At 42.9% G+C, this 112,682-nt stretch overlaps 5 protein-coding genes across 15 annotated transcripts in view; 4 read left to right on the top strand and 1 right to left on the bottom strand.

The window, feature by feature from the left end:
• The window catches only part of LOC135516106 (gamma-interferon-inducible lysosomal thiol reductase-like), a 2,977-nt gene extending 2,228 nt beyond the window's left edge, over positions 1–749 (top strand). The window contains exon 7 of the mRNA XM_064940151.1: positions 405–749. Coding sequence (XP_064796223.1) covers positions 405–473 — 69 coding nt within the window. The 3' untranslated portion in view covers positions 474–749. The remainder of the gene's footprint in view (positions 1–404) is intronic.
• Positions 750–2,478: 1,729 nt separating this feature from the next.
• Positions 2,479–5,737, top strand: mpv17l2 (MPV17 mitochondrial inner membrane protein like 2). Its single transcript, XM_064940139.1, has 5 exons — positions 2,479–2,953; positions 3,269–3,430; positions 3,572–3,648; positions 3,787–3,913; positions 4,017–5,737. The coding sequence occupies exons 1-5, from the start codon at positions 2,764–2,766 to the stop codon at positions 4,115–4,117; spliced, it is 657 nt and encodes a 218-aa protein (XP_064796211.1). The 5' UTR covers positions 2,479–2,763; the 3' UTR covers positions 4,118–5,737.
• Positions 5,738–14,113: 8,376 nt separating this feature from the next.
• pde4ca (phosphodiesterase 4C, cAMP-specific a) lies at positions 14,114–81,184 on the top strand. 11 transcript variants are annotated; one of them, XM_064940064.1, is made up of 16 exons: positions 14,114–14,857; positions 57,144–57,335; positions 58,038–58,079; positions 58,722–58,758; positions 60,846–60,919; positions 61,133–61,182; positions 61,486–61,604; positions 69,463–69,556; positions 69,832–70,007; positions 70,178–70,276; positions 70,469–70,633; positions 70,779–70,878; positions 71,090–71,367; positions 72,058–72,240; positions 72,379–72,868; positions 75,225–81,184. In XM_064940064.1, the coding sequence occupies exons 1-16, from the start codon at positions 14,604–14,606 to the stop codon at positions 75,227–75,229; spliced, it is 2,358 nt and encodes a 785-aa protein (XP_064796136.1). In that variant the 5' UTR covers positions 14,114–14,603; the 3' UTR covers positions 75,230–81,184. The 11 variants fall into 11 exon arrangements, with proteins under 11 accessions (XP_064796136.1, XP_064796121.1, XP_064796131.1 ...); XM_064940049.1 differs by having other exon boundaries at positions 72,379–72,898; XM_064940059.1 differs by having other exon boundaries at positions 61,133–61,179; positions 61,492–61,604; positions 72,379–81,184.
• Positions 81,185–84,787: 3,603 nt separating this feature from the next.
• LOC135516041 (ras-related protein Rab-3A-like) lies at positions 84,788–108,099 on the top strand. The gene is made up of 5 exons (XM_064940027.1): positions 84,788–84,897; positions 99,377–99,601; positions 103,860–103,978; positions 105,396–105,520; positions 105,792–108,099. Exons 2-5 carry the CDS (start codon positions 99,377–99,379, stop codon positions 105,980–105,982), a joined length of 660 nt encoding a protein of 219 aa, XP_064796099.1. The 5' UTR covers positions 84,788–84,897; the 3' UTR covers positions 105,983–108,099.
• Positions 108,100–108,436: 337 nt separating this feature from the next.
• LOC135516037 (transcription factor JunD-like) lies at positions 108,437–110,269 on the bottom strand. The gene has a single exon (XM_064940013.1). It carries the CDS (start codon positions 109,955–109,957, stop codon positions 109,052–109,054), a length of 906 nt encoding a protein of 301 aa, XP_064796085.1. The 5' UTR covers positions 109,958–110,269; the 3' UTR covers positions 108,437–109,051.
• Between the last annotated feature and the right edge of the window lie 2,413 nt (positions 110,270–112,682).

The following is a 112,682-nucleotide window of genomic DNA, read 5'->3' as shown; positions in this document are numbered from 1 at the left end:
CGAACATAATTACCATTCCAGTTTTAAGTGTTATGTCCTATCCATCTTGTCCTTTCTTCCTTCCTTGTTTCTATACAGTGTATTCGGAAAGTATTCAGACCCCTTCCCTTTTCCACATTTTTTTTTAACGTTACTGTGGGAAAAGTCAAGAGGTCTGAATACTTTCACGAATGCACTGTACGTAGTTTTCCTGTCTATAAAAACCACTGACTAAGATCAAATGATTAGAATGAGTATAGACTAGCCTTTGCAGATACTGTACTAGAAAAAATAGGTCATTCAGTCACCCTCTGAAGTTGGAATTTGTTGACGCCTTTCTCCACTAGAGTGTGCTGTGAGGAAAAAGAAAGATAAGCGTGCCATCCTTTGATTTCTGAAGTATACTATGTCATACTATCCTTTAGGGGCCCAAGCCTGAAGCCTGCGGTGCAGCTCCAATGAAACGACACAGAAGTTACTGCCATGACGAGTAAATAATCTACATCTTACCAATACGTATGCCTTTGTGTTCAATTTCAATTGCCAAATAGGGATGGTAAATCTGAACTTTTTTGACACACTATCAATAATGTTTTAAACTGGTTTGACTGTCGGTATCACAAAGTTCTTCCGATATTCAAGAAAAGGGACATTGTGTATTGTATCACATTGCTCTGTGAATGAGCCTTCTGTGGAATGAGCTGTGTGAAATAAACTCTCAGTCATCTATTTTTAATGAAGGGACGAAATTAAAGCTAACTATTTTAAAATGACTCTGTCTTCACTTAATCTGCATTTTATGTTGAATGTGACCAGTGTTTAGCCTATGAGAGCAGATCTTTCGTTTTTTGACAAGCGCTGTGGTGTAATGGAGATGAATACCTCATTGAGTGAGGGCTCTTACAGTAGAAAGGCTTTGATGTGGTTGTCATGGTTCTGTATGGCCTCAGTCTTGCCTAGGAGAGACCGCAGTCAAACCATTGATAACAGGCCTCTTCCCTGGTGGTTTAATAGAACTGCCTGTGCCGCATTTAGTAGTGTTAAAGAGCCATGTTCTTCTATATAATGCTGATTATGAGATAAAGGGTCATGTCCTTCAAGATCATTTGGTTTGTCTATTGGAGCACAATTTTTAAAAAATGTATACTGGTAGGAAAGAAAAATGCAAGATGAGATTGAAAGTATGATGGCTACAAGATTTCAGGCTTTTTGATTATTCTTTGGTTGGTAGTAGGGGTACACAGTGAAATTATTTGACCGTTAGGAAAGACACCTACATACAAAGTCTCTGGGTCAAACGGGGCAGCGGATAGGAGGGTTTAAGTGAGACTACTTATAACAGTGCAGCTTATAGGCCAATCAGTGCCAATCTTTTGACGTCTTTCCTAATGCTGAACAAATTTTCCTCGAGGACCCATAAGGTTCGTCTGGATAGATTTTCCTCCATCTTGGACATTTTGGAAAACCTTTTGAAAAACTTTGTTTGTTAGGCCCATGGTGCATCTCTTGGTTTGTGCATCTTAGCTTTTCTCAAACTAAGGTATTTAGTTAAGGGATGACTGAGTTATTGATAAATCAGATTTTACATGTTCATTTAAATATTCTGTTAATACACTTCCTATCATCTTGAAACTCTGTATGGACATCAGACATTACCATGATGAACCATTTTAAGTTTGGCATTTATATCTTTAAGACAAAGGAAACTACAGTATTAACAATTCACATTTTGACTATGTAATGCTAATGCTTAAAATAATCCATTAAGAAATCTTGTTCTCATGGACTAAAAGTCAGATTCACTCCAAATGTGTTATTTGGACTAATCAAAATAGTCTAAAGAAAATAATATTGATGCATTGAGAGACGGCCACACTTTACTAATAGATGCATATTAGGACATAGGCTAATATGCTACAATATGCAAAAGAACTTCAAAAATCTTCTTCTCATGAACCATAGGACCAAATGACACAAATTTGGAATGTAGGCCCATTTTAATGGCTTAACTTGTGTTTGAGAAAAGCTCAGGCATTGGTCAAAAGATGGCTGAGTTATTGACAAGTCAAACATCAGATTTTACCTGTTCAAGAATGAGTAGCATACTCACAGGCCTTACGCACTGATCTAAAGCTGGAGATGCTTGTGTTGCGTAGGCCCTACCTAGTTTTGGATGGATGTACCATTTTTATTGAGCCATTTTGTTGTTTAAAACAAACCACCTTTACACCTTTATCCCTAGTGAATCAGTGACAAAACTGTGAAGTCTGGATTTCTGCTTACTCAATGTCTTTCTAATCAAAGCAGACATATGACCTTTGTTCATTTTCTATGCATTGTTTCTGGTGTGTTTTATGAAAGACAACTTTCTATGCCTAGCCTACTATTTTATGTCAAAACAGTTAAATGTTGGTCTATTTATGGATTTAATTTGGTATTTTTTATCATACAAATTATTTGATGTGTTAATTTAACGTAAATTATTTTGAGAAATCCGAATTCGCGCTTCAGTTTTTTTTGTTGTTTTTTTTGCGCAGCTTTAGCGAGTATGATGTCCTCAAACTCCTCCCTGTTACGCATTTGACACATAACCAAATTGCGCTTGGCAAGGGCAGGTAGGCCTCGTCAGGGGACCTGATGAAATAAACTGATATAGCAGCCTATATAAGTATGGATAGCCGCAGTCTTCGATAGTACTGCAAAAATATATATATACGATATTGAACCTTTTATAGTGCCGTAGTGGACCAGTTGAATTGGATTTATGTCGTTGGAATAAGAATCATGATTCCTCAGTCGAGCAGAGCATTTCTCTTCAAGATTGCTGGTTACTGGAAGCCGCTTTTCAAAGGCAGGTTTCTAATTGTAACCAATACTGTGAGCTGTGGGTGTATGCTTGCCGCCGGCGACATCATTCAGCAAACCAGAGAGACACGGAGGGTCCCGGAGAAGGCACGTGACTGGACGCGAACAGGTAAGGTCCACGACCAAGGACAGCAGCCGATAAGAAGCCTGGTTTCCACCTTGTATGAAATAAGTTCTGAAGCGAAATGAACAATGTGCTAGGGGCAAGAGAGCCAATCATAGTCAAAGTAGCCTATCCGAAATAAAAATGCAAAGCATACACAATGAACTTCAACTATAATATTCCAAACCATAGGTATAATGATATGCTTTATGTTGACATGATTTTTGCTTATTATGTTTTCCAACATTCTATGCAGTAGTTATGGGTTTCACTAACTGCAAAGAACGTTTCATTTAGCTGTGTTACTGCTGCCCTCTGCAGGTTGCATGTTTGCAGTGGGATGCTCAATGGGACCCTTCATGCACTACTGGTACCAGTGGCTGGATAAGTTCTTTCTCGGCAACGCTTTACCTGCTGTCACCAAGAAAGTCCTCACTGATCAGCTGATTGCATCACCGACCATGGGAGCATGGTATTTCATTGGTGAGATATTGATGTGTTTTTTTCAAGAAGTCAGCATTTCAGTATACTGAAATTAATGTGTACTTGGACAGTTTGCAGAGAATGGGAATTGTCGGGGCAATCTTTATGTATTTTGTCTTTATTGTCACTTTCTTTCTCCAGGTATGGGAAAGATGGAGGGTCAAAGTCTATCTGAGGGGTTAGAGGAATTCAAAGAAAAGTTCTGGGAGTTCTACAAGGTTAGTGGAACAGTTTGGCTAAGAGTATGAGAAACAGTTTGATTAAGAATCCCAAGCCTATTGTACTGAACTGTACTATTGCTGTCCCGGTTGATGCTCCTAGTTCTCAGAGTTTGTTTGTGCTCCTTTTCATTCAAGGCGGACTGGTGTGTTTGGCCCGCGGCACAGATGATCAACTTCTACTTCTTGCCTCCTAAGTTCCGTGTCCTCTATGTCAATGTCATCACCCTGGGGTGGGACACCTACCTCTCCTACCTCAAACACCGTAAGAGCTGTTCTGACGCCATTTTGTTTTTGTCTATTCAACATTACACCGCCAATGATTCAGATGTTCTTTAACAGTAATAGTATCGTCTCTGTTGTTCCAGGAGACAATGTTGAAGGAAACACTGCATATGTCACTGAGTTGAATGAGCCAGACCTGGAAGTGTCAGGGTCAGCAACCAAACAGTTGAAAGAGAAGCTCTAACATTGGATTGGTGTCATTTGAGAGCATCGCCGGACTTGAATTCGATGTCACTGACCATGACCATGGCACCATTCTTTATGTGTGCCTTAAAAGCACTACCTATTTCAACAGTTTTATACTAAACTATGGTGAAAAATGTTGCGCCTAGACAGTGCATACCACATGTACTGTATAGTGCATGCATTTTCCACTATAGCCTAAAGTGTTGTCTGGTTGTTGTTGTATTTAGTGTCTAGTTTATTAGTATACGAAGGCAATGTCCCGGTCATCATCTCAGTTGCTAATCTACCAACCTATTAATGAGAGTGAGACTTGTTTCAGGTGTGCCACAGTTTACTTCTACTACTATAATGTAATCTATGTTGTTTACCCAGTCAAACCTGTTTAAGTAATGACTGATGTGCAGAAAGTTACACATATCATTCTTGTGTAATAGGCATAGGCTAATATATGTCTAGTAGGTGACATGAATTACTCCCCTTGTGATATTTAACGATCCTATAATTTATTTAAAGGAATAGCTTTTTCGAGCATCTTAAAATAGTTATAAAATCTTGATAATCTTTTATTTAAATGATGTCTTTTGAAATCAACCAATTTCTTTACTGGTATGGTTTGAATGTATTAATATCGAATATTATTTTTAATATGCCTGTAGATTTCTTAGGTTTATATTGAGGTTGAATAAATGCCTTATAATACAGTATGTCAAATGAGTCAATCCAATACTGTAGCTGCAACTGATCAAAGATAATGTTAATCTCCAAACAAAATGTATGTTTATAATTGCATTGTAACAACATAAACTCCAGGGCCCAGATTCACAAAACTTTCTTCCAAAGAAATGTCTTAACTGCCATTTATTTCCGTAAGCAAAGTTGCTATTTTCTCAAAAAGGTTATTTGAAATGTTATTGCGTTATTTCTTATGTTTCTCCTTAAGCACAAAGTTAAGAAGAAATTTGATTATTGAAAATAAAGTTATTGGATTTGTTCTTGGAAATGTTCTCAATTTCAAGATGGCTAAACCTTTGTCTAAAACTCTGGGCAGTAAGAGAATAAGCTAATGAAAGCAATTGAACACATGTAGCCCTTTTCTGCAGTCACTGGACAAATTGCCCTCTTATGGCCTCATAGGTGGAATATTATTAATATTTTTTATAATTATTTCAAATGTATTTATTTCAAATGGTGTTTCTATGTCAAATGGATTTGTTCCATTTCAGTTATCTGTCATGTATATTAAGTTTAATATTGGGATGCAAACTCCAAATGAAATACATTTGAACTCTATATCTGACATGGTACAGGTGTCGTCTTTTGTTTATGCTCATAACCATGTGTGTGAGGTGTATACTTTTGTTTCAAAGTAGATTTGTTTAAGACTACCAAGAAACACTCTGTAACCCAGATTTAACCCAATGCTAAAGAATGTGCAAAGCTGTCATAAAGGCAAAGGGTTGCTACTTTGAAGTATCTCACATATAACATATATTTTGTTGTTTAACACTTTTTTTGGTTACTACATGATTCCATATGTGTTATTTCATAGTTTTGATGTCTTCACTATTATTCTATAATGTAGAAAATTGTAAAAAATAAAGAAAAACCCTGGAAAGAGTAGGTGTCCAAACTTTTGACTGGTACTGTATATATACAGTATATCTATATATTTAAAAATATATATATATATATATATATATATATATATACACTGCTCAAAAAAATAAAGGGAACTCTAAAATAACACATCCTAGATCTGAATTAATGAAATATTTTTATTAAATACTTTTTTCTTTACATAGTTGAATGTGTTGACAACAAAATCACACAAAAATGATCAATGGAAATCAAATTTATCATCCCATGGAGGTCTGGATTTAGAGTCACGCTCAAAATTAAAGTGGAAAACCACACTACAGGCTAATCCAACTTTGATGTAATGTCCTTAAAACAAGTCAAAATGAGGCTCAGTAGTGTGTGTGGCCTCCACGTGCCTATATGACATCCCTACAACGCCTGGGCATGCTCCTGATGAGGTGGCAGATGGTCTCCTGAGGGATCTCCTCCCAGACCTGGATTAAAGCATCCGCCAAATCCTGCAGAGTCTGTGGTGTGGCGTTGGTGGATGGAGCAGGACATGATGTCCCAGATGTGCTCAATTGGATTCAGGTCTGGGGAACGGCAGTCCATAGCATCAATGCCTTCCTTTAACAGGAACTGCTGACAGACTCCAGCCACATGAGGTCTAGCATTGTCTTGCATTAGGAGGAACCCAGGGCCAACCGCACCAGCATATGGTCTCACAAGGGGTCTGAGAATCTCATCTCGGTACCTAATGGCAGTCAGGCTACCTCTGGCGAGCACATGGAGGGCTGTGCGGCCCCCCCAAAGAAATGCCACCCCACACCATGACTGACCCACCGCCAAACCGGTCATGCTGGAGGATGTTGCAGGCAGCAGAACGTTCTCCACGGCGTCTTCAGACTCTGTCACGTCTGTCACGTGCTCAGTGTGAACCTGCTTTCATCTGTGAAGAGCACAGGGCACCAGTGGCGAATTTGCCAGTCTGGGTGTTCTCTGGCAAATGCCAAACGTCCTGCACGGTGTTGGGCTGTAAGCACAACCCTCACCTGTGGACGTCGGGCCCTCATACCACCCTCATGGAGTCTGTTTCTGACCGTTTGAGCAGACACATGCACATTTGTGGCCTGCTGGAGGTCATTTTGCAGGGCTCTGGCAGTGCTCCTCCTGCTCCTCCTTGCACAAAGGCGGAGGTAGCGGTCCTGCTGCTGGGTTGTTGCCCTCCTAAGGCCTCCTCCACGTCTCCTGATGTACTGGCCTGTCTCCTGGTAGCGCCTCCATGCTCTGGACACTACGCTGACAGACACAGCAAACCTTCTTGCCACAGCTCGCATTGATGTGCCATCCTGGATGAGCTACACTACCTGAGCCACTTGTGTGGGTTGTAGACTCGGTTTCAGTCTTTATTGAACAACAAAAAACGATTAATTCTGCCCTCTTAGTCACTGAACTTTTTTCTGCATAAGGATAGCCAGTACGCACACATCTAAATCTTACCAAACTTAGCTTTTTTTGTTCTCTGAAAAAAATATGTTTTCCTTAAGGGTGGAGTTGCACCCTAATTACCATTTTTGGGAAGGAAAACTATTCCACTCATATTGCAATTAAGTATATTTCACAGAAAACTGGAAAGGCTGGACAGTTACTGTACACACCGAGTATTGCAAATGTTTAACCTGCATAAAGAAAATGTTCTATCCTCAAGATGCCATTATTTTCCAGCCTTTTTTAGAAGGCCTCAAAGTGTAGCACAAGTAACCTGAGCTACCTACTGGCATAGGCATAAGGATAGCCTATCCTGCAGGCAGACCAGGTGATTTTTAACATTGGCGAGGGTCATTTCTTAGCTTTTTCGGAACAAACTGCTTCTTATTACAGTATTGGAAGCCTTTCAAAGTCAAATTCAGATGCGGTCAACATTTCATCAACATTTCATCAGTTCATCTGTTCAGTGGATAATCAGTGGATAATATCATGTGACGTATGAATTCTAACCCTCCCAGGCCTGCCAAACTAGTAGGTCTAGCAGGGGATTGTGGAGATAGACAAGTATCTATTTCAAACCAGCATCTCTATTCTGATCTCTTGCTTTGCAGTTGAACTGGAATGCTCCCTGAACTCTTCCCTTTGTACACTTCAAATCCGATTATTGGCCACATCACAGGTTGACATGCATATTTCGAGCTATGAATAATCTTTTTGTGAAGGAGAGTGAACGAACACAGACCGGTTGCAATGGAGTGCAAAAGGCCAGTTCAGGCCAATGTCTTTATGGATATTATAAAATATCTATGACATCATGGTACTCAAATCATTTCTGTTGGACTGTTTCACAGCTTGGCTCATCGTGTAGGACCTGTGGTAAGCATGAAGAAAGACTCTTCATCAAGGTTTTTCAGTTTAACAACAGGGATTTCCATTGGATTGTTATACCTTTAAATGACATCTACTGAGTCAGTTCCCACTGGGCACAGACGACAGTTCAACGTCGAGTTTGTCAACCATCGGTGAATTCAACAAAACATTTCACCATGATATAGGATTTAGGTGAAAAGTTGAGTGAAATAAATACGTAATTCCCTTACTTTGATGACTTTTTGCAAATCCAGTCAGTGTTCCACATTGATTCAACTTCATCACATTGATTTATTTTGAAATGATGTTTTGTGAAAACAATGTTCTTTCAACCAGTTTTTGCCCAGTGGGCAAGACTGCATTGTTTTAGTCCAATTACTGTGGAATAAAGACAATAAGCACTTGTTGTAAAGAAATACTGTGTGTAAATACTGGAGTGATGTATGATTGCTAATAAAATTGTTCATAGACAAATTCTGTATACTGCGTTCATGTGTATAGGCTGTAAGTTCATTGAAATGAAGTTGTTTTCAAGTTGTTGAAAAAATTGCCAAAATAAATACGTATTTTCAACTTTCACTTTCAACCAAAACCGAACATAGATGGACATCTTTGTATAGTCGTCTTTTCAGCGATATGAAATATACATATTTTCCATGACCTGAGAAATATGTATTTTCAAATTACCTGAAAAAGTTGTCTTTTCAACTTTCAACCAAAACCGAACTTAGATTTGACGGAGGGCACAGTCATTTTTTCCACAACATTGTGTTAGGTGGGTAGGAGGAACTTATGTCATACTGAGTGTTATAGACGAGTTCAAATAAAATGTGCATACTGTACTAAAATCAATACTTAATTGAGGATGGAAATGTGTTTATGTTAAACTCTGTAGTGAAATAATATACAGTTCACTAAGTGTATAAAACATTAGAAACACCTTCCTAATATTTTACATTTTACGAGGCAAGTCAGTTAAGAACAAATTCTTATTTTCAATGACAGCCTAGGAACAGTGGGTTAACTGCCTTGTCAGCTCAGGGATTTTAACTTGCAACCTTTCGGTTACTAGCCCAATGCTCTAACCACTAGGCTACCCTGCCGACCCAATATTGAGGTGCACCTGATTTTGCCCTCAGAACAGCCTCAATTCGTCGGGGCATGAACTCTACTAGGTCGTAAGCTTTCCATAGGGATGCGGGCCCATGTTGACTTCAATGCTTCCCACAGATGTGTCAAGTTTGATGGATGCCCTTTGGGTGGTGGACTATTTTTCAAACGCACAGGAAACTGTCGAGCATGAAAAACTCAGCAGTGTTGCAGTTCTTGACTCAAACCGGTGCACTTGGCACCTACTACCATACACTGTTCAAAGGCACTTAAATATTTTGTATTGCCCATTCACCCTCTGAATGGCACACATACACAATCCATATCTTAATTGTCTTAAGGCTTATAAATCCTTCTTTAACCTGTCTCCTCCCCTTCATCTACACTGATTGAAGTGGATTTAACAAGTGACATCATTAAGGGATCATAGCTTTCCCCTGGATTCACCTGGTCAGCCTATGTCATGGAAAGAGCAGGTGTTTTGTAATGTTTTGTACACTCAGTGTATATTCACTTTAATACGATTTATCTTGTACAAGAGGTATTTTCAGGTATTTTATGGCAATGTATTCAGTGGTCTTATAAATATGACAATAGTGAGTGTATTAGCATAGATATCTTTCCTGCTATTGTTGTTATTGTTTATGGCAAGGTAACATTCTGTCATAGATAGAAAATAAAGTCATGGGATTGAAGGGGTTTTGTTTGCTTCAACCCTCTGAAGCTTTATTAAGAGATGGCCTGAAAGACAGACCTAGTTTCAAAACAGTGACCTGGAAAATTGTGCTAAAGGTGATACAGTCCCAGGAACAGCCAGATGACTCACACTAATGGTGCTTTCAAGACAACTGGGAACTCTGAAAAAAAACCTGAGATCAAATCATGACATCAGTGATCGTCAGGTTGAAAAGTCGGTGCTCCAGCTGGATTACCGTTCCCCCCAAAAAATTTTAGTCAGTGCTCGTTTAGAGTTCCCAGTTGACGTGAACTCACTGAAGTCGAAAGTAGGAGATTTCCCAGTTCCGAGTTCCGAGTACCCAATTGTTTTGAACATGCCATGTATTCTTCCATTGCTGTCAGTGGTCGTGCCATAACAAGGAGTCTGGGTGGTTGCATCCTGGTCTCACAGACAAGACGTAACATAATAAATGTAAATTCGGTACTTTCTAATTAGTACGATATGTCACGTTTGGTATGGTTACATAAGACAGTATCTTACTTAAGACAAAAACGAAAGTGGTTGGTCGGACAACTTGAGCATTTTAGCTGATCAGCAACTTTGCAACTACTTAGCATGTAAGCTAACCCTTCTCCTTCCCCTAACGCTAACCCTAACCCTAACTGTAACCCTTTCAGTTAACCCTAACCCTAACCTTAACCATTTAACCATGCAACCTAACTCCTAACATTAACCCTAACCTTAACCATAACCCAGTGTTTCCCAAACAGTCCTCGGGACCCCAAGGGGTGCACGTGTTTGTTTTTTTACACAGCTGATTAAAATAATCAACTAATCATCAAGCTTTGATCATTTGAATCAGCTGTGTAGTGTTAGGGCAAAAAACAAAACATGCACCCCTTGGGGTCCTAACCCCTAACTCCTAGCCTAGCTAACGCTAGCCAGCTAGCTAATGTTAGCATTAGCCAAATAGTCACCTAGTTATTGTTAGCCACAACAAATTGGAATTTTTAACATATCATGATTTTCGCAAATTCGTAACATATTTGGTTTTGCAAATTCGTAACATATCATAAAAATTGTAATTTGTAACATATCATACGCAATGGAGGGACTGTGAATTTATATACTGAATAATACTAAATGCTCTGAGACCAGGTTGGCAGGTTGGCAGGTAGCCAGGCAAAGGAACAGAGCCTATTTCCAAGAAACAGAGCTTAGATGGCTTTGAAGATTTGAAGATTTCATCACATTTCCAACATTCTCATGAAAACACCAAAGTCTTTGTAGACCAATTTAGAGTTTCTTATCTACTATTGTCATCGTTCTCCCAGTCTTCAAATTAAGTACAACATACAGACATTTAATGTCTTGTGCTTGATTCTATAGATTTGTTAGGTTTATTTCCAAATAGCGGAGTAAAGGAACACATTTGGTTTGAAGGTATTTTGGTATATAAATAATTTTGTATTTTTTGTTATTGTTATGTTGTGGCACCGTTTGAAAATGGAAAACCGTTTAATTAAAAGATTTCATTTGAGTTTCTGAGATGGTCATATTTTACATTGAGGAAACGTATATTAAATGTTGGCATTGTGATGTAGGCATATTGAGCTTGACGGGTGGACAAACACCAAACAACCCCAAAAATGTTAACAAACAGTCAGATATAAGTTTTGTCCACAGAGTCGCAATCTCAGGCCTTAGGTGGCCACTGCTAGTGTTCTAAAATGTTTTTCACTCCCATCCAGGGCCAGTGGGAAAATGCTTTACCTGCATGAAGAACATTCAGAGGAGGACTCCATGGAACCCATACTCAAGCCTGACCGCCCCTGTACTGTCAAAAGCCTCTTCTCTGGGAGACTGCAACTCCCCCTGCTGTCCCGCTGACACTCCCCCCAGGACGTCAGAAAGAGGGCAGAACAAGCACAGCCCGTCTCCAAGTCCTCCTCGCTCGGCCTCCAGTTCACTAGAAGCCTGGAAACCATCACCGGCAGCTTTTCCAGGGCTCTCCAGTAAGTGAAATGTTGTTGTTTTTTTTTGCTCTTGGGCCCAATTCCAAACCAATTTATACCTCTTTCCTCATAGATCTTTCGTAGTCTGGTTATTTGTTTGGAATGCTGGGGCTTTCCAACCCTCTTCTCCCTGTGGTGTGGTGCAGAGTGAGTGGGAAAGGTAGCAGATGAAGGGGGGGGCTATATTTAGATGTTTAGATCCTCTTAGTTGGAGTAGTGCTTTCTATATCTTTCGTGCTATGCTTGCCTCAACCTAAAAAATAAATTACAATATTTTGATACTTTGAAATAGTAAAATGGTCCTAATACAAGTCCTTGCTGACTCCCGATAGCATATTATTGGATGCAATATGCACAGGAAAGAGCCCTACTGAATAATTAAGGACATTGCTTGGCTCTTTTGAAGGTCTGGTATGAACAAGCTATAGAAATATCAACTTCATTCTTGATATGACTTCCTCATTCAATGGAACGCCATTTTCCCAATAATGATCTATGACAGCTCTGCAACTGCAACTACAGAAATTAAATGTAAATTACAGGGCCAGCTCCAGGCATAAGTGACATAAGTGGTCACTTAGGGCCCCAGGCCACTAGGAGGCCCCCAAAGCCCCAAAATAGAAATAATAATAATAATATACACTGAGTATACAAAACATTAAAAACACTCAGCATTGACAACAATGCCTCACAGTCTTTATATGCTTCTCACTGTGGCCATATTGTCTGGTGAGACAGCCATGTGCTTGCATGTTAAGTTGCGGGTGCAGTTTTATGCAGTGCCAGGGGAATTGACTTTGTTGGTAGCTACGATACACTCTCAAACTAGTATGTAGTCCAATGGAATCTAAACAAAACTTGATCAATCCTGTTAACGTCAAACCTTTAGAACTGGGCGTTAAGAGTGTAGTACTCTTAACAGTTGGCACTGTGCATTTCACTTAACTGTATGGATTGTGGCTATGTATAGCCTTTATGTTGACCTAACTGCTGAGATCTCCAGTCATCGTCCTCATGCTTGTTCTCATGGGAAGCATTACAAGATGCTGCAAAAATATGCCATCATGCATGTCCTGCTAATATCCCTGTATATGGTCAGGTCATTTTGGTCTGGTTAACACTGAAAACCAGCTGTGTTTAAAGGGATAGTTTGCCCAAATACAACATTGTTATTATATTTTCTTGGAAGTAGTCCAGGGGCCAGGGGTGACTGCAACCCAAAATGATGCTTTCACTGGCTAATATTAGCGTTGATTATCCTCCCCAAAAATTGTGTTAATTTGTGCCCACTTTAGCATTGTCTGAATTGCAAGCCAAAATCAACTTCAGCTAAAAAAAAGAAGTCATTTTCACGCAACAAAAGCATTTCAATTGAGCTGTATTCAATATTTTCTGAAAACAAACCTTGGTGATCTGTTGAAGGCTAATTTGAAACGTTACTCTTATTTACGAAATAACTTTAGAACAGCAGGTTGGTTCAGACATTTAATCATTTACCCTGAGATGGTTGTCTGTGGCTGTTAGAAAGTGGTGTCAGTCTCTCCTAAAGGGGTCGAGTAGCTCTTTTCACCACCGTCCCATTGTTAAGGATTGGTGTTCTTTAATAAGGACACTCATTGACAGTTGCGAGAGAACCAAAAGAGCCTTTTTTAAAAGGCAACACTGTCTTAGCCTCTACCCGGCTGGCTGTCATAGGTTCCTCCTGCGTCAGATGTTCTGACTCCTAGGTTATTCTGGGGAGAGCTCAGCTGCAAGTCGTAAGATCGCAGGAAAACCTTTTCTCTTTTCCTCCTGATAAACAAAGCCCCTCAGGGAAGCGAGTACCCTAGTCACAGATAGAGAGAGCCATCGTGACAGGGCCCATGCTCTTTATAATTCTATCTACCCTGACTTTTTTATAGTCGCGGGCCCTTCATGTGACTTTTCCTGGTAGACTTGTGAGCATGTGAAAGGCAAAATGGATAGCAATAGCGCTGGGACTTAGACCAGAGTAATGTTAAGTTGAGCAGGGTTAATGTTTATACTCAGAGAAATTGAGAGAGGAAGTTATTATGGAGCATAGTTTGAAGTGGACCAGTGCTATGCTCTGGCAAGGGGAGGGGGAGGGGGTGATCTGTCATGCCTCTCGTTCACTGTAAAATCAGACGTCCATATTTAGTCGGGAGGGAGGGAGGGAGGGAAGGCCTAGCAGTTATGTAAACAAAAGCCTGGGCAGGCAGGGGAGGGATTGCACTGCGCTAATGTTTGAGTCCATTAACCACGACTATGATCTTTGGAGAGAGACAGGGCTGTTTTCAAATAAAGGACAGGGTCAGATAGAGCGCTGTCTAGCTTTTTCAGGTGCTCTTATTAGAGCACTTTCTAGAGTCAGTTTTAGTTGTATCCCTGACTAATGGAGCAATAAATCCAGGTTTTACTGGCCTCTGCGCTGACCAGTCAGTTTTGTGAGAGGAGGATTAGAACAGCCAAGCTTCAAGGTTGATCAGATTCACCAGGACAGCATAACCAAGCCAGGACATTTCCATTTTTTGCCTTTAGTAATTTAGCATACATTTTTATCCAGAACAATTTACAGGAGCAATTTGTGTTAAGTACCTTGCTCAAGGGCACATTGACAGATTTTTCACTGAGTCAGCTCAGGGATTTGAACCAGTAACCTTTTGGCCCAACGCTTAATCTCTAGGCTACCTGCCACCCCCAGGACGAAGGGACAGGGGGAACCAGGATCAAACAACTGAGTGAAAATGACTGACGCCATGAGTGAAGCGTGCTCTGAGAGCTCTGAGGAGGAGCAGTCCGAAGAACAGTCTGAGGAGGTGTCGGTCAGCAGGCTTCCGGTCATCCAACTTAAGCCCAGATCGCCAGGCACATCCCCCAAGATGTCCCCCCGTGACTCCCCGCGTGGGTCACCCCGAAACTCCCCGCTGCTCTTCAGGAAGCTGCTGATGAACCGGAGCATTAGTCTACAGAGGCGCTTCACTCTGGCCCACACTCCCAGGTAGAGACCTCCTTGTGTTCCATGCCTGTTTTATCTGAGCTTGGGGTCCCTCAGGGTTATGTGACTACCCCGTTGTGTTTCGAGAGCAAACCTTCAAAGGTGGTAGAAGAAAACTCTTCGAGACCCTTTCTAAAGGTGATATGAAGTTTAAGTCAGCAGTGAGGGTTGTTTATACTGCAGCTAACAATTACTTTTGAAAGTACTGACTTGTGCTGTGCTTGAATAGATGCCTTTGTTGTGTATGAGCAGAATTTCCTCTGGCCCGAGGTGGTCTAAATTAGTCAGAGCCTTGTTTCTTTGTTGTGTTTTGCACATAGTAACTGTTGATTTGAAAAAATATATTATGGATTCTTTAAAGTTAGGAGATTTTATGAAATGGTTTTACAAAGTCCTCTTCATACACTAGAGTTGTTGTAATAAACAGATTTACACTCAATATTAAGGAGTATAAGGAGGAGTATAAAGGAGTATAAAAAAGGAGTATAAAATTTTTGCTTGTTTCATTTTTTTAAATCTCACCCCCTCTTTAATCTGCACACGTGTATTTGTTTTTCTTGTGGACTGACAAAACAAATTAGATTAGGTGACCATAATATTCTTCAAGTAGGACTCCTGAGTGGCGCATCAGTCGAAGGCACTGCATCTCAGTGCTAGAGACGTCATTACAGACCCTGGTTTGATTCCAGACTGTGTCACAACCGGCAGTGATTGGTAGACCAAAAGGGCGGTGCACAATTGACCCAGCGTCGTCCGGGTTAGGGTTTGGCCGGGTTACGCATTGTAAATAAGAATTTTTTACATTGTAAATAAGAATTTGTTCTGAACTGACTTGCCTAGTTAAATAAAGGTTTAAAAAAAACAACTCCCAAGTAAACTGAGCTCTACTGAGGTGAAAAAAATATAGGCCAATTATGTACATTTGCACTAAGCCTACAACATACTATATACATTTACTGAAGAAGTGTTACAATTGTGTGACCAGAGTTTTATTTGTAGTTCAATATACAGTCCTTGAACATGGGCTCACTGATGACAAACTTGCCATATTTCATTTTTATTAGTATTTGGCAGTTATTAAGGCAGTTATATACCATTTCAAATATTACATGACATTACATTTCACAACACTTTACCAAACACATTGTGTTCCTTCAGTCCACTACTCTAATAACACATACCTACAATACAAATCCATGTGTACATGTGTGTAGAGTGCGTATGTGTGTCTATACCTGTGTGTGTCTCTTCACAGTCCCCGCTGTTCCATAAGGTGTATTTTCATCCGTTTTTTACATCTGATTCTACTGTTTGTATCAGTTACCTGATGTGGAACAGAGTTCCATGTAGTCATGGCTCTATTTTTTTTTTTTTTTTTTACCTTTATTTAACCAGGCAAGTCAGTTAAGAACAAATTCTTATTTTCAATGACGGCCTAGGAACAGTGGGTTAACTGCCTGTTCAGGGGCAGAACGACAGATTTGTACCTTGTCAGCTCGGGGGTTTGAACTTGCAACCTTCCGGTTACTAGTCCAACGCTCTAACCACTAGGCTACCCTATGTACTGCTGTGTGCCTCCCATAGTCTGTTCTTGACTTGGGGACTGTGAAGAGACCTCTGGTGGCATGTCTTGTGGGGTATGCATGGGTGTCTGAGCTGTGTGCTAGTTGTTTAAACGGACACCTCGGTACATTCAGCATGTCAACACTTCTTACAAAAACAAGTAGTGATTAAGTCAATCTCCCCTCCAATAATCTGGTCAGGCCTAAGTTTAAGACTCTCTTTGAAGTGGAGTCATACAGTATACTCAAGTTCTTCTGCGTTGTCAAGTACCGATGTGTTTCTTGACTAGGTGTTTTTTGTCATACGCGGGCGGCGGTTCGTCAACTTTTCTGCTCGGATACTAGAAAGCAACGTGATGCGTGACGTCTCCTGAAAAGGCAGAGCCACGCTCATTCTAGTAGGACTTAATGAGGACAGCTGCCTGATAGGGACGCTTTTCAAGCCCTTCTCTGACTAAGCCTATTGGTAGGATTCGTTTAATGACCCTGTTACGCCATTCCCACAAGTCATAACCCATGATATTGATGCAAATCAAATATTTACTGTGTTTGTGTTGACGAGACGAAGCAGCCGGGCCAATTAAAGAGCACTTGACCTTATTTGCTTAGGAGCGAAATAAATATTTTGTCAGTTCGGACAGTTTTATTCAAACAGCAAAACACTCACCAGGTTTTTTTCTCATATGTTTGTGACAGTGTCTGCCAGGGATGGGTGCTTCCAGTTTATACACCATGTGTTGCTTGTGCAAAGTGCAGTTTAGGAGAACAGAGAAAATTGCACTCATCAACATCACACACACCTTCACAAGAAGTAAGAAGTAAGCACACAGGACTGTTAAAGAGGTGTCTCTGAATTGTTGTAAGCAAGGTAACGTATTTCAGCAACCATGAAAAACGTAAAAACCCTGAGACTGTTGACATGGTACAAAACCTTGTCACCTATGTGGAGGTTAAGCCTCTAATTCGCATATAAATAAACAGATGTTTTTTTTTACGGGTTCATACATCTTTATCACATTTTATTGGTGGGATCATTTTCCTCGGGCATTTAAGCATTACTCCTAATGTTCCTGCCTGTGAGTGTGTGATAATAACCAAGAAAGGCACTCCATCTTTATGGTTTATCTCAGATCTGTCCATCTCATGGAAATTATAAAACTATAATTAGAAAGAGGGACCATCCTGTAGGGACGGAGCTTTATAAAGGGCCTGAGCCCCTGAGAATGTACAGTGCCCCTAACAACGAGAATGAAACAAACTGTTGGAGATGAGTTATAGCAGGATGGCTGGATAAGGGGATGAATTAAACAAACTAGCAGTCTGTTGGAAAAACGTACAGACAGGCAGCTTAAGTTTATCAGGGCAGGAGACGATAAATGTTTAAGTTTGAGGGAAATGTTGGAGACCATGGTTGGAGGAAACCACAGTAGTTCCTTCCGGTGTAATGTGATGTTTTGTTGTCAAGCATTGTGCTTTTTGTTGATTGCCTTAGAAAAACGGCTGGACTGACAGGCACTTCCCTAATAAAAGTGAGTCACAGTATAAAAAATGTTTGTTTTTTAAATGTAATTTCTGAGCGATGAATGAAAGTACTGCACCTCAAACTGGTTTTTAGTTGATTGTTAGAAAAATACCTTTGACTGGGTCAAAGTCAGGTGAGGCCTCCCTTTTTTCATAGCATTGATGCTCGTTTCATTAGCAACACAATTCAATCATATGCTACTTACTGTATGTTGTTCAGTCCTGTTGTTTTGTCTGGTCTTGAGGATTGTTAAGTGCTGTCCGGCGTTAGCAGGTGTAACGTATCAAGGCCTGACCCCAACGGTATTCACTTTCAAGTGCCTCCAGGTGGTTCAACTCTCCTGCAGTTGCTTTACCCTCTGTATGACATGACATGACAACCCACATGCTTGTCCTTTTACACTGATTGTGCTCAGGTTAATCCTTTTGTTTTGGGGTACGGTTTTTCGTTCTCTGTCTCGGTCACCAGACAGTTGTCTTGAACACAACAGTAGCCTGTTTATAGTAAAGCAGGGCTCTGGGTGTGGCTTTACAAGGCTCTGTGTCTGTTTTTACAAGGCTCCGGGTCTGGTTTTACAAGGCTCTGGGTCTGGTTTTACAAGGCTCTGGGTCTGGTTTTACAAGGCTCTGGGTCTGGTTTTACAAGGCTTTGCACAGTGTTCCGCTAATAACTACATCAGGGCCAATGTTTGAATCATGTTATGGATCCAAATTGTCCCTCGCTTTTCGAAATTGGACGAACAATTAAACAATATAATGCCTCTAATTTCCACCAGAGGCTGCTATATTATGTATTGTAGATACATATTTTTGCCTCTGGGCTTATGCTCAGACTGTTGGATTGATGTGTTTCCTTGACAGTAATCCCGTATGTTGCCCACCCATATCGTAGTCACTCTGGAGCCTCATGCAACATACCGTATAACATGCCTGCCCTCCTTTGCAGCAAACCAGCTGCAGGAGATATTTGTCTCATGTAAAAATTATCTTACTGCTGCAGAGGAAGCATGGCCATAAACAATATGAGTCTGTTTTCATATGAATAACTTGAGGAATCACAATCAAGGGCACATTCAAGGACATATGAAGAGGGGAAAGATGATTATGCATATATGCTGAGTTTACTAAACAGACCTTCCTAAAATTGAGTTGCACCCCCCAACTTAATATTTTGTCTTGCCCATTCACTCTCTGAATGGCACACATACACAATCCATGTCTCAATTGTCTCGCGGCTTAAAAATGATTCTTTCACTGTCTCCTCCATTTCATCTACACTGGTTGAAGTGGATTTAACAGGTGACATACACTATATATGCAAAAGTATGTGGACACCCCTTCAGATTAGTGGATTTGGCAATTTCTGCCACACCCGTTGCTGACAGGTGTATAATATCGAGCATACGGCCATGCAATCTCCATAGACAAACATTGGCAGTAGAATGGCCTTACTGAAGAGCTCAGTGACTTTCAACGTGGCGCCGTCATAGGATGCCACCTTTCCAACAAGTCAGTTTGTCAAATTTCTGCCCTGTTCGTGCTGTAGGTGCTGTTATTGTGAAGTGGAAATGTACAGCTGTAACGTGTAGCGTGTAAAAATCTTCTGTCCTCAGTTGCAACACTCACTACTGAGTTCCAAACTGCCTCTGGAAGAAATGTAAGCACAAGAACTGTGCGTCAGGAGCTTCATGAAATAGGTTTCCATGGCCGAGCAGCTGCACACAAGCCTAAAATGCCAAGTGTCTACAGTGATGTAAAGCTCACTACCATTGGAGTCTGGAGCAGTGGAAACGCGTTCTCTGGAGTGATAAATCAAGCTTCACCATCTGGCATGACAAATCTGAGTTTGGCGGATGCCAGGAGAACGCTTCCTGCCCGAATGCATAGTGCTAACTGTAAAGTTTGGTGGATGAGGAATAATGGTCTGGGGCTGTTTTTCATGGTTTGGACTAGGCCCCTTAGTTCCAGTGAAGGGAAATTGTAATGCTACAGCATACAATGACATTCTAAACGATTCTGTGCTTCCAACTTTGTGGCAACAATGTACAATGTATTTTAAACCCTATCCATATAGGCCAATTCCCATGAGTGTAAAGGGTTAAACAAGCAGCATTTGCCAGAGTAGCCTGTTCTCAGACTATACATATAGAATAAACACATGCGCAGAAGCTTCTGGACCAAGTGCACGTAAAAAAAAGATCTGGGAAAAGTCTGATCCGCAGCCGCTCCATAGTTTAAGCACTCAGACAGAACTCCATGTCCATGACACCTCCCCCTCCCATTATCTATTGGATTTTTAAAAAACACAGTTTTATTGAGCTACTGGGGTGAGTTGCTGCTGCCTCATTTGGAAGCAGGTCAGTCCTATGAGTGCGGCTTGTAGTGGAGCTGTAGGGAACTGGACGAGGCATCCGTAGAGGACCGCAATGGAACCTTGCATCTGGGTTTAGAAAATACCTCTCTCCTCCTGCCTCTCCCCTTCACTAGCAGAGTCCTGGTAGGCTTCAGCAGTACAAACCGGCCCCTAGCACCATTCAGACTGCTCCAACTTCTCATCTTATGACTGACTCTCTCTCTCTCTCTCTCTCTCTCTCTCTCTCTCTCTCTCTCTCTCTCTCTCTCTCTCTCTCTCTCTCTCTCGGCAGAGTTAGTGTTGTTGTCTGTTATTCCAAGGCGGAGTAAGTGTTGTTGTTTCTTGTTCCAGGCCAGAGTTTAGTCCCAGTAGTTTCAGAAGAGAAGAGAGGAGAGTCTGATATAGACGGTTGAGGGGCCACACACTCCTGGGAGCATTGTTGGGATTATTTTCTCTCTGACTCGATTTTTATAAATTTCTTCAAGGTTTTATTTGAACAAAGAAAGAAGCAGCTTCTGGGCTCTAGAATAGCGCAGTATTTGTTTTAAGGCGACTTTTGGACCCTATTTGGAGGACTCCCGCACCCCTCCCCCTGTCAGTCCTCTGGCTATTGGGATGATTGAGTTTGCTGTTAACCTATTTAGGGAATGCGAGGAGTAAAAGTGAAAAGTTTATCTCGGCTTCTTGCTGTTAAGCAGAACGGAAAACAAGCAGGGAATTAGCTCCAGACCTGTGCTGACAGCTGATATGAGCCACAATTTAAATTGATTTGATTTTGCCCGTTGGTAAACTCATATGCTTTCTGAGATGGGCTCCTAACAGGCATCATTCTGCCTTTTTAGGTGTGTTTACACAGAGTTAGGTGAACTTTATCAGTAAAAAAAAAAAAAAAAAAAAAAAAAAAAAAAAAAAAAAAAAAAAAAAAGGACATATCCCCACTGCAGGGACCAGATCCTGTAGACCTTTGGTAGCTCAGTTGAGCTTTCTGCTTTTCAATGAAGGCACTACTTTATCATAACATGTTCTTCTTCTCAGAAATTGCATGGACACAAACCAGCCCTAACATTTGCGTGAAAACCTGTTATTGACCGTGCAGAACTTGAGTTAATCCCTCTTGTGTCTCTGCTAGATGCAGTAGGTGTAACTTGGTTCTGCTTTTGTGGACCGATTGTTCTCGCAAGGTGTACCATGTTTAGTTTGTAACTGAACAGTACCAATAGACATTGGACATTCACATTCAACCAGGACATGCCACATAAATGTTGCGGTCCATTCTGTTCATCCTCTATCATCTGAAGGCTGTTGTGTCTCTGAATTCCACTGGTACCTTTGGCTCTTTGAAGTATCCAGCACAATGATGAACAAAGACTCTCGCTTCCCCAGGAAAGCTGTGCATAGCAACACCTCCTCTCGAAGGCACTCATGCATTGGGTAGGTACAGTCCTGTGTTGTAAGCTGTTTGTTGTGATGAGTTACTTGCTGACACAACTGTGTGTGTGTGTGTACTGTACAAATACTAGGGCTGGAAATTGCCAGGGACATCAAGATACGATATTATCACAATACTTAGGTGCCGATACAATATGTATTGCGATTCTCACAATTCTTGCGATTCTATTATGTATTGCAATTCGATATCACGATTTGATGCTCCAAACATATTGCTCACTGTATGTCTGCTGAAGAGAGACAAGAGAGAGCATGAGAAAATGAGTTTTGATCAGACATGGAAATAAAAGTCCTGAAAACATGTTGGCTCACTATTTAAGATGAAGATGGAGAACAAGCTGTAGGATGAAAAATACTGGAGTTCTGGCGCAGGTACCACCAATTGCGCTCTTAGAAAAAGGGTGCTATCTAGAACCTAAAATGGTTCTTTGGCTGTCCCCATAGGAGAACCCTTTGACGAACCCTATTCGGTTCCAGGTAGAACACTTTTTGGTTCCATTTAGGACCCTTTCCACAGAGGGTACTGCATGGAACCCAGTAGGCTTCTACATGGAACCAAAAAGACTTATCCTATGGGGACAGCCAAATAACTATTATGGAACCCTCTTTTCTAAGAGTGTAGTGCTAGTTAACGCTACCTACCAACAAAACAACATTTTAAATAGATACTTGGAGTCAAAGTATCGATATAATATGGTATAAAAATTATAGCGCAAGTATATAACTGTATCAATCCCCCCCCCCATCACTAACAAATACTGGACTGTATGTTCTCTATCATAAGTTGTTTTTCACATTCATTACGCATGACAAATTATTACAGTTTTCTCCCTGTAACCAGTAAGACATAATTCATCATCATTAAAGAAGGATAATGATCATGAATTAATCCTTAATAATGATTTGTCATGTGTTGCCTCTTTTTTTACCTGTTGGTTGGTGATACAAAAGGGTTTCTTATGTAGTGGATCGTAAACCTTCATAAGGTTCTCATCGAGGAATATTATGGAGAAGTAGACTCCCCTCCAAATCATTGTATCTGTTAACAAAGTTTCACTGCTGTACAGAAAGAAGTGCTATCCCTAACAGTTCTAACATATTGCACTTGTCTGCATTTGGTTTCAGTTGTATCACTTTGTGCTCACTTTGTGCTCTTTGCCTTTCAGGGAAGTTGTGATATGCCACGGGATTGTTATTTATAGTAACATACTCAGCATTTTAGTTGGTGCTAAAACACCCTCAAGTGGGTGACAAGAGATGCCAATGTTGAAGCCAAAGATCTGTAATTTGGTGGTGTTGCTATTCTTTGTTTAGTTTCAGCAGTTTTCTGTGGTGTGTTTTCAATGTTTTTATGGAGTGTTGAGCATTTTGTTATATTCTAGGGCATTTTGTGATAGCACTGTAGTCTGGCTGTGGTGCATTTTTGCTATGGTGAGTTTTGTAGTTTCACTATGGTGCGTTTTGTAGTTTGGCTGTGGTGCAATTTTGCTATGGTGCGTTTTATAGTTTCACTATGGTGCGTTTTGTAGTTTGGCTGTGGTGCGTTTTGTTGTTCTGGGTGTCCCACCCTGAGGGCGCTGGGACCGGGGTATCGATGGCACAGCCAGTATCCATTGATGTCTTTTCTTGGGGGGCGATGGGCCGCAGCCAAGCAGAGTCACGATGATCAGACACGCCATGATCCCATATGAGGATAGACCCCTTCACCACACACACACAGAGACACACACACACACACACACACACACACACACACACACACACACACACACACACACACACACACACACACACACACACACACACACACACACACACACACACACACACACACACACACACACACACACACCATGAGGGTTACCCATGTCAAATCCCCAAGTTTTCCAATAAAATATATTGATACTGGTTTATTAACTAAATAATAAAATAGTAAAAAGCCAAAGTGGAAATTACATATAGCCTAATCCATTATTCCAAAATTCGTATTTTCACTCCTCAGCCGTGAGTTAAATAAATGAGAGACATGAAAATACGATGGGGGAGCTTTAGTAACTCTGTCTTTAGAGTTCTTTAGTAACTCTGAGCTCAGTCTTACCCCTTTGCCTCCAAGCATTCCTCCAGCTGTGATTATGGCACAATCATATGAGCGGATCAAAGACAGAGATCTAGTGCACAGACAGCAGAACAGAACACTCGCCCATAATATGACCAGATTAGTATCGCCACAGGTCTTGCCGCATGTCTTGCCAACCCGTTCCAAAGTGGAGTTCATGTAGGGATGAGGGAAGTCTAAATTGGTGCGATTAGAAACATTTCAATCTACAAAGATTCTCGTAGTCTGTGACAGAGTTTTACAACAGAGAGTTATTCCGCAACAATACATGACATTATTTTATTGTTGTTCATGAGAATAACTATTGTTCATGGTTCTATTTCACTATGTAATAGTGTTGTTCATGAGAATAACTACTATTCATGGCTCTATTTAACTATGTAATAGTGTTGTTCTTGAGAATATCTATTATTCATAGTAAATCAGTCATGCATGTCGATTATAGAGTTACAGTGTACATGTTCAGGGAAAGCGCCATATAGGGTGACTTAATAAAGGGTTGGCTGATCCTTTGTTTTGCTTGCCACTGGAGCCTGCCTCTCTCTGCCCTACATGTCATAATAGAATTCTGCTGGCTTCAGAAATCTTTTGCCCCCAATAGTGACAATCCCTCTGAACACACAGACATGAGTGCACATGCACTCACGCACACACACACACACTTTCTCCCCGGAGCCGAGACAAAGCAGTCTGTTATATTCTAGATGTGTTCCCAACCCATCACAATAGAAGCGCATAAGCTTGTTCTGGTAGTACCAGGCCACCATTCATCTCTGTAACATTTGGTATCAGGACACCGTTACGACTTGGAGACATCACTGGCATAATTTTTATAACAGAGATGGATGGGATTCACTGCAGTTCGACACCATTCAAGTCAACTAATAATACATTGATGGTACATTAACGAGGTGCAATGGAAGAGACAGTTATTCAGTTAATGAATTGCCTTAGTACATTCTGTGTTCTACATCTATGATCTAGGCCTAAGGGCTGTAGTTCCCTAGAGGAGAAGGGCTACAGACAAGGTCTGAGCGAGTTAGTAGTAGAGATGATCTGTTCTGCTCTTTCTGTCTAGTTTTCAGCGAGGATCTGAATAGGGGTGCTAATAAGAGATATCTAGGGTGTCAAGCAAGGTAACGCAATTACAGGACAACAGTGTCAGTGTCCACAGGTTCCCAAAATAGCCCCCAGCAGCCCAGAATAGTCGATAAGCGCTGCTGTGGCTGGGCACTGTCCATGTGCGTCAATGCTCTGCTCCATATTTTCAGCATGACTGATTTCCCCAATCACCCCCCCCCCCCTTCCCAAAGCACATCGATCCAGTCCAGCGTGGCTGTTGACTGGCCTGGGCCAACTCTGGCTGTTACCGCGCCAAGCCGCCGCTTCCAAACCTCCCTCCCTGTTTACCTCCCTATTGTCCAGACCCAGGTCACATCAATGAACCACAATTAAACCAGGCCCAGTCTGGGCCTGTCATTAAGACATTGTGGCAAATGTCTTTCAGTTTATATTTACACCATGTCGACTGAGAATTTATTGAATTTATTAAGTTGAATTGTTTTGGGTCATATTTTGATGACGATAGCGTGATTGGTTACAACTAATTTAGAACATATTAGTAAATTGCCTTCAACGGATACGATTCGTAATGTTTTAGGAGGATTTTGTCCTGATAGGTGTCAGAGGGATCAAGCATCTAATGCCTTGCTTTGTAGTGTTCTAACAAGGTATTAACTCTAAGCCCTATCTGTTCAGTCCTGACCTGGCCTCTGTATTGAAGCCTGTTCTGTTCTCTCACATGGCATGTGGTTGTTGCCCTGGGTGTTGTGGAAGTATCAGGGCACCAGGACTTGTATGCGACCACTAGAGGGAGGAAGTGTCTAGCTTTTGCATGGAGACTGGCTGAGCAAAGGAACAGTGGTTGGGAACAAACTGTGAGGATTATTCCTCGTTTTGCTATCAAGCACTCATCAAATCAAATCAACGTTTGTTGGTCACGTAGCCAGATATGCAGATGTTATCAACAGGTGCAGCAAAATACTTGTGTTTCTAGCTCTAACAGTGCAGTAGTACTTGTGTTTCTAGCTCTAACAGTGCAGTAATACCTAGCAACATATACTGTATATATTTTTTAAACAATACACACATAATCCAGATTTAAAAAAAAAGGATGTAGGATGAGCCATGTCTAGAATACAATATATACATAGAAAGTGGGTGAAACAGTGCGCAAACTGTCATGCACAAACATGTGGTAATACACACATACCTAGCCATGGTGTAATCTCAGTGCATTAGTCTGCCTGGCCATGCTTCAGGGGTGATACAGTGACGTGGGGACTGTGACTGTGCATGCCTGGGCCAGATAGGGTTACATAGAGGAGGGCTCCAGACCAGGGCGGGGCCGGGTTAGGCTGTGTAGCCCACTCCTGACGAGTCCTCAGGCCACCCTGAGACCCCCTATCACTGACAGATGGCAGTTTATGATTCATACGGTGACACACTGATACCCCACCAGAGTACATGCCATAACATAACATTTAACATCCCTGAGACATATATATAGGCTTTGGCAAGTAACATACTCGAGCAGGTTCGCTCCAAGCTGGGTGACAACCGTTTTGGCTTCTTTCTTCTTTTTTTTTTAAAGCCAACACGTTTAGCTAATATAATGGGTGCTGTGACAAAACTCTCCCTCTATCCTTTCAGTGTTTCCCCCTGCGCTAATTTTTTTTCTGGCATAATCCGATTTGTGTCATTGTTTCCATTGGCAGTTTATGTTAATAGGGGTCTACGCATGGCACCAAATGTTACTTTTCAACTTGAGCAGGTCCATTAGTTTTGATGTATTGGGATGTTGTTGGCCCACGCAGCCAGCGTTGCGGCGGCTCCAGACAGGCACATGACCATTGAGTCTGGCTCATGCGGGCCAACTGTAGCGTTCCCTAGGTTACTGACCAATGCCTATAGACCAAACACTGAGACAAGTTCTACTGTTCACTCTTGAGCTTTTTAGCAATCAGGTGATTTGACAATATTAAAATGAAGACAGAAAAGGACAGACACAACATGTGACACTTGATGCCCTACTTTTCACTTGGTGGAATGCCTATTGTAGTCTGACTCGGCTTGTCAGAGTTTGTTACAATAATAGTCGGCATTTAAAAAAAAAAATCTAGACCGGTCAACATAGCTCCAATGTTCTGTTCTAGAACCATTGTCTCGGGACAAATGGGAAGACGTTGACCAGACCTAAACACCGGAGTCTGGCTTTCCTCAGACGTCCACCAGCTTCCAGGATTGTGACGTGGAGCCAGAGTCCTCCCCAAGCCCTTTTATAATGCAGAAATTGGAGAGGATAGGAGCCCGGTGTGTATTCACACCACAAGAAGAGGCCAGAAATAATGTATTTGACCTTGTACTTCTAGCTCCTTATTCATCTTCTTTGATTACTTTATTTTTTGCTCTGTGGTGAAATAAGTCCAAATATATATATTTTTTTCATTTATAGAATATTGCTCTGCGAAAAGGCCATCTGGTACATCTCACATCCCAAGAAGGCAGTAATGTTTTTTTGTCCACTAATATGCTAGTAATAGGCCTACCTGCCAAAGCACAAGTCATTGTGCTGATTAAGTCATAACCAGTGCATTGGCAAAAGGGCTCTCAAACAGAGTAAATATAGCGGCGTCCATTTTACATGATTAATGTGAATACAGCAACGCGATAGATAGATATGAGGAAGACACGTAGGGTGTAATTGCCAATAATACCCTGTTGCAAAAGACTTACATTCTCAGAATGTGTTTTAATGTATCTGTTGGCCTCGCTCTTGTTGAGGAGAAAAGAGCTGTTGACAGAGCTGCAGTAGAAATAATGACTTCTTTTTTCATTTTACAGATCGGATTTCACGTTATTCCAAGTAGTGCTTTTGTTATCTCCGAATACTTAGGCAATGAGATGTTTTTGTCTTTTTTTATTTTATATTTGCCACAACATTTATAGTCGATTCCATACATTATTGTATCACATTCATAGAATTTAACTTTAGGGCTCACATGTGGTCTGTTGTCAAAAACGTCCCGAGTGGATCAGCCAGGTGAGGTTTCATATTTTGAAAACATTTACGTTTTATAGTCAAATTTGTGCTGCCGTTCTGTACATTTTGCCATGGGACGTTTTTTATATGATATTTGAGTGAGAGTGACAAACAAAATCAACGGGAGCCCTATGATCTGTAATTCGACCATGATTACTACAAGTTTAGATTGCTGGCCGCTACACTAATTTACCAATGTAAATAATGTTAGCTGACATGGGCTAATTGACTGACTATCAGTGACTGACATAAGAGAAAAACTGATGCACAATCACATTTTAAAATTGCACCTGGTGTATTTTACTATTCTACCTAGCAACAGTAAGTTGAGACCCCGACTGAACTAGTTGCCCATCCCTGGTCAAAACCACAAGTCATTCCTTAGGAAGACCTGTGCCTCAGGAGGTACTAAGTGACCACATCATGATACTCCCTTCCTGTTATGACACACTACCTATCCTTTGGGCAACCAGAAAACAGTCATCCTTCCCCACCTCACCAAACCCTCTGCTATATCACGCCAAAAACGGAAAACGTCCTGCTCCCTACATCCAGTCACGCTGCGGCTGCAATGTATCGATTAGCCCTGTGTTTTTATTATTATCAGCAGCTCGTCATGTCCATTTTAGTATCGAGGTAATACTTAACTTTTTCTGGTCATAGGAATAACTCCGTAAATAATGTTTACTGTGCCCAATGAGAGAATATCGAAGAATGTTGTGCTCTGATGTTACCTGCAGGATGTTGTTCCCATTAATTACTACATTGATGAGCTAAAGTAACTCACACTGCACTCCATAAGCGTTCCAGTCTCGTGAAAGTGCAACAAAGGGTTAATGTGTCAGACATTCTGAGGAGGCTGGAACCGTGCTCCTTGGGGCCACGCCCCCTTTCTTAGCCATGACCTCACAGTGAAACTTGCTCCCTGTCTAGCACGCACACGCACGCACACACACACACACACACACACACACACACACACACACACACACACACACACACACACACACACACACACACACACACACACACACACACACACACACACACACACACACACACACACACACACACACACACACACACACACACACACAGAGAGAGAGAGAGCAAGACAGAGAGAGGGAGAGAGACACACCCTCACTCTCTCATACAGGCAGCATAGGGTTAGAGTGGCAGGCTGGTACACAGGAACCACTGCTTCCAGTCATGTAGGACCACACGGGGACAGGAGTCAATGCTGAGTTTAAGTTCTAACAACCAGAGGGAAACAGATGGAAGACGATAATGGTGTTCCGTTTGTAAACCTGAAGAAACCTGAAACATGGACAGAAGTACCGAGACTGAGAGCCACTGAGAACAAATGGAGAAATTGACAGCAGGCAGAGTCTGCGTTCTCTGGCTTTGCTTCAAGAACCCATCCATGTGCTTTTGTGTCATACTGACGCTGAAGAAATGAAATAGAAGAATCTAGGTGCTTGAAGAGCAGATAAAATGCACATCTCTCCCATTATTATTCTCCCTATGTTTTGGAGCCCGGGGCATAGCTTCTGCGTTAGAGGTGATAAGAACCAAGGTTGATTGCAGAAGAGTTGGCCCTCCTGACAGAACAAGAAAGAGACAATTGGGTTGTACAGGGATGACAACTTGAGATGACAACCTGGGAAGAAGCAACAAGAGAAAAAGAAAAGAGTGAAAGAGAGAGAGAGAGAGAGAAAAGGAAGGTGAAAAATGAGTGTGCCAAGGAACTGTGGATTCTATTTCTCCGCTGATCGCTCTTTCCAAGCGCGGAACGGGAATGTCTGTGGATCGCCCTGTTCCGTCAACAGGCCTATTGACATCATACAAAAACGCAGGCGGTAATATGCTAAACAAATCTACATTTTGTTGCCTTGCATTTTGTATGCTGCCGTAGAATGCACTATTTGGAGTGGTATCATTAAAATTGATACAATGACTCAAAGTTGAAAGTTACCATAATGGCTGTTGAGATGACTCCAAAGAAGCGGTTTCTGTGATTACAAAGACATATCCCAGATATCCCAGGTTTCTTTATAATCACAGTCCTACTGTAGACAAAATGAAATATTAAGGGGTTTCTTTGTGAAATGTAGAACATCTATTTTCTGTGATCTCGATCCATCTAATCACAGCTAATCAATGGGATACTGTAGCAGTAAAAAAAAATCCCCCCCAACAATTTCCAAATGAACTACCCTATCATGTATTCTCCATTATGAGTCTAACTTATTAGATAGGTGTTCAGCTTCATGGGAACATAAAAAAACCCCGCATACTGTAGCCTACAGCGATATCGCTTCAAGGATGCCCTCCTTCATTAGATATGTATGTTCAACATCGAAAACAGTAGCCTTGTGCATAGCAGTCGAGACTTGAGAACAGGCAGGTCCTGCAGCAATCACCAGGCAGGCAGTTCTGTAAACAGCAGCATAGAAGCGTCTCGAAGCTTCTCCCCTCCGCTATCAATTAGACTGTGTGGGCTGTGGGAGAACAAGTCACACACACACACACACACACACACACACACACACACACACACACACACACACACACACACACACACACGCACACGCACACGCACACACACACACACACACGCACACGCATGCACATGCTCACACACACATATATACTGTATATACAGTACACACACACACTCACGTCTATGGACATACTGTACAAAAAGAGCTCTCCATCGACTCTAATGAATCTTCTCACGGGGCTCAAGAAGTTGGGAGATTTCTTATGTCACATATAATCCATCCTCAATGCCAGTAGGGAGTGAGGAAATCGAGACATGAAGACATGTTTACCTTTCATTCCTCTGACCCTTTTCTCATGCCTGATCTATGTTTATCAGATATAATGCAGTACAGTATGGGAGTCAGAAGGCAGGGAAATCACTGGCCTCTGGTATCTCCTCAACAATATCATGAGGGATTTTTTTTCTTCTTCACAATTTGGATAGAGAATGTATTTTGTCCCCCCCCAAAAAGAAATATATATAGGATATGCCTGAACATTAACCAAAAATTTGTGAAATTCTGGAATGAAAGTACTTGTATATTTAATTCAGTTGGATGGTTTAGGCTTAGAGTCTACTGGAAAAAGCAATCACACTTATAGTGTACCAGAGCTTTTCCTACCAGTGAGAACAGCCCACTTGTTTTGTTTCACCCTCCTGTGCTGTATGACCACAAGATGGTCCACTGAAGGGTATTATAGAACAAGGGGACTCCTGCGAGCTTCTGAATAACTCCCCGACCCAGTCTTGCTCCACAGAGAGCAAAATGGCTTCCTGACTGTGAGTAATCTCCCGTGGGCAGATTCTGCGTGTAGATTGAAGGGATGAGATGGGTGAGATAAAGAGCAGTATCAGTTCCAGTTTTGGGGTTTTCTTCACTGGTTGTTTGGATGAATCAGGGTTAGTCGAAGGAGGTGCTTAAACTGCTCTGCCTCGAGTGCTTCACACAGATCGGAAGGGGGAGGGGGGGCATTGGCTAAAAGTTTCCTTTTGCAAGGGTGGAGACTTTGTTTTTGTTTTTTTGCGTGAACTCTCCATTTCTAACAAGTATGAACACAAAGATTAAACACGCAGTGAACCAAATTACACAAGATTTGACTTCTGGGTTAAACAGAGATTAGACTGTGAGAAGCTAGCTGCCAGTCTGGTGCTCTATCATTAGTGGGCCGAGGGCGATCGATACCACAACCCAAATAAAGAAGCTTCCTGTTGTTGTTGTAACCGGTCTCCGCGGGCCGCTTCATCGCCTGCTTTTTAGCAGTCTGCTCTGGAGGAGTAGGCTTTAAGTGTGGCCTTCTGTATGTAGTTGTTGGTGCATATGGACCTGCTTTATAATCCATTTTCCCGTTGGAGAACCTAGGAACACATGATTTAAATGGTGTTATTTTGCCCCGCGTTCCAGCTGTCTAAGTGAGCAAAAATGTTAATCCGTCAAATGTCTGAAAAGCCTTTCATCTATGGAGGGTGTTACATGCTGGCTACCTGGTAATCTAATCCCTCATCACCTGCAAGAGTGCCTATGTCAAATCACCAAGAGCTTTACTCTTTACTTGGAGTGACCCTCTCAGCCCAATCTATTCTCATAAAGAAGCGTACAAAGTGTCATTATTAAAGCAGCTGGAGAGGGAGATACACGGTTTTCCACTACGGGTCAGGCACTCCCTCACATACACTCACCGGACAGATTATTAGGAATTAGTACCGGGCCATACACCCCCCCTTGCCTCCAGAACATCCGGAATTCTTTGGGGCATTCTACAAGTTGTCGGAAAGGTTCCACAGGGATGTTGGTCCATGCTGACGCGATGGCATCACGCAGTTGCTGCATATTTTGGACGGCAGTACATTCATGTTGCAAACAGTCCGTTCCATCTCATTTGAAAAAGGTGCCCTGTTGGGTTGAGGTCTGGGGACTGCGCAGGTCACTCAAGTAAACTGAACTTGCTGTCATGTTCCAGGCAATGTTTTTGCACTCCTCAATTGTCTAATGTTGGTGATCGCGTGCCCACTGCCTCTTCTTGTTTTCCGCTGATAGGATTGGAACCCGGTGTGGTTTTCTGCTGCAGTAGCCCATGCGTGACAAGGATCGATGAGTTGTGTGTTCCGAGATGGCGTTCTGCAGACCACTGTTGCACTGGGCAACAGTGTTTTTGGTCTGCTTGTTTGCACAAATCCTAACATTCTCCTTCAACCTCTCTCATCAACTAACTGGTCTGCCGCTGACTGGATGTGTTTTTGCACCATTCTCTGTAAACCCTAGACACTGTTGGGCGTGAAAAGCCCAGGAGGGCAGCCATTTCTGAGATACTGGATCCAGCGCCCCTGACCGACGATCATACTGTCAGGACCCGGTTACGAACCTGGGTCTCCGGAGTGAGAAACAGTCACTTAACCAACTGAGCCACGAATAGTCAGCAGAACCCAGAAGATGAGGCAGACACAGCAGTACTTAAGACGGTGTATTTAATAAAGTAAAAAGGAGAAGTCCTTAAATACAAAAATGGCAAATCCAAAAGGTGGTAGGAATAGCACAAAAAAGCCTCAAGAGACACTCAAAAACAAAAAAACAGAATTCCACAAGAGCATCCACCGGAATCGACAAGAAAACACAGAACACTAGGGCTGGGTGCTAACATACAAACACAGAGCACAGAACTGAGGGAAACTAAGGGTTTAAATACAATCAGGGGAAACGAGGTACAGGTGCAAATAATAATGGGGAACAAGGGAAAAAACATAAGGTCAAAAAGCACAATGGGGGCATCTAGTGACCAAAACCCGGAACAACCCTGGCCAAATCCTGACAGAATCCCCCCCCCTAGGAACGGCTCCTGACGTTCCTACCAGCTCTCTCAGGGTGGAGGACCCTGAACTGACGAATGAGGTCAGGATCCAGGATGTCTTTGGCAGGAACCCAGGAGCGCTCCTCGGGACCGTAGCCTTCCCAGTCCACCAGATACTGCCAGGACCGCTGCACCCGGCGGGAATCCAGTATCCGATGGACGGTATAAGCCGGCTGGCCTCCAATGACACGAGGCGGAGGGGGAGGTCTGTCTGCCGGGACAAGGGGAGAAAAAACAACAGGTTTTAACAATGAAATGTGAAATGTGGGATTAATCTTAAGGGATCTGGGTAAGTGTAGGCGATAAGAAACTGGGTTAACTCTCCTGGCAACCTTGAAGGGACCGATGTATTTCTGGGACAGCTTGCGAGACTCCACCCGTAGAGGTAAGTTTCTTGTGGAGAGCCAGACTCTCTGGCCGGGGCGCAGGGTAGGCCCGGGACGGCGACGTCTGTTGGCTTGTTGTTGGTACCTCTGTGAGGAACGCATAAGATTAAGACGGGTCTTCCTCCACATAAGCCGACAGCGTCTGACGAACTTCAAGGCTGAAGGCACTCTGACTTCTGCCTCCTGGTCCGGGAACAATGGAGGAGCATAGCCAAACTGACACTCGTGCGGGGACATACCAGTGGAGGAGGAGCGCAAGGTGTTGTGCGCGTATTCGGCCCAAACAATAAAGGATGACCATGTGGACGGGTTTTCACGAGTCATACATCGGAGGGTGGTTTCCAGCTCTTGATTCATCCTCTCTGTTTGGCCATTGGATTCCGGATGGTACCCTGAAGATAGACTGGCAGAAGCCCCCATGAGTTGGCAGAAGGCCTTCCAAAACCTTGAGGCGAACTGGGGACCTCTGTCAGAAACCATATCTTGAGGAATGCCGAAGACTCGGAACACATGATTAATTACCAACTCAGCCGTTTCCTTGGCAGAAGGTAACTTAGTCAGAGGGACGAACCTGGCCGCCTTTGAAAACCTGTCGATTATGACTAGGATAGTAGTATTGCCATGGGATGGAGGAAGTCCAGTAATAAAGTCCAATGAGATATGGGACCAGGGTCTGTGGGGAACAGGTAAAGGGTGAAGGAGTCCTTGAGGGCGGAGGTGAGAAGATTTGCCCTGGCAGCACACGGGACAGGCATTGACGAAAGTGGCAACGTCTTCTCTTATGGTAGGCCACCAGAACTTACGCTGGATGAACTCCAAGGTGCGACCTACGCCCGGATGACAGGTGAGGCGAGAGGAGTGCCCCCACAGAAGGACCTGAGTCCTCACTGCCTTGGGGACAAACAACCGATTGGCAGGACCTCCTTTCGGGTCCGGTTCGCTAGCTTGAGCACGTCTCACGGTATCCTCAACTTGCCACGAGATCGGAGCCACAATCTTAGCAGCAGGAAGGACAGGCATGTCCGTGTCATCTCGAATGGCAGGAGCGTAGACTCGGGACAGGGCATCCGGTTTGAGATTCTTCGACCCGGGCCGATAGGTGAGGATAAACTGGAATCGATTGAAGAAAAGAGACCATCTAGCTTGTCTAGAGTTCAACCGCTTCGCCTGCTGGATATACTCCAGATTTTTGTGGTCCGTAAGCACTTGAAACGGGTGAGAAGCCCCTCGAGCCAGTGTCTCCATTCCTTCAATGCCATCTTAACCGCTAGGAGTTCACGATCCCCCACATCATAGTTCCTCTCAGTCGGGGTAAGCCGGTGTGAGAAGAAAGCGCACGGATGAAGCTTCTTGTCTTCACCCCTCTCAGCTCCAACACCAACCTCTGATGCGTCTACCTCCACCACAAATGGTTCATCCGTAGTCGGTAGTATCAGGATGGGAGCAGAGAGAACGCGCTGCTTGAGTCCTTGGAAGGCCGTCTCAGCTTCTCTTCCCCACAAAAACCTTGCATTGCCACCCTTGGTTAAAGCTGAGAGAGGGGCTGCCACCAAGCTGAAGTTCTTGATGAACTTGCGGTAAAAGTTTGTGAAGCCCAGGAAACGCTGAACTTCCTTAACGGATTTGGGGGTGGGCCAATCCGCTACCGCCCCTACCTTCCTGGGGTCCATTTGGACTCGACCGGGTTCCACTACAAATCCCAGGAATTGTACTCGGGATGAATGGAATTCACATTTTTCCGGCTTAACGTACAGATGACTGTCCAGGAGGCGTTTGAGTACTTGTCTGACATGCTTAGTGTGTTCTTGAAGGGAGCTCGAAAAGATGAGGATGTCATCCAAGTAAACGAACACAAAAATGTTAAGCATATCCCTAAGCACATCGTTTATGAGAGCTTGGAACACCGCTAGGGCGTTGGTCAGGCCGAAGGGCATCACCAAGTATTCATAGTGACCAGTAGGCGTGTTGAAAGCGGTCTTCCACTCGTCACCAGGTCTGATCCGCACAAGATGGTATGCGTTCCGCAGGTCAAGCTTAGTGAAAACAACTGCTTCCTGGAGCAGCTCGAAGGCTGTGGCCATAAGGGGTAGCGGGTAACGGTTACGGACGGTTATGGCATTGAGTCCCCGGTAGTCGATGCAAGGACGTAATCCACCGTCTTTCTTGGCCACAAAGAAAAACCCTGCTCCCGCCGGGGAGGTGGATGGACGCATGAGGCCTGCTTCCAGAGCGTCCTTGATGTAGGTATCCATAGCAGCTTGTTCGGGTGGAGATAGGGAAAAGATCCGACCCCTGGGGGGGCAAGTGCCCGGAAACAGGTCGATGGGGCAATCGTAAGGCCTATGGGGTGGTAGCATGGTGGCCCTCTGTTTGCTAAACACCAGTTTGAGGTCATGGTAACACTCGGGAACTCGGGTCAGGTCGATGGATTCTAAAGACTCGGGAGTAGAACTCGGGGAATTCTGGAAAATACAAGTAGCTTGGCACGTAGGACCCCACTGCTTGATAGTGCCCACAGACCAGTCGATGTGAGGGTTATGGCTGTGAAGCCAGGGGTATCCAAGGACGAGTGGGAACTCGGAACAGGAGATCAAATGAAAGTTCATCAATTCCTGGTGTTGTGAAACTGAAAGTCGCAAGGAGGTAGTGACATGAGTGACAAGTCCAGATCCCAAAGGGCTTCCATCCAATGTAGTGACCCTCATGGGTTCACTTAGAGGTTCAGAGGGAACGCCATTCTCCTTCGCCCAGACACCATCCATGAAGTTACCTGCGGCTCCAGAGTCTACCAAGGCTTGAAGGTGAAGCTTGTGGTTGTCCCAGGAGAGGGTGACTGGAATGAGCAGACGGGAGTTGGACGGATGGGAGGAGGTTATGTTTCCCGTTACAGTTCCCCCGGTCTGTACGGGACAGAGCGTTTCCCTGGAGCCCGGGACACGTGGAACGGAAATGGCCGGTTTGCCGCAATATAGACAGCGTCGCTCCCTCATCCGGCGGTCTCTCTCAGCCTGGGAGATGCGTCCAATCTGCATGGGTTCCGATGGAGCCAGCGAGGATAAAGGTGGGGACTCGGAGCTGGGACTGATAGGGGCTAGAGGTCTACGGTTGAGTTCTCTCTCTCTCAGACGCTGGTCAATGCGTGAGGCCAACTTGATCAGGGACTCGAGATTGTCCGGTGGTTCCCGAGTGGCCAGTTCATCTTGGATAGTGTCGGAAAGGCCTTTCAGAAAGCACACCGTGAGCGCCTCGTTGTTCCAGCCACTTGCTGCTGCCACCGTGCGGAACTGGATGGCATAGTCCGTCACGCTGCGCCAACCTTGGTGGAGAGTCAGGAGCTGTTTGGCTGAGTCGGAACCACTGCTTGGGCCTTGAAACACTCGTTTGAATTCCTCAGCAAAGGCAGAGTAGCTGGCACAGCAGGAACTATGGGCATCCCACACAGCAGTAGCCCAGGCCAGGGCTTTTTCCGACAGCAGGGTGATGATATAAGCGATCTTAGACCGGTCGGTGGGAAACGACGAGGGTTGTAGCTCAAAGGAGAGAGAACATTGGGTGAGAAACCCTTTACAAGCACTTGGATCACCTGAGAACCGTTGGGGAGGTGGAAGACGAGGTTCAGCCAGGGGGTTAACTGCCATGGGTACGTGAATCTGAGGTACTGGGACGGGAACTGTTGCCGGGGTAAGACGATCAGATATTTGCTTAATGGAAGTCAGCATCTCCGACAGAAGATGAGAATGTCTAGCCATTAAGGCCTCTTGCTGAACCAGGGCGGCTTCGTGGCGTTGGACAGTCTCCTGGTGGTGGGACAGCATGGCAAAAAGGTCCTGGGAACTGGCTGCCTCTGGGTTCATTTTTGGCTCTGTGTTTCTGTCAGGACCCGGTTATGAACCTGGGTCGCCGGAGTGAGAAACAGTCACTTAACCAACTGAGCCACGAATAGTCAGCAGAACCCAGAAGATGAGGCAGACACAGCAGTACTTAAGACGGTGTATTTAATAAAGTAAAAAGGAGAAGTCCTTAAATACAAAAATGGCAAATCCAAAAGGTGGTAGGAATAGCACAAAAAAGCCTCAAGAGACACTCAAAAACAAAAAAACAGAATTCCACAAGAGCATCCACCGGAATCGACAAGAAAACACAGAACACTAGGGCTGGGTGCTAACATACAAACACAGAGCACAGAACTGAGGGAAACTAAGGGTTTAAATACAATCAGGGGAAACGAGGTACAGGTGCAAATAATAATGGGGAACAAGGGAAAAACCATAAGGTCAAAAAGCGCAATGGGGGCATCTAGTGACCAAAACCCGGAACAACCCTGGCCAAATCCTGACACATACCACGCTCAAAGTCACTTAGGTGATTTGTTTTGCCCATTTTAACATTCAATAAAACCGTAACTGAATGCCTCGATGCCAACTTTGTCTGTAGGACCGATACATTTTCGTGAACGGGTGGCGTACTTAATAAATTGGCCAGTGAATGTATAGTGTCCTTATGGGTGCATCTTCAGACATAAGCAGAGAGGCTTGTGAGGAGTGGAACTGTAAGGGGAGGATGGATACAAATGAGTCTGACGTCAGACGCCTGTCTCGCAACCCTCCGGCGGCAGTTTAAGATTCGACTACCTCTGATTTACCGTTGAGACATTCTGCTCTGCTGCACCGAAATTAGATACATCTTTTTTTGAATCGTTATATTTTTCATTCAGTTGACTGAATTTAGTTGACTGAGAACACTTTCTCATTTACAGCAACCACTTGGGGAATAGTTACAGTGGAGATATGTCATGTCATGTTATATTTTATGTTTGTTCCATATGATGTTATGATGAGGTGAGGTATGAGTAGGCGAGACATATAAGTGTTGGGTACATCTGCTTCCCTCCACAACACCTTTTGTTTCCTGAAGAAAGCTGTGGTAGCGTACTTCAGTTGATGGGGGGGGGGGGGTATTTTGTGTTATTCGTAGAACCTAGTAGCCTACCACTAGTTTTTTCGAAGATAGGAAAGAAGATAGATATTTCCTGGAATTCCAGAGTGAATCCTGGCGATTCACTGTCATGGTCTGTGAACATCCAGTTTATAGACACATGGATCAACCTCAATCTATTCATTTCAAAATCTATTTAAAAAAAACAAACAACAGGCACAGGCTGTACATTTACGCCTGTGGTTGATTTGCATACATAAGCAAACCGTCGTAGAAATTGATTTAGAGAAGCACACCATTACCCTTTAAAAACCTTGTTACCAGCCGCAGTAATATGCTTGAGGGAGGCAGACGAGCAGTCACAGTATATCCTCACTTTAAATTGAAGGCGAAAAGCCAGTTGATTAAATCCATTAGTTTATTAAATCTGTTTTAGCCATGCCATCCATCCTCTGTTTCCTCCACCGTTCAGACCCAGCTGTCTGTCGAAGGCCCTTTAATTTCATTTCCCTCAACACTCAAGTAAAAGGCCAAGTTAAAAAATGAAGCGGCAATGACATTTATGCAAGTAATGGCACGGGGGGGAAGGGGGGAGTGGAAACATTTAATGGGGCCTAAGGATTATTTCTAAATGAGACATTGACACAACACACGTATGAGCTTTGTGTGTCTGCTCGGTCCGCTCGGTGTCCAAGCCGGAGGTTTGATTTATGTGTTATGTAATTTCATGTGAGTAAAGGGTTTGGGGCACAGACAGTTTTGGCTAGTGGTAAGTGAGTGAGGTAATTGAGGGTGCTTTAGTCACGATCCCCAGTATTCTACAGTAGGCCTACTTCCTGGAACAGAGAGTTGAACACATCAACCCCCTCATCCAACTCAACTTGGAGTAGAAAAGGAAGATATTAATGCTTGATATGTCAAATGTAGATAATATGAAGCCTGGGCCGCTGCTGTTTTTGTGGCCAAATGCAAATTAATAAAATAAAAAAATTGGGGCCAGAAAATAGAAACGCATTTTAAGAAAACATGACAAATTGCTTAGATTAGATGAATGTACTGCATTTGAAACGAAGGTTGACAATTGATTAATTCCATGGCATGTCACATCAATGTGCTCTTGATCAAATAATTCAAGCCATTATCTAGAACCCGAAACACCTCATTTACACAGATTATAAAGTCATCAAGCCTTTTCCACAGAATAGCCTATAACTCATTCCTCTGGCAGGGGAGGTGCCGGTAACAGCCAGGAGAGGACTAGTTGTTATTAATGTGTCTAGAGGCATTTCCAAGCTTTTCCTAAATCCCTTCTGAGTAGGGTGTAATGGTGGGTCTTGGAGATCCTCACAGGCATTCATCTATTCACAGACAGAGGCCTATTTGGGACGCACTCCTATGGTGTGCTGCGGGGGTCATTAGTTACACGCTCACAGAGAGTTCTGTCGTGATTGAATAACTCTTTTGACTCGCCATACTGGATGCTTTCCTAATACCCCCGACTTAACTGTCCACTAAGGAGATCTCCAGATCCAAGAAGATGTGAAACGCTTTCAAAGCCACCCTGTAGAAACCGTGAATGTGTGCCACCGCAAATACTAGACCATTAGCGCACATGTGAACGGGCTCTGTGTAAAAGTCGTCAACAATGCCACATAGCACTGCAGACGTTTGCAGTAATAATATCCCGATCCCAGCTGTGTTCCTTCTACTACTTTTCCCCACTCCAGTCATCAGTTTATTCCAGATCGCCTCCCCTTCCCTTCACCTCAGCCCTGGAACACACACTGCAGTAGCCCGAGCCCCTTTCCCCTCTCATCTCACTCTAATGTTTTCTCTTGAGTGCAAAACGATCCCCGAGGATAACAGAGAGAGTGTCCTCATTGAGTCCCTGCCCCACAGGAGACCCTCCTGTTTTCATAGCCCAGGTCAGCCCCGGTGTTCTACGGTTCCTGCATGGAAAGACTGATGCGCCCCATTTGCTCTGTTTGTAGTTAGAAGGCCCTTTTATGAATTATGACTCAGAGGTTTTCGACTCGGCGGCTTTTATAGTGAGCCTTTAGCCCTGCCGAACTAAGCAACCGTCCTCTTTACAATTCGCTGTTGTGCGAGAGGTGTTCATTGGAGCAGAATTGTGCTTACGTACTTTGTTTATATGGGCTTCTATTTGTTTTAGTCAGTATTAGTATTTTATTTATGTGCCTAATGTCATATTTATGTTTCAATGCCTCGGTGAGACTAGGCCCATGTTGGGTCAGTAACACTGTCCGACATTACACATTACATACTAATTCACAAAGGGGTCTGTATGTAATATGTCCTCACCAGACCTCTCAGACTGTATGGATCTCTTCCGGGTGTCCCAGTGCCATACGAATAGTTTTTATTTGGGGGTTTGAGGAAAGCGCTTGTGCTTGGAAACGGTGATTAAACCAATCAGAGAGAACTAGAAGCACACTTCCTCTGGGTTCCTTGAATCCCCATAACATGACCTAGCACAGCCGGGGATTACCAGTCCCAGAACACCAGATGGCTATCTCAGCGGCATTTATAGAGTCATAGGGATGTACTGTGCGGCAAGGGTGTGTGTGTGTGTGTGTGTGTGTGTGCGTGCGTGCGTAGCCCGAACACAACAGTTAATTAGCTGTCTTTGGAGTTGTGCTATTTGTTTGCCTATATTTCTATTTTACTGGGAAGCCTTGTAATGTCTTGCCCTGCGGTTAATGCTCAGGTCCTTGGCATGCCAAATTTGATGAGTTGGATCCATTGAAGTAAAACTCATTGGTAAACCTCAAGTGAGCGAGTTGTAGAATGTTATGTACGCAAATTAAGACTATGGTCCATGGAAACGTGCAACAATATAGAGAACCTACAGTATAGTCGCCCCAATGAAGTAATAAAACGCAGTGAAAGTGAGTGCAGCCAGAAATGTATGCATAACCAATCAGCAGGCAAGCCAAAATGCACACGTGCTGATTATACAGACCACCCAGACTGTGATTTTTCATACTTTTTCGCTGCTTTATTTGAGGGTAAACTGCTCACAAACCATTTAGTTTATTATCCATTAATTAACTCTTTGTTCATGTAATTATTAGCATATACAAATCATGAACGACAAGTTTATACATGTGTTTACTTGATTTACTAGTAAACAAACTATGTACTAATGTTTATGATTAGTTTATATGCATATCTTCAAATTAAGTGTTACAAATACATTAAGGGCATGCGCAATTTTTTCATTATATACTGTATAATCCATTCATCATAAAATAAAGAGTCAGCAAATAAATTATGTTCTCTGAGCCGATACTCTCTCCTGGCCCCAGCCCATTCCACATGCGAGGGTCACGTCCTCTCTCTAATGTCTGAATTAGGAACAATGGAGACACAGTACAAACGCACACCAGACAGGCTGAACCAGAACGGTGTCCCAGGAGACTGGTTATTCAACCTCAGCGGGCAGGGAGTGTCTTAATCCAACAGGCCTATAGTTTCACCCCAGTACCCCTCACAACCTCCTTCCACCTCCCCTCCTCACCCTGCCTGCGGCCTAATGTCTAATGCAACAGGAAAGGCAGTACATTGGAAACAAAACAAAGTCCCACTTGGGCGATATGTTGAATGTATGTTTTTGCCCGACGTTTAAATGCCTGTTACGCAATAATCAAGGTTTTGTTATTTTTCATTTTTTATGAGCATTTATGTCCGCTTGCTCTCATGTATTTCTGGCCTCGTCTCCTTTGGTCCATCTGTGCTGTGTGTGAGGGCCTTGCCATTTATACCAGAGATCTGTGTGACGAGATACACGTCTCCGCCCTAACAATGGGAGTTGTTGTCCCAAAGGCGGGAAGGCAGGCGACAAGGTTAGGTACAAAATAAGCCCATAGAAATGCATTGGCCTGATTTTTTGACAGATTTTTTTTAGCTCTCGCTTCGCCTCTTTCTCTATGGTCTACACACATGCCAAGCCCCTCCCCCTGCATCTGACCAGCGGTTTCAGCTCGCCATTTATATTTGAGGCTTGGTCCAACAGAATGGGTCACATGGACACCAACACACATTGAGACATTATTTTGAGGTAATAGGAGGAGATGTATATTTTTCTAACGATACCCTTTTTATGTCTCAACTACTCCAATTGCACGCATTGCAGACACTACTAAAACGAGTGTCAATGGACATTGATTATGGAAAATGAATGCTCAGTTTGTCACTCACGGCTTTGGGGTAACCACGTACCGCTAGCAGCATTTTTGCCAAAGACTGTTATACTAGCTGTCTAGTCTGTGTTTTATAAATGCAATAAGCATAAACACACAATTTATATAGGGAAATGGCATTCGTTCTCATTCTGAGAAGTAAGGTAGGCCACTTGATTTCAACATCTGAACAGGCTAGCCTGCTGTTCAAACAGTTGGAGAATGACAGAAGGGTGTGTTCATAACAATTCAACTGTTCAACCTTGTAGCTAGCAAATACACTGAACAAAAATATAAACGCAACATGTAAAGTGTTGGTCCCATGTTTCATGAGCTGAAATGAAACATCCCAGAAATATTCCATACACACAAAAAGCGTATTTTGTTTACATCCCTGTTAGTGAGCATTTATCCTTTGCCAAGATAATCCATCCACCTGACAGGTGTGGCAAATCAAGAAGCTGATTAAACAGCATGCTCATTACACAGGCGCACTTTATGCTGGGGACAATAAAAAGGGGTGGGGAGTAATGAGGAGTATTTATCTCTGTTAAAAAGCTCTTTTGTTAAGAAAAACCTCATTCTGATTGGCTGGGCCTGGCTCTCCAGTGGGTGGACCTATGCCCACCCATGGCTGCACCGCTGGCCAGTCATGTAAAGTCCATAGATTAGGGCCTAATTAGGGCCTTTATTTAGGGCCTTTATTTCAATTGACTGATTTCCTTATATGAACTGTAACTCAGTAAAAGCTCAGTAAAATATAAATGCATGTTGCATTTATATTTTTGTTCAGTATAGATCCAAGTAGGCTAAACGTGAAATATAAAGATTAGCTGGCTAATCACTAGCACGTGGGTTTAAGAGATTGTTGATGAGAGACCTGTTCATTCTCTATAGCCTAACGCCTGCTACAAGAAGTTAGTCATTATTAGTTCATGTGCATTATGCATGGTTTCAGTTAAATTTGTAACACATTTTCATAGACAGACTTGAAAGCCAGATCAGTGATTATTGTACAAAAAAAGCTGGTTAAACTATTTTGATAAAATAATAACATGATCAGTGGGTCTTCTGGTTGTGGAAGGCTTATATTTACTTGGGCGAACTTCACAAGCCTTGAATTCATTAGATTATTGCTGACTGCTTGAAATGCTGTGTATTTTACCTTTAATTGTCCAACAATGCTTTTTTAATAAGAGACAACATTAAAAAAAACAATCTAGATATACAGTACCAGTCAAAGGATTGGACACAGCGGCTCATTCAAAGGTTTTTCTTTATTTTTTTTACCATGTTCTACATTGTAGAATAATAGGAAATGCATCAAAACCATGAAATAACACATATGGAATCATGTAGTAACCAAAAAAGTGTTCAACAAATCAAAATATATTTGAGATTCTTCAAAGTAGCCACCCTTCACTTTCATGACAGCTTTGCACACTCTTGGCATTCTCTCAACCAGCTTCACAAGGAATGCTTTTCCAACCATCTTAAAGGAGTTCAAACATATGCTGAGCACTTGTTGGCTGCTTTTCCTTCACTTGGCAGTCCAACTCATCCCAAAAAAATCTCAATTGGGTTGAGGTCGGGTGATTGTGGAGGCCAGGTCATCTGATGCAGCACTCCATCACTCTCCTTGGTCAAATATCCCTTACACAGCCTGGAGGTGTGTTTTAGTTCATTGTCCTGTTGAAAAACAAATGATAGTCCCATTAAGCGCAAACCAGATGGGGTGGCGTATCGCTGCAGAATGCTGTGGTAGCCATGCTGTTTAAGTGTGCCTTAAGTTATAAATAAATCACTGACAGTGTCACCAGCAAAGCACCCCCACATCATCACACCATCACACCTCCTCCATGTTCATGGATGGAACCACACATGCAGAGATCATCCGTTCATCTACTTTGCGTCTCACAAAGACACGGCGGTTGGAACCAAAAAGCTCAAATTTGGATTCATTAGACCAAAGGCCAGATTTCCACCAGTGTAATGTCCATTTCCCAGTGTTTCTTGGCCTAAGCAAGTCTCTTCTTCTTATTGGTGTCCTTTAGTAGTGGTTTCTTTGCCGCAATTCGACCATGAAGGCCTGACTCACGCAGTTTCCTCTGAACAGTTGATGTTGAGATGTGTCTGTCACTTGAACTCTGTGAATCATTTATATGGGCTGCAATTTCTGAGGCTTGTAAACTCTAATAAACGTATCCTCTGCAGCAGAGGTAACTCTGGGTCTTGCTTTCCTGTGGTGGTCCATGAGAGCCAGTTTCATCATAGCACTTGATGGTTTTTGCGACTGCACTTGAAGAAACTTTCAAAGTTCTTGAAATTGTACGTATTGTCTGACCTTCATGTCTTAAAATGATTTTGGACTGTTGTTTCTCTTTCCTTATTTGAGCTGTTCTTGCCATAATATGGACTTGGTATTTTACTAAATAGGGCTATCTTCTGTATACTAACTCTACTTTGTCACAGCACAACTGATTGGCTCAAACGCATTAAGAAGGAAAGAAATTCCACAAATTGACTTTTTGGTTACAACATGATTTCATATGTGTTATTTCAGAGTTTTGATGTCTTCACTATTATTCTACAATGTAGAAAATAGTAAAAATAAAGAAAAACCCTTGAATTAGTAGGCGTGTCCAAACTTTTGACTGGTACTGAATATTGTGAATCTCCCATAGGTTTGAAAAAAAAAATAAGATATGACTTTTAGGCCATATCGCTCTAGTCACACTCTCCCTCTGAATGGAGTCAGTGGATTTAGGACCACAAACATTATTTCACACGCAACTGATGAGACAAAAAAACTGAAAAATAGAAGAAAGTTGAGTTATGGGTGAGACTTTTCTGTTCATGGTAGATTTCACTGAGTATACATGCTTGTGTAATAACATCTTTGCTCACGGCTCTTCTTTTGTATTGGCCTAACATGCTGACCACACCACCCACATTGCGAGGGCGAGCGTTGCAAAATAAATGTACACATACATGTTATTCAATCATTGCACCCACACTGCTTGCGAGCGTCTGCGTAGGCAGGTGCTAAAATAGAACTTGGTTCTATTTGTGACGCTTGATGCACTGCAAGTCCCGCCTCTCTCATCTCCTCATTGGTTTTTAGGAGCATATACCCATGTGGGTGATTGAAAGATGAACTGAAGTCCACACTCCAGTCCAACTGCCATATAAAGTCTGAAGAAGAAGAAGCCTGAAGAAGAGATTCCTAGAATCAAACACGGTTTACCCTTTTATCTGTGGATTAATTGTTGGAGTAGAGGACCTTGTGCATTTTAGGTAAAATAACAACCCAAAGTTTATATCCCAGGACAAATTAGCTAGCTGCAGTAAACTAGCAAGCTAAAATGCCATACATGTTTAACGCTTTTTTTACCTTCCTGTCCCCAAATATATTGTTTTGATATTTCAACCCGTGTGTCCTGATTACGTCTGGTATGGGTGGACAAAATCAACAAGCGCGCGATGGCGCACACGAACACACGCACACGCCCGGTCTAGTCAGCATGTTTACAAGTCCAGTCAGAGAGGAAGAGGCGACTCAAGAGGGCTTACTCCGCCCAAAATCTGTCCAAGTGAGATAAGCACGCATTAGTTGTGCCTGTTGTTCACATGCGTATGTTCCCTGTCATTGGCTAGAATGGTCCCAGCTGATCTCGCCTCCTCCTGCCTACCTTCCCTCTTTGAGGGGTCCTTGCTATCTGTGATCTTTGGGACATCCCTACCCCCATTGAAGTTTACATTTTGAATGGTTCTGGTAAGGGTTAGGTAAGAGTTATGGTTATGGTTTAGGTTAGGGGTTGGGGCGGCAGCGTAGCCCAGTGGTTAGAGCGTTGGTCTAGTTACCAGAAGGTTGCAAGTTCAAACCCCCAAGCTGACAAGGTACAAATCTGTCATTCTGCCCCTGAACAAGCAGTTAACCCACCGTTCCTAGGCCATCATTGAAAATAAGAATTTGTTCTTAACTGACTTGCCTAGTTAAATAAAATAAAATAAATAAAAAGGGGTTAGGGTCAGAATGTCCCAAGGGTCCCGTATAGCATTGGTGGTGTTGCTCTTTACTACCCTTGCAGGTGCAATGGAGTTTATAATAAGAGTTAGGGCACTCGCTTCAAAAAAGTGAGACACTGGGCTTTAATTGACAGGCTTCTGTTTACCAGATAGGACATAGAAATGGTAAAATAGTAATTTCATGATGATTACCAAATAATTACTCTTTGGGATTCATTATCCATCATTTAGTAGTAGGTAGTTGTCAATTGCGGTGAATTCTCTCAAGTAACATTAGGTAGCAAAGGTATCGTGTCCCTTATTACGACATGATTTTATAGTAAAGATTGGGCTAACACCATTACCAGGACTTTAAAGTAAACCAATAGCCAATAGTTCTGCAAGTAGTGTTATAAGCAGTTAGCGGGAGCTTCTTCATTTCAAAGCCCTATGAATTGGCCAGCCGGTGCTGGAGTCTGGTGTAACTAACTGTACAGTGGGTGTATGTCTGGAGAGTTCTGTGGATGAAAACGATGGATGAGGAGTCGGATGACAGGCCTGGCCTGTTTTTTTTCGGAGCTACTCTTACTCTCCTCTGCCTCTCGTAATCTCTCTCCAACACTCGCACCGTGCCTCAGAGGGACGAGGTAGACCTCCCGCAGTGCAGGCAGGGTGCTCCCAGTGCTTTAATGTTCTCCAGCTGGAATTGACGCAGCCGGGACATACAGTGACGCAGGCAGGGTGTCGGGTAGCCAACCTACTGACAGGCTGACATCAATCACGCTTACTTACCAGGCAGTATATTAAGTAACACACCTCCTTTTCTTTCAGGAAAGGTTCCGCCTGGAATGTGAGCTTTTGAACAGAGAATCAGGTGTGTTTCAGAGAAACATGGTATTTGCTCCTGTGGGTGTGTCTTCACTGTCTGTCTGTCTGGCCCCCAGCCTAATGCGGTTCTGTACACAAAAGCTCTTGGATTGCACAGTCACCAGGGTTTGTTTTATTGAGGTCCGGACAGCGGGCTGACGTTTGGGGTGTGGGGATTCTTCTATACAATTTAAAAACTCTAAATGCTGTTTGGAGAACAGCAAAAACCAGCAAAAATGACCGCAGATCATTATCACCTTGGCTGCTGTAGCTTCCTTCACCTCAGTCGATTTACAAACACATGGCCTATTAGCTATACAATTAGCCGCTACACGTTAACTCACATGAACACAGCCCTGGGATCAAAAACTATCATTTAATACGTACATAATGATCTGTTAGCAGAAAAGGTATTTTATTAACAAAAAGTAAACAAATTAATTTCGCTTTACAAAATAAAAAACGTGTTGCAATTTTACAGCAAATTTCCTGCAATTACACATTTTGCCATGGTGTGGGGGACATTTTTGCAGTTTTAAAGCAAATTTCCTGCAATTCTACACATTTTACCATGACTTATGCCATGATAATATGATATCTGAGTGAGTGTGACTAACAAAATCAATGGGGCCCCTGGAGGTCAGGGCACCTGGTCATGTGCCCTGGTTTCCCAGTCAGTAATTAGGCAATGATTACTACAAATTTAGATCGCTGTCTAGACTAACTACACTACCCTATTTACCAAACTTTTTTTTTTTACTGAGTTGGGCTAGTTGAGCGACTGTCAGTGAGTGACATAAAACAAGAGGAAAACTGCTGATATATACACTACATTACCAAAAGTATGTGGACACCTGCTCGTCGAACATCTCATTCCAAAATCATGGGCATTAATATGGAGCTGGTCCCCCCTCTGCTGCTATAACAGCCTCCACTCTTCTGGAAAGGGTTTCCACTAGATGTTGGAACATTGCTGCGGGGGACTTGCTTCCATTCAGCCACAAGAGCATTAGTGAGGTCGGGCACGAATGTTGTGCGATTAGGCCTGGCTGGCAGTCTGCGTTCCAATTCATCCCAAAGGTGTTCGATGGGGTTGATGTCAGTGCTCTGTGCAGGCCAGTCAAGTTCTTCCACACTGATCTCGACAAACCATTTCTGTATGGACCTTGATTTGTGCACAGGGGCATTGTCATGCTGAAACAGGAAAGGGCCTTCCAACAAACTCTTGCCACAAAGTTGGAACCACAGAATTGTCTAGAATGTCATCGTATGCTGTAGCGCCATGGAAACCCATTTCATGAAGCTCCTGACTAACAGTTATTGTGCTGACGTTGCTTCCAGAGGGAGTTTGGAACTCGGTAGTGAGAGTTGCAACCAATGACAGATGATTTTTACTCGCTGCGCACTTCAGCACTCGGCGGTCCCCTCCTATGACTTACCACTTTGCTGCTGAGCTGTTGTTGCTACTAGATGTTTCCACTTCCCAATAATAGCCCTTACAGTTGACCGGGGCTACTCTAGCAGGGCAGAAATGTACAAATTGACTTGTTGGAAAGGTGGCATCCTATGACGGTGCCACGTTGAAAGTCACTGAGCTCTTCGGTAAGGCCATTCTATTACCAATGTTTGTCTATGGAGATTTCATGGCTGTGTGTGCTCGATTTATTCGCCTGTCATCAACGGGTGTGGCTGAAATAGACGAATCCGTTCATTTTAAGGGGTGTCCACATACTTTTGTATATATATATGTGTATTTAACTCCCTTTTTCTCCCCAATTTCGTGGCTGGAATAGACGAATCCATTCATTTTAAGGGGTGTCCACATACCTTTGTATGTATATGTGTATTTGTTTTATCTCCCAAATTTCGATCTTGTCTCATTGCTGCAACTCCCCAACGGGCTCAGGAGAGGCGAAGGTTGAGTCATGCGTCCTCCGAAACATGACTGCCAAACCGCGCTTCTTAACACCCGCCAGCTTAACCTGGAAGCCAGCTGCACCAACGTGTCGGAGGAAACACTGTGCAAATGATGACCACGATCAGCCTGCAGGCGCCCAGCCCACCACAAGGAGTCGCTAGAGCGCGATGAGCCAAGTAAAGCACCCCCGGCCAAACGCTCCCCTAGCCCGGACAATGCTGGGCCAATTGTGCGCCGCCCTATAGGACTCCCAGTAACAGCCAGTTGTGACAAAGCCCGGCTGAAGTGACGCCTCAAGCACTGCGATGCAGTGCCTTAGACTGTTGCGCCACTCGGGAGGCCCTTATATATACTATTTTTGATTACTCTATGTTTTCAAATGTAGTTACGGCCCTGACAGTAACTTACCTACATTTTTTTATGATAATGAATGAAGATATCTTATTGATTGCAAGAGGGGAAAATGTGTATTTAGAACTAGCGTGGTATCATGCAATCTTCATGTGTGAAGGGCTTTTATCATGAGAATATCAATGATGATTTTCGTTTTTTTTATTTTTAAGAAGCAACATTTATTCTTCGTGTGTTCCACACAAAACATAGAACATGAACACTAATGGACAGGAACAGCTAAGAACACTGAGACTAAAGAACGATACAACTAGACAAATTTCAAAAAAGAAGGAGAAAATAAATCACAATAAATATTCAATAGCTATCAATAGTTGTTTTTACTAGCATCCCTCTCGTGTTCTAAGGGCAATGGTTCCCAAACTGGTGTTCGCGGAGGTACTGCAGGGAGTCCGTGGCAAGATGAAATAAAAAAAAATATGAATATTGCTAGCAACAACAGATGAAATATACTTGGCCAACGGGTCTATGGAAGAAGGTAGACGGTGCAATACAACACAATACAATGTCATATTATTAATAGGGCTGTTCAATTCCGGTCCTACTATTTTTTGTTTCTACCGGGTACTAGTTAATTGCACTCAGGAGGTGTCCCAGGTCTGAAGTCCCATATTAAAAGGAGAAGGACAAAAATTAGAAATGTTTCGGCCCTCCAGGACCGACATTGAACAGCCCTGATCTACAATATACACTTGATGCACAACAAAGGACATGGGAGACTCACAGGGTTCCACAGTATTCCATCAATGATCCAGTTTTCAACTCATTACTTCTTGTAATTCCCTAAATTTTGGGGTTTGAACATATGTGCACTGTAATTTAAGCTTTAAAACTGCAAAATTATCTCTCTTCTCCATGGGAAAATTTGTAGAGTTGCCAGAAATTAGCTTTTAAACTGAAAGGGGTTGGGGTGGGGGCATTAAAATGTTATTTCACAGGGTCTGAGACTTGGTTAGTCTGGCCATGTACTGCAGCATTCATAATAAAACTCATTGTATGCAACAACAAAAAATTGCCCAGGCCAAAGTCAGAGTTGTGTTCTGATTTTGAGGGGGTACCTGATGAATTTGCCATCACAAAATGGGTCCCCGGCCCCAAAAAAGTTTGGGAACCCATGTTCTAGGGCAGTGGTTCCCAACCAGAGGTACTAGGACCCCTAGTCCTGGAAGACTCGTGAAGGAGTACTTCAGTAGGAACCACTAAAAGAGGGCACTCGGTTTAGTCAATTCAAGGCTTGTGATTTCAACAGAGCCCAGTAGAGGGACCCTATCCCAAGCAGAACAAACATTCACATTCAAATGTTCAATACCTACAGCTCTCCAATCACTCACTACGTTCCCAATCTTATGTTGAAAGCCCACTCCCCCAGAATTATTTTGGACTGTTTTCCTTTCCGCCCTTTTCATTTCTGTTCACACTTGTGTTTGTTTGTGTCTGAGGGTATGACTGGTAGGTATGGGAATGAGAGAAGACAATGGAGCTTTTTTTTAAGTACAGAAGCACAAAGAAGCCATAGTGGTGCCATATGGGAGCTTCCTCTGCTCTGAATTTAAACCCTGAACTCCAAACAAATACAGATAACATATTAAGCATTTCTCCATGGTGGCTCGCATCCATATACAAAACCCTAGGTTGGACATGTAGACCTGTGGTGTGTCTCTTTAAGTTGTATGGACATGATTTGAAACTTAGTCAGACATGCACATTATTGCATGTGTCCAGCAGTATTTGTTGTATCACAGTATGACTACACTCATGTTTTGTCGATATGGCCAAAATTGGCTAATGTAACACTTCCAATGTGCCAAGTGTGTAGACATACTCACATTTAAAAAAAAAGTACTTTCAATACATATCGAACAACAATTAGCCCGAGAGTGTGCTAAGGAAACAATGTATAATTCGCACTGCACAACATACATGTACGAGCGAATCAACCGTGGTAGCCTACGTCGTCACCGTGTAGTACTTAACTGAAAGGTAAACAAAGTGAAAAACGGATGATTAAATCAGAAGGCTTTGAACCGAGCCACTGAGGAGAAAAGCTGTTTGCGAGTGCCAGCGAGCTAAAGACGTGGGCGGACATTTTTGATGGAAACTAAATTTAGCCCGGCATCTGTATTAAAATAGAAACCCTCCATAAATATTTATGAATGAAGGGAAGACTGTAGTCTCGGCGATGGGAGTGGGGGAAGGAGAGAAAGTGGGAGCCCGATTCACCTGAAAATCTATTTTTAGATGTTCTGCCTCTATTCCCAGCACGGAGAGGCTATTTTCTTTTGCAGCGCAGAAACAGAAGCGATCGTGCTGCAGATGCACAAATAGCCATATAGTCGGTGTCTAGAATCAGCCAGAGGATGAAGAGAGAGAGAGAGAGAGAGAGAGAGAGAGAGAGAGAGAGAGAGAGAGAGAGAGAGAGAGAGAGAGAGAGAGAGCGATGGCACAGGTATTTTTAGAACACAACACATTCTCACACTCACACACACGTATATACACGCACAGAACCCCGAGCAATGCAAACATCGTTCAGTATAGAATCCCCTCACACTCAGTATGTACACTACGAGCGAAATGCCCTTAATGTGTCCTCAGTATTGAACAACCTGTGCTCTCTCAATTCAATTACAATTTAAGGGCTTTTTGGCAGTTACATTGCCAGAGTAAGTGAAATAGATAATACAAGCAAGTGAAACCATATAAAATGAAGAGTTAACATTACACTTATAAAAGTTCCAAAATAATAAAGACATTTCAAATGTCATTATGTTCATATACAGTGTTGTAATGATGTGCAAATACGAAAGGGTACGAAAGGGAAAATAAATAAACATTAATATAGGTTGTATTTACAATGGTGTTTGTACTTCACTGGTTGGTCATACTTTTGGCAGGAGATTAGGAAGTGCAGCTCAGTTTCCACCTCATGTTCACCTCAGCTTGTCTTCTCTTGAGAGCCAGGTCTGCCTATGGCGACCTTTCTCAATAGCAAGGCTATTCTCACTGAGTCTGTACATATTCTTATTGTTGGGTCAATCACAGTGGTCAGGTATTCTGCCACTGTGTACTCTCTGTTTGGGGATAAATAGCATTCTAGTTTGCTCTGTTTTTTGGTAAATTTTTTCCAATGTGTCATGTAATTATCGTTTTCTCATGATTTGGTTGGGTCTAATTGTGTTGCTGTCCTGGGGCTCTGTGGGGTCTGTTTGTGTTTGTGAACAGAGCCCCAGGACCAGCTTGCTTAGGGGACTCTTCTCCAGGTTTATTTCTCTGTAGGTGATGGCTTTGTTATGGAAGGTTTGGAAATCTCTCACTCTCACTCTCTCGCTCTTTCTCTCTCTCTGCTCGTCTCAGCACTGATCAGTCTGTGCTCCTACATAGCAATAAATAATTATTATGCGGCTGCTTATATGTGTCCTGTTTCACACATGTACAAGTGTGTTTAATACGCATGTGTGAATTGGAAATGTTTTTCTTGCATATCCCAACTCTCCCTGAGACAACCTCTGAGAGTGAGGCCACAGCCAGTGTCTCCCCCATCGCTCTCTGTGGCTACAGTATCTATAGTATTCGGTCATATGAATGGAGGAGGTCTTCAGCATCGATTACGTAACACACTGTATTAGACCAGCGTCTTGTCCTCGTGCAACATCCCATGGAATGAAGTGGATGGAGAATTGAATGGAGTGCCTACTGTAGCCATTTTTTACATAATATATTTTTTGTCTTGCCTATTGTTCTCTCCTTTTGTCTTGACTTTAATCCTAAAACAGGTACAGTGGCAAGAAAATGTATGTGAACCCTTTGGAATTACCTGGATTCCTAAATTGGTCATAACGTTTGAATCGATCTTCATCATAGTCACAACAATAGACAAACACAGTCTGCTTAAACTAATAACACATAAAAAATTTAACGTTTTCATGTCTTTATTGAACATACCGTGTAAACATTCACAGTGCAGGGTGGGAAAAGTATGTGAACCCTTGGATTTAATAACTGGTTGACCCTCCTTTGGCAGCAATAACCTCAACCAAACATTTTCTGTAGTTGCGGATCAGACCCACACAACGGTCAGGAAGAATTTTGGACCATTCCTCTTTACAAAACTGTTTCAGTTCCGCAATATTCTTGGGATGTCTGGTGTGAACCACTCTCTTGAGGTCATGCCACAGCATCTCAATCAGGTTGAGGTCAGGACTCTGACTGGGCCACTCCAGAAGGAGTATTTTCGTCTGTTGAAGCCATCCTGTTGTTGATTTACTTCTGTTTCTTGGGTCGTTGTCCTTTTGCATTACCCAACTTCTGTTGAGCTTCAGTTGGCAGACAGATAGCCTTACATTCTCCTGCAAAATGTCTTGATGAACTTGGGAATTCGTTTTTACATCGATGATAGAAAGCTGTCCAGGTCCTGAGGGAGCAAAGCTGCCCCAAACCATGATGCTCCCTCCACCATACTTTACAGTTGGGTTGAGTTTTTGATGTTGGTGTGCTGTGCCTTTTTTTCTCCACACATAGCGTTGTGTGTTCCTTGTAAACAACTCAACTGTAGTTTAATCTAACTACAGAATATTTCACCGGTAGCGCTGTGGAACATCCTTTGCAGGACGGCCACTCCTAGGGAGAGTAGCAACGGTGTTGAACTTTCTCCATTTATGGACAATTTGTTTTTTTGTTCGAGGCATGGTTCACATCAGGCAATGCTTCTTGAGAATAGCAAACTCAAATTTTTTGATTGTTATTAATAGGGCAGTGCAGCTCTAGCCAACATCTCCAATCTTGTCTCATTGATTGGACTCCAGGTTAGCTGACTCCAGACTCCAATTAACTTTTGGAGAAGTCATTAGCCTAGGGGTTCAGATACAATAATTTGTGTGTTTGTTTATTGTTGTGACTTCGATGAAGATCAGATCTAATTTGATGACAATTTAATGCAGAAATCCAGGTAATTCCAAAGGGTTCACATACCACTGTATATAATAAATCAAATTTTATTGGTCACATACACATGGTTAGCAGATGTTAATGCGAGTGTAGCGAAATGCTTGTGCTTTAGGTCTGACCATGCAGTAATATCTAACAAGTAATCTAACAATTTCACAACAACTACCTTATACACATAAGTGTAAAGGAATGAATAAGAATATGTACATATAAATATAATAGATTGTGTATATATCATTTTTTTTTACTTACATTGTATACAATTTTTGCAATCAGAAAATACATTCATTGTGTAAATCGTCTTCCTGCATATAGACATAGTACTTTATGCTGTGATATATTCAATATAACAGGTGTTTTGGCAATATAATGGACTATGACCACAATCATGTATGAAGTATGTACTATCTATTATGTATCAATATCTATTTGTATGCACCTGACTGCCAGCAAAGGGAATCCCTCAAGTGGAGTTCCCAAAACAGAGCAGAAAGTTAGATTTTTGCCATGAAACCACTGGCTCTACTGTTTAATTGCTCATCGGACAAACGACAGATGTTAATTTTGTCTCATTGCCTCGTGTCATCAGACGAGAGACGTCTACGGGGAAAATTCTAGCTCGGGTTAGTTTCAATTACGTGTTCCATAACGGTTTTAGCGTGATGTTTTTTTCTTCTTTCCTTATTATTTGCAAAGGGATCGAACTACATCCCGTATCTGTCCGAAGAACCGCCACGGTTTCAGCAAACGGTTTTCGGGCTCTGGAGTTCATCAGAACCCGCATACCAAGTGGAGCAAAGCTTGGATGTTAGCGGAGATTGGGGGACTGTGGATGTGGATCAATGTGGAAATGCCTTTATTTGGCCTGGAGACGGACCAAGCCCGGTGGGATCGGGACACTCCACTCTACCTGAAGAGTCTATAGTCTATAAATAGCACAACTCACATTCTACCACGTCAATACTGAAGGGCTATTTTTATCTCCCCACCAAATCCTACATCACATGTCTGATCTTGCAGCGCAATCAATGCGTGGCTGCATCCCAGTTCCCTCTACTATAGGCAGTGCAGACTCTTGGTCACATCTCAATAATCTACAGTGGCTTCCTTATCTCGTCTCCTTCCCTTTGTCTGCACAGATCTGAAAATGCTCTGCTGGTGGATGTGATGGGGCAGATATGTAGTGTAGAACTCATTTGGGGGAGTCCCCTTTGATCCACCTGTGTTTTTAAGACCTGTCGCAGATGAAGGGAAGGAGACGAGGAGAGGAAGCCCCTTTAGACTATTGAGGTGCGTTATTGTCAAAGAGAATTGTTCATGCATGTCAACCTTGGCTACGCATGGCAGAGATGCAGTAATCTGAATTCATATGGATGTGTTCATATCTATATGACTTGCCTTAAATATGGTTTATAGTTTATAGAATTGCCATGAAGATGGTTTTATAGTTGATAGGAGTCCTGGTAGCAGCTACCTCAGACTGACCCTCGTCATCGAATAGCCAGTTCCCACAGTCTGACCAGCCAACACCATTCAGACACACTGTTCTTCCTGAGTGCCATTGAAATGTTTTCTGACGTACCCAACTCCACAATGCCTTATTATATGTTTTTGTTCCCCTCTCAACCACAAATGTTTTCTTTCATTTCAGGTTTATTGGTGTGACTTGGAACAATGATGGGCCTTTTTAAAATGCTGCCATTTCCTGTGCTTTTGATCAATCACATTTGTTGTTGAAAGGGGCTTGTGCGAGGATTGACGCCATTTTGCTATTTTTAGGTTGGGGGCTTTCTCAAATGAACTTAATTTGTTGAGAGGGGGTGGGGGGGCTTGATTCTTTTGTCTGGTCTACCTGAGGCCCTTTGGTGATGTCAGTCTCAAAGGAAAGTCCTTTTTGTGAATTATTCAATTATTTTGTGTATTGTGCGACAACAAAATGTAAGTGTATGCTGTGTGCACAAGGTGCGTTCAATTTATTGAGTGACAGAGCATAGTTTTTAAGAAATTCCAATGATTTTTGAAGCATGATTATTACAATAATGAACGATAGGAAGAACTGAGTGAGAACCGGATGTTGAGAACAGTGAATTATTTCCTCATCTTCTCTCTTCCTCTTTATCTCCCCCATAGTTTTGATGTTGATAATGGATTGTCGGTGGGGCGTAGCCCTCTGGACCCCCAGACCAGTCCAGGCTCCGGCCTGGTGCTCCAGGCCAACTACGCCCACAGCCAGCGCCGGGAATCTTTCCTCTACCGCTCCGACTCTGACTTTGACCTCTCACCCAAGGCCCCCTCGAGGAACTCCTCCACTGCCAGTGAGCTGTAAGTGCCCCCCTCCCCCCTGTTCCTATTGGTTAATGTCTCCCTCTGTGACCTTTCACCTTCCTTTCATATCAATTGGTAAATGTCATGGCAGAGATGTCTCACTGTAGGCCTTGATGATACAAAGTTTTCCACTCCAAGGTTATATACAGATATGGTTTTGTGGAACAGATCAAATCATATGTGGAAAGCAAGTCCTTTCTTGGATCACTTTCCATAAGGGAATTCCAATCGCAAAGCATGAGGAACACGTTAGGCCAATTTGAAATCTTTCCCTTATACTACAGTAGTTTGTGTGGGCCCTTACGTTATTCTGTGAAAGAGCCTACTAAGTGGACTGTATCTTAAGCTCTCTATTGTGCTTTTTTTTTAAATGTCGCACAGTTTTATTAGCACAAAATGTTATATTAAACCATATTGCTCTGTGGGTTTGGAAAATTTACCATCCTCCAGTTTGAAAGCCCCTATTACTGAAACCAGCAGTTCTTTCCATCCCAGCACGCTTGCATGTCAACTCTGCTTTGGTAGGATGAGACATAGACAAAGTGGGAAAAATTGGCCACTTCCATATTTTCTTTCTTCTTCTTCTGCTGTTTGGTTTTGCAGCCTACTTGTCAGCCTAAGCCAGTTTCCACGTGTCTGAACACCTTAGCTTGTGATGAATCGGTTGCAGGTCACCAACTCTTGCCTCTGTTTTTAAAGGGAAGAAAGCTTGAAGCACTGGGAAGTCAACTGGTTGTCTCGGTGAGAAGAACTTGACAAAACACTGATTTAGGTTTCCTCAAAGGCCTGTCCTGCATTCTCCATTACAGGTTTCAGAGCCATTGTCCCCTCTCCATGGCACCAGTGACTAAAACTTTAGCCCTCCCCTAGGTGACCCCCGAGAAAGCCATTTTTGTTTTGCATGTGAAGCTTCAAGAAAATACCTTAGCATAACTCCCCAACCCTATAACTTTACAAGTTGCACTTTAATGTCTCCCTACCTCACGGGTTCATAACATGTACAGTGCATGGCATCCCTTGTTTGACCTGCATTTCACATGGCTTGGTCTACCCTTCTCTTTTTTCTTTGCTTTAATGTCAGGTTGTTGAAGTTTTATTTCAGACACTGATCAACTGTCCTGATTAAGGATTAGGATTATTGCAAATGTGTCATGTGCACAGTAGTCATTAGTACCACAGTAGTCATTCGTACCACAGTAGTCATTAGTACCACAGTAGGTATGTTGGATTAATTAACTTAAATATTTTATGCGCACTAAGTGGTTGCAATTTGTTTAACTTTTTCACTGATTCCATTACTGTACTTTGAAAACATCAAGATCAGAGCCTAAACCAATGTCTAGACGTAACCTCATTTCGTTCCGTTTTTTCTCTCCATTGTAGACATGGAGAAGACATGATTGTGACACCATTTGCACAGGTTAGTTTTGGAAATATTGTGCCCTTTCCTGTGTTTTTCAGCCAAACAAATGATTCAGCAAATTACCTGGGGGGGTCTAGGTGTCTAGGCTGCTGCCACCGGAGCACATGACCAGTGTATTGGTGCGAGCATAGGTTTGAATCCTGCCCGTTGCTCTTTCAGCAGTCTCTCTTCTACCTTTTACCTCTCTCTCTCTCTAGCCAATAGACATACAAAAGACTTAAAGAATATATATATGGAATGAGATTTAGCTGTAATGTAGCTTCACCTTCTTTAAGCACACCAACACAACAAGGAAATAACTCATAAATCTAACTGAACACCGACTAACCCTGAGTAAGTAAGACTTTAAAAAAAAGAATACCTATAAATAGGTTGTTGCCATTGCCCCAGTGAAGTCACAGCTGTCACTAGGCACCGGTGACACGAGTAGAGAGGACCACCGGAACTGCCTTTGGCATGTGGCTGGCGCATCGCGGCAGCCGGGCCTATGACGGGGGAAGAGCGTCACAGCTGGACTCACTTTACTGAACAAGCTAGGAATCTAATACGGCATTCCCTCGATATGGCTGCTGACTGGTAAGACACCCGCAGGAAACCAGATACCGTCTCTTTTAATGTGCTGACTCAAGATTTTGATGGGCGCCCAGACTCTGACATGTATGACGTATGGGGTGGGGCTTATAAGGTACACTATACATACAACAGTATGTGGACACCCCTTCAAATTAGAGGTTTCGGCTATTTCAGCCACACCTGTTGCTGACAGGTGTATACAATTGAGCACACCACCATAAAATCTCCATAGACAAACATTGACAGTAGAATGAACTTACTGAAGAGCTAAGTGACTTTCCACTTGGCATAGGATGCCACCTTTCCAACAAGTCAGTTCGTACATTTTTTTGCCCTGCTAGAGCTGCTCCCAGTCAACAGTAAGTGCTGTTATTGTGAAGAGGAAACGTCTAGGTGTAACAACGGCTCAGCCGCGAAGTGGTAGGCCACACAAGCTCACAGAACGGGACCACCAAGTGCTGAAGCGCGTAGCGTGTAAAAATCGTCTGTCCTCGGTAGCAACACTCACTACCAAGTTCCTTTCTGCCTCAGGAAGCAACGTCAGCACAAGAACTGTTTGTCGGGAGCTTCATGTAATGGGTTTCCATGGCTGAGCAGACGCACAAAAGCCTAAGATCGCCAAGCATTGGCTGGAGTGGTGTAAAGCTCGCTGCCATTGGACTCTGGAGCAGTGAAAACATGCTTCACCATCTGGGTTTTGGTGGATGCCAGGAGAACGCTACCTGCCCCAATGCATAGTGTCAACTGTAAAGTTTGTTGGAGGAGGAATAATGGTCTGGGGCTGTTTTTCATGGTTTGGGATTAGGCCCATTAGTTCCACTGAAGGGAAATCTTAATGCTGCAGTATACAATGACATTCTAGACGATTCAGTGCTTCCAACTTTGTGGCAACAGTTTGGGGAAGGCCTTTTCCTGTTTCAGTATGACAATTTCACTGTGCACAAAGGCGTGGTCCATACAAAAATGGTTTGTCGAGATTGGTGTGGAAGAACTTGACTGGCTTGCACAGAGCCCTGTCCTCAAACCCACGGAACACCTTTGCGATGAATTGGAACGCCGACTGTGAGCCAGGCTTAATCGCCCAACATCACTACCCGACCTCACTAATGCTCTTGTGGCTGAATGGAAGCAAGTCCCGGAACGTTCCAACACCTAGTGGAAAGCCTTCCCAGAAGAGTGGAGGCTGTTTTAGCAGCAGAGGGGGGACCAACTCCATATTAATGCCCATGATTTTGGAATGAGATGTTCGACGAGCATGTGTCCACATACCTTTGGTACTTCTTTTGTAGTGTAGCTTTTGGCATTCTGACAAAAATATTTTACACAAACAATTGAGGTACTTTACATTCAACGGCAAATTTGATAGGATACAAACACTCACAGGGTAAATATGAATCCCACTAATCTAGTGTTGAAATAACAATTTGGATGTGTTTTTATTCATACATGACGGACCTCAACTATCACAATGTAGAGATGACGTACCCTATTTATCCTTATCGTTCTTGTAGGTACTTGCCAGTTTGAGGACGGTAAGAAGCAACTTTGCCGTTTTGACCCACCAGCAAGATCGTCAACCCAGCAAGTACGTTCAATCTATACCTCTCATACCCAAACTCACATGTCCCCCAAATCCTTTAACAATGAAGTGAACAGGAGATACAAAGTAGATATAGATATGCATTATATATATATATAATGCATATCTATATCTACTTTGTATCTATATTTATAAACTTGACTCAAGCTATATATATATTTTTAAACTTGACTCAAACTGGGATGTCTGTGTCCATAGGAGAACTGGCAGTAACCCACCATCCATGTGCAAGACAACCTTGGCAGGTGAGGGTTTCTGAAGTATGTGATTGGTTGAGTTTGTTTGACTATTCATTCAGCAGTTTAAAGTTATTTTTTTTTTGCTTTACAAACGTTGGGTGAGATCTTAACAGGGTTGCCTCCTCGGTTACCCATCTTTGTTTGACTGATTAAACAGAACTGTTAATATAACCATCCATAGAAACCGCAAAGGGGACTTGCCTCATTGGACAACATTCTGGATTAAATCATTGGTTCTTGAATGAACGTTGAACGTTGAAAGCACTTTGAATCGATGGGCTCATCTCCTTGTGTGTTGTCCTTGTGTGGGTGTGACAGAGGAGCCATTCCAGCAGCTGGCCGTGGAGACTCTGGACGAGCTGGACTGGTGTCTGGAGCAGCTGGAGACTCTGAAGACACGCCACTCTGTCAGCGAGATGGCCTCCAACAAGGTACAGTCACACACACATTTTTTTTACTATCTTTATGGGGACCAAACAAGTGATTCCCATTCAAAATACCATTTTCCCTAAACCCTAAATCAATCCCTTAACCTAACCCTAACTCTAATTCAAACATTAATGGAACCCTAACAGCAAACATAACCCCTAAGTCTAAAATAGCATTTTTCCTTTTTGGGACCGGAGAAATTTCCCCACCAAATTTTTCTTTGTTTTACCATCCTTGTGAGGACTTCTGGTCCCCACAAGGATAGTAAAACCACATATGCGCACGCAAGCACACACACACACACACACACACACACACACACACACACACACACACACACACACACACACACACACACACACACACACACACACACACACACACACACACACACACACACACACACACACACAGATAACCCTGGGTGCTTTAATGAGTCACCTGTACTCTTGACTTCAATGGTAAGGTTGAAGCTACTAATGTCTTACATCAAGATTTGGTTCAGTTTGAGTTAATTCACTATGATGGACAAGATGCATTATCCTACCAGCTCAAGGCCCACCAGTGATTTAGAATCACCTTGGCATTATGAAGAGTTGTCATGAATGACTGCGATGTAGAGTGTTGTATGCTGTATGCATCGTGACCTAGTCAAATTAATCTACAGAGAATTTGTATCACATTCAGCCAAAACACGTAACCCCCCCCCCCCATTAAAACAGAGAAAAAATGATATTATTTCACACTTATGTCAACGTGAGCAATATATATATATATATATATATATATATATATATATATATATATATATCCGCATTGTATATATCCGCATATGTTAAACAAATCAGTAGCATGTACTGTAGCTAGCTAGCAGCGGTTCAATGATGATGACGAGAGACATGAACTTCAATAAATAATCACTTAATAAATCATGTTTAAATAGGCAACAAGAACTTCAGCTAACAATGAATGAATTAATAATTTATAAATAACAACAATTAGCTGATTGTCGAGTCAATAAGATAGCTAAGCTAATGTTACTTCTCCTTTGCTAGCTAGCTAACCAACTTAAGCTAACACACAATCACATCTATTGGCAATTCTTTGGATATATCCATTATAATAATCCTGACAAATTAATTCGGCCTGGATCAGAGAAGCTGTCAGTCTCGTCACCTTCATATGCATGGCACAGTGGAGATTCCAAAAAAGCTAAGTCAACATGTTACACAGGGCGGATAGGCACACAGCGAAGCTGTAATTGTACATAAGACTTTGTTCTTAATTGACTTGCCCAGTTAAATAAAAGATTACATTAATAAAATTAACATGTTTACCCCCGCTGTACCAAACCAAATGCTAGGCAAGAAGCATGGGGAAATAATGTATAGATGTTTTTCTCCGTGGGTGATGAAGTTTATGAATGGCTGGCTGGGCTGCGGGACTCTGGATGCACATTGATACTTGAAATGTAATAATGGCATCATGACATCATGGCATTTTGCATGAACTATTGTGAATAACTAATAGCTATCAACCAATCAGCAGGCAGGATCCAAACTTACCATTTTATAATTTTAAATATACAAAATTATATTTATCACGGACATACGTCGATGTTCTTAAATATATTCATGAAGTATGGTTTAAGTATATTTAAATAAATGACAATTCCACTTGGTTAAAATACTAGTACAACTTTACTGTAATACCAAAAACACCACCTCATTTCCTATTACATTTTAGGATGGTAAGCTGAATAGTCAACAAAAAGAAACTGCATGCGGCCAAAACTCAATAGAGCAGACCGTGCTTTGATTGAACCAAAATACAGAAAGGCTTATAGTTTAACATCATTCGCGCTAATTCGCTCATGAAACGGTAATTCATGAAGCTCTAAATGAATATTCCCATGAAACTGATTGAGATCAAATGATTGGCAATGCAGATGCAATTTGCATGTTTCACTGCAAACGTGAAGAATTATCATCCACAGTGATGATGGCCTATTTTGCAATTAGGTATGCCTAACTTGGTGTTTGAGGGTATTGAAAACAAAACAATTTATTGAGACTACTATTTATTTGAGACTACTATTTATTGAGAATATGTGTGGGCGTCGGCATTTTATGCATATTCTATAATGATATTTGATGGGCTATCTGTTGGTAGCCTACAAACTTTAAGAAATGATGATGTCCAGCAAAAAAATAGCACTACAACACTCTTCGTTTATAGCTTGTGTGGTTCCATGATTAGCCTGCCTACGCAAGAGCCATGTGCGTTGGGTACACACACATCCACCCAACACACACAGGCTCTGTCTGGGTACACACACATCCACCCAACACACACACGCTCTGTCTGGGTACACACACATCCACCCAACACACACAGGCTCTGTCTGGGTACACACACATCCATCCAACACACACAGGCTCTGTCTGGGTACACACACATCCACCCAACACACACAGGCTCTGTCTGGATGCACACACCACACTCATGCCAGTCACACACACACACACACACACACACACACACACACACACACACACACACACACACACACACACACACACACACACACACACACACACACGTGATGTAGATTAGTCAATGAAAAGGAAGAGCCAGTGAGAGGTATCATCCATGCTAGCACCTTGCAACAACTCGCAGGAGAGGGCTCAGTGATGTTTCTTCATCACTTGATTTTTCCTATAAAAGCAAAGTATGTTTGTCTTCATGAATATTTCAGCCTTTGCCATACATCTTTGTATGGTCTATTTGACCAAGTTTGTATGTTAACCATCTTCACCACATTGTATTGTATCAAGAAATATACTGAATAAATAAGCTGAAATAAAAGATCCCAGAAATGTTCAATATGCACAAAAAGCTTATTTCTCTAAAATTTTGTGCACAAATTTGTTTACATCCCTGTTAGTTAGCATTTCTCCTTTGTCAAGATAATCTATCCACTTGACAGGTGTGGCATTTCAAGAAGCTGATTAAACAGTATGATCATTACACAGGTGCACCTTGTGCTGGGGGCCATAAAAGGCAACTCTAAAATGTACAGTTTTGTCACACAACACAATGCCACAGATGCCTCAAGTTTTGAGGAAGCATGCAATTGGCATGCTGACTGCAGGAATGTCTGTTGCCAGAAAATTGAATCTCTACGATAAGCTGCCTCCAACGTCATTTTAGAGAATTTGGCATTACGTCCAACTGGCCTCACAACTGCAGACCACGTGTAACCACATCAGCCCAGCCCAGGACCTCCACATCTGGCTTCTTCACCTGCGAGATGGTCTGAGACAAGCCAGCCGGACAGCTGATGAAACTATGGGTTTGCACAACCAAAGGACTGTCAGAAACCATCTCAGGGAAGCTCATCTGCGTGCTCGTCGTCCTCAACAGTGTCTTGACCTGACTGCAGTTCGGCGTCGTCACCAACTTCAGTGGGTAAATGTTCACCTTCGATGGCCACTGGCACGCTGGAGAAGTGAGCTCCTCACGGATGAATCCTAGTTTCAACTGTAACAGGCAGATGGCAGACAGCGTGTATGGACTTGTGTGGGCGAGCGGTTTGCTGATGTCAACCTTGTGAACAGAGTGCCCCATGGTGGCGGTGGGGTTATATTATGGGCAGGCATAAACTACAGACAACCAACACAATTGCATTTTATCAATGGCAATTTGAATGCACAGAGATACCGTGACGAGATCCTGAGGCCCATTGTTGTGCCATTCATCCACCACCATCACCTCATGTTTCAGCATGATAACGATCCCATGTCGCAAGGATCTGTACACAATTCCTGGACGCTGAAAATGTCCCAGTTCTTTCATGGCCTTCATACACACCAGACATTTCACCCATTGAGCATGTTTGAGATGCTCTGGGTCGACGTGTACAACAGCGTGTTCCAGTTCATGCCAATATCCAGCAACAGCCACTGAAGAGGAGTGGGACAACATTCCACAGGCCACAATCAACAGCCTAATCAACTCTATGCGAAGGAGATGTGTCACGCTGCATGGGGCAAATGGTGGTCACACCAAATACGGACTGGTTTTCTGATCCACGCCCCCTCCCTTTTTTTAAAGGTATATGTGACCAACAAATGCAACTGTATTCCCAGTCATGTGAAATCCATAGATTAGGGCCATATTAATTTATATGAACTGTAAATCAGTAAAACCTTTGAAATTGTTGCATTTATTTTAGTTCAGTGTATAATGTGCAATGGATTTCTGAAAATATCTTCTATCTTCTTCTAAAATAATGTATTTTCTACTCTGCTTTCTGCAAATATCTGGGATTTTTACATGTATAATATGATAATGATACTACAGTGTGTTGCATATCATGCCAAATCATCCCCTTCTCCCATTTTCCTATGAGGATTTTCTCTTTCCTCATAGCGTCATCATGTCAGTACTAGCATCGCATCCATGCGTTCATATATATGTAAAATAAATACCTCAGCCATTCAAGGCATCGGGCTCCCTCACATCATCTTCAAACTTGGTGCATATGGTGCAGCCTCAACCCCCCGCCTCCAACCCAACCAGCCCCCACCTGTCTCCTCTACCATGGGCCAATGAGCTCTGTCCCCCTGTCCCAGCCTCTGATGCAGCAGGCCACCGATCGGCTCCTTCCTTAGGGCAATATGGAAGGGGGTTGGGGGAGGTTGGAGTTGGGAGTTTACACACAGAGCAGGCAGAATTGTGCTGTTGAGGGAGAGAGGCAGGAGTCGTTTCTCGGCCATGCTCCCCAGCACCCCGCATCCTCAGCCTGGCTTTCGCGCTGCCTTTTGCGAGCAAACTCTTTATCTTTGCCCATTCCTGTAGCGTGTGGGAAAAAGGCTTTCTTGTGGACTGTCTGCTTGCAGTGGAATTGAGGAGTTCAGGCAAGCAGGACAGGAGCACGGAGTGTGTTCTGCTTGTACAGTACCAGGGACCGTATACACAGTACAGTAGCTAGAGGAAGGAATCTGGTCTTTAATTCATTTCTTTCTACTCCATGATTTATTTGGTGCTGAAATGCCCGAAGTCAATTACTTGTTTTTTGTGTTGAGGATGTACATTGAGGTAAGATGGGCTGGGCTGGGATGAGATACACGTGTTTCTCGGTGAATGAATATGTAGTACAGGTGTCCTTGTTTGCAGAGTTCTTTGCAGTTAGTTGGGAAGTGATGCTGTATTTGCAGCGTGTGTGTGTGTGTGTGTGTGTGTGTGTGTGTGTGTGTGTGTGTGTGTGTGTGTGTGTGTGTGTGTGTGTGTGTGTGTGTGTGTGTGTGTGTGTGTGTGTGTGTGTGTGTGTGTGTGTGTGTGTGTGTGTGTGTGGGCGTGTGTATGAGTGTGTGTGTGCATCCAGGAGTGCGTGAGCGTAGAGTGAGTCCATAACGTCCATTCATGTATGTGCATGCAGATGTGTCCCTTTATCTTTGTGTGTGTTTGTGCAAGAAGTGTGCGTGTCTCACATATGGTTGATTCTACAGAAGTGGTGCAAATTGTAGTCCCATCTCAAAAAAGCTATTTAAAAAAAAAAGAAAATGTTAAATCTCCAAACATTTATTTACATCATGGTATGTTCTAATTTAATCCAATAGCAAATATATTGTTAAATGAATACAGTACAAAGCCCTCGATTATACTCTATATGTCTACCTGACATATGTTGGAAGATGTGTGCTGAAAGTTTGGGAAAACTACTATACAAATGGGATTTTTTTAATTTTCTTCCAACCCCCAATTTGTACCACTTCTGTAGAATGACCCATATAAAGTGAGCGACAAAAGTATTGGGACAGCGACACATGTTGTGTTGTTTTGGCTCTGTACTCCAGCACTTTGGATTTGAAATGGTACAATGACTGAGGTTAAAGTGCAGACTGTCAACATTCATTTGAGGGTATTTTTGTCTATATCGGGTGAACTGTTTAGAAATTACAGCACTTTTTGTACATAGTCCCTCCATTTTAGGGGACCTAAAGTATTGGGACAAATTCATTTCTAAGCCTGTTAAAGTAGTACAACTTTGCCCAATAGAAATTAATGGTAAATAATGTATTGTGTCATTTTGGATTGACTTTAATTGTAAATAAGAATTGAATATGTTTCTGAACACTTCTACATTAAATGTGGATGCTACCATGATTATGGATAGTCCTGAATGAATCGTGAATAATGATGAGTAAGAAAGTTACAGAATCACAAATATCACACCCCCTCAAAAATGCTAACCTCCCATGTTATTGTAAATGGTGAGAAGTTAGCATATCTTGGGGTTATGATATTTGTGAGTCTAACTTTCTCACTCATCATGGTAGCATCCATATGAATGTAGAATTATTTAGAAACATATTCTAATCTTATTTACAATAAAAGTGACTCCAAACTGACACAATGGGGGGGGACTGTGTACACAAAAAGTGCTGTAATTTCTAAGCACTTCAACCGATATAGATGAAAATACTCTCAAATTAACCTCATCGTCATTGCATCATTTCAAATCCAAAGTGCTGGAATATATATTCCAGAATCATGGGCATTAATATGGAGTTGGTCCCCCATTGATGGTACAACAGCCTCCACTCTTCTGGGAAGGCTTTCCACTTGATGTTGGAACATTGCTGCGGGAACTTGCTTCCATTCAGCCACAAGAGTATTAGTGAGGTCGGGCAATAATGTTAGGCGATTGGTCCTGGCTCGCAGTTGGCGATCCTATTAATCCCATTTGATGGGGTTGAGGACAGGGCTGTGTGCAGGCCAGTCAAGTTTTTCCACACCGATCTTGACAAACCATTTCTGTATGGACCTCGTTTTGTGCACGGGGGCATTGTCATGCTGAAACAGGAAAGGGCCTTCCCCAAACTGTTGCCACAAAGTTGGAAGCACAGAATCATCTAGAATGTCATTGTCTGCTGACGTTGCTTCCAGAGGCAGTTTGGAACTTGGTGATGAGTGTTGCAACCGAGGACAGACGATGTTTACACGCTACGCGCTTCAGCACTCGGCAGTCCTGTGAGCTTGTGTGGCCTACCATTCACGGCTGAGCCGTTGTTGCTCCTAGACGTTTCCACGTAACAATAACAACACTTACAGTTGACCGAGTCAGCAGGGCAGAAATTTGACAAATAGACTTGTTGGAAAGGTGGCATCCTATGACGGTGTCACGTTGAAAGTCACTGAGCTCTTCAGTAAGGCCATTCTACTGCCTATGTTTGTCTATGGAGATTGCATGGTTGTGTGCTCGATTTTATTCACCTTTCAGCAACGGGTGTGGCTGAAATAGTCAGAATCCACTAATTTGAAGGGGTGTCCACATACTTTTGTATAAATAGTGTATATTTATAGAGAAGAGAACACTGCATCTCAGAAAGACAATGGTGTTATTCTCATCCACTTCAGTAGAAAAGTTAATGCCAGCTACATAATCGTGCAGAAGGACATACTCAGAAAAGGTTACCGCTGTATGTGAAGTGGTATTACTGCACTACAGTGTTCCAAAAGGGTTCTTCAGGTGTCCCCATAGGAGAATCCTTTTGGGTTCCGCGTAGAGCCCTCTGTGGAAGAAGTTCTTATGGAACCAAAAAGGGATCTTCAAAGGGTTCTCCTATGGGGAAAGCCAGAGAACCAATTTTAGGTTCTAGATAGCACCTTTTTTTCTAAGAGTGTATTATTTCAGCTGTGGTTGGACGGCAAGTGACACACCATTTACTGCATACTACTAAATGTCTCATTGTGTACTGTACAGGTGCCTACCATGTGTATGTCCACTATCTACAGTAGAAAGTATATTGGTACAGTCAGAGTGATGCAGTGTGTTGTGGTTTGTCTCCCCAGTTCAAGAGGATGCTGAACAGGGAGCTTACTCAGCTATCAGAGACCAGCAGATCAGGGAACCAGGTGTCAGAGTTCATCTCCAGCACCTTCCTAGGTACCTCTCACTCTCTATCCCCCCCACCACAAGCCTTCACTGACTGTGCTAGTAGAGACCTGTTATGTGGACCTAATAGTTACTAATGTATATGTATGGTATAGTGACATGTCATTACACCATTACAATATAATTCCATGTAACCACATGACATCTGTGGCACTTCAACTCAATGTAAAGTGGCACCAGCCCTAGTTTCAATAGACAACCATTCTGAACCTATGGTTGTCACGGTGTCAATGTGTAATAACGCGCCGTGTCTGTCCGTACCACAGAAAAGCAACACGACATGGAGATCATGTCTCCGCCCACCAAGGAGAAGACGGACAAGAAGAAGCGCCCCATGTCCCAGATCGTGGGGGTAAAGAAGCCTATCCTGATCCCCAGTGTAGCCCCTTCCAGCATTCCCCGCTTCGGGGTCCCTTCCAGTCAGGAGAGCCTCCTTGCCAAGGTAGTCTACACAACCCTTATTTTCTGACGATTTAACTAGAACATACCTCCCTTTTAGGGTTCTGTTCTGTCACAAGTTGTCACTTATAACAGGATCTAGTAGCCCCCAGCACATTTTGGGGGTAAAGGATCTGTTGTTCTTTCTAACTGAAATGTTTTTCCATCTGGCAGGAGTTGGAAGAGATAAACCAATGGGGTGTGGATATTTTCAAAATATCTGAATATTCTGCGAATCGTCCACTGACGGTGGCGATGTATTCCATTTTCCAGGTATGTCATCCATCTGCGTCCACAAAGATACTGTTTGGGAAACTTAGATGATGTCACTGTTGTCTTGAAGGATAGAAAGTGTGTTTCATGTGATTCAAATGACATTTCTCTACATAGAATGATCTCTAATTAAGTAGTCTCTCTCTAATGATGACAATTTCGTTTTTTCCCCCTTCTATGTTTCCTCTATAGGAGCGAGAGCTGCGGAAGTCCTTCAAGATCCCTGCAGACACCTTCATCACCTTCATGATGACCCTGGAGGACCACTACCACCACGACGTGGCCTACCACAACAACATCCATGCTGCAGACGTGGTCCAGTCCACCCACGTCCTTCTCTCCACCCCCGCCCTGGAGGTACGTCAATACAATACAACTTTTTAGCTAGAAACTGACAATACTGTATTTTTAATACCGTATTGTTGTTAAGTCTATGTATGAGTCCCATACACATACGGTATTTACCTTCATTAACATCCCTGTGTTTCTCCCATCTCTGCAGGCTGTGTTCACTGACTTGGAGATTTTGGCTGCTTTGTTTGCCAGTGCTATACATGATGTGGACCATCCGGGGGTGTCCAATCAGTTCCTCATCAACACCAGTGAGTTCACATGGGGCACTAGGATGTAGATGTTTCAAATATTGGAATCCTTTGTGTGTCCACATGAAAATCAATTCACGGGCCACATCTGGCCCGCACGCCACCAGTTTGAGACCCCCCGCTGTAGAATATCTCTCTTCGTGTGTGTGCGTATATATATCTGTCTTTGTCTGTCCAACACTGTTCCATTCTCTCCTGTGTGTCCGTTCAGACTCAGAGCTGGCCCTGATGTATAATGACGTGTCCGTCCTGGAGAACCACCACCTGGCTGTGGGCTTCAAGCTGCTGCAGGAGAACAACTGTGACATCTTCCAGAACCTCAGCAAGAAACAGAGACAGTCCCTACGCAAGATGGTCATAGACATGGTGTTAGCCACAGACATGTCCAAACACATGAACCTGCTGGCGGACCTGAAGACCATGGTGGAGACCAAGAAAGTGACCAGCTCTGGAGTGCTGCTGCTGGACAACTATGGAGATCGCATCCAGGTTAGGCTCAGAAAGAATCCCATTCATTCTCTTAGCAGGGATTCGTATTCAGCATAACTGACGTGAATTGGATGATAATATGGCCATTTTGGCTGACACTTTCATCCCAAGCCTCTTACAATTAACCCATTCATTCAGTGTATTTGGCATATTCAGGAATTGAACCCCAAAACATTTAACTAAACTGACAGAACCATGCTCCTACCAACTGAACCATTGGGAACATATTACTGCACCTGCTGTCTCGACCTCTGAATGCTCGGATATGAGAAGCCAAAAGACATTTACTCCTGAGGTGCTGATTTGTTGCACCCTCACTGTGATTGTTATTTGACCCTTATGGTCATCTATGAACTTTTGAACATCTTGAAGAACGATTTGGCCTTAATGGCCTTGTACTCTCAAAATCTCCACCCAGCACATCCAGAAATGGACTGGGCTACACCTCGGATCCTGGTTCCTCTCTAGGTTCCTGTCTTTCTAGGGAGTTTTTCCTAGCCACCGTGCTTCTACATCTGCATTGCTTGCTCTTTGGGTTTTTTGGGGGGCTGTGTTGCTGTATAAGCACTTTGTGACAACTGCTGACGTAAAAAGGGCTTTACAAAATAGATTGGATTGATTGACTGATATGATTCTACGGCCGTTTCATTCCTCAATGCTCAATAAGAAGTGGGTTTTGGGTTTCTCCAGGTCCTCCAGAACATGGTTCACTGTGCTGACCTCAGTAACCCCACCAAGCCCCTGGAGCTGTACCGCCAGTGGACCGACCGCATCATGGTGGAGTTCTTCACCCAGGGGGACAGGGAGAGGGACAAAGGCATGGAGATCAGCCCCATGTGTGACAAACACAACGCCTCCATCGAGAAGAACCAGGTGCGGTTACGACACACACAAGCACAGAGACACAGATACAAACTATGTACACATGCATAGAGACATACGCTGTCTGTTTCGGGATAAAGGTCTGCCTCTGGCAAATATGTCAATGAATATATTCCTCTTCCCCACCAGGTGGGCTTCATAGACTACATCGTTCACCCTCTGTGGGAGACGTGGGCCGACCTGGTCCATCCCGACGCCCAGGAGATCCTAGACACGCTAGAGGACAACCGCGAGTGGTACCAGAGCATGATCCCCCACAGCCCCTCGCCTACCCCCGAGGCCCAGGACAAGGTGGGCCTGCCTGGGGGAGCCGTGGGTTCCGGAGGGGGTGGATCTTCCATCGGAGACAAATTCCAGTTTGAGCTGACCCTAGAGGAGGAAGGCGAGTCCGACACAGAGAGCCCCCCAGAAGAGGAGGAGGGGTACAGTAGCACTGGGGCGGAGCCTTCTAGAACTGACCCGGACAGCAGACTCCATTCCGTGTCTGCCACTGCTCACCCACACTATCAGGGGCTTTCCAAAATGGCCACCTCTGTCCTCAATCTCGGTGGCACGACTTTGTCCACCGACTCTGACCCAGACAAGGAGGCAGCCGAAGACAAAGAACATGACCAAGAAGGTAATGCCGGTGTGAGGCGCTTCAGGCTAGGTACATAACACCAGTGCAATGTTCTTTTTTGTTTGTCTTTTTTGTTGATTTTCTGTGCCTCCCCCTGAACCCTTTACCCCCCATCTCTGGCTTCCTTGGACTGAATGGCAGGACAAAGCTGAGGTAGAGAACGTAAAGGGGGTGCGTTCAGGAAGTCTGCACTTACACAGCAGTCACCTTGCACTGGAGAGAGGAGAGCCCCACGGTTCCTATTTGTTAGGTTGCAGAGAACAGGAAACCGTGCTTTTGAGCTGGTCTTTTGTGTTTTACCGATATGTTTCGGAGTTGAACATGCGTCACCGTGTTTGGCTTACATTTTTCAAGAGACGCTGAGGTAACCAACCTTCCTGTTTTGACAGCCAGGTCTATGACGAAGGAGGGAGGAATTTTGCGGGGACACGTCTTCCTTTTGACTACTTATGACTGCTTGAAACAATTGACGGCACGTTGAACTTAGTAACAACAAACGCCATAATGTCTTTTGAGACGTTATGCCACACAGCGCAATAAACAGGAATTTGGCCAATGGCAATGTTTGCCTGCCTTCACAACTGTTGATGATTTGATATTTTATTCAAGGCCTTTCAAAAGAGTGCAGGAAGTGGTTTTTACTGGTCAACTGCAGACCTTACCAGATATGTACCACAAAAGGACAAAGTACAGAGCAGGCCTTCAGAATGGTTTGAGGAAGAGATTGTTTCAAATGCAGCAACAACACTTTTTGGGTACCACTGTTGCAACTGCTACTAGGTGCCTCGCATGGGGTCTTGTGCTAAGATTGACTGAAGCAGCAGCACTACAGCAGCATTACAAACTCTAAAACAATTGGTTTAGGGTCCGTTCTTCCTCACACAGTCCTAACCCGACCCGTTACGTGTACACCTACAAAAACGAACCCTGAGCCAGTCGTTGTCGGGGCATAAAAGTAAGACAAAGCTATGCTGTTTGCACCTGGCGCCTCCCAGTGTTGAAATTCGGGAATTGAAGTCAGCCCGTGTAATACAATTCAAGGCATTGAAAATGCCCATGCCTACTGTAAATTGACTATAGGTATGTTAATTTGATTGGGTTTAGCTATGGTTTTATAGTACCCAAAGCACTTTGGGTTAAGACTTCAGTTAAGACTTCAACCCTTTTCTGTATGATTTTATTTATTGAACGTCACTCAAAGTGTAAACACAAGGCTCTATGCTGTAATTGTGTGTGTATCTTTAACCTCTTTACGGCAACCATTTTCATCAGTCTGCCTCCACTTTTAGCACTTTTACAATTGAACTCACAGCCAATGCCCTGCTTGAAAGGGCTTGTGCCAATCCATGAACACATTGGAGGACGGTGTGACCAGCACTTACATAGCCTGGCACATTAGGAGAACTGGTTGTTTTTTGGGGGGAACCTGGACTAAAATAAGAACTGTTTGACAGTAGGTCTGTGGACAATGCCCTTTCAAGTCCATTATTGTTGTTACAACACAGTAGGTCTCACATTTCCCACAGGTAACATCACCACTGGTCACATTTTCAACCAGTTGAATTACTAAATAAGATACATTGGTAGCATGTACTATGTCATCTGGGTTTGTGAAGAAAAAGTTGTAATATTTGCCAAACTATTTCAGAGATGTGTGAAAGATTTGCCACTCAAGCGCAATTCTGTCATGGGCCAGTTCTCTGTGCCAGAATGTCCCCCCCTTTCCCTTTGTCATTGGTCAATATTCTGCTCTTCACAGGGACAAAGCCAATGACAGTACAAGTGCCAGGCAAGCATGACACAATTTGTACTGTAATTTCCATTTTGCCCCTGGCTAGTTTCCATCAATGACTGACTGACAGCATTGTTGATCACGTCTCCCTCCCTGTGCACTCGTTCTGTCCAAATAGGTTTTCGGTTTCAGAACAATAATCCCCCGATAACTGTACTTGTCTTAAAGTAAGTGGTATGTTTGAATGGTTGGACGTTTTGATGAATTTAATTTGTAAAGAAACCAAAGCACTCTGTATGGTACTTTCACCAGTCGCTGCACTTCCAGCACAGTTGAGTATAATGTAACTTGACTCATCCACATTAGTTTTCTGTCTGTATTCTGGTATTATACGGCCTGATTATTACAATTGATTCACAGCACAGGCTGGACCACTGCAGCTGAAATAGGGGACTTGTTAGGTTATGGAATTTAACCTTTTTGTAACTAACCACAATATATTTTGATAAATATACTTTTTTTTTTTTTGCTGCAAGATCGTGGAGTAAATTTATGTTGTGTTTTTACGAAAGATCTAGAAATGACACTTTCTGGAGCCTTATATTTGCATATGTTTTCTTTCAGCCTAGATTTGATATAAGGTGGAGAGAATCCAGTGTCATGCATAACGTAGCTAAGGAGCACAAACAGTCAAGAACTCAAGCAAGCCTTTCTGCCTTCCTCAGCTGTCATGCAACAACAAAAAGGTCACCAGCCCTCGCAATGACTGTCTAACATTTATTGTTTTGTATATTTCATTTATTGTTTTGTATACTTTCCTCACAATGCTTTGTGTACAATTTATTTATTATTTCTATATATGTCCGAAATGAAGAACTATATACTTTGTCGGAGGCGGAGTATTTATTTGTAGCTACCTTCCGAGCTTTGGGAGAGAAAAAAAAATGGGACAGATTTCAACTACAGAACTCAACCAAATGTTTTAGTTTTCCTATGTCTGCCATTAAAGAAAGCAAAAATACTCAAACTTTCAGGATTTACTGGATAACATCAGTAGAGTAGGAGATCCCAGTTTCAGACACGCCGTTCCTATGTTTCTCTCCTGAACAGGTCTCAGTTTCCCAAAAGCATCTCAAGGCTAAATTGAACTTAGCGTTATGATGCTTTTGGGAAACTTGGCCCATAACACCTGTCTGCAGTCTCGACAATCCAAACACAACTGTTTACTACGGGTTTCTAAGCGCTTACTGTTACTGTACGCCTGTCCACCTTTTCAATAAAGGAGTCTTCATGCTTTTGACATCATGGATGCTTATTGGAAATAATGTTGACCATGGAATGCTACAATGATACACACGTTTCTTTCCCAATGACACGAAATTCGGATTACATTACGGTTATCTAAGTGTATTTCAATAGGAGCTTGTTTAAACAATCATTCTAAATAAAAACATATTTATGTTGACTACAGTCATACTAGCAAGGGATAGATGGAAAAGTAATTGAATCAGGAGCTATCAGTGGTGCGATGGATTGGGCCCAGTGATGGACAGTTGAAGTCGGAAGTTTACATCTTAGCCAAACACATTTAAACTCAGTTTTTCACAATTCCTGACATTTAATCTGAGAAAAAATTCCTTGTTTTAGGTCAGTTAGGATCACCACTTTATTTTAAGAATGTGACATGTCAGAATAATAGTAGAGAGAATTATTTATTTCAGCTTTTATTTCTTTCATTACATTCCCAGTGGGTCACAAGTTTGCATACACTCAATTAATATTTGGTAGCCTTGCCTTTAAATTGTTTAACTTGGGTCAAACGTTTCGCTTCCCACAGTAAGTTGGGTGAATTTTGGCCCATTCCTCCTGACAGAGCTGGTGTAACTGAGTCAGGTTTGTAGGCCTCCTTGTAGGACTCAGTTATGCCCACAAATGTTCTATAGGATTGAGGTCAGGGCTTTGTGGTGGCCACTGCAATACCTTGACTTTGTTGTCCTTAAGCCATTTTGCCACAACTCTGGAAGTATGTTTGGGGTCATTGTCCATTTGGAAGACCCATTTGTGACCATGCTTTAACTTCCTGACTGATGTCTTGAGAGGTTGCTTCAATATATCCACATAATTTTCCATCCTCATGATCTATGTTATGAAGTGCACCAGTCCCTCCTGCAGCAAAACACCCCCAAAACATGATGCTGCCACCCCCGTGCATCATGGTTGGGATGGTGTTTTTCGGCTTGCAAGCCCTCCCCCCTTTCCTCCAAACATAACGGTGGTCATTATGGCCAAACAGTTCTATTTTTGTTTCATCAGGCCAGAGGACATTTCTCCAAAAAGTACGATCTTTGTCCCCATGTGCAGTTGCAAACTGTAGTCTGGCTTATTATGGTGGTTTTGTAGCAGTGGCTTCTTCCTTGGTGAGCGGCCTATAGATACTTTTGTACGTGTTTCCTCCAGCATCTTCACAATGGCCTTTGCTGTTGTTCTGGGATTGATTTGCACTTTTTGTACAAAAGTACGTTCATCTCTAGGAGACAGAACGCGTCTCCTTCCTGAGCGTTATGATGGCTGCATGGTCCCATGGTGTTTATACTTGCATACTATTGCTTGTACAGATGAACGTGGTACCTTCAGGCATTTGTAAATTGCTCCCAAGGATGAACCAGACTTGTGGAGGTCTACATTTATTCTCTGAGGTCTTGGCTCATTTCTTTTGATTGTCCCATGATGTCAAGCAAAGAGGCACTGAGTTTGAAGGTAGGCCTTGAAATACATCCACAGGCACACCTACAATTGACTCAAATGATGTCAATTAGCCTATTAGAAGCTTCTAAAGCCATGACATAATTTTCTGGTATTTTCCAAGCTGTTTAAAGGCACAGTCAACATAGTGTATATAAACTTCTGACCCACTGGAATTGTGATACAGTGAAATATAAGTTAAATAATCTGTCTGTAAACAATTGTTGGAAAAATGACAGATGTCCTAACTGACTTGCCAAAACTATAGTTTGTTAACAAGACATTTCTGGAGTGGTTGAAAAACGAGTTTAAATGACTCCAACCTAAGTGTATGTAATCTTCTGTCTTCAACTGTAGCTCAGCATTCAACACCATAGTACCCTCCAAGCTCATCATTAAGCTTGAGGGCCTGGGTCTGAACCCCTCCCTGTGCAATTGGGTCCTGGACTTCCTGACAGACCATCCCCAGGTGGTGAAGGTAGGAAACAACATCTCCACTTCACCGATCCTCAACACTGGGGCCCCACAAGGGGGCGTGCTACGCCCCCTCCTGTACTCCCTGTTCACCCATGACTGTGTGGCCAAGCACACAGACAAGCATGCAGACAACACAACAATAGTAGGCTTGATTACCAACAACGACGAGACAGCCTACAGGGAGGAGGTGAGGGCTCTGGGAGTGTGGTGCAAGGAAAATAACCACTCAATGTCAACAAATCAAAAGTACATGATCGGGGACTTCAGGAAACAACAGAGGGAGCACCCCCCTATCCAGCGCCCCTTCAACCTCAGGAGGCTTGTAAACCTAAAACCCTAACAAACTTTTACAGATGCACAATTGAGAGCATCCTGTCTGGCTGTATCACCTCCTGGTACAGCAACTGCACCGCCCACAACAACAGGGCTTTCCAGAGGGTGGTGCGGTCTGCACAATGCATCACCGGGGCAAACTACCTGCCCTCCAGGACACCTACAGCACCCGATGTCACACGAATGCCAAAAATATTATCAAGGACAACAATCACCCGAGCCACTGCCTGTTCACCCCGCTATCATCCAGAAGGTGAGGGCAGTACAGGTGCATCAAAGCGGGGACAGAGAGAATGAAAAGCAGCTTCTATCTCAAGGCTCAAGGTCTGTTAAATAGCCATCACAAGCACAGAGAGTCTGCTGCCTATACACAGACTTGAAATCATTGGCCACTTTAATAAATGGAACACTACTAAATTTAAAAATGTCACTTTAATAATGTTTAAATATCCTACATTACTCATCTCATATGTATATTCTGCATTCTGTACGTCCTACTGTATCTTAGTCTATGCCGCTCTAACATTGCTTGTCCAAATATTTATATATTCTTAATTTCATTCCTTTACTTAGATTTGTGTGTATTGGGTATATGTTGTAAAATTGTTAGATATTACTTGTTTGATTGCTGCACTATCTGAACTAGAAGCACAAGCATTCACTACACCCACAATAGCATCTGCTGAACACGTGTATGTGACCAATACAATTTGATTTTATTACAGCATATTGGATGACTATCATTCATTCATATTCCATTCACCCAGCTCAATGTAACATTGATAGGTTTAGACTACTACATGATACTCACATTTTTTCTGTACCCATCACGAGGTTGCTACAACCTAGCCTATGAATGAACGGTTACAAGTAGGTACACAGGTCGAGAGAAATTTGAGTGATCAAGGTGACAGACATTGATACATTCATTGAATGTGTTGGATAGCCATAGCCAGCTAGCCAACATAATCATTAGTCCAATAGTTGCAAACGAGAGTCCTGTAGTCCATAATCAGCTCCTTGATTTTACTGAAGTTGCAATGTGGGGGCGAGCACTGCTGCCAGACCCAGAGGAGCTCACTTGCCTGAATTGTTTGTTTGTTCATAGTTATATTGCTCAATTTTGTTTCGTTTTTGTTCAACACCAACAGTGTCATTGCGCAAAATGGTACGGAGCATCATCTGTTGTGTGCAACAAAAGTTCAACCTTCACCTTCTGCTACCGTTTCTGTCAAGCCGTCTATGCACACTGTGCATTTTTCGCATATGTTAGATAAATCTATGCGCCACACAGAACGCACTGTAACTGCCTCTGCAAAGCAATGCTGCAAGGCAAACGTAGAGTTCCATTTGAAATGAATGTACTTGTGGTGCACCAAAATGCAATTTAATGTAATTATTTAACCAGGCAAGTCAGTTAAGAACAAGGTACAAATCTGTCGTTCTGCCCCTGAACAGGCAGTTAACCCACTGTTCCTAGGCCGTCATTGAAAATAAGAAATTTGTTCTTAACTGACATGCTTAGTTAAATAAAGGATAAAAAATAAAAATAAATAAAAAGGAACAGACTACGGAGGCGGGGAAACCAGAGTCTTCACACGACTCCTGCTGAGCACCTGTACAGTGCCAAACAATCCTGGAAGGTGTTGATCATTGTGTCAGTGCCTAAAGAGTCAGGGGCCAGATCACCAAACTACTTTTGACCTGTGGCCCTCGTGCCCCTTCTGGCCAAATGCATGGAAAGGGTTGTCAGTAAGCACCTTACCCTGTCCATAGCAGATCAACTAGACCTGTTACAGTTTGCCTATAAGGCACAGAGCAGAGGGGGACGGAGGACACTACCCTGACCTTGGTGAACATGGTGGCTAATCTCTTTCAACATGCTAAATCATATGCACACATTTTATTTATTGATTAGAGTTCATCTTTTAATACAATGCAAATACACACACTGCTGAAACGACTACTGACCCTGAATGTAAACGGAGGCCTCGCAGGTTGGATCAAGGACCTTTTAACTGACCGCCCGCAGAGGGTCCTCATGGATGGGGCCCTCTCTGATGAACTGACCCTAAACACAGGGGCGCCCCAGGGGTGTGTCCTTTCAGCGTGGTTGTTCTTTATCTACACTTAATGAGATGAAGATCCAAGGAAACAATGTGAGCCTTTTCAAGTACTTGGATGACATGGCTCTGGTAGGACTATTTTTTAAAGATGCTACGTCAGATGGGGACAGCTATTTTAAACAGACCAACAACCTTCAAGAATGTTGCGGGTCAAGTGCCCTCCATATCAATGTGGAAAAGACAACGGAGTTGATCATCAATGACAACAACTTGCCAATGCCCCAATCACTCTCTCTGAACGACCAACCAGTGGTGGCAGTTGAGTAATTCAAATACACAAATTGATAACAAGCTGAGTTTTACAGAGAATAAAGACTGTATTTTTTTTTAAAGCAAGCCAACGCCTGTTTTTAATCAGGAAATTGAAGCGGGTTAGTGTCATCCAGGATGTTCTGGAGAGGGTGTACAGCGCCTTGGTGGAGAGCATCCTCACGTTCAATATGACAGTCTGGTATGGTAATCTGAGCATGAGGGGCAAACGCAAACTGACCAAAATAGTAAACACAGCCAGCAAAGTAATTGGTCGACCACAGGCACATTTGAGCAGTCTGTTACACAAGGCAACCAAAAAGAAGGTTACTTTTATTTTCAGCTCGAGAGGCTTCCATCTGGCCGGCGCTTCAGAATGCCCATGGCCAAGAACGTGTTAAAACAATTTGTTCCTTGTGCTGTTGGACTACTAAACTCAACGTAAATTATATTGGTATATGTACTTATCAGTCCAGTGCAGTTGTGAGTGAATGTATCAATGTTCTATATGTTTTTAGTGTATGCAGTATGATGGACTGGCTGGTTTAAATGTGTGTGATGTGAGAATATGTATATGTGATCCTTTTAATGGAAGGTGATGCCAAAAAAATATATGCATCCTGGATGGACAATAAAGTTTTATTCTATTCTACTGGACACATTCAGATATGTTTATCCCCGTTTCGTTCCGTTTGTCTATGTTTAATAAACTTTTTTTCAACAGAATCGGCGGAATGAATACACCCCTGATCACACGCAAACACATTTCACTTTTATAGTAGCCACATGCAAACAGCACGATCCCTTTAATCGTTGTATAATTCCTTCTCACATCTACGCACTCTCCTCCTCTCACCTTTTCCCTTCGCTTGTGGACTTCAGTGCACAACACATCAGCTGTCTGTGACCAAGCGAAAAAACCTTTCCAAGCCAAACCTTCATATAATAACCGCTAATCTCTACACACAGCCTACATCGTTGTCACCATATTAACGTCATAGTCAACATAGCTACTAGAACTAACGCATTACAGACCCACTACAATCATACAGTACAGTGTACAGTCAGCAGCAAGCAGTTTTGCAGTTTACACTGGCGGGCACCGATGGCATTACATTTATAAAACCAAAAGCTTACCATGGCTTGGAAGAGTTCCAGTGTTCTACAGCCATAGCCAGCAAGCTAGCTAACACTGCATTCCTCTCTGTTTGAGCCAGGTATTTGAGTAGGCCAAACTAGCTAGCTGCATTCGCTGGTTAAGTAAGTGAACTTGAAAAAAATCCTCTCTTTCGCTTGTAATTGTTCAAAACTATTCAACTATTTTCTTTCCCTCTCTTTGCGGTCATCTACTCACCACATTAACTTATGCTTTCAGTACTAGATTCATTCTCTGATCTTTTGATTGGGGGGACAGCATGTCAGTTCATGTTGCAAGTCCTCTGATAGGTTAGAAGACGTCCTTTGGAAGTAGTCATAATTACTGTTTAAGTCTATGAAAGGGGAAGGATGGAAACTAGCTGTCCTCCGGCTACACCATGGTGCTACCCTACAGAGGTCTGTTGAGACTACTGTAGACCTTCATTGCAAAACAGTGTGCTTTAATCAATTATTTGGTGACGTGAACATATTTAGTACAGCTTTATCTAAAAATTATAACTTTTTTATGTTTCATTATTTGTATTTTTCTGAAATAAACTGAGGAGGATGGTCCTCCCCTTCCTCTTTTGAGGAGCCTCCACTGATGGATATAGATCTTCCATGAACCCGCAAACGTGAATATATTACCTTGAAAACAGCGGGCAGACATCTTGGATGCAGTCCAGTTCTACCTACTCCTCGATCACATCGACAGCCTAATGGCATTTTGGTACACCAGAAATACATTACTTTTCAAGGGAACGCTGAGTTTGCCTTGCAGCATTGCTTTGCAGAGGCAGTTGCAGTGCGTTCTGTGTGGTGCATACGTTGGATTAATCGAATGTACACTACCGGTCAAACGTTTTGGAACACCTACTTGATCAGGGGTTTTTCTTTATTTGTACTATTTTCTACATTGTAGAATAATAGTGAAGATATCAAAACTATGAAATAACACATATGGAATCATGTAGTAACCAAAAAAGTGTTATTTTATGTTCTTCAAATAGCCACCCTTTGCCTTGATGACAGCTTTGCACACTCTTAGCATTCTCTCAACTAGCTTCACCTGGAATTCTTTTCCAACAGTCTTGAAGGAGTTTCCACATATGCTGAGCACTTGTTGGCTGCTTTTCCTTCACAATTTTAATTTTTATTTTTTTACCTTAATTTTACTAGGCAAGTCAGTTAAGAACAAATTCTTATTTTCAATGACGGCCTAGGAACAGTGGGTTAATCTGTAAAAACCATCACAGACAACCCTTTAATCATACATTCTGTCCTGGCATGGTGCAAACTGTATGAGCTGTTCAGACCAGGGGGATTTCTTTCCCCTAAAACCCCTTTATGGAACAATAGATTGATTCCTATGTTTTTCCAGAATAGTAACTTTAGACCCTGGTCTGATAAGGGGATCACTCTTCTGGAACATTGTTATGAGGAGGGAGTTCTTCTGTCTTTTGATCAGCTGAAACAGACATACCACTTGCCTAACAGGGACTTCTTTAGCTACCTACAACTATGAAACTTTATTAGGGTGAGTCTCAAGGGACAATGGAACCTACCTAAGATGTCACCTATTGCACAACTCTGCCACGCAGACCAACCACTGTCCAAGCCCATTTCCCGTGTTTACGATGCTCTTATGTCAGGACTAACACCGCCTGGGCTAGATAAACCCCGACTTAGAATGGGTAAAAGATCTGGGTATTGATCTTGATGAGGATCTATGGAGTGATGCAGGGATGGTGTTACATCCACATTGAACTCCAGATACAGACTGATCCAGTTTAATTTCCTCCAACAGCTCTATATCACCCCATCTAGACTGCACAAGTTCAACCCTGATATCTCCTCCCTATGTTTTAGATGTGGCTCAGATGAAGGAACATTCCTCCATTCCACTTGGCAGTGTTCTAAACTACACGGTTTCTGACAGGGGGTATGCGATACCAAATCCTCAATTCACGGGGTTGCATTCCCTTCAGACCCGGAGGTCTGTCTACTGGGCAACTTTACTAACAACAATCTTAGGCAAAGCCATACTATAAAGCTAACGGAAATATTGCTAGTGATTGCCAAGAAATGTATTGCCTTGAAATGGAAATTGGATTCCTCCCTGCCAGTTGCAATGTGGCTATCGGAAGTTAATAGTTGTATCCCACTAGAGAAAATCACTTACTGCTTGAGGAATAAGTTTGACATTTTACAGAATTTGGCAACCTTTTATTGACGAGAATCTCCCTCCACATCACATTGATTGAATCTCTATATAATCCTCACATAATGTTTCACACGTAATGTATAATATGTGACCATATGATCCAATGTCTCATTATAAAAAAAAATATATTGTATGTTTGTATATATAATTATTATATATATATATATATATATATATATATATATATATATATATATATATATATATATATATATATATATATATATATATATATATATATATATATATTTACGCTCGTCTGTTACTGTCACTTTGTCCTATTGTTGTCTAACATGTTTTCACTTCTATTTTATTTTGAATGTTCTTAATTGGAAAATGCAAAAAAATAAAAAATAAATGTTGACCGGTAGTGTATGCGTCAAACTGTATGTAGGCTTGACCGAAATGGTAGCAGAAGGTGAATGTTGAACTTTTGTTGCACACATATCTATATGATGCTGCGTAAAAACACAATAGGTGTGATTGAGGCATTATACCTCAGTGGCCAAGTCCCCAACAACCTGGATGCTCCGGACTTCAGAGGAAATGGAAAGAGAGCCTGTGACGAGACTTCGGCTTTTGGACATTAACAAGGGTCATCACTAGTTACCACAGCCACAACTTCATAAACCCCGCTTATTTTTTAAATGTATCTTCTTAAAATTGTATTTTAAACCTAACCCTAACCTTAACCACACCGCTAAGATGACCCTAACCTTAAATTAAGACCTTAAAGCAACCCACAATGTTTTTACATTTCTACTACGTAGCTGGACTTCACTTTGTGGCTGTGATAACTACTGTGAACCGGTAGAAAGACGCTCCATCACATTTACTGGATTGGTTGAATAGTGCCTCGGGTTGCTCAGCAAGCGTAACAGTATTGATTGGTCCACCAGTCTGCCAGTCATTGTCTAGCTCTACTATCACGCAAGTGACGCCCTAGTTTCTGCAGGTGCAACACTGGGTACTACTGCAACGGAGCTCCAGATAAAACAGTCAATTCACGGTAAGCCGCAACCTGTATCGTCTGGCGAGGCATTTAAACAAATAACAGTAGCACCAAAAAGTGTTTGAATATTTTGGCAGATGTAAATCAAATAATGGAGAGGGCAAATGTAGTCGCAAAATAAGGAAGAGTAACCTTCATTTGACATATAGACAAGTAAGCTTCGCTAGCATCAATAATAGACTAGTATGCTAGCTAAACCTAATTGCGGGGAGACATGTATTTTCTGGTGAACTAATGTTTATGCTGTCAATGCGGCTCTTTAAAACGAAGAATAGCGACATTTTGTCATTAAAGCAACAGTCCTTTTGATTGACCGTGAGCAGCTATTATTGGGTAGAAGTGTTATTTTTTTCTTCTGATTGAGTTGTGCGCGAGACCCTGTACCCTTTATCCAGCTTGTGGACCTAGCTAGGAAACAGTGGTGACCCAAAGGGATGGTCTTAGCCTAATTGATCTCCCTGTGACCAAGACGGCTAACCCATGCAAATGCAATTAGCTACCAACATACGTTGACTATAGCAAATGTCAAGTTAAACCGCCTGATGTAACTGCATGTCCATTCAATGTTAGACATGCGCTAAAATATATTCTCAAGACACCCAGCCATAGCTTGTTAGCCAGTTTAGCCAATGATTGCCTAAACCGCAACGTTTCCGCCTTGTTGATCTTGGTCGGGTGCGTTGGCAAAGACAGGAGTGCCATAGACGATTTTAGTGTCTGAAATGTCCAAGCAATGTAAAGCAGTAACTATATACGTTCATCTATAACAACATGTTTTTTTAATTGAATATTGAATTGCTAAACTGTGAATAATAAAAAGATTATCGCAGTATCGTTTATTTCTGGGTTAAACGTTATAAGCGCACTATAATATGCAGGGGCAGACAATAGCACCCCAGGCCACGACATGGGACGCTCACTTTACTGTTTTCCCCTATGTTGTTGTTGAGGGGGGGGGGGAATTGAATAATGTGCAATACACATTTACATTTAAGTCATTTAGCAGACGCTCTTATCCAGAGCGACTTACAAATTGGTGAATTCACCTTCTGACATCCAGTGGAACAGCCACTTTACAATAGTGCATCTAAATCATTAAGGGGGGTGAGAAGGATTACTTATCCTATCCTAGGTATTCCTTGAAGAGGTGGGGTTTCAGGTGTCTCCGGAAGGTGGTGATTGACTCCGCTGTCCTGGCGTCGTGAGGGAGTTTGTTCCACCATTGGGGGGCCAGAGCAGCGAACAGTTTTGACTGGGCTGAGCGGGAACTGTACTTCCTCAGTGGTAGGGAGGCGAGCAGGCCAGAGGTGGATGAACGCAGTGCCCTTGCTTGGGTGTAGGGCCTGATCAGAGCCTGGAGGTACTGCGGTGCCGTTCCCCTCACAGCTCCGTAGGCAAGCACCATGGTCTTGTAGCGGATGCGAGCTTCAACTGGAAGCCAGTGGAGAGAGCGGAGGAGCGGGGTGACGTGAGAGAACTTGGGAAGGTTGAACACCAGACGGGCTGCGGCGTTCTGGATGAGTTGTAGGGGTTTAATGGCACAGGCAGGGAGCCCAGCCAACAGCGAGTTGCAGTAATCCAGACGGGAGATGACAAGTGCCTGGATTAGGACCTGCGCCGCTTCCTGTGTGAGGCAGGGTCGTACTCTGCGGATGTTGTAGAGCATGAACCTACAGGAACGGGCCACCGCCATGATGTTGGTTGAGAACGACAGGGTGTTGTCCAGGATCACGCCAAGGTTCTTAGCGCTCTGGGAGGAGGACACAATGGAGTTGTCAACCGTGATGGCGAGATCATGGAACGGGCAGTCCTTCCCCGGGAGGAAGAGCAGCTCCGTCTTGCCGAGGTTCAGCTTGAGGTGGTGATCCGTCATCCACACTGATATGTCTGCCAGACATGCAGAGATGCGATTCGCCACCTGGTCATCAGAAGGGGGAAAGGAGAAGATTAATTGTGTGTCGTCTGCATAGCAATGATAGGAGAGACCATGTGAGGTTATGACAGAGCCAAGTGACTTGGTGTATAGCGAGAATAGGAGAGGGCCTAGAACAGAGCCCTGGGGGACACCAGTGGTGAGAGCGCGTGGCGAGGAGACAGATTCTCGCCACGCCACCTGGTAGGAGCGACCTGTCAGGTAGGACGCAATCCAAGCGTGGGCCGCGCCGGAGATGCCCAACTCGGAGAGGGTGGAGAGGAGGATCTGATGGTTCACAGTATCGAAGACAGCCGATAGGTCTAGAAGGATGAGAGCAGAGGAGAGAGAGTTAGCTTTAGCAGTGCGGAGCGCCTCCGTGATACAGAGAAGAGCAGTCTCAGTTGAATGACTAGTCTTGAAACCTGACTGATTTGGATCAAGAAGGTCATTCTGAGAGAGATAGCGGGAGAGCTGGCCAAGGACTGGCCAAGGTTCAAGAGTTTTGGAGAGAAAAGAAAGAAGGGATACTGGTCTGTAGTTGTTGACATCGGAGGGATCGAGTGTAGGTTTTTTCAGAAGGGGTGCAACTCTCGCTCTCTTGAAGACGGAAGGGACGTAGCCAGCGGTCAGGGATGAGTTGATGAGCGAGGTGAGGTAAGGGAGAAGGTCTCCGGAAATGGTCTGGAGAAGAGAGGAGGGGATAGGGTCAAGCGGGCAGGTTGTTGGGCGGCCGGCCGTCACAAGTAGCGAGATTTCATCTGGAGAGAGAGGGGAGAAAGAGGTCAGAGCACAGGGTAGGGCAGTGTGAGCAGAACCAGCGGTGTCGTTTGACTTAGCAAACGAGGATCGGATGTCGTCGACCTTCTTTTCAAAATGGTTGACGAAGTCATCTGCAGAGAGGGAGGGGGGGGGAGGGGGAGGAGGATTCAGGAGGGAGGAGAAGGTGGCAAAGAGCTTCCTAGGGTTAGAGGCAGATGCTTGGAATTTAGAGTGGTAGAAAGTGGCTTTAGCAGCAGAGACAGAGGAGGAAAATGTAGAGAGGAGGGAGTGAAAGGATGCCAGGTCCGCAGGGAGGCGAGTTTTCCTCCATTTCCGCTCGGCTGCCCGGAGCTCTGTTCTGTGAGCTCGCAATGAGTCATCGAGCCACGGAGCGGGAGGGGAGGACCGAGCCGGCCTGGAGGATAGGGGACATAGAGAGTCAAAGGATGCAGAAAGGGAAGAGAGGAGGGTTGAGGAGGCAGAATCAGGAGATAGGTTGGAGAAGGTATGAGCAGAGGGAAGAGATGATAGGATGGAAGAGGAGAGAGTAGCGGGGGAGAGAGCGAAGGTTGGGACGGCGCGATACCATCCGAGTAGGGGCAGTGTGGGAAGTGTTGGATGAGAGCGAGAGGGAAAAGGATACAAGGTAGTGGTCGGAGACTTGGAGGTTAGTGGAAGAACAGCATCTAGTAAAGATGAGGTCGAGCGTATTGCCTGCCTTGTGAGTAGGGGGGGAAGGTGAGAGGGTGAGGTCAAAAGAGGAGAGGAGTGGAAAGAAGGAGGCAGAGAGGAATGAGTCAAAGGTAGACGTGGGGAGGTTAAAGTCGCCCAGGACTGTGAGAGGTGAGCCGTCCTCAGGAAAGGAGCTTATCAAGGCATCAAGCTCATTGATGAACTCTCCGAGGGAACCTGGAGGGCGATAAATGATAAGGATGTTAAGCTTGAAAGGGCTGGTAACTGTGACAGCATGGAATTCAAAGGAGGCGATAGACAGATGGGTAAGGGGAGAGAGAGAGAATGACCACTTGGGAGAGATGAGGATCCCGGTGCCACCACCCCGCTGACCAGAAGCTCTCGGGGTGTGCGAGAACACGTGGGCGGACGAAGAGAGAGCAGTAGGAGTAGCAGTGTTATCTGTGGTGATCCATGTTTCCGTCAGTGCCAAGAAGTCGAGGGACTGGAGGGAGGCATAGGCTGAGATGAACTCTGCCTTGTTGGCCGCAGATCGGCAGTTCCAGAGGCTACCGGAGACCTGGAACTCCACGTGGATCGTGCGCGCTGGGACCACCAGATTAGGGTGGCCGCGGCCACGCGGTGTGGAGCGTTTGTATGGTCTGTGCAGAGAGGAGAGAACAGGGATATATAGACACATAGTTGACAGGCTACAGAAGAGGCTACAGAAGAGGCTACGCTAATGCAAAGGAGATTGGAATGACAAGTGGACTACACGTCTCGAATGTTCAGAAAGTTAAGCTTACGTAGCAAGAATCTTACTGACTAAAATGATTGAAATGCTACAGTACTGCTGGAGTAGGCTAGCTGGCAGTGGCTGCGTTGTTGACTTTGTAGGCTAGCTGGTAGTGGCTGCGATGTTGACACTACACTAATCAAGTCGTTCCGTCGAGTGTAATAGTTTCTACAGTGCTGCTATTCGGGGGCTAGCTGGCTAGCTAGCAGGTTGATTGCGTTACGTTACCTTAAAAGAACGACAATAGCTGGCTAGCTAACCTAGAAAATTGCTCTAGGCTACACAATTGTCTTAGATACAAAGACGGCTATGTAGCTAGCTAGCTACGATCAAACAAATCAAACCGTTGTACTGTAATAGTTTCTACAGTGCTGCTATTCGGGGGCTAGCTGGCTAGCTACGTAAAAAGAACGACAATAGCTAGCCAGCTAACCTAGAAAATCGCTCTAGACTACACAATTGTCTTAGATACAAAGACGGCTATGTAGCTGGCTAGCTACGATCAAACAAATCAAACCGTTGTACTGTAATGAAGTGAAATGAAAATGTGATACTACCTGTGGAGCGACGCGGAATGTTGACCGGGTAGTAGAAGTTCAATTCGGTAGAGGTTGGCTAGCTGTTGGCTAGCTAGCTAGCAGCATCTCCTACGTTAAGGACGAAAAATAGCTGGCTAGCTAACCTCGGTAAATTAAGATAATCACTAAGTCTACACACTCTAAACTACACAATTATCTTGGATACGAAGACAGCGAAGACAACTATGTAGCTAGCTGACACTACGCTAATCGAGTCGTTCAGTTGAGTGTAATAGTTTCTACAGTGCTGGTGGACAGTGGATGTTAGTTAGCTGCTTAGCTAGCTGCTGGGCAGATACGTTAGGACGACGAAATACGATAATTATGCAATTATCTTTGATACAAAGACGGCTATGTAGCTAGCTAAGAAGAAATTGCTAAGATTAGACAAATCAAACCGTTGTACTATAATGAAATGTAATGAAAAGTTATACTACCTACATTCCTTTAGGAATACCCTACATTTGGGAAGAGATGCCAAGGAAATTTCCACCTCCCCAAGGTGGGGTTATGGACATTTTTTTTGGGGGGGGGGTTGATCCTGTGCTTTAGTGCAAAGATGTCTTTTGAAAGTAGGTTAGCTGATTAAACTCAACTCCACGATTTACAATGGGGTTGAGTGGCAACTAGTGTGGGCTTGCTGCAGCGCTGACGTCACACAATTGTTTTTAATCAAAAACGACTGATTACAGCACCCAAAGAATAGCCCGCAATTACAGGGAATTTGGAAAGTATTCAGACCCCTTGATTCCCCCCCCCTCCCCCCACCCACAGATTTATTCTAAAATTGATTCAATTGTTTCTCTCAATCCACACACACTGCCCCATAATGACAAACTGTTTTTTAGACATGTTGCAAAAATAACAATTAAATATGAAAGCTGGTGGTTCCTTTTGCGCACCCCGCTAACTAGCTAGCCACTTCACATTGGTTACACCAGCCTAATCTAGGGAGTTGATAGGCTTGAATGCTTAAAGCATTGCGAAGAGCTGCTGTCAAATGAATGCTTACGAGTCTGCTGGTGCCTACCACCGCCCAGTCAGACTGCTCTATCAAATCATAGAGTTATTTATAACATAATAACACACAGACATACGAGCCGTAGGTCATTAATATGGTTGAATCCGGGAACTATCATCTCGAAAACAAGACGTTTTTTCTTTCATTGAAATACTGAACCGTTCCGTATTTTATCTAATGGGTGGTATCCATAAGTCTAAATATTCCTGTTACATTGCACAACCTTAATTCTGGCAAATTAGGTGGCCCAAACTGTTGCATATACCCTGACTCTGCGTGCAATGAATGCAAGAGAAGTGACACAATTTCACCTGGTTAATATTGCCTGCTAACCTGGATTTATTTTAGCTAAATATGCAGGTTTAAAAATATATACTTCTGTGTATTGATTTTAAGAAAGGCATTGATGTTTATGGTTAGGTACATTTGTGCAACGAATGTGCTTTTTTTCACGAATGCGCTTTTGTCTTGTCTAATCATCACCCTTTTGGCAAAGTTGAAGTAGGCTGTGATTCGATTATAAATTAATAGGCACCGCATTGATTATATGCAACACGGGACAAGCTAGTTAACCTTGTAATATCATCAACCATGTGTAGTTAACTAGTGATTATGTGAAGATAAGATGCTATACAAAGGGCTATACAGAAACCCAGCTTAAAACCCCAAACAGGAAGCAATGCAGATGTAAAAGCACGGTGGCTAGGAAAAACTCCCTAGAATGGCAGAAACCTAGGAAGAAACCTACAGGAACCAGGCTCTTAGGGATGGCCAGTCCTCTTCTGGCTGTGCCGGGTGGAGATTATAACAGTACATGGCGAAGATGTTCAACCATTCATAGATGACCAGCAGGGTCAAATAATAATAATAATCACAGTGGTTGTAGATGGTGCAACAGCACCTCAGGAGTAAATGTCAGTTGGCTTTTCATAGCCGATCAATTAGTTAGCGAGAGAATAATGTACACTTAAATTCGCACAGGACACCGGATAAGACAGGAGAAATACTCCAGATATAACAAACTGACCCTAGCCCCCCGACACATAAACTATTGCAGAATAATTACTAGAGGCTGAGACTGGAGGGGTCAAGACTAGAGGTCGACCGATAAATCGGTATTGGGATTGTGGCTTAGTGGGGTTTTCTAGCTTAGTCTATGGCTGTCTGAAGTGGTTCTCAATCAGAGACGGGTGTTTATCGTTGTCTCTGATTGGGAACCATATTTAGGCAGCCATATTCTTTGAGTGTGTCGTGGGTGATTGTCCTTGTTTCTGTCTATGTGTTATTTTGCACCAGTATAGGCTGTTTTGGTTTTTGTGTTACGTTTTCTTGTTTTGTAGTGTTTGTGTTTAGTTTTTTAATTTTTTTTAATTAAACATGAATCTAAATAGCCACGCCGCATTTTGGTCCGACTCCCTTTCACCCAAAGAAAACCGTTACACCGATTTCAAGTTTTCATAACAATCGGAAATCGGTATTCTTGGACGCCAATTTTGCCTGTATTTTTTTTATTTACACCTTTATTTAACTAGGCAAGTCAGTTAAGAACACAATCTTATTAACAATGACGGCCAAGGAACGGTGGGTCAACTGCCTTGTTCAGGTGCAGAACGACAGATTGTCACCTTGTCAGCTCGGGGTTTCAATCTTGCAACCTTACGGTTGACTAGTCCAACGCTCTAACCACCTGCCTCACGAGGAGCCTGCCTGTTACGCAAATGCAGTAAGAAGCCAAGTTAAGTTGCTAGCTAGCATTAAACTTATCTTATAAAAAACAATCAATCAATCATAACTAACTACTCATGGTTGATGATATTACTAGTTTATCTAGTGTGTCCTGCGTTGCATATAATCGATGAAGTGCACATTCTCGAAAAAAAACTGTCGTTGCTCCAAAGTGTACCTAACCATAAACATCAATGCCTTTCTTAAAATCAATACACAGAAGTATATATTTTGAAAACTGCATATTTATCTAAAAGAAAAGTTAGCAGGCAATATTAACCAGGTGAAATTGTCACTTCTCTTGCGTTCATTGCACGCAGAGTCAGGGTATATGCAACAGTTTGGGCCGCCTGGCTCATTGCGAACTAATTTGCCAGAATATTGCGTAATTATGACATAACATTGAAGGTTGTGCAATGTAACAGTAATATTTAGACTTAGGGATGCCATCCGTTAGATAAAATACGGTTCCGTATTTCACTGAAAGAATACGTTTTGTTTTCGAAATGATAGTTTCCCAATTCGACCATATTAATGACCTAAGGCTCGTATTTCTGTGTTATTATGTTATAATTAAGTCTATGATTTAATAGAGCAGTCTGACTGAGCGATGGTAGGCACCAGCAGGCTCGTAAGCATTCATTCAAACAGCACTTTTGTGCGTTTTGCCAGCAGCCCTTCGCAATGCTTCAAGCATTGAGCTGTTTGACTTCAAGCCTATCAACTCCCAAGATTAGCCCGGTGTAACCGATGTGAAATGGCTAGCTAGTTAGCGGGTTGCGCGCTAATAGCGTTTCAAACGTCACTCGCTCTGAGACTTGGAGTAGTTGTTCCCCTTGCTCTGCAAGGGCCGTGGCTTTTGTGGAGCGATGGGTAACGCTGCTTCGAGGGAGGCTGTTGTCGATGTGTTCCTGGTTCGAGCCCAGGTAGGGGCGAGGAGAGGGATGGAAGCTATACTGTTACACTGGCAATACTAAAGTGCCTATAAGAACATCCAATAGTCAAAGCTTAATGAAATACAAATGGTATAGAGAGAAATTGTCCTATAATAACTACAACCTAAAACTTCTTACCTGGGAATTTTGAAGACTCATGTTAAAAGGAACCACCAGCTTTCATATGTTCTCATGTTCTGAACAAGGAACTTAAACGTTAGCTTTCTTACATGGCACATATTGCACTTTTTCTTTCTTCTCCAACACTTTGTTTTTGCATTATTTAAACCAAATTGAACATGTTTCATTATTTATTTGAGTCTAAATTTATTTTATTGATGTATTATATTAAGTTAAAATAAGTGTTCATTCAGTATTGTTGTAATTGTCATTATTACAAATACATTTTAAAAATCGTCCGATTTAATCGGTATCTGCTTTTTTTGGCCCTTCAATAATCGGCATCGGTATCAGCGTTGAAAAATCATAATCGGTCAACCTCTAGTCAGGAGACACTGTGGCTCCGTCCGACTATACCCCCGGACAGGGCCAAACAGGCAGGATATAACCCCACCCACTTTTCCAAAGCACAGACCCCAAACCACTAGAGGGATATATTCAACCACCAACTTACTACCCTGAACAAAGGCAGAGTATAGTCCATGAAGATCTCCCCCACGGCACGAAACCGAGGGGGGCGCCAACCCGGACAGGAAGATCACGTCAGAGACTCAACCCACTCAAGTGACGCACCCTCCCAGGGATGGCATGGAAGAGCACCAGTAAGCCAGTGACTCAGCCCCCATAATAGGGTTAGAGGCAGAGAATCCCAGTGGAGAGAGCGGAACCGGCCAGGCAGAGACAGCAAGGGTGGTTAGTCGCTCCAGTACCTTTCCGTTCACCTTCACACCCATGGGCCAGACTACACTCAATCATAGGACCAACTGAAGAGATGAGTCTTCAATAAAGACTTAAAGGTTGAGACCGAGTCTGCGCCTCACATGGATAGGCAGACCATTCCATAAAAATGTCGCTCTATAGGAGAAGGCCCCTGCCTCCAGCTGTTTGCTTAGATGTTCTCGGGACAGTAAGGAAGCCTGCGTCTTGTGACCGTAGTGTACGTGTAAGTATGTATGGCAGGACCAAATCGGGAAGATAGATAGGAGCAAGCCCATGTAATGCTTTGTAGGTTAGCAGTAAAACCCAGCCCTAGTCTTACCAGGAAGCCAGTGTAGAGGCTAGCATTGGAGTAATGTGATCAGAAGAAAGCCCTATTTGGTAAAAGACCAAGTCCATCATATGGCCAGAACAGCTCATATAAGCAAAGAGAAACGACAGTCCATCATTACTTTAAGACATGAAGGTCAGTCAATATGGAAAATGTATATCTTTATCTTTATATCTTTAGAGTTTAAGTCGGGAGACTAAACTGTTCCCGTGGCGACCCAAATTCCTAATGAGTTGATTGTTACATGAATTTAATCGAGTAACATTTAAACATAGTTAGTTCATAAAATAAGTAAGTCATCAGATTAACTCCGATTAACTCCACCAAATTCAAAATACAAAATCGTAATATCAAACATTCATGAAAATACAAGTGTCCTACATCATTTAAAAGCTTAACATCTTGTTACTCCAGCCGCTTTGTCAGATTTCAAAAAGGCTTTACGGTGAAAGTATACCATGCGATTATCTGAGGACAGCGCCCCGCGTACAAAGGCATAACAAACATTTTTCCAAACATGCAGAGGCGTCACACAAGTCAGAAATAGCGATAAAATAAATCACTTACCTTTGAAGATCTGCCTCTGTTTGCAATCCCAAGGGTCCCAGCTACACATCAAATGATCGTTTTGTTCTATAAAGTCCTTCTTTATGTCCCAAAAAAGTCAGTTTAGTTGGCGCTTGATTCAGTAATCCACCTCTTTCCCTCGTTCAAAATGCATACAAAGGAATCCCAAAAGTTACCAATGAACTTCGTCCAAACAAGTCAAACAACGTTTCTAATCAATCCTCCGGTATCCTAATATGTAAATAAACGATCGAATTTAAGACGGAGAATAGTATGTTCATTACCGGAGATAAATAACGAAGTGCGCGCCCTCATCCACGCGCGCCAAAATACTGCAGTCAAAATGGGAGCCACCTAGAAAAACTACAAATTCTAGCTCATATTTCAAAAACCAAGCCTGAAACTCTTTCTATAGACTTGACATCTAGTGGAAGTCCTAGGGTCCATCAATTCCATTTATTTTCCCAATAATAAGGATTAGAATGGGCAGACACCTCAAAAGAATTAATCTGGATGGATTCTCCTCAGGACTTTGCCTGCCATATCAGTTGTGTTATACTCACAGACATTATTTTAACAGTTTTAGAAACTTCAGAGTGTTTTCTATCCAATGCTACCGATTTATATGCATATCCTAGCTTCTGGGCCTGAGTAATAGGCAGTTTACTTTGGGAACGTCAGTCATCTGAATTTCCAAGTACTGCCCCCGGCCCTCAAAGTTAATGATAGTCACAACAATGCGTAGGCACAAATCTGTGCGGAAAACCATGCGTGGGATCACAAACTGAGTACCACCACCACAGTTTTTCCACAGCTAGAGTTCCTGCACCTCTTACGCCTCGATCACACCGACAGCGTCAATTGAGCAAAATAGTACGAGGCATCATCTGGATATGTGTGCAACCAAAGTTTAACATTTACCTTCTGCTACCATTTCTGTCAAACCGCCTACGAATACAGTTTGACACACGTTCGATAAATCAAACGTATGCACCACACAGAACGCACTGCAACTGCCTCTGCGATGCTGCAAGGAAAGCTCAGCGTTCCATTGGAAATTAATGTACTTCTGGTGTACCAAAATTAAATAACGCTAACGGTGTGATCGAGGCGTTTTATAGAGTATTAGCACAAAAGTATTGCAGAGTTCTTGCACCTAAAGGTAAACAGTACCGGCACTTAAAATGAGTAGCGGCACCTATTTCAGTCCAAGTCAATAATTTAGTAAAAGGTTTTACGGCTCATTGAACATAGTCAACATCAATCAGTATGATCTAATGTACTGCAGTTTTGACATAGTTATCTGTCCCTTTCCCAGCAGTAAACTTCTCATTCTATTGGCCACTGCTGTTGAAATATTTCAAAACTAGTTTGATGCCAGAAACCATGTTGACTTTTATTAAAACTATACTTTTTAATAAACTATTTTTCATAAAGTGGAATACTGCTGACATGAGTGATAATAATTTGGTAGGTCAGTCTACTTAACTGCACTATATAAATGAGTCATCCCACAGTGTTTGTCATTATACCCTGATGAAGACCTGTTGAAACGTTGGACATAAATATTTTTGCATCTGAGCTCCTAGAGTGTCTCCTTTTATTTTTTAAGTGTTCCACTCCGCTAGCCAGCCTAAAGAGGTGTGCGTTTCTTTCGCCTCTAGATCAGTCTACTTAACTGCACATTTCCTCCATGGATTTCTGTCATTTTGAATGAAGACATTAATACTTTTGTGTCATCCATCCCCTTCTACAGTGTGCAAATTAAAGGGCCCAGGGGGCTCAGTTGGTTCATGTTCTTTCAATCGCATTCATCACTCTACTCCCACTGTCTTTCGCTAGGAAACTTACATCATTGTATTGACTGGGTCCAGCCAGCTAGTGAACTTGCAACATTGTTTCAACTGGGCCCTTCAGTTTCCCGGGACAGCTGTATTTGCCTCCTACATTTCAAATCAAATCAAATTTATTTATATAGCCCTTCGTACATCGGCTGATATCTCAAAGTGCTGTACAGAAACCCAGCCTAAAACCCCAAACAGCAAGCAATGCAGGTGTAGAAGCACGGTGGCTAGGAAAAACTCCCTAGAAAGGCCAAAACCTAGGAAGAAACCAGGCTATTTTGGGTGGCCAGTCATCTTCTGGCTGTGCCGGGTGGAGATTATAACAGAACATGGCCAAGATGTTCAAATGTTCATAAATTACCAGCATGGTCCAATAATAATAAGGCAGAACAGTTGAAACTGGAGCAGCAGCACGGCCAGGTGGACTGGGGACAGCAAGGAGTCATCATGTCAGGTAATCCTGAGGCATGGTCCTAGGGCTCAGGTCCTCCGAGAGAGAGAAAGAAAGAGAGAATTAGAGAGAGCACACTTAAATTCACACAGGACACCGAATAGGACAGGAGAAGTACTCCAGATATAACAAACTGACCCTAGCCCCCGACACATAAACTACTGCAGCATAAATACTGGAGGCTGAGACAGACCCTTTTCAGGTCTCCCAGCTTTCCTTTTGACAAAGTAGGTAAATTTGTCAGCAAGACGCATCAATTAACTTGGGCTACAAGAGTGTAGGCCTAATGACAGTCGCCGAATGTCATTACAGTTTTTGTTGTTTTGTAACCGAGAGCGGTAGATATGTATAGGAGTAAGGTGACTAGGCATCAGGATATGATAAACAGAGTAGCAGCAGTGTGTGTGGAGTCAGTATAAATGTGTGTGCATTAGGCTTGGGCGGTATGTCGTTTACTGAGTTATTTGGAAATAGCCATGGGATGATTTTTCACTACCTTCAATACCATTTGAAACTCTTTAAATATTTCAATAAATTATAATATTTGTAGCTACTTTTTAAAGTAATAAATACCTGCAGTCAACATTATTTCACATTAGGAAGCTTACCGTAGTTCCCCAGAACAGTTGAGACAGTCATGTGTTTGTTTGTAAATGGCACAACAGGAGAAAGCAGGAGCAGGTCCAGCTGTGTATAGACTGGGGCCGTGTTTTGTAAAGCAAGTAAATGGTTAGAGCAGAGCAGGCCTGTTGCCCTAGCGACTTAAGATTTACACACAGACACCATGTGTACACATGCTACTTCAGAGCCGGTACTGTTCTTCCTTCAGACGATCATGCGTCAACTTTGTTCATTTGCACAGTTTCTCTCATTCACATTTGCTTATCCAAACTCACCAAAAATGACATTTGGTAGCTCCTAACTATGTATGTATGACTTTATGAGCTGGATTACCTGTCTTTGCAATTAGTTTATTTTTGTTTGTGCTCGTTAGCATATTTAGCTAGCAGCCTCCATGGAAATCTCCTATTGTGCTTTTTTTGTTAACATTCTGGTAATAGATGCCCAATAGGCTTTTTTGCATTTTGGCGCCCCCTTGTGTACTAAACCAGTAATACCGTATATTCCGGTATGATGATATGAAAATCTGGATACCACCCAACCCATGTGTGTGTTGGCATGTCAGTGTGCATAGACGGTGCAAAAATAAAATACAAGGAGCAACTCTGATAGTCAGTGTAGCCATTTTGTTAGCTATTTAGCAGTCTTATGGCTTGGGGATAGAAGCTGTTCAGGAGCCTGTTGGTGTCAGACTTGATGCACGTTCGGAAGCCGATAGAACAGTCTATGGCTTAGGTGGCTGGAGTCTTTAACCATTTTCCGGGCCTTAAGGTGATGTTACCTTTTTTTATTAGGCATATAAAATATAAATAGCTCCAATACACACATTCCCATACAAAAGGTGCAGAGAGATGCAGTCTATAAGCTTCATGGCTCCAACAGCGGGCTCAAAATGCACTGTTTGAAAACGAATTATTTTGTAGTGGACCAACATGTGCAGGTCTACTAAGTGATTTGTTTGACAATTGGAACTGAACCTCTAGGCAGGTTGTGTTCATGCCAAATTAATAACTATTGCATATTTACCATTAAAATGCTTTTTTTTTTTTTTACCTTTATTTTAACTAGGCAAGTCAGTTAAGAACAAATTCTTATTTTCAATGATGGCCTAGGAACAGTGGGTTAACTGCCTGTTCAGGTGCAGAACAACAGATTTGTACCGTGTCAGCTCGGGGATTTGAACTTGCAACCTTTCGTTTAGTAGTTCAACACTCTAACCACTAGGCTACCCTGCCTCCCCAAATTCATGTCTTTACTATTAGTCCCATTTAAAAAATTATAATCACAAACTGAAAGTTCTGGGAAAGAAATTTAGACCCCGAATGTCCCGGTGTGATTTGCGCTCTGCTTTTCTCCCTTCAAAGATGGCCTCAGCAACAGCCACCTATGGACAGAAGGAGTCCTCCGACCAGAACTTCGACTACATGTTCAAGATCCTGATCATTGGCAACAGCAGTGTGGGTAAAACCTCCTTCCTGTTTCGCTATGCTGATGACTCCTTCACGCCGGCTTTCGTCAGCACGGTGGGCATCGACTTCAAGGTGAAGACCATCTACAGGAACGACAAAAGGATAAAGCTGCAGATCTGGGTGAGACACTGACCTTAACTGATTCTGTTAACCACAAATGAAGTCATGTTTGTTATTAGAGGTGTTCTGGCTTTAAAGGTCCAATGCAACTGTTTTTATCTCAATATCAAATACTTTCTGGGTAACAATGAAGTACTTTCCTGTGATTGTTTTCAATTAAAATGGTTTAAAAAATGAAACAAACACAGCTTCTTTAGCAAAGAGCAATTTCTCAAGCAAGAATGTTGCTTGAAGTGTCTAAGAGTGAGGAGAGAAACTGAAAACGACTGGTTATTGGCAGAGCGGTTTGGAACCATGATGTCACAAGGCAGGCCAAAACTCCATCCCACCAACACAGGCTGACATTTCAGGCAGTCTTTTGAAACAGCTCTTACACTAAAAGAGCAGTATCATACTTTTCACAATTTCACATTATTTCTAACTTCATAGTGTGAATATATATATATATTCACACTATGAAGTTAGAAATAATGTGAAATTGTGAAAAGTGTTAAAGTGTTAAACAAATGTAAATATATTTTAGATTCCTCAAAGTAGCCAATCAATCAAATGTATTTATAAAGCCCTTCTCACATCAGTTGATGTCGCAAAGTGCTGTACAGTAACCCAGCCTAAAACCCCAAACAGCAAGCAATGCAGGTGGAGAAGCACAGCGGCTAGGAAAAACTCTTTGCCCACTCTTGGCATTCTCTCAATCAGCTTCACCTGGAATGCTTTTCCAACAGTCTTGAAGGAGTTCCCACATATACTGAACACTTGTTGGCTGCTTTTCCTTGACTCTGTGGTCCAACTCATCCAAAACCATCTCAATTGGGTTAAGGTCAGGTGATTGTGGAGGCCAGGTCATCTGATGCAGTACTCCATCACTCTCCTTCTTGGTCAAATAGCACTTACACAGCCTGGAGGTGTGTTGGGTCATTGTCCTGTTGAAAAACAAATGATAGTCCCACTAAGAGCAAACCAGATGGGATGGCATATCACTGCAGAATGTGTGGTAGCCATGCAGGTTAAGTGTGCCTTGAATTCTAAATAAATCACAGACTGTCACCAGCAAAGCACCCCTACACCATCACACCACCTCCATGCTTCACGGTGGGAACCACACATGCGGAGGTCATCCGTTCACCTACTCTGTGTCTCACAAAAACACTGCGGTTGGGACCAAAAATCTCAAATTTAAGCTCATCAGACCAAAGGACAGATTTCCACCTGTCTAATGTCCATTGCTTGTATTTCTTGGCCAAAGCTGGTCTTTTCTTCTTATTGGTGTCCTTTAGTAGTGGTTTCTTTGCAGCAATTCGACCATGAAGGCCTGACTCACGCAGTCTCCTCTGAACGGTTAATGTTGAGATGTGTCTGTTACTTGAACTCTGAAGCATTTATTTGGGATGCAATTTCTGAGGCTTTTAACTCGAATGAACTTATCCTCTGCAGCAGAGGTAACTCTGGGTTTTCCTTTCCTGTGGCTGTCCTCATGAGAGCCAGCTTCATCATAGTGCTTGATGGTTTTTGCGACTGCACTTGAAGAAACTTTCAAAGTTCTTGAAATTTTCCATATTGACTGACCTTCGTGTCTTAAAATAATGATGGATGATCGCATCTCTTTGCTTATTTGAGCTGTTCTTGCCATAATATGGGTTTGGTCTTTTACTAAATAGGGCTATTTTCTGTATAGCACCACTACCTTGTCACAACACAACTGATTGGCTCAAATGCATTAAGAAGGAAAAATATTCCACTATTTCACTTTTAACAAGGCACACCTGTTAATTGAAATGCATTCCAGGTAACTACCTCATGAAGCTGGTTGAGGGAATGCCAAGAATGCAAAGCTGTCATCAAGGCAAAGTGTGACTACTTTGAAGAATCTAAAATATATTTTGTTTTGTTTTACTTTTTTGGTTACTATATGATTCCATACACGTTTTTTCATGGTTTTGATGTCTTCACTATTCTACAGTGTAGAAAATAGTAAAAATAAAGAACCCTTGAATGAGTAGGTGTGTCCAAACTTTTGCCTGTTGCTGTATATAACACAGAACAATCTGGGTTTTGACTGCACTGGGGATTGCTCCCCTAATGACAAATGTATCTCATCTTATGGATACATAGTCGCCTGGTTTAGGTGAAAAATTAACATTGACAAATTTAACTACAGTGGTAAGTAATCGCCAACCCTGGCCTTGGAGAGCAAATGTACATGCTTTTGTTTCAACCAAGCACTAACACACCAAAGAATAACTGCTCGACAAGAGCGTGATTAATTGACTCGGGTGTGTTAGTGTTGGACTGGAACAAAAGCTTGCATAACCTGTATGTAGCACACCAGGACCAGAGTTGGTGACTACTGTTTTACCTTATTTTCATATGAATGAGCTCAAAGGTCTTGGCATGCAGGCTAGTTCTCCAAGTTTGATACCAATAGGCTATATAGTAATGGGGGAAAGATGGGAAATATCGCATGACCATAGGCTAGACTCATACTATAATAGTAATATATGCCATTTAGCAGATGCTTTTCCGTACGAAAGTTTGGCATTTTTAGGGGGCGAGTTTGTTTAGGATTTTGGCAGACCCCTATGCTTTCATGCACACATCTCCATTAGAGGCCTATGACAGCGGTGCCTGGAGAGGGAAGGGGGCAGAGAGGAGCAGTATCCGCAGTATCGGTACACTGGCAGGAGGTTTGTGTCTCTAGTGCCAGTCTCTCTGTCTGTGGCTCCTGTGAGGAATATGTTTAGTTCTGAAGAAGATTGGTTGTGACACGACGTGCGCCATGGTGGGTCATCTGCATCCACCCCCTTCAGCAGAGTAGACCTCGCTGTCGAACAACACATACAGTACCAGTCAAAAGATTGGGGACACCTACTCATTCCAGGGTTTTTATTTATTTTTACATTGTAGAATAATAGTGAAGACATAAGGAATCATGTAGTAACCAAAAAAGTGTTAAACAAATCTAAATATATTTTATATGTGAGATTCTTCAAAGTAGCCACCCTTTGCCTTGATGACAGCTTTGCACACTCTTGGCATTCTCTCAACCAGCTTCATGAGGTAGTCACCTGTAATGCATTTCAATTAACAGGTGTACCATATTTAAAAGTTAATTTGTGTAATTTCTTTCCTCAATGTGTTTGACTAAATCAGTTGTACTGTGACATGGTAGGGTTGATATACAGAAGGTGGCCCTATTTGGTCAAAGAACAGCTCAAATAAACAATACACACACTGCTCAGATCTAAGGTGGTGGTAGCTATTCTCATCACAAGACTTTAATAAGGAGAGTACATCCACACCCAATATATAATCTTGATTTATATGCTGCTTGACGTGTGGAATAAACCAAGATTATATGCTGTCAGTGTGGGTTTACTCTCTTCATATGATCTTGTGAGCACGACCACGTCCCTGTGTCATAAGATAGCTGAAGATCGAAAAAATGAACAGAGATGCTGATAAATGTGTGTGGTTTCCTAAATCGCCTCGATTCATTTGCAAAAGCGGCTGCCATTGCTGTCTCTCAAGTGTAGAATCATTTATGGCCTAATGACGCCCATCTATCGCACTGCTATCTCACTGCTTGTTTAAATGTGAAATATGCATAAATCGCTCCGCCATTTCCGGGTTGCTAAAATTCAAATAGTTCGCCTAATTTCAGTTTGTGACAAAACAAGCAATGGATAGTGTAGAGAATCATTGTACCATCTAAACCGTTGTGAAATATATTTTCAATAAACCAAAAACATTGTTTTCAACTGTTTTGAAGCTGGTGTTCAAAACCGAATGGAAAAGACACAAACTAAACTTAAGAATGGGAAGCATAGAAATAGAGCACATAGAACCGATCTACCACTTCTTAGACGAGCTTTCAAGGAGAGTGGCAGATTTATAACTCGCATTTCAATGTGAATGTGGTCGGCTCGCCCCAAAAATGACATATTTCAGGTATAAAACAGTGTTTTACCCTGATATACTGCACTGCGGCATGTGCTGGCTATAAATTGATACTATAACTAAACTTCTGACATCACATAGAATATTCTGATGTTAGTATCTTGTCTTTTTTTTAAATCCACAACTACATTGTTATATGCAGCTACAATGTTTAAACGTGGATGTGGGGTTAAACTTAATGTGTTCTTTTTATATGCTGTAGTACATTGGGATTTGGATTTGCTTTTTCTGCTACCGGACTATTTTTGTGCGTGATTGTGTAAGATAATGAATCATTGTGTGATATGTGTGTTTCTCCCAGGATACTGCCGGACAGGAGCGCTACAGGACCATCACCACGGCCTACTACAGAGGAGCCATGGGCTTCATCCTCATGTATGACATCACCAACGAGGACTCCTTCAACGCTGTGCAGGACTGGTACGGGGCCTGTGTGTGGGAAACAACTGTATGCATGTTTGTCTGTCTGTATCGGTACTTACACGATATACAAAAGTATGTGGACAGCCACGCCAGTTGCCGACAGGTTAATAAAATCAAGCACACCGCCATGCAATCTCCATAGACAAACATTGGCAGTAGAATGGCCTTACTGAAGAGCTCAGTGACCTTTCAATGTGGCACCATCATAGGATGCCACCTTTCCAACAAGTCAGTTCTTCAAATTTCTGCCCTGCTAGAGCTACCCTGGTCAACTATAAGTGCTGTTATTGTGAAGAGGAAAGATCTAGTAGCAACCACGGCTCAGCCACGAAGTGGTAGGCCACACAAGCTCACAGAACAGGACCGACGAGTGCTGAAGCGGGTAGCGAGTAAAAATCGTCTGTCCTCGGTTGCAACACTCACTGCCGAGTTCCAAACTGGCTCTGGAAGCAACATCAGCACAATAACTGTTCGTCAAGAGCTTCATGAAATGGCTTTCCATGGCCGAGCAGCTGCACACAAGCCTAAGATGGTATTGCGAATGGTGTCGCAATGTGAAGCTACCTCCATTGGACACTGGAGCAGTGGAAAAGTGTTCTCTGGCGTGTTGAATCATGTTTCACCACCTGGCCGTCCGTCGGACGAATCTTGGTTTTACTGATACCAGGAGAAAGCTACCTGCCCCAATGCATAGCGTCAAGTTTGGTGGAGGAGGAATAATGGTCAGGGTTTGTTTTTTTCATGGTTCGGGCATTGCCCCTTAGTTCCAGTGAAGGGAAATCTTAATGCTTAATACAATGACATTCTAGATGATTCTGTGCATCCAACTTTGTGGAAACAGTTTTGGGAAGGCCTTTTCCTGTTTCAGCATGACAATGCCCCCGTGCACAAAGCGAGGTCCATTCAGAAATGGTTTGTCGATCGGTGTGGAAGAACTTTACTGGCCTGCACAGAGCCCTGACCTCAACCCCATCAAACACCTTTGGGATGATTTGGAACACCGACTGCGAGCCAGGCCTAATCACCCAACATTTGTTCCCGACCTCACTAATGCTCTTGTGGCTGAATGGAAGCAAGTCCCCCGCAGCAATGTTCCAACATCTAGTGGAAACCCTTTCCAGAAGAGTAGAGCCTGTTATAGCAGCAGAGGGGGGGGGACTAACTCCGTATTAATGCCCATGATTTTGGAATGAGATCTTTGATGAGCAGATGTCCACACTTTCTTTTTTTTGGTCATGCAGTGTATGTTCTGCAAAATGTGAATAATTTGACGACTGTGTGAAACAATGGCAGTACCAGTCAAGCGTCACTTGCTTTGCCCGCTAGGATGAGGGTCAAATGCATGGAACTCAATTTTCTTTAGCTGTGATTGGATCCGTAATATAACTACAACAGTTGAATGCGTGTGTGTCAGGTCCACCCAGATCAAGACGTACTCCTGGGACAATGCCCAGGTCCTGCTGGTGGGAAACAAGTGTGACATGGAAGACGAGAGGGTGGTGGCAGCAGACAGGGGCCGGCAGCTCTCTGACCAACTGGGTGAGTTGGAACACTGTACTTAATTACCCAGTAGTATAGTAATAAATCCTGTGTCCTTTCCCTAGAAAATTAGTCATTGTTTTATGTGCCTACTCTGCTGTTACTGTGTACAGCTGAGTAATTGCGTTCTGGTTGCCGGAGTAGTTATTGAGCAACTTCAGGCCATAAGTACAAGTTCATGTCAAGTGTTGCTCATTACAACAAATACACATCACGTTACATTCAAACGACTCTTAATTAATCAGACATCTGTCTTTCCTCTCCTCTGCAGGCTTTGAGTACTTTGAGTGCAGTGCCAAGGACAACATCAACGTCAAGCAGACGTTTGAGCGGCTGGTGGACATCATCTGTGAGAAGATGTCGGAGAGCTTAGACAACGCTGACCCCGCCGTCACAGGGGCCAAACAGGGGCCCCAGCTCACCGAGCAGCCCGAACGCCCCCACCAGGACTGTGCTTGCTAAACACCCACTACACACGTACCACACACACCTGACCCCTCACACACCCCTTCCTACAGCCTCCTCAGCTGGTGGAAGAGGTCTGTGATGGGTTTGTGTTTTAGATGGAAGAGCCTGGCTGAAAACTCCGTTATTCCATATTTCAGTCCTCCGTCCATCCATAGGTGTTTAGAGTCCAAAGTTCACATTCTGACTCCTCTTACTGTGGCCTCGAACCTGAAGGGATTTCATGTATTTTTTCGAAGGGCCACATTGCTGATTATCTGTTTTGTTGTTGTTTTTCTCGATGTCCTCGATTAGCTGGTTAACAATCAAATCCATTTAAGTGGCGTGAGTGAGGTATGTTCTAAGTCCACATTTTGGATAACAAATATTTTTGAGATTTGTTTTTTCAAACATATCTGACCAAAATCCCATGCATATCGGTTATCAGTCATGGTCATTTCCTAATATTCTATCATTGCTGGATTTAAGAAAAAGAGAACTTGATGATGTGGTAAGTACTGGTCCCTGTCCCAGTTTTTTTTTTTTTTTTTCCTGTCCCTCTTTTGTTTTTTTTAGCAAACCTAGAAAAGTGTCTTTAAGTAGAAGAGTATATATAAATGTTCAACTTCGTAATATAATAAATATGCATTTTAGAATTCAAAAATATATAAACAAATGGTGTAAAATTACAATTTAAGGTGTAAAAATATCTGTGCTTTGTGAGAGGTGCATGCTGTTTTTTGTGTTTTTTTTACCATGGAACATCTAAGAGCTGTTGGACACGTCCCACTGAATCAAACTGTCTTGTTTGTTTCGCTGTTAGGGTCGTGTGAACAACAATTGAAAATGTAGCTTCTTATTCCTTGTCAGTGTGCATCACTGCTATTCTACAGTACAATCGCCTCTAATGTGTATAACACGAGCACACACACACACAGTCAGGACAACACTGGGCTACTGCACCCATATACTACAACACTGACCAATGTTAACATCACGTTCCAATCTCTTTCCCATAGTCCGTTTGACTTTTTTATTTATTTTTGTTTGTTTTTGCATGTTCGATGTCATGTTTGTGATTTTTTTTTTTCTGTTTCAGTGTAGAGATAATTGCTTGTTGGTATATACATGAGGATAACGTAGTCAATGAAATGCACTCAGGCACATTAAGGTATTTGGTCAGTTATGTCACGACCATCTATATTTACACACAGTATTATGTCTTATTTTTTTTAGATGAGGTTCTTCATTGGGTTGACATACTCCTGCCCGAAAACACTTACATTCCACTGTATGTTCTCCTGATTATGTACAAGCTGTTTCAAGGAACTGCTTTTACTTCCATTTTCCATGTTTCTAAACCAACTGAACCTTTTAGGGTGGGTGTAGTACCAGTGTGAATACTGTATTACTCTCAGAGAAATACTGTGTCATTGGCCAGCCTGGTTCTCCAATATTAACTGCCAACAAACCTGCTAAAGGTCATGTCTGTTACAAATACTGTTTGTGTTTAGTCTTAAGGCAGCTTTGCTTTAATGTTTTTTCGAAAGATGTCCCAATTAGACTATCAAGTCCAAAATGACACCCACTGGCACAAGACTTGTTTGACATGTTTTTGGAGCTGCACTGAGTAAAAGGCCTGTAGTACTGTAGTACAAGAAAAGCATTTGGTATGTATGCCTACTCCCTGTGGCAGTTTCCAATAAGGGAGAAGTGTGTAAAGTATAATCAGCACTTTTTTATTTAACTTAGCAAGTCAGTTAAGAAAAAATTATTAGTTACAATGACGGCCTACCGGGGAAAAGTGGGTTAACTGCCTTTTTCAGGGGCAAAACGACATTTTTACCTTGTCAGCTCGGGGATTCGATTACTGGCCCAGCTCGGGATTTGGTTACGCCCAACGCTCTAGCTACTCGGCAACCTGCCACCTCTAATCACTTCCTATTAAACAACTTTAGTTTTCTTTGATTTTGTGTTTTGCTGTAAACTTGCCTCTGACTTAGGTATGTGTCCAATACAGCTTTTTTAGCTCTCCTCCCTTACTTCCCCCTGTAAATAAGTCTTGAATTGTGCTGTAATACTGTAACTCCAGGTTTGCTAAAACCAAGGAATTAATAAACTAAATATAAAAGCAGTATTTGTATAAACTTAGTTCATTTGAATGTGAGGCAACTCCACGTTTTAGCTTTCGATGTCCCTTAGTCCAAACTGATAATTGTATCACCCTCATCGAGCCACTAAGTGGCATACGTGTAGAGCTCCCAGTACATCAAATGCATTTAGGGATGAAGTTCAGTTCAAGCATTATTTTTTCCCCTTTCCATTCTGATGACCTGTATTGTACTAATGTAATACAACAGGATAATAGAGGGGGGGGACATATGCACCTATACTAATGTCTCTGGGAGAGGCCCTAATAATAGCTGGCACAGTGTGTGATAGGGCAGTCAGCCCACAATAAGACTTGACAGATTAAATAATTCAGTGAATTTAATAAACATCTTTGAGAGATAAAATCCCATTAAAAATGGCTACATGGGGCCAACAACAATGAAGGCTACATTCACATGGTGACAACACAGAACTGCACAACAGAATGAACAGAATTACTGTACACGAGCTTACAAGACATGCACAATTCATATTTGCAAAATAAGACATTTTGGTAAATAAAATATACATTTGTCATTGGTAAGTGCTTGTAAACAAGTAAGGCATATATTACACAGTGGATGACAGGCACTCAATGACATCCTGGTGTTTAGTTGCACTCATTGAGATTGTCCAGTTTACATGCAGATAATGCTATCCTTGTAGGTAGGCTATGTATTGAATTTGTCCATTGGAGAGCTGATATGCATGTTGCCCGAAAGAGGGCAGCAAAAATGGTCTGTTTGCTACAAAACGGGCTTATAGCCAACATTTTTAAGAGACCCATAGTGTTCCAGTTCTAATGGATTTTCAGGTGTGAATTTGTATTCTATTATATGAGAAAAGGCAAATAGCCTACTGTGTTTCAGTTAGTCAATATCCTCAGAGGATAACTAACCCCATAATGTTGGTTGCCTCAAAGGCCTAAACAATCCTCTAGTAAACTTGTACTTGCTTTGGCATAAGCTGACATCCATTACTGACATGGTTCATAACCTTTTGTTTCAACTGGGCCACCTGCTCTCTGAGCACACTGGCTGTGGAGGCCAGTTCAGTGTTCTGAGTCTTCAAGTTTTTGACCTTGTCTTCAAGACGCGATATTCTCTCCAGCTTTCTTTTGCGGCACTTGGACGCCGCTATTCTGTTGCGCAGTTTTTTCCTCTCTGCTTTGATGCGCTCCTGGTTGTCCATGTCAATGGGAGACAACGGCGGGCTGTCTACAAAGCACTGCATGTCGGGGACCGTCTGCGGCTCGTCCTTGAACGCCTGGAGTCGTGACAGCGCTGCCGCAGCCGCCTGTTGATGGGCGCTCATCAGATTAGAAGGTGGCGGTGGGAATGGAATGGTATCCGTGGAATAATTCACTGTGGTGCCCAGTGGGCTATTTCCATAGCCGTTCAAAGTCGTGTACACTGGCAGATCTGACGGCAAGCCGACCGGGGCTGCGTTGGAGCCGATTAGGTCCAGTCTGTCCGGTGGTGCGCACGTCCCCTCGCTCAGTTGGTTCTGCTTGTGAAGATCCTCCAGCGCCTTCACGAAGCCTTCCGCGAATTCTTGTTCGTCGCTGGCTGACTTCGGGTAGAGGAACTGAGAGGTTGGGGTCGTCGTAACCATTCCATTCGATTGGATAATCAACCGTTCTAGGTCCGGGGTGGCCAATTTCAAGAGTCCCAAGTCCGAAGAGTTCAGAATTCCGTCTGCGTCCCGGAGATTCGGTTTCAGATTGGAGCTTTGGTCGTCCAGGTTTAGACTCATGTCTTTTTTCATCATGCTGTTGTAGGAATAGAGGCTTGCGATCCCTCGAGTATTCAGCACACTACCAGGGTAGAGGGTTATTTCCATTATAACCCTTCACATGAGGGTATGTTGAGCTTCACGCATAAACTAAGACGATTCAACAGTTAAACTCAGGCAATAAAACACAGTTCAGGTTAATTTCCTGTATTTTTCCTCACTTCAAACTCTGATCGAGTTAATCGACTGTCCCCCTTTAGCCTACCTTTTATGCCTGAGGCTAAAACAATAGTAATGGCTTAGCTTTTCTTGCTCTTCTCGCCCGCGTCCAGCGCTTTTTCCCAATGGAACGACTGCTATGCACACACCCAACCCTCTGCTTGCTTGCTTGCTTCCTTCCTAACCCTAAAAATTCCATTATGTCACTTCAGCGCGCTAAGATTGGCCCAAAATGACGTATGCTTCCGGTCTGATTTAAATAATGGGCTGAACCAGTCATTATTACCATGGATACTTTAGGTAAACTGCAAACAGTGCAGTGCATTGTGGTTTGATGTCATAAAATAGAATACTCGGGGTCGCCAAAAGAAACTGGGCGGGGCATTATTGGAAACTAGGAAGGCGCAAATAAGGTATATTCAGCTCACTCAATTTGAATTTAGACAATGGGGTCGTTTTGAGTGGTAAAGCGAAAGCAACCGACTGTAGTAGATTGAAGTCGACGAGTGAAGTTGGGGGAGGTGCATCTGTGACAGCCGAAAATCGGACACGTGGTTATCCAAAATCTTGGTTTAGTGCGACACGGCAGTGTTGCCATTGTTTATAATGCCGAAATAAACAACCCCCATATCACACACTCACAAGCTGAAATAATATGTGTGCATTGTAAACCAATTGTTGAGAGTTCCTCAAATATCACGTTCATTTGAATTACAGTTAAAGTTGGTTCCTGGTTCAGTCACGTCTTTGGTCACGTTCGCATGGGTCAAACAAAAACACCCAAATGATTGGTTGACAAATGAAACTCCAACAATGCAGGCGATTGCAGCAGGATGAAGTTGGTGAAGAACAACTGCAGACACTTGCAGTCGACTACAGTCAAAACTTCAGGAGCTTTAATCACAGGATTTTTTTGCAAGTCAGACACTTTTTATCCCCAAAATGCAACACACTGAAAGGCGGTGACCATGACAACTGATCCGCTCGAACGCGCCCATTGTTCACACGCCATTTCAAATCAAATTGTATTTGTCACATGCGACGAATACAACCGGTATAGACCTTACAGTGAAATGCCTACCTCCAAGCCCTTAACCAACAATGCCGTTTTAAGAAAAATACCTACAAAAAAAGTTAAAAATAATTAAAAAGCAGCAGTAAAATAACAATAACAAGGCCAAATACATGGGTACCGGTACAGAGTCAAGGTAATTGACGTAATATGTGCATGTAGGTTGAGTTAAAGTGACTATGCATAGATAATAAACGGAGAGCAGCAGTGTAAAAGAGGGGTCTGGGTAGCCCTTTGATTAGCTGCTCAGGAGTCATATGACTTGGGGGGTAGAAGCTGTTAAGAAGCCTTTTGGACCGAGACTTGGCACTCCGGTACCTCTTGCCGTAGTAGAGAGAACAGTCTATGACTAAGGTGGCTGGAGTCTTTGACAATTTCTAGGGCTTTCCTCTGACACCGCCTGGTATAGAGGTCCTGGATGGCAGGAAGCTTGGCCCCAGTGATGTACTGGGCCGTACCCAGTACAGATGGAGAGATTGTTGTCCTGGCATCACACGGCCAGGTCTCTGACCTCCCTATAGGCTGTCTCATCGTTATTGATGATCAGGCCAACCACTATTGTGTCACCGGAAAACGTGATGTTGTTGGAGTTGTGCCTGGCCATACAGTCATGAGTGAACAGGGAGTACAGGAGGGGACTGAGCACGCACCCCTGAGGGGCCCCCGTGTTGAGGATCAGCGTGGCGGATGTGTTGATACCTACCCTTACCACCTGGGGCGGCCCGTGAGGAAGTCCAGGATCCAGTTGTAGGGGGAGGTGTTTAGTCCCAGGGTCCTTAGCTTAGTGATGAGCTTTGAGGGCACTATGGTGTTGAATGCTGAGCTGTAGTCAATGAATAGCATTCTCACATAGGTGTTTCTTTGGTCCAGGTTTGAAAGGGCAGTGTGGAGTGCAATAGAGATTGCCTCATCTGTGGATCTGTTGGGGCGATATGCAAATTGGAGTGGCTCTGGGGTTTCTGGGATAATGGTGTTGATGTGAGCCAACACCAACCTTTCAAAGCACTTCATGGCTACGGACGTGAGTGCTACGGGTTGGTAGTCATTTAGGCAGGTTACCTTAGTGTTTTTTGGGCACAGGGACTATGGTGGTCTGCTTGAAACATGTTGGTATTACAGACTCCGACAGGGACATGTTGAAAATGTCAGTGAATGCCAGTTGGTCAGCACATGCTCGGAGTACACGTCCTGGTATTCTGTCTGGACCTGCAGCCTTGTGAATGTTGACCTGTTTAAAGGTCTTACTCACGTCAGCTACGGAGAGTGTGATCACACAGTCGTCCGGGAACAGCTAATGCTCTCATGCATGCTTCAGTGTTACTTGCCTCGAACGAGCATAGAAGTAATTTAGCTCCTCTGGTAGGCTTGCGTCACTGGGCAGCTCGCGGCTGTGTTTCCCTTTGTAGTCCGTAATATTTTTCAAGCCCTGCCACAACTGAGCCGATGTAGTAGCCGGTGTGGTAGGATTCAAACTTAGTCCTGTATTGTTGATTTGCCTGTTTGATGGTTCGTCTGAGGGCATAGCTGGATTTCGAATAAGTT

Source organism: Oncorhynchus masou, chromosome 3 (assembly GCF_036934945.1).
Source record: "Oncorhynchus masou masou isolate Uvic2021 chromosome 3, UVic_Omas_1.1, whole genome shotgun sequence".
Lineage (NCBI taxonomy): Eukaryota > Metazoa > Chordata > Actinopteri > Salmoniformes > Salmonidae > Oncorhynchus > Oncorhynchus masou.
Note: the sequence above shows the minus strand (reverse complement) of the source record. Positions and strands in the feature narration are given on the sequence as shown.

What these genes read in the sequence shown, in the direction of transcription:
- mpv17l2 (XM_064940139.1), top strand. Translation starts at nt 2,764, where the DNA reads ATGATTCCTCAGTCGAGCAGAGCATTTCTCTTCAAGATTGCTGGTTAC. An exon ending in GGGAGCATGGTATTTCATTG is followed by an intron (nt 3,431 to 3,571) that starts GTGAGATATTGA and finishes TTCTTTCTCCAG; the next exon opens with GTATGGGAAAGATGGAGGGT. An exon ending in AGTTCTGGGAGTTCTACAAG is followed by an intron (nt 3,649 to 3,786) that starts GTTAGTGGAACA and finishes TTTTCATTCAAG; the next exon opens with GCGGACTGGTGTGTTTGGCC.
- pde4ca (XM_064940040.1), top strand. Translation starts at nt 14,604, where the DNA reads ATGACTGACGCCATGAGTGAAGCGTGCTCTGAGAGCTCTGAGGAGGAG. An exon ending in TTGTGACACCATTTGCACAG is followed by an intron (nt 58,759 to 60,845) that starts GTTAGTTTTGGA and finishes TCGTTCTTGTAG; the next exon opens with GTACTTGCCAGTTTGAGGAC. An exon ending in AGGAGAGCCTCCTTGCCAAG is followed by an intron (nt 70,008 to 70,177) that starts GTAGTCTACACA and finishes TCCATCTGGCAG; the next exon opens with GAGTTGGAAGAGATAAACCA.
- LOC135516041 (XM_064940027.1), top strand. Translation starts at nt 99,377, where the DNA reads ATGGCCTCAGCAACAGCCACCTATGGACAGAAGGAGTCCTCCGACCAG. An exon ending in GGATAAAGCTGCAGATCTGG is followed by an intron (nt 99,602 to 103,859) that starts GTGAGACACTGA and finishes TGTTTCTCCCAG; the next exon opens with GATACTGCCGGACAGGAGCG. An exon ending in TTCAACGCTGTGCAGGACTG is followed by an intron (nt 103,979 to 105,395) that starts GTACGGGGCCTG and finishes CGTGTGTGTCAG; the next exon opens with GTCCACCCAGATCAAGACGT.
- LOC135516037 (XM_064940013.1), bottom strand. Translation starts at nt 109,957, where the DNA reads ATGGAAATAACCCTCTACCCTGGTAGTGTGCTGAATACTCGAGGGATC.